Source organism: Grampus griseus (genome assembly GCF_964374135.1).
Source record: "Grampus griseus genome assembly, chromosome: 5".
In the NCBI taxonomy this organism is placed as follows: Eukaryota; Metazoa; Chordata; class Mammalia; order Artiodactyla; family Delphinidae; genus Grampus; species Grampus griseus.
The window spans coordinates 61,450,399-61,594,577 of NC_138998.1; the positions used below are offsets into that span (position 1 = coordinate 61,450,399).

At 46.4% G+C, this 144,179-nt stretch overlaps 2 protein-coding genes across 2 annotated transcripts in view; one reads left to right on the forward strand and one right to left on the reverse strand.

Annotated features, from left to right (window-relative positions):
• Positions 1-30,483: 30,483 nt before the first annotated feature.
• Positions 30,484-82,679, reverse strand: MAGEF1 (MAGE family member F1; the record flags this gene model as incomplete). The annotated part of the gene is given in 7 exon segments (XM_082655293.1): positions 30,484-30,689; positions 30,692-30,907; positions 30,910-31,521; positions 36,613-36,769; positions 38,862-39,002; positions 71,445-71,593; positions 82,562-82,679. Coding segments are annotated over 7 exon segments (1,599 nt in total).
• Positions 82,680-116,373: 33,694 nt separating this feature from the next.
• VPS8 (VPS8 subunit of CORVET complex) overlaps positions 116,374-144,179 on the forward strand; it is a 308,205-nt gene continuing 280,399 nt past the window's right edge. Inside the window, exons 1-5 of the mRNA XM_082654910.1 lie at positions 116,374-116,475; positions 124,837-125,087; positions 125,878-125,946; positions 131,794-131,924; positions 142,154-142,247. Of these exons, the coding sequence (XP_082511036.1) occupies positions 124,935-125,087; positions 125,878-125,946; positions 131,794-131,924; positions 142,154-142,247 (447 nt within the window). The 5' untranslated portion in view covers positions 116,374-116,475; positions 124,837-124,934. The remainder of the gene's footprint in view (positions 116,476-124,836; positions 125,088-125,877; positions 125,947-131,793; positions 131,925-142,153; positions 142,248-144,179) is intronic.

Below are 144,179 nucleotides of genomic sequence, written 5' to 3' on the forward strand. Positions count from 1 at the left end.
GGAATTTTTCATTCATTCGTTTGTTCCACAAGGTAGGACTTCAGCACCAGCAGGACCACCAGCATATACACAGTACCTTTGTGCCAAGTAGAGAAAAAGCATCTCCCCGCTTCCCAGGCAGACACAGCCTCAGGGGCACAGGCTGAGTAAATGGATAGCACCTCTGTGGGAGTGGGGGTCCCACCCCTCACTGGGCTGAGTGCCTCTGAATTGTAAACAACATACCCGAATGTACCTATTGACTCTTTGCACCAGGCACCGTGCCAGACCCTGTAGAGTTTCCTGAGCTTTAGAAGACCCACCCCATGCCTTGCAGTATCCAGTGCTGCCAGGGTTGAGGGAGCAGAGGGAAGAGAGGAGAGGCAATCAGATGGGCAGCAGGAACCTGAGTTCTGTGTACTTTGCTTCTGCAGGACTCTACTTCCAGGAAGCAGGGATGAAGAGCTGGCAGGAGTGATTGTGGTGGGCATTGGCACTGCAGACCCAACGCAGGGCAAGGGGACGGGGCATGGGGAGGACCACACTGAAGTGGCTGGCCTAGGGTCCAGGCTGGAGGGGGAGCCTGGCTTGGCTGGGGAGGAAGGCGCCTGAGAAAAGCAAACATGCGTTAGGTGCTTAGTCAGCTCAAGGCCTGGAGGAACTGGCTGGTAATACCCGGTGCCCTCAGGCAGTGATCCCTCTCTGTCCTAACCCAGGACACAGAGCTCTGCGGTCAGCACTGACTGCTTCTGGATCACTCCTAGGGCAGGATGCCGACAACTAATTTTATCTAGAGGTTATCTGACCTGCCCAGTGCATCTAGTAAGTGCTATCTTCTTCACTGTCAGCACAAGATCATTATCTTGGGCCTATATGTGACTTAAGGTAACAATTTGGGGCTGGGGAGACCAGAGTTCAAATCCCAGCTCTTAACTCTACAATTTATAAACTATGTGACCCTGGATACCTCTCAAGTTTCTTTCTCTGTAAAATAAATTCAATTAGACCACCCACCCCCAAGGAATTTATAAAGATTGAATGGGTTAATATATATAAAGCACCTATTACAACGTCTGTAAAAACCCATGGATGTTCAGTAGATGTCACTTCACACACACACACACACACACACACACACACACACACACACACACACACACACACACACACACACACACACACACACTTGTTTAGAATATCTATATCAGTAAGGTTTGCTACCTGGCCCGTGTCAATGGGGTTGCTACAGTTGGGTTGGCCCAAGCTTCTCCCTGTGGGCATTCAGAGACCCATTCTCTTTGCTTGGTCCCAGGTGTCTCTTCTCCCTCCTGGTTCCTCCTCCACATCCAGTGGGTTAGAAACAGGGTTGCCTCTGCTGACTGTGGCAGGGCCTTATGGAGCTTCAGTGCCAGACACTGCATTTCTGTGGTATTTGTGGTGACGTATGATGTAGTACACTATGTGGTACCCTGTGATGGGGTGGAGTAGACACTGGGAACTCTCCAACAGACGCTATCTTGAGAAGAGCCCAGTGACCCCCTACCTGGGCTCTCCTCTGCCAGCATCCCTTGCTGCAGGGCAGTAGTTCACTTGGTGCAGAGCCCACTTACCAGTATCGCGCTGGGTACCTAATATGACCTGGTGGATGGGTGAGCCCATTAACGGGGGACAAGAGGTTCACGGGGGTCAAATCTGCACGTACTTACTGAAGTCTCCCAGGTGTCATGCACTGAATCTTTGGCGATTCAGACCTGACTAAAAACTGGTCACCACTCTCAAGGAGCTCAGCATGGCAGAGGACATAGACCCCTAGCTTCACCTGGGCTTAGAGCACTCCAGAGACATGAACCATACATTCAGTCAGGGCAGAAAGCAGGCAGCTAGCTCTCCCTAGGTAGGTCTGGTAAGGCTTCCCAGAGGTGGTGCCCTCTGAGGTGGGTTTTGAAGAGGAAAAAGAGGAGAGATCCAGGGACCAGGTATTCCAGGCTAGCTCTCAGTAGCTCCAAAAGGTTCTGACTGGAGGTATATGTGTTCTGCAGAGGATCTCCAGGGACTTGCAGTCGCACCCCGATTGTCTGAAACCCACGGGGACTTTGACAGGATAAAAGGAGCTATGATGGGGCTACAGCTGTTTCTGTTTAGAGGGAGGTGGGGGAGGGAGGCGGTCAGAAAACCTGCCTGCACCCAGCTCGCCCAGTTGTAACCTAGGCATTTCCAGTCAGGGAAGGAGGGAGGCATAGACGGAGAGGGAGGAACTGGGTGGGCTGGGCTTGACCAGTGGGGCACTGGAGGGGCCGGCTGTTGGGTGGGAGGATGCTGTTTATTTGACTACAATGTATATTTAAAGATCTCAGTTACAACGGACCCCAGGCACTCCTTAACAAGCTGCAGCTGTCTGGTCGCTCGTTAGCTTTCCTGACATCTTCTCGGGGCTGGTCCTGGGGGAGCAGCCCCGGAGCCCCTCCCTGTGGGTCAGGGCCCTGGAAGGCTGACTCCTTGCCCCCAGCACCGGTGCCACCATGATGAATGATGCTGCTGCCCCATGCAGACAAACGCCTTCCTGGAACAAGACCTGTTTTCTTAAGACAAACAATCCCAGTCAACTCTGGTGAAAGCCCCTGGATGGAAGGTCCCAGCCTCGCCTGCCACTGCCTGCCCCTCTGCCTCTGGGCATTGGGAAAAGACCCATCAGGGGGCCAGGCAGCTCTAGGTGCTGTCCTCAGAGTGGGGACAGAGTGGGGTCTCCAAGGACAGCAGGGCCTGGACATCTTCGGAGGGGAACTGAGAGAGAGAGAGAATAAGTCTCCGCGGAGAAGTGGAGGCATCACGGGAAAACAGGGTCTTCAGAAGCTCAGCAACTGTTCTCTGCCTCTCCCTACCTGTGTCTCTGCTCAGGTTATACTTCTCTTGGCCTCGGGTCCCTCGAACATAGACTAGGCCAGTTTGTTAGATGAATGGCTCTCAACACTGGCTGCACACTGGGGTCACCCGAGGAGCACTGAAGAAATCCTAATGCCCAGACCCCATTCCCAGAGATCTGATTCAACTGGATTTTAGAAACTGCCAGTTTTCCCCAGAAGCCCTCCCGTGATTCTAATGTGCAGCCAAGGTTGAGAACCGTTGGTTTGGGTGGTTCCCAAGGTCTGACTCTATGGCTTATTAGGTCTTCTCTGAAAGTTCCTGGTTCCTTAGCAAACACCTCCAGGAAGCCATTAATTTACAGAATGTGGGCCCCAAAGCTCCTCTACTCAGAGTTCCTCCTGAGCAAACCCACCTGGACTGGAGCAGGAAGGGACCTCAGAATGCATCTGGTCCAAATCAGCTTCAGAGATGGCAAACTGAGGAGTCCTCTTCTCCACGTGAGGAACCCCAGCCCACGTGGAAAGTGTTTTGTTACTATAAACATCCACAACGTGGGAAACTACTCTTATTATAGGTGGAATAATTGAGGATGGAGAGCAAGATTGGAGCGCTGGAATTATAATTACTCTCTGTCTTCCCAACTAGATTATAAGCCCCTTAAGAGCCGTGACCAAGTCTCCCCCCCTTTCTTGGTATCCTCCTCCTGACTTAGCAATAAATGACTTTGTGGGTGGATGGATAGGATGAATGGATGGGCACCCACTGCTAGAGTTGGCTACAGGTCACCTGGTCTCCATCACCATTGTCACTGCTGTGAATAATGGATGGGAAGGGGTTGAGGGATGCCCTGAAAGAACCTGGTGGCCTTGGGACTCAGGGGAGGGCCATTAATAAGAAGTAAGGACCCAAAGCTGGTCTAGACAGACTTGCTGTGAATGGCAGGCAAGGCCAGATTACATGCCCATTATACTCTGCTGTAAATTCACATCTCCCAACGCCTATCACGGTGTAGCCAGGAAGTTCATTTTCTCAAAGGTCTTGTCCTCAAAAGGCCAATTTTACCAAAGGAAGAATGTGGGCCTGCAGGCATGGGGGAGGGTGGGAGGGAGAGGGGCTCCATGCTTGATGAGGACAGGAGTTAGTGCCTGGACTGGGTCTGTATAACTCTCACCAAAAGATAAAGACCCTGCCCTCAAGGAATTTACAGTGGATGAGTAGAAGCTGTCAGGAGAAGAGCAAAGTGGTCCACAGAGGAGGATGTGCTGAAAGGGTCTGGATGTCGACTCAGAGGAGGTCACATTTCAGCTCAGTGGGGTGTTCTCCAGCATGGTCGAGGAGTCTGAAATCTTTTTAAGATTCGTTAGCGGATTCTGTTGTGCAGACGGGTTTAGGGCATGGCTAGCGGCTGGCGGGAAGGCATCTTGGGCAGAGGGTACTGCACGCGCTAAGGAAGGGAGGTGGGCTGAGGGCACCCGGGAAATGGGCAACAGTCAAATGCGTCTGGAAACGGTCCTTTGGGGGAAAAGAAGGAGATATGACTAGGGTGGGAGGATGGATTTGAAATGCCTTTTTGTTAGAATCCTTTACAATAACTCCCCCAGGAAGCAATAATCCATTTCAGTCCTCTGCACGCGGTGCTGATTTGCCCATGTTGTGGGGAGATCTGGTGCCGATTACCAGGTTTCGGTGCATTAAGTAATGCAACAATAAAATTTGGGTCATTGCAGCACAAAGTCCCCTTTATTTTGACAAGTGTAGTTTTTACTATGAAGTGTTATCATAAATAATTAAATTAAACCAGCAAATGGCCTGTAGTATGCTTTGCTGCAGTAACAAAGTCTCTGTAACCCCAGACACTAAGCCACTCCTTTGGGGGATTCTTGGCTCAGAACCATTTGGGAATTTTTCATAGCTCGAGTATTTGAACTAGTCAAGGGAGAGGGTAGAGTGGAAGGTTCATCTCACTCCCCTGCTGTCCCCTTTCCACCAGTGGGTCCCCATTTGGCTGTGTCCCATCCTGTCATCTGACCTGTGGTCTCTTGAATCTGAAGGGATTGCTCCCCAGCCCTCGGCTGGCCTGGGATGGAGGTGTCGGGGGCTCAGAGCACATACTGGGCAGTCTTTTTTATTTTTTTTTTAATAACACCTGCCCAGGTACCAGGTACGTGCTTTGGATCTTAGGGTGGAAGGGCTTGTAGGGACTCTTCAGACCATCCGACCACGAGAGAAGGGAAAACAAGGAAAGAGGCAGGAGTGAGTTTTGTTGGAGTGTGGGAGCTTTGAACCAGGCTCTTAGGGGACATCCAGGAGGAGACCCTGAGGAATAATCATCAGAATCCTCAAGCATCCAGACCACTGCCCACTATATCTAGACAGTTCTTAAAATAAACAAGAGAGAAGCAGAGAAATCTTTCCAGTAGAGAGGGGAAAAAACGTGCTGGAGGGCTTCCCTGGTGGCGCAGTGGTTGAGAGTCCGCCTGCCGATGCAGGGGACACGGGTTCGTGCCCTGGTCCGGGAAGATCCCACATGCCGCGGAGCGGCCGGGTCCGTGAGCCGTGGCCGCTGAGCCTGTGCGTCCGCAGCCTGTGCTTCGTCCGCAATGGGAGAGGCCGCAACAGTGAGAGGCCCGCGTACCGCAAAAAAACCCAAAACCCAAAAAAACCAAAAAAACAAACAAAAAAACGTGCTGGAGAGAATCCTGAGAGGCAGAACATGCTGGTTACAAACAGGGAGGAGTTTTCAGACCCTCCTCAAGGTGATTGGACAGCCTTTTCCTCCTCTCCCATCCGCTCCATCCCCCCACCCATCCTCTTCCATCATCCTGCCTGCTGGACATCCAAGCACCAGCTTCCCTCCTCCTCCTGGGGTCCTTAGCTAAGGTGGCAGCTGGTAACTGGGTTGGAGAGGGGTGCATTTCTGTCATCGCCTCTTTGGGAGGTATTCCAGGCCTGTGGGACTCCGTGCAGGGACAGTTCCATTCTTAGAGCCAGAATTCCCAGCGAGAGTTCTAGAACCCAGGCTCCCTCAGAGTCCCAGGCCACTTCCAGGAACTCGCAGGGTCTCCGGACTGAGCCAGCTCTGGAGAGAGCCTCCTGTCTGGAGGAGCTCGTCAGAATGAGGTGCCTGACAGTCCACATGGCCTTTCTGCCCGCCCCTCAGACCGGGTGTTTTTCATAGCACCTTCAGTGGAAAGGAAAGCATGTTGTTCTAACTCCAAGGAGCTCTGAGCTGTGTAAACAATAGACATGGAGCTTGGAACAAAAACCACCTGCAGGGCAGACAGAGCTGTACCAGAAATTCCAAAGAGAAGGTGGCTGAGACGCCAATGTTCCAAGGTGGTGTTTAACAGTACTCACACTCAGATGCTGGTGTGGTGTCAGGTGGCATGGGGTTTTGGCCCGGGGCTGTTGATCTTCTGTTGGAGGGTGGTGGTCCCTTCTCTCTCTCCACCACCCAATGCCTCCTTCACAGGGAGCGTGCACAGGGGGAGGGGGAGCGAGCCCAACTGACCTGGAAAACCTGACCGAGGAGGCCTGTGCCAGCTGGGAAGCCGGCTTACTTGTCCTCTCCACGTCCCACAGGCCTATGGGTTCAAGGCCACCCCTTGGGCTGTGGTGGCAGGGCAGAGGTGAGAGGAAGAGGGGATTCGCAAACTAGGTGGTATCTGAAACTGCTCCCAGAAACCCACGGGTAAACTGTGTCCTCAGGGAGCTTCTTCTAAACTGACCTGCCCTCCCTTCTGGCCTCTCCCTCCTCTGAGCCCCAGGGCTGACCTGGGTACCCTCCTCTGTGCCTCACTCTACCCTGTCACCCTCAAACCTTATCTCAAGTCTGTCACCTACCTGCCTCTGTGCCCACTTCCAAATACAGTAGGTGCTCAATAAATCCTTGTTGAACAGAACAGGGTATCTCTAGACAAGGCCTGATATTTGGCACCTCTTCAGGGCTGATGGCTTTAGTGGGTGGCCTGGTCCCCTGGCCGCAGCTGCACTTGGCCTTGGGGGACCAGCTGGGGAGGAGGCCTGGGAGTCAGAGCCGTGGCACCGCCCTCAATCCAGCCACCCGGTGTGTTCCCTGTCACAGCCGGAGCCTATCTCCTCCTCACCAAGCAGGTCTGTGGCTACTGCATTCCCTCCCTGTCAGGCACTGAGGGGATGTGTGTGTGGCCAGGTTGGGGGGAGGGGACTTTAAACAAACAGCCCTGGTCCCAGTCAGTGCCAAGGCTCACCGCATGCCACCCCCCACACCCCCAGACAGACGCGGCTCGCTGGACCGTGTGACAAGGAGCCAGCAGAATTCATTTAGCAAAAAAAGATTTGGTGCTCTGTCTCCCACTCCCCCGGCCGGACCAGATAGTGCCTGGGTACCCCTCCTGCTCTCCCACACGCCTTGGGCCTTTCACCCCCTAATCCTCCAAGTGGGGAGCGGTCACATGGGCCCACAGCTCTCGACAGGAAGCTGTCGGCACTGCTGGCCTGCAGGGCCGGCTCCCTCACCACCGGGAAGGCAGGCTGCCGTCCCCCAGCCTGGCTCACTGAAACCCAACCCCTCTTTCCAGCTGCAGCACGAGAGAGCCCCAGGCCCGGCCTTCCCCGGGGACCCTGCAGCCTGCAGATCTCACGGTCAGGGAATTTTCCCTGCATAGTGTTCCAAGCCGGCAGAGCCTCCGGAACAATGGGCAGGGAGAGACAGCGACCATCTCCCCCCTGCCCCGAACCCCGACCAATCCAGGGAAGGGGAGACCCAGAGGACAGAGACCATCACTCCTGGGGAGGCCCGTGTCTTGGGAAGCAATCCCTGGAGGATCCAGGCCCACATCAGTTTGGAGCGGTCAGTCCCCAATTCTTCCAGCCCTTTCCTCCCAGGGAGGAAACTCACTTATGCTCGCCCTGACATCCCAGTGGCCATGCATGGTTAGTGACCCTGTGTCAGAGTCAGGCCTGCTCAGAAAGGCCTCCCGTGCTCTGCAGAGAAGGGAATTGTGGCTGGGTAGTGGGGAGGCTCAGGTTCCAGAACAGTCACTAATTCCTTTATCTGGGGAAAAGCCTATTTACAAAAAAAAAAAAGGGCTTTTATTGCTCCTAAGAACAGACTGTTCCTCAAACTCAGCTAATAAACGGTTGTCAAGCAGCAGTCCTGGTAACAGTAGAATAGAGTGGAAAGATCCCGTAAAGCCAGGAATGGTTTGAACCCCAATTTCACCACTTACTAGCCATGGGGCTGGTTCAGCTGGAGGGATCCCCTGAGATACGTTATAAACAGCTCTGAGCCTCATTTTTCTCACCTGTAATATGGGACTATTACTGCCATGCCTGCCTCCATTCATTTAGCGACCATTGAGTACCTATTACGTGTCAGTCATTTAGTTGCTGGAGACTAAAAAATAACAGCATCTCCACCCGAAGGGTCACATCCAATAGTGTGTATGAAGGTGCTTGGAAAACTGAAATGTTGAAATAAATAGATAAGGACCAGCTGTAATGATCTCATTAACTTCCTGCAAATGAGGCTGCTAAAGTGATTTTTAAAGTCCTTAAAAACGGTTTTAGGTGAACCAGACCTGTCTCTGTAATCTGGCCTGCACTATTTATTTGCTTAGCAAACTGTTTCTTCATAGATAGTGTAAAAGGAAAGACTTCAGAACTGTCTGAGGCAGAATGTATCCCAAATTCAGAGTTAGTGGGGTTGCTCTGAATTAATTAGGTCTTTCTGTAGCTTAATGTATAAACCTGGGCTCAGGAAATTTGGCCTTTAAAGCAGGTACCCTTTTCAAATGATGTGGATTTCATGGGACTATTTTAATTTCACTTCAGCTCCATTACCCTTTATGGGCTGCAGGGGTGGTAGGGGGAGAGGGAGGGGAGGGATCTGGTGCAAGTCTGCTTCCGAGAACCGTAAAGCAGCCTTCTCCCAACCCAATAAATTCACACTTTCAGCGCCTGGCCGGGGGCCTCCTCCAGCCCAGGTGAAGGCAGGTGCCAAGGTTCCCAGTCCTACTTTTGTGGCTGGTTGCCTGCTGGGGTTTCCTTCTTCAACCTCTCACTGGCCCCTCATGGTCTTTGGACCACCCCCCCCCAACTTTACTGAGGTATAATTGACAAATAACATTATCTATATTTAAAGTTTACAATGTGATGATCTGATATACATTGTGAAATGATTACCACAGCTAAGTAACATATCTATCAGCTCACACAGGTACCTTTTTTTGGTGATAATACTTAAGATCTCTTAGCAAATTTCAAGTATACAATACAGTGTTATTCACTATAGTCACTAGGCTGTACATCAGGTCCTCAGAACTTATTCATCTTATGACGGAAAGTCTTACGCTTTGACCAACATCTCCCATTTCCCCTCATCTCCCAGCCCTTGGCAACTACCATTCTACTCTGTTTCTATGAGTTGGACTTTTTTTCTTTAGATTCCACCTGTAGGTTTTACCATAAAATATTTGTCTTTCTCTGTCTGAATTATTTATCTTAGCATAAATGCCCTCCAGTTTCATTCATGCTGTTGCAAATGGTAGGATTTCCTTCTTTTTTTAAGGCCACCATATAAATATATCACATCTTTATCCATTCATTTGTCGACAGACATTTAGGTTGTTTCCATATCTTGGCTTTGTGAATAATGCGGCAATGAACATGGGAGTGCAGATATCTCTTTGACATAGTGATTTCATTTCCTTTGAATATATGCCCAGAGTGGGATTGCTGGATCAAATGTTCTATTTCTAGTTTTTTGAGAAATCTCCATACTGTTTTCCATAGTGGCTGCACCAATTTACATTCCCACCAGCAGTGCAAGAGGGTTCCCTTTCCTCCTCATCCTCACCAACACCTGTTATCTCTTATATTATTATTTTTTTAAAGAAGATATTGGGGGTAGCAGTTTATTAATTAATTAATTTATTTTTGCTGTGTTGGGTCTTCGTTTCTGTGCGACGGCTTTCTCTAGTTGTGGCAAGCAGGGGCCTCTCTTCATCGCAGTGCACATGCCTCTCACTATCGCGGCCTCTCTTGTTGTGGAGCACAGGCTCCAGATGCGCAGGCTCAGTAGTTGTGGCTCACGGGCCTAGTTGCTCCGCGGCATGTGGTATCCTCCCAGACCAGGGCTCGAACCCGTGTCCCCTGCATTAGCAGGCAGATTCTCAACGAGTGCGCCACCAGGGAAGCCCTATCTCTTATATTTTTGATAATAGACATCTTAACAGCTGTGGGATGATAAGTCACTGTGGTTTTGGTTTGCATTTCCCTGATAATTAATGATGTTGGGTACTTTTGCATATATCTGTTGGCCATTTGTATGTCTTTGAAAAAATGTATATTCAGGTCCTTTGCCCATTTTTAAATAGAGTTATTATTATTTACTATTGAGTTGTAAGAGTTCCTATGTGTTTTGGATATTAAATCATTTTTGGATACATGGTTTGCGAATATTCTCTCCTAATCCACATGTTGCCTTTTCATTCTGTTCATTGTTTCTTTTGCTGTGCAGAAACTTTTTAGTTTGGTGTAGTCCCACTTTATTTTTGCTTTTGTTGCCTGGGCTTTTGGTGTCAACTCCAAAGAATAATTGCCAAGAACCAATATCAAGGAGCTTTTCCTCTATATTTCTTCTAGGAGTTTTAAGGACTCAGGTCTTATGTTTAACTCTTGAATCCATTTTGAATTGATTTTTGTATCTGGGATAGATAGGGGTCCAGTTTCATTCTTTTGCATGTGGCTGTCCAGTTGGACTTCTTATTCTGGCTTGTGGTGGCCTCCAGACTCCCCAGCCATCAGAGTGCCACCTGGGCTCCAGGTCACTCTCTCATTTAAGAATCTCTTGGCTAATTCTGAAACTCTTCAGCCCACACCTATGGGTCTTTCCCACCTCCTCTTATTACCTGCTCAGTGGGATTCCAGGTCAACTGTCCCTTTAGCCAGTCTAATACCATAGCCCCTAGTCACATGTGACTTGTCTGAACTGAGCACTTGTGGCCAGTCCGAATTGTGCTCTTAGTGTAAAATATATACCAGATTTTGAAGACTCAGGATGAAAAACGTAATGTGAAATATCTCATTATAATTTTTATATTGATAACACACTGCAATAGTAATATTATAGATATATTGCATTAAATCACATATATTAAAAAAATTAATTTCACCTATTTCTTTTTAACTTTTTAATGTGGCTACTAGAAAATCTGAAATTGCATCTCTGGCTCCCATTCGTGGCTCACATTATGCTTCTACTGGACGGTGCTGCTCTAGAGCATCAGGTAGTACAGAAATGCCTGGGCTGGGGGGTAGGCAGATTTCAGTGACCTTCCTGACCTTCTGCTTCCCTTTTTTGAAACAGGATTAAAAGTACCTGCTTCAGGTGATCGTTGCAAGAACTCTGATGAGTTACCAGTTGTGAGAGTGCCTAGTGTGTACAAGTTAACATAATACATGTTGGTTTCCTTTCCAAATCATGTTTTGAAACGCCTCCTAGAGCAGTGGGTCTCCATCTGGGATGCACCCAGATTCACCTGGACAGTTTCTTTTTTTTTTAAAATAAATTTATTTATTTATTTTTATTTGTTTATTTTTGGCTGCACTGGGTCTCCGTTGCTGTGCGCAGGCTTTCTCTAGTGTGGCAAGCGCGGGCTACTCTTCCTTGCAGCGCGCAGGCTTCTCATTGCAGTGTCTTCTCTTGTTGCGGAGCACAGGCTCTAGGCACGCGGACTTCAGTAGTTGGGGCACACGGGCTCAGTAGTTGTGGCACAAGGGCTTAGTTGCTCTGAGGCATGTGAGATCTTCCCAGACCAGGGCTCGAACCCGTGTCCCCTGCATTGGCAGGCAGATTCTTAACCACTGTACCACCAGGGAAGCCCTCACCTGGGCAGTTTTTTAATAAAATGTGCCCAGGCCTGGGTCCCATTCTGGCTTAATTGGTCCGTGAGGCCTGGGAATCAGCATAATTTCGAAGCTCCCCAGGTGATTCTCATGCCTAGCCAGGGTTGAAAACCCCCGCTCCAGAGCTGTTTGCTCCTTCACCCCTCAGTGCTCTGACCCCCTTCCTTTACATAGTGTCCCTATAGCATTTTACATGTGTTTTGTGCTACTTTAATGATAACCAATGTTTCTGAAAGCCTACCAAATGACTGGCACTTTTCATATATTGTCTCCAATCCTTCCCACAACTCTGCGAGTAAATTAGATTTTACTCTGCGAGTAAAAACCCCATTCTGCAGATGAGGAAACTGGGGCTTAGAAAGGTTAAAGTAACTTACTTGTTCAGTAAGTGGAGGGGAGTCAGGGGGAAGCGCTCCACTCAGCTAAGTCTAACTCCAGAGTGCAAGCTATTGACCATGAGACTACACTGTCTTTGTTTTTTTGTTTTGTTTTGTTTGGTTTTTTTTGCGGTACGCGGGCCTCTCACTGCTGTGGCCTCTCCCGTTGCGGAGCACAGGCTCCGGACGCGCAGGCCCAGCGGCCATGGCTCACGGGCCCAGCCGCTCCGCGGCATGTGGGATCTTCCCGGACCGGGACACGAACCCGCGTCCCCTGCGTTGGCAGGCGGACTCCCAACCACTGCACCACCAGGGAAGCCCTGTCTTTGTTTTAAATTCTACAGTAACTAGACTGTAAGCTTCCAGGGGCAGGGATGGTTTCTTCTCATTTGCAGCAGGATTCAAACAATGCATTCAGTAGCCCCTTGATAAATACCTAATAAACCTCGCGAGTATCTGTTTGAGAGCATCCTTGAGCGGGCTGATGGGCTGGGGGCCTCGCGGGGGATGAGGAAGGATTGGTGTCTGTGCTGCTCTCCAGCAGTGGAGCGGGGGCTCTCGGGGCTGCCTTCCGCAGGCAGACCCCTAACAAGTGCAGGAAGGCTCTGGAAAGGACAGCAGGCCTCTGACAGAGGCTCCTTGGTTTCCAGTCTAACATTCTTCGACAATCAGTCTCTCCTGGCAGCTCTCTGGCCCAGAAGCAATGTTGAGAACCCAGGTTCTGCAGGACCAAGAAGGCAAGGGGCCTGATCTGTGTGGGTCTGAGTTGGTGGCAGGTGCCCCAGCCTCACCCCAGCAGTGCCTCCCCGCCCCACAGGCCCCCTCCCCACTCTGCTGCAACCAAGGGCTACTTGGATTTTCTGGACCAACTCTGAGTTCATATAATTTTATTCTTTTCGCAATAGGAGGTTTATTAAAGGTTGAGTAAATGTGCTTCAAGTTTTCTACTTTTTAAAAACATTTATTTTTTTTTGAATTTTATTTTATTAATTTTTTTATACAGCAGGTTCTTATTAGTTACCTATTTCATACATATTGGTGTATATATGTCAGTCCCAATCTCCCAATTCATCCCGCCACCACCCCCACCCCCCGCCACTTTCCCCCCTTGGTGTCCATACATTTGTTCTCTACATCTATGTCTCTATTTCTACTTTTGTAAGACTTCAGATACTTAAATCAAGACTTCAAACATTCTTAAATCAGGGGGTAGAAGCCTTTGCCTTGACTCACACAGTGGACTCCTCTACAGTGGTCCAAAAGGAGGACAGGCCAACTGCACAGCAACATGGGAAGATGATTTTATGTGATGACAAGCGATGGGAAAATCCATCCACATTATGAAAATAGCGTAATAACAATTATTTAAAAAAATTTTAATAAAAAAGAGGTGATAGAGCTGGGAAGAAACTACATGAGAGTGTTACCAGTGATTTTGTTATGGTGGTAAAATTACAGTTAATTCTTTTTCTTCTATTTGTCAAATCTTCTGTAGTATGTCTATGTGACTTTTACAATAAGTGGAAAGAAAAATTATTTGGGGGTGATCTATCCCAACAAAAACCATAGGATTTGATCTGCACTCCGTCGTTCTCTGCCTCAGTCCAGGCCACCTCACCCTCACTCCTTCCTGGGAGATGACGAGAAAAGATGGGGGAAGCCAGCCAGGCCCTGCCCTGGGGTGAGTACTCCGACATGTTTCCCCACAGCCAGTCTGGGAGTGGAGGACTGGAGGGCTGCCTCTCCTCAGCCCGACCCACTCCAGGAGCGGGGTCCTTGGCCTCCATAATCAGGCCCCTGCTGCTCTTCGGGGGCTCCCCGGTGCCTCCCCCAGGTTTGGAGCCGAGCGCTGGAGCAGGTCACTTTGGACACCCGTGCCTAGGCACCAGGGCAGGGCAGCCCTGTGGTTTAGTCTGGTGTGTGCAGGTTTGGCGGCGGTTCAGAAGTGCAGTTACTGAGGGTAAACAATTTCCCTTTTCCTCTTAGGCTCTCTTCTCTCCCTGGTGGCTGGGGACCCTACCCAGAAGCTAGCCCAGCCTCGCCCAGCCTGCCATTTTGGGCTGACGGGACAAGCAGGCGATGGGTAGGTCTTTGGACCTAAACAGAACCTGGTTCAAATCTTGTCCAGCTTTGCCACTAACTTGACGAGCAACCTTGGGAGAATTACATCCGGTCAGAGCCTCATCTGAAAAGAGGCATAATAACCCCTGGGTGGCAGGGCTGTGATTAGGGTCCAATGGACAGAAAGCACCTAGCACAGGCTCAACAGACAGCAGCAGTTATTGTTGGAGCCAGGGAGCTTCTGTGTCCCAGGCCTCTCCTGAGCTGGGCTCTCAGGGCTGAGGCGGGGGGATAGTGGGGGCGGGGCGTGGAGCCCTAGATTTGCCTCGAAGGATCAGCCCCTTTTAGTGCTTTGCTCTCTGGCCCTGCCTGCGGGGCTGGCTTTGGGAAAGTCACGTGACTTCAGGCTGCCCCCTTAGCCGTCCCTACTCCTCCCTTTCTTTACATCTGCTCAGCTCTGGAGGGGTGAGGTAATCCCTGGGAGAGACCCTCGCTCCTCCTTGGGGTATAATCACTGTCCTGTTGCTGGAGGCTGGATGATGAGGCTGAGAGGGCTAACCTCACCCTGGCCCTCCTGCCCTGGCCGTGCCCCATGGCAGGATCGGTCAGGAGACAGAGACTCCAGTCTAGAAGGCTCTCGTGGTGTTCCCCTGAAAACATCCACAGGCTTGGAGGCCATTTCTGAGGGACAATGGCTGTTTTTATAGTGCTTGCAGCAGTGTAATAGTAATATTAATCATCGTAATTATTATGTGTGGCACTGCGCAGTTTGCAAAGCTTTCTCATACCCCATCTTATTTACTCCTCTCAACAAACAACCTCGCGAGGTGGTATTGTTATTATCTCCATTTCAGAAATGAGGCCATCGAGGCCCGATGAGTAAATGATGACCGTAGGTAAGTAATAAGTGATCTCTCCTGACCACAAATCCTAGAGAGTAAACATGGTACACATGGGCTCAGTAGCAAGACCCCTGGGGGCTTCTCCCTTTGCTCTGAGTGCCTGCACACACCAGGAGGAGGTCCTTTCTGTTCTCTGTTCAGTAAAGAAAGGGAGAATCTGATTAAAATGGAGATGGGGAAAACAGAGGGGAGGGAAGGTGATTTTCCCCAGGTTCTGGGTGTGGACTTAACGGGCAGATGCCTCCGTGCTATGGGTGGTGTTTTGAGTGTAGGAAGGTTAGCCGGCTCCACACTAGGTGCCTGTTAGGTGGCCCCCGCCAGGACACAGTTCAGTCCTTCCCACAGCCCAGCCACAGCCTTGGAGAAGAGAACAAGGTTCACCTTTGTGGTGCACCCCTGCCCTGCTGGGGAAGAGAAATCTCTGGAAAGGTTTTCCAGGGAGCAAGACCCCCCCCCACCAGCCACACTCCTTCCCTGCCCCCGCCAACGCAGAGTGCTGAGAGGGGCACTTGTCTTGGGGCTGGGTCAAGTACCATGTCACCTACCTGCTACTACAGAGAGGCACGGGGGCAGGCTTGCCAAGACCAGCAGGGAGCTGCTGGCAGCCCGCCCAGTCTCCCTTTCCCCATCCCCAGAGACAGAGGTTGCCCAGGACCCCACCTCCTCAGCACCTGTGAGGCCCAAACCCAGTAACAGCAACTGTGGAGGAAAAGAGCCTTTGGAAAGAAAAAAATAGAGCTTTTGACTTCCAAATTGCCACCATGTGCTATGGGGTAGGCAGGAGGAAGGGAAGTCCCCACCAATTGTCCTGAAGCCAGCTGTCGGTTTAGTTTGGCCACCGTCTGTCCCTCTGCCTTTGCGGCCAGCTGTGTGGTGGTACTATTTTCAGCATGAGCGGCAGAGCACAAACGTCCTCCCTGCAGTCAGCCAGCTTCCCCACCTGGAGGACTCGGGGCCCCTCCGCCAGGCGGCGGGCAAGCAGGGCCTCAGACTAGTTCCTGGAAACTTTATGGTCCTTCTCCCTGCTCTGCTCGGTGCCTTCGCCAGGGATTGCTCAGATAATAAGGCACTGTAATAGCGGTGACTATTTATTGATCACCTACCATAGGCTAGGCTTCGTGCAAGGCGTTCCATTTACATTATCTTACACGTTCCCACTTGGTCCTGCTTGTTCTATACCCTGCTTTAGAAAGAGGTCTGCTATGTAGAGAACAGGTATATTGCTTCTTGTTCATTAAACTTGTGGCTGATAGATTCTTCTCTTAAAACAAACAAACAAACAAAACCCCACATTGTTTTCATGGGGAAAATAGACTTCATTTATATTGCTTTGCTTTGCAGGAAAACCTCCAGAAACCTCAGTGGGCACTACTTCTGCAGACATGTCACCTAAAATTCACTAGCATCTTCCTGGTGCCAGCAGTTCTTCCCTTCAGGGAGGCTGTATTTTAGAGTCTGTTTCTCCAGCCTTTCCCTCCCTTGCTCAACAACTGAGGCCTTTCCTATCAGAGTTGGAGGGGCAGAGGTTCTGGGTCCAGCTATGGACTGGTGGGCCATCAGGGGCCTTGGCAAGCCTCCCCTCCCAGCCACGGGGGCCCTGGAACGCTGCCCCTGCAGGAGCTGCCAGGAGAGTGGAGGGTTTGTGGGAGGGCTGTCGGTGTAGGGTGGGAAAGGGGAGCATTTCTCCAGCTGGTGGCAGGAGCTGGCTGGCCAGAGGCCTTGTTCACGGCCCAGTGCAGTGCGGCTCTTGTGTTTATGAGTTTTGTGAGATTTAGAGCGTTCTGTATTAGCCACAGGTTTTTTGGGGTCACATCAAAGGTTAGAAAGCCGTGGAAAGAGTTCTTTCCCCATGAATCACACTTCCCCTAAACTGTAATTCTCTGAGAGGAGCCGGTTTGCTTTATAGAGCTGGCAGGAGAAAGGAGATAACAGGGACTCCTGGGGAGTTTTCCAGAAGCAAACTTCTCTGGAGGACTAGACAAAGAAATTCTCAGTAGAGGAGCCAGAGGAGGAGAAAGACCCACTGGGACCAGGCTGATGGACTAGGATTTGGGGATTGGGATGAGGGAGCAACAGGGCTTCAGATGCTGGGGGCCTGGAAGGATTGGGCCCTTGCATTGCACAACTCCAGGGCACACCCTGCCTTCTGCGGTACACGACCTACACAGCCACATATAGCAACCCTTTCCTTGCTCCCTCATGGATGGATTGGTTATATCTCTAATGGGCTCCCATAGAATCCTCTAGATGGTTGAAGAATATGATTATCCAGGTGCTTATCTGCACCCCATTTCCAGCCACTTCACAGTTGCACCTTTGAGAAGAGGGACCCTAACTTCTTAGCTTTTGTCTTCCAGCCTGACACATAGTTTAAGCTCCGCAAATGTTTGTGGAATGAATGAATAAACGTTGTCGAGAGAATTCTTTTAGCATTTAGGGACTGGTATGGCTAACTCAAGTATTAGGAGCCAAGAAGACCTTTGATTTCTTTGAAGAGTAATATTCAAATACACCAACTCTTTTAAGACCCAAATGGACCACTGCCTGCTTTTAGGAAGCCTCCAGATGAATTTCTGTTTACTTAGTTCCTCCTTCATCTCTCAAACACTAGTCCCTGTCTCAGGCACCATGATGGGATACGCTTGAGAAGCCCACAGTCCTAATGGGGTGACACACACTGGGCCTTACATTGGAGTGATCAAAACTGTCAAAACGAAGGGCACATGTGGGGCATGTACAGGGGCTACAGGGTTCTAGGAAGGGAGTGGCTCACTCACTGCCAGGATGGCAGGCTTCACAGAGCGGGTGATGGGGGCAGGGGCTGGAGAGCAGACATGGAGGGAAACTGTCTTTGCTCTGCTCTTATCTAGGCTTTGTCTCTCTTGAGCACAAAGAGGTTAAGTGTCTACTCCAGGGTCACATGGCTAATGAGTAGGTCTCAAAGCTGATTCTTCAATGCCATATCCTGTGACCTAGCGCCAGCTCTCTCTCTGTGCTTGAGCCCAGGCCTTGAAAACCTGTCCGTCCAAAAGCCCCTGTGGCCTCACAGAGCATCTGATGTAAGAGGAGGCCTCAGCCACGGAGTTGATTCCTGAGCCATCCTGATGACACGTCTGGGCCTCTTTTTACCTGTCGTTATCCTGTTAACAATCCAGCTTGTTCCCAGCTCTGCACCTGTCTTGCTCAACAGTCTGATGCTCTGCTGACCTACTTGGCAGCTCTCGTACTTCCTGCTTTGTTCCCCAGGTTCTGCCTGGCAATCGTCCTCGTGGATTATAGCACCTTTGCACCCTTGGGCAGCTGGCTTCCAGGTTATCATGAGGCACTGGGGGCTTCAGTTCCTCCAGGTCAAGATACACCTCACTCCACCAAGCCTCCTGCACAAACCAAGGCCAAACAGAGTCCCTGCCCCTGCTGCCAGATATCCCCAGCCAGGCTCCTCTACTAGGACTTCACCTCTTCCCTCAGCTCACCAACAGGGGCACTGCCCATCCCTGCCCCCTGGGCTGCAATAGGAGAGAGGCCATGGGCTCCAAAATCAGACAGACCTGGTTCAACTTCAGCACCTGTCAGTTTTCAGAAGTTCCTTAACTTCACTGAGCCTTATTTTCCCATCTGTAAAATGGGAATAGTAATACCTACCTCACAAAAATATACACACAATCTGTACCTGGTACATGGCTGAGGAAGTGGGAGCTGACATCATCTACTACTTATAAAAGTTTTTCAAGAGCTCCTCATGTATCTAGGCTTTGGCCCTCTTGAGCACAGAGAGGTTAAGTGTCTACTCCAAGGTCACATGGCTAGTTAGGAGGTCTCAAACCCAATCCTTCAACTCCACATCCTGTGACACACCACTGTCTCGCTTTCTGTGCTCAAGCCCCAGCTTTGATAGGTTGTCCAATCTATGGGTCTTTTTTGACCCTGAGATGCACAGAGAAAGCCTGAGTTAGCCCATTTTACAGTGAGGGGACTTGGGCTCAGTGCAAATAAGTGAGTTTCCCTAGGTCGCACTGCTCACCAGGAGGGAGCTGGGTGAGAACCACTTGATTCTGCATTCTATGGCCTCAAAATAAATCCTTCCCATCTCTCCCCTCCACTGTCAGGGGACCCAGCCCTATTCTGAGAAAGCCTTCTCTCCCCATGATCAGAATGTCTGTGAGTTCAGACATCATTCTGGCTCTTTCCACGGTCCCAAGCAGACCCTTCAAGTGGAGAACAGTGAGAAGGCCTCTCCGGATAGGTCTTGGGGGATGAGGAACACAGTGCCTGGAGCCCTGGGAAGGAGGAGACTGCTGGCTGAGATCCACTCCTCGTGCCCCTGCGGCAGCCCAGACTCTCCCCCCACCCCAGCCCCTGGCCAGAGCAACCCTGTGGCCAGTTGACGGTGGCCACCCAGCCCCCATCCCCGGGCTGCCAAGGTTGGCAGCCTCACGGCCATGCTGCACAGCTCTGCGCCTCTCCTCCTCAGTTTATTCCTTCCAGATACGCAGTTGCTGCTTTTTATTTGGATCACTTTTCTGTGTTATGGTATTTCGGTTGTTTTTCCACTCCTTCCCCACATCCCCCTGCCTTTCCCCCATGGCAGGATTCCTGAGAAGACTAGCTTTTGGAAAGAGCTGCAAGCACATCTGCTCTCTGGCTACAGCATTCCAGGAGGGCCCTGTCAGGGGCTCGGCTCTCGGGGAGCCAGGACACGCTGGGCAGCAGAGGCTGGGGGGCAGGGTTCAGGGGCCCTGGCAGTGGAGGCCCGTGGTGGGCACGCTCCCTGCAGCAGGCAGGGCTGAGCCTCAGGGCCTGGGGGTGCTGCCTAAGTCCTGGGGCCACAGCTCACCAGCTCCCCGGCCCTGCTGGCTGTGACTGTTGGCTCTCTAGGCTCAAATCTGTGTATGCCAGACTTGGGGTGAGAGAGAAACCAGGAGCCTTGGAAAACGCCCTGGCCCTCCATCTCTTTTGTCAGAACCTCTTTGGTCAGCAGTTCTGAAGGGGTGGGGGTCCTGTGTGTGTGTGATCTCTGTAGGCACAGTCAAGCGCGCTAGAGAGTGTGTGCCGGTTGCGTGCAGGCTTGGAAGTCACAGGGCCGGGGTTCGATCCCTGACTTCCCACCAAAGGCTGTATGAATCTGGGCAAGCCACCGCGAAGTGGGCATGATAACATGCCTCCCTCCAACGTTGTTGTGAGGGTGAACTGAGTTAACACATGAAAATACTTCCTTGCACATGGTAAGTGCTCAATAAATATTTTAGCTACCATTACTATATATGCATGGGGGTATGTATGGAGTTTAATAGATTTGGGGTGGTGCTTCTTGGACTTTGGAGTGTGACAGTCACCTGGGAAGCCTGTTAAAAGCGCTGGCTTCTGGGCCTCACTTGCAGAGATTCTGATCCAGCAGGTCTTAGGTGGGTTCAGGAATTTACTTTTTAATCCAGAGACCCTGGTGCTGCTGATGCACCGGTCCAGGGTCTGATCTGGAGTTGTCTGAGGTGTCTGGTGAACAGATCCTTGGGATCCTGGGCTCTGGTACATCCATCAGAACTGCTTTGCAAATGTAACTGGAGACCAGATAAAGGGGTGGTGTGGGATGAGGTTGGGGATGGACAGGAGCCATCTCAGGCAGAGCCTTGAGGCTCTAGGAAGGAATTAAGGTTGTTGGAGTTTTAGGCATGGGATAGACACAGTCCTACTGAGTGATTTGGGTTGGACCAGTCTGGTTTACAAGCCCAGGGCACAGCAGATGGCAAAGAGGGTGTAAAATTGCAGTTAGCTCAAGGCCAGAGTGGCAGAAGTGTCTGTGCCCATATAGAAGCAGCAGCAGTATCTGGAGGAAGAGAGAGTGGCCCAGATTGAGCAGCTGTGCCAACTCCCTGCTCCCTCAGGCTGGGCATCTGAGCCACTGGCAGAGCAGCCAAGCATGGCCTAGGCTCCACGAGCTGACCGCCTCACCCGCTGAGCCGGGCTGTGGCCGGACTGGAGGGCCTGGCTTAGGGTAAGAATCCGAATCTGTCAGCTCATCCGCTCAAGAGCTTGTAGTTTCTTGATTATTTTTCTCTTAGTAAAGATCTTTTAGAAAAATTCTTTATTTTGACTGAGCTAAGAAAAGAAGGAGGTGGGATGTACTGAGGCTGGGGAGATGGGGAGGTCACTCCTTCAGGAGCAGACCTGCAGGGGTAGCTCTGAGAGCTGGAGCTTCACCTTGGAGCTACTTTCAGGCAGTGGATTTGATGTGTTAATTAAGTGTATGTGAAGGTGAGTGAGTGTGCCTGTATGTGCGTGCGTGCATGTGTGTGCGTAGATGTACATGTACACAGGTGAGGGTTGCATGCACGTGTATTCGTTCAATTCATTTAACGACAACCACAAAATATGTATTGAGTGTGTACTCTGTGCCAGACACTGTTCTAGATATCTGGGATCCATCAGTGAACAAAATGACATCCTTGCCCTCAAGGAGCTTACTTTCTATGGGATTTTGCGTGTATAGAGGGATGGATATGTGTTTGTGTGTATGAGTCTGTTGTACACACATGTGTGGAGAAAGAAGAATAATAACATGTGGGTGCACAGGCAGACCTGGGTCAAGAACCATCTGCCATTTTCTAGGCATGTGATCCTGGGCAAAATATTTAACGTTTCTGAGGCTTGGGGTTTTACAAAATGGGAAAATGATCCCTTTCTTTGACAACTGTTGTGAGACTAAATGTAAAAATACTTGGAAAGCTCCAGGCAAAGTACCTGATATATGACAGTTGCCAAATGATACTTTTTTCTTCATGTCTCCTGTGGATTTGGAGGAGATATTTCTACGTGTGTATACCAAGCGTGCATTTGCATCTGGGCAACATGCCTTGTGTATCTAAGAGGCTGAACGTGAGGGTTCTCCCTGAATGAGAACCTCCCTCCCTTGGGATGTATCCTGCACTGTGGAGATATCTCAGGTCTGATCAAAGGTGATGGTGTTGCCTGGAAAGTTCCATTCCAAGACAGAAGGTCCATTATAAAGCGGGGAGAGACAGGCTGCTAAGTATGGAATCCCATGAGTTGGCCCATTTCAGCCTTGGTTAGGTCTGTCCTGGATCCTTCCAGCAGCAGTGGGACTGTGTGTTTTGCAATGCTGTTTTTTTTTTGTTTGTTTGTTTTGCTGTATGCGGGCCTCTCACTGTTGTGGCCTCTCCCGTTGCGGAGCACAGGCTTCAGACGCACAGGCTCAGCGGTCATGGCTCACGGGCCCAGCCGCTCCGCGGCATGTGGGATCTTCCCGGACCGGGGCACGAACCCATGTCCCCTGCATCGGCAGGCGGACTCTCAACCACTGCGCCACCAGGGAAGCCCTGCAATGCTGTTTTTAGTGCACACTAAGAATCTTGGCACGCCTTAGCTGACACCCACCTACAACAACTTGCAGCTTCTCTTTTCCTAGTTCCATGACTCCCTGGCCATGCTGCTCCCTCTGAGACCTTCTTCTTAGCTCCCAGATCATTTGTAGAAGTATATCCAGAAGATGGACCCCGAAGGCAACTGTGGAGGCAGGATTGCATTTCTGTGTAATCTGCTTGGGACTGCCAAGACCTTTGCTTTGAGCAAGAAGAGAGATGGGTCAGGTTCCTGCCCTCCTCCCTCTACACTCTTTCCCAAGGAGAGAGTCCGCGGTTTGGGCTATGTCTTCTGAGAGGCTGACTCAGAGTGTCTACCTTCAGCCCCGGTGTCCATCCTCTGCTCCATCTCCAAGTGTCCATCAGATATTCATCTGAGCAACGGAGACTCATGTGACTGATGACATATCCATCTTCTTGACCACGAACCAGCTCCCTCTGGGCACCCAGCTGTTCTAGTGAATGACTCCAGCATTCTTCCAGACATGCCAGCTTGAAGCCGCTGAGTCATACCTCACATGTCCCTCTGTTGCATTTCCCACAGCTGATCAGTTATCCAGTGGTTCCAAGTTATTCCCCCAACCAGTCCTTTCCCACCCCCATTCCTGCTGCACCCCTCCCCTGGTCAGGCTGCCATCTACTCCAATTTGGAGTGGCCTCCCTGCCTCCAGCCTCCCCCTTCACGACCAGCCAGGCCACCGTCCTTGTGCTCATTGCTGTCCCTCAGCCGCTGCCCCCAGCTGCTCTCTCCATCCACAGCACCCTCTCCTCTCCTCCACAAACTCTGTTCCAACCTAACTGGTCCCCTCGTGGTTCCCAGGACACTGCACCTTCCTGCTACCTGACCTTGGCTGAAGTGGTTTCCCTTGCCTAGAATCCTTTTCTCCATTCCAAGCTTTTACCTAAATTCTAGCCATCTTTCACAGTATATAAAATCCCTGGCTGAGATGTTATAAGGCACGGGCGCCTAGAGCCCGTGCTCTGCAACAAGAGAAGCCACCGCGATGAGAAGCCCCCGCTCACCACAACTATAGAAAGCCCACGAGCAGCAACGAAGACCCAACGCAGCCAAAAATAAATAAATAAATTTTAAAAATTAAAAAAAGAAAACAAACGTGATGAGAAGGTGGGAAAAGTGGGGGAAGGGAGCTAAGTTGCTAGCAGTTTGCTAGAGATGGAGGATTTAGTTCACCTTTGGGGCAGACTTTTGCTTTGTTTCGGGAAAATCAACACCAATCTAAAACTGTGTTATCACTGTCAGCGCGAATGCATATGTTCACTGTTCTGGTTCAGCAATGTAAATAGCCGTGCCTTGGGAGACAGGGACTGCCTTTTCTCTCCTTTTTTTCCTAAGGTTTGAGGAAAAGAGTTGTGGAGGAAGTTGTGGACTGGTCCCTGTGGGGGTGACTATTTTCAGCTGAAGTTTGGAGAGTCGCTTGCAAGAGATGGCAAGCAAAGACTAGCAGGCTTCCTGAGGAGGCTGGAGAGTCCCTGGCACTGCTGCTGTGGGACCCAGGTGACACTTCTTGACACAGAGCTGGGGAGAAGCACACTCTATCCGTGTCTGCAGCATCCCTCTAGAACACTGGGGGCATCCGAGGAGGCAGCAGCCACGGATGCTTGAGGACTCCACAAGGACCATCTCCAGCAGAAGCTCTCCTTTCATGGGCCTCCGTAAGCCCCGCACGGTGACTGCTGTGGATAGATGGATTTGTGACATCATTTGAGATGCCCCACTGGGAGCTCCCAGAAGTATTTGAGGGAAATATTGCATGGAGTGCGGCTCAGTGTCATTGTAACTCACTGTTAAAGTAGCAACAAATCATTTATACCCTTGGCAGGTGAAAACTAAATACACTAGAGATAGACATAAAACCATACTACACTGTTAACCATTGTTGCCTCTGGGTGCCAGTATTCTAGAGAATTCCTTTTCTTTATATTTTTATGGAACTCTCCACATTTTCCACTACAAGCATTTGTAATTAGAAAAACAAAAGCTATGAATAAGGAATATCTCTTTCCTTCCCCTTCCGGGCCCAGTGGAAGCCTCTGCTGCCTAAGGCTGCTGTGGTTTTTTCCCCTGCTGAACCCAGGCAGTGACTCTTGGGTGCAGATCCGGGTTTATTCCTTGTTTTAGGTACTTGTGCCAGCTCTGCAAGCTCCTTCAGGAGAAGGAACACATCTCCTTCTACTCAGCCCTCCCCCATCACTCACTCTGCTTGCAGGAGCTACTTCTCAGAACCTGCCTGGCCTGCTTCCACCCTTGGCCTTCATACTCACTGTTCCATCTGCCGGCACCCCCTCCTCCCTGGTCCCCCCCAGACAGCTTGTGGGCTTCCTGCTTCTCACCTTCAGTTTTGACTCAAATGTCTCAACGAGCAGACCATTTAAAATTGCACACCCTCCCAGCACTCTTTCCCCCTCTCCTGCTTCATTTCTCCCTCCAACATAGATCTCCATCTGACATGCTATGTAATGTGCTTCTTTATTATGTCTCCTCGCACCGATCTGTAAGCTCTAGACGACAAGGATTTTTGTCTGTATTGTTCTCTGCTGTAAGCTCACTACCAGGATGTATGCCTGGTATGTACAGAAGATAAGTGTTTGTTGAATGAGTGAATACAGTTTATAATAACACTAGTTACCGTGTACCAGATCCTGTGCTAGGTGCTTAGTAATTCCCTCATTCCGTCGTCTTCACAGTGTTTTGAGGTACACAGCAATACCTCTGTTGGAAAGACGAGGAAACCAAAGCTCAGAGGGTTAGCGAACTCAGGTGGAGGCACACACTCTCCCATGGCAGAGTGGTGTGGAACGCAGATCTGGCTGCTCCAGGGGCCAGGAGCTTTCCAGTGTAGGAGACTCCTTTGTCCTCATGGTGGTCTCTCACTGTGCTGACACCCCTCTGCGTCTTGGGCACCATTTATTTCTCCCGCTGCAGGAACCACAGTGCTGGTGCCCTGAGCCAGCATTGCTCCAAGTGGGCTCCTCTCCCAGTTTGCATCCCTTCTGGTGACCCAAACCCTGCAATCAGAGAAGCCAAATTGTTCCTTCCCTGCCTCACTGCCTCTACTGTGGGCGCTCTAGGTTATGGTATAAATGAGCAGGCCCACAGGTTTTCTTTCTTTCTCCTGCAGCCCCATTCTCCCAAAGGGAGGTTGGTTGCTCCCTGAGAACCTTCTGCAGACCGGCAAGGTGGAATTACAGAAAGAACCCAGGAGATTCGGGTTCATGCTCAGGATCTGCGGCTCACTAGCTATGCCATGACTTTGGGCAAGTCTTTTAACTTGTGCATTGACACAATGAAAGGAATTCTTCTTTCTTTGTGGTTTGCCTACAGTACTGTGATGATGGCAAATGGAGAATCTGTCTCATGGGGGTGTTGTGTAGATGCATGAGCCAATTTGATTATCATACTTAGCACCGTGCCTGACAGATAAGGCTTAATAATTGTTGGCTGATCTTGTCATCAGCCATGAGTAGCCCGGGAACTGGCAGGGTTTGCAGTCAGCTGGTAGGATGTGTCGTGGGTGTGGATTGTAGCTAACCACTAACTCCAATCACCCTCCAATCTAAACTTTCCTAGAGCTTCAGTCCTCAGAGTTTAGAATTCCTTGTTCAAGGTCACATAGTCATGACTTTTATAAGGCCTTGATTGGGACGCTTTTCAGAATACCTAACCTCTTTAGTCAGTACACTATATTTCTGCTGGGAGGTAATTGTTGCCATCTCTGCTGGGTTACACAACTTGAGGAATGATTTGCACAAGCATCAGTTACCACCAAGACCAAGGCATGAGGCATAATTATCTCAGGTGGAAGCTGTGATTGAGCCTGTGCACTGAGGCCTGGTTTGCAGGGGCTACAAATGAGCTACCACCTCCAGAGCGCTATGTGCCTGCTAGATGCTGGGGCTGTAATTAACCGGAGCCTGTTTGCCAACACCCATTCTCCAAGTTCCAGTGGGTCAAAAGTCCCGACTCTGGTGAACGTCAAGATCCCTGCAGAGGGACTTCCCTGGTGGCGCAGAGGGATTTCCCTGGTGGCGCAGTGGTTAAGAATCCGTCTGCCCATACAGGGGACACAGGTTTGAGCCCTGGTCGGGAAGATCCCACATGCCTCAGAGCAACTAAGCCCTTGTGCGACAACTACTGAGCCTGCGCTCTAGAGCCCACGAACCACAACTACTGAAGCCCGTGCGCCTAGAGCCCGTGCTCCGCAATGAGAAGCCACCTCAATGAGAAGCCCACGCACCGCAACGAAGAGTAGCCCCGGCTCGCCACAACTAGAGAAAGCCTGTGCGCAGCTACGAAGACCCAATGCAGCCAAGAAAAGAAAAAGAAAAATCCCTGCAGTGTCTGTGGCTGAATAGAGTGAGACCTTCCCATTGTCTAAGGCTTCATTTATAGTTTTCAAGGGAATTCCCTTTACTGGCTTTGCTATCTAGTTGTGGTATAGTACGTATGATTTGGAGTAATCCATCTGCCATCAGTCCCCCGACATCTCCTTGCTCTCCCACCCACATGGTTTCACCCAGGAAGATCTAGTTCTGTTTGTGCCTGAAGGGGAAGGAGACCAGAGATCCAGGCCTTCCTTTTCTGTCATGTGAATGACCATAAGCAACAGGAGAATTCATCTCTTGCCCTCACCATGGCCAATGTCTGCTCTACCCATGGGCCCAGAGGCCACACTTTCAGTACTTCTGAGAAGTTGATGATGGCATCTATGAAATGGGAGGTCTTTCATCCTGAGGCAAGGGTACAAGTTCTGCCAGCCCTTTGTACCATCTGGAAACAATGCTGGGAATCATATTTGCAGGTCCAGAAATGTTATTTGATTGTTCCATGGCATGAAAGACTTAATTTGAGGCTTAGTGGAGAGAGCAGACTAAAGAAGATTTAGGAAACATGGCCCACAAGGGCAAAAAGTGCTGAGTTTGAGTAAAAATACACATTCTACACGTAGTCAGCACTCTGACAACACTGGGGGTGGGCAGAGCTGGGACCAACGTTCACAGATAATTCTCCAACTTTATTTTACCCTCCCACAGGCCAGGGTCTTGTCATAATTACCTTGCTTATACAACCCTTGTTTGCATCTCCAGAGAGACAGCCATGTTTGGAAGAAAGAACACGAGTCCCCAAGTCTGAAAGGAGTCCCAAGAAGAAGGAAATGTAAGAGAGTGAAAAGTGTGGAGGTTTTTTTTTTTTTTTTTTTTTTTTTTTTGTGGTATGCAGGTCTCTCACTGCTGTGGCCTCTCCCGTTGCGGAGCACAGGCTCTGGACGCGCAGGCCCAGCGGCCATGGCTCACGGGCCCAGCCGTTCCGCGGCATGTGGGATCCTCCTGGACCGGGGCACGAACCCGCGTCCTCTGCATCGGCAGGCGGACTCCCAACCACTGCGCCACCAGGGAAGCCCCAAAAGTGTGGAGTTTTGACTAAGTCAGACTTCAGTTCCAATCCTTGTTATATCATATACCATCTATGAGAACTTTATAGCTTCTCTGAGTTTCAGTGTGCATAGTTCAAGATGGTACAGATAATATCTATCCTGTTAGATTGTTATAAAAATCATTAAAACATATGTAAAGCATTGAAAAGCTGGCTTATATTACGTATTGAATAAATGGCAAGTATTAATATCTGTAAAATGGAGGTATTTCGTAATATCCACTTTGCAATACGGTTGTGAAAAGTAGGGGGGAAATGCTTTTGGCCTATAGCAGATGTTTAATAAATGGTAGTTGTTAGTCCTGTCTTGCTGTGAAATATATGTCTGACTTTCAGCAAAGTCACCTCTGCTGACAGTGAAATGGGAAGTATTTCTACTCTACTCACTCCCATAAGGACTGCAGTGGCAACTGGCAATAATCACACATGCCTCACTTGATTTTTGGAGTTGTGATAAATAAAATCACATACAATATATTGGAAGCCAGACACAGGGAACAATGTACTAGAATGAAACACATTGGGAGGCAAGGGACTTGGGTTCTAGTCTTAGTGCTGTCTTTTGCCAAGTGACTGTAAGCAAATCGCCAAGTAATCAGACCCTCAGGTGCACACACTGCTGACCTCTCAGCCGCTGTGAGAAAATGCAAATGTGAGAAATTATCACTATTGCTCCTTGAGGGTAAAGACGGTTTTCCCTTTTTAACCTTTGGAACCCAGCAAAGTCCTTGGCATATAGTGGCTACCCAATACTTTTGTTTAATGAATTATAAATTGCCCAGAAATCATATTTTTAATCATCAGTGAACTTTTTTACCCATAAGCTTATAACCTTTGGTCTCACTGTGATTGGTTGGATCCCTGGGCCTGTGTCCCAAAGTATTTGTATTCCATGCTAACCTTAACATACTCAGATATGTTATTCAGACGCAACTGAAAGCACACACACCCACAAAACCAGCAGTAAAGAGAGAAGAAAGCAGCTCTTCTGTATATGGCAGCTGTAAGGGGACGGTTTCATAATCCTACACCCAGTTCTGGTTTGGTTACCACTCCTCTAGATTCCTTATTCCTCTATGTACCCATTCTACAGAATTCATCCCCAGAGTGAAGGTGGTAGCCACTGCAGAGGCTCAAGCTGCTTTCGAAGATGACTCTTCATGGGTAGTTAAGAATGTGAAAGATGCCTTACAGTTCTCCTCCTAATGGGAGATGGCAGGTGGCAAGTGGCAAGCAGAAACACGGATGAGAGTGCGGGGCTTCCTGGTGCCAAGGGAGAGCCCTTGAAGACTTCTTGGCAGCAGAGAACATCACACGTGCCCTCCACACTACATACCGTTCCAGAATTGTTAAAGTATTTGGTCTCTGGGCTTCCCTGGTGGCGCAGTGGTTGAGAGTCCGCCTGCCAATGCAGGGGACATGGGTTCGTGCCCCGGTCCGGGAAGATCCCACATGCCGCGGAGCGGCTGGGCCCGTGAGCCATGGCCGCTGAGCCTGTGCGTCCGGAGCGGGAGAGGCCACAACAGTGAGAGGCCCGCGTACCGCCAAAAAAAAAAAAAAAAGTATTTGGTCTCTGAGGGCTTTAGTAGATGAGGAAAGCTTGTAGAGATTGAGAGAAGGGAAATGGAGAAGACCAAAATGCTAACAGTCACCATCATTACGTGTGCACTGTAATAAACTGCCCTGAACCAAGGGCACTGGCAAAGGTTGGATGTTTTCCAGATCTGCCATGTATCATGTCTTCCCATCTTACTGAGGAGCATCTATGATCTTAAGTAATTTTTAATACCATCTCCCACCCACAACTCTTCTTCCTTTTTTCCTTCCCCTCTTCTCCACCCACCCCATTGTTTCTCCTTCCCTACCCTGAAGTCCGACTAAAGGTAACCTCAGGCAAGCCTCACCCAATCACCCCAGCTGGGTTGGGTGTCCCTCTGTAGCCTTCAACTCACCGCACTGTAATTTCTGGTTTATTTACTTACTGTCCAGTTCTGAAAAGTAGGACCTTTATCTTGTTCAGCATTTAATCCCCAAATACTCCCAACAGTGCATCACACAAAAGATGCTTAACAAATGTTTATTAAGTGTACCAGGTTATACTTCTAATTTATTGCATTCCCCCCCCCGCCCCAGCTACTACAATAACTAAGCAAACAGAGTTAAATGTCAGTCTTTTTTCTTTGCACAGTAGACAAAAACTGTTGGAAAGCTAGATACCAATCAGCTATATTTTTCCCTGGTACCAGATCATCATACTGGTGAGTTCCTTCAAACCATTTACGTATAGCATTCAGTGCTGCATAATTTGTTCAAGATCACAGAATAAAATGTAAAGTTTTTCAATTAATTTTACAAAAGTAGCAAAACTCTACAACAAAATCCTACAGGAAAAAGTAGACCAATCTCATTTATAAACATGAATTTAAGTGTATTAAACGTAACAAAACTTACCAAGATACAAAACCTAAATCCTAGTTACACAAATACAACTGCTATAGAAATAACGACCTTCTCCCCACCTAGTCTACTTATGACTCAGACAGTAGCTTTTATACCCAACTTCCCCCCGCCCCACCTCTGGCTGGCCCTCACCAGGGGTGGATGCCGGCCCCAGCATTAGCATTAGCCCTGGCCCTAGCCCTCACACTGCCCCTGTCAGCCTCGTCTGCCAGGGCCTCACGGTACTGCACTGGCCAGTGTTGGGGTTCTTTCTTATGGAGCTTGGCCACGAACCCCAGGACTTTCATCTTGCTGGTTTCCAGGTCGCTTCGGGGACCCCAAGAGAATTCCATGCCGGTGGATTGGTGTGAGAAACAAGCCGGTAATTGAGGTATCTCAGCTGCACGAAATCTTCCATAATAAGCCTCCTCGGGCACCCAAAGAGGGGGTGATACTTTGAGGGACGCACCTCCAACCGACACAGCATCTCCCAGACCTGTGCCTCCCTGGCGCTATTACCTTTCATGTAGATAAAGCCCAACATCATCATTAAAAGACCCAGTCTGGGGCCATCTCCTCCTCCTCCTCCTCAAGAGGTTTTAGTTTGTTGGTCAGGATATAAGTGTGGTGCTTCCGGTCAAGCTGTTTCAGCTTGAAACCAAAGACATACGGCAGATGCTCTGCGGCCCTTGCGATGATCTCAGGGAACAGATCCTTTAAGTCTCTGATAATGTATTTCACCATCTCGGAGAGGGTGATAGGACTCTTCTTCCTGTCCTTCACCAGCAGAAACTGCACCAACTCGGCCACCGTCTGATCCAGACGGAGACGGGCCTCGCGCCGGGCCAAGGTTTTGGCTGCCAAAGCCCTCGCACCTTTCAGGGTGATGGAGGGCTCCGCAGCCTCCTCCTCCCTTACAGCACCAAGGTCCTCCTCGAGGCTCTCTTGCAGGAGGGGGCTCGGGGCCACCTCCTGCGAGGCGGTCAGGGCCTGGGTCTCACTGTCGTGGCCACCATCCATCTCCCCCTCCGCCCGAGGGATAGGGAGACAGACCCCCGCTCTCTGGTTTCTACAACATGTTTTCGGGCAGGCAGGTGCAAAGCGCGTACACTGGCCGAGGGGAGTGCAAGCCGCTGCACAAACCCCGGCGGAGGGGTTGGACAGCGGCTGGGACGGCTGGAATAGGACTAGGAGAGATGACAGAGGGGACTTAGTGGCTTCCGGGCTGCACCGCAGAGGGTTCGGGACGGCCGCAACGCCGCCGGCGCCAAAGAAGCGCGGCGAGGCCACCGCGCAGCCTCAGTGCGCGCCGGCAAGCCGATTTGCCGGACCACTTCCGGCCAACTCAGCCAAGATGGCGGCCCCGAGGCCCCGCGAAGCCCCTCCTTTTACTGCTCCCGCTGGGGTGGGAGTGAGCGCAGCCTTCGCAGGATGCCAGGGCTGTGGAGGAGTGTGTCGCCAGCGCTGTTCTTTAGACTTGAAGGCTGGAGGGGGGTAACCAGGGCTTTTCTGAGGTTTCAGTGTACAAGGATGAAATAGGGATGGAGTTCCAGCCACGAACTTTCAGCAGGTGCTTATTTCTATGTGTGTATCTAAGATTTTGAGTAATTTACTGTAGCTTAGTGCGCAGTGCATGAAGGTAAAGGCTGAGATATAAGGCTGTGCGGGACAGTTAGTGACAGGCCTTGAACAGGATGCTACGGAGATTGAAATCTATTCTGAACACGATGGGAATTCATACTACAAGGGGATTTAAGCAAGGGAGTGTCCGGACCAGATCTGTATCTTTCCAGTCTCTCTGGTGGCAGTGTGGAGGATGGATTGGAGTAGGGCTGACCAAAAGCTGGGAATCCAGCTTGGAGTATTGGTATTATTATAGTGCAGAATAGGAACTGAGACTCGGCCTGTCTTGTTCATTGTTATATCCTCAGTGCCCAGAACAGTGCCTGGCACATAGAGGCACTCCATAAATATTGTAAAATGGATGACGAGGGGGTAAGGATAGCAGATTCTGGGGGGGGGGGGTGTCAAAGAAGATGATAAAAGATATACTGAGGTACAGCTGGCAGAAATAGTAACTGATTGGAGGAAAGGGGAGTTTTGTTTTTCTTTTTACCTAATCAAACTTAACTAGTCCCATTACTTTTTGCTTACTCTACTCTGAGCTTTCTCCCACTACCAGTCTGTCTCTCTCCCTCTCTCCCTCCCTCTCTCCCTCCCTCTCCAACTCCTCCTCCTCTTTCTCCTCCTCCTCCCTCTTCTTCCTCTACTTCCTCCTCCCCTCCCCTCCCCTCCCGTCTCCTTTCCTCCTCTCTCCTCTCCCCCTCCCTTTTCTCTCCTCTCCACCTCCCTTTTCTCTCCTCTCCACCTCCCTTTTCTCTCCTCTCCTCTCCTCCCCTCTCCCCCTCCCTTCTCCCCCTCCCCTCTCCCTCTTCCCTCCTCTCCACTCCTCTCCTCTTCTCTCCCTCCTTTCAAGGCTCAGCTTAAATGTCACCTTTCCAAAGCCTTAGTCTCCATGCATGGAAGTTATTTACTGCCATTTCTGAATCACCATAGCAATTTGTATTTGTTTAACACCCACTTGTATAGACCTTATTGTGCACTAGGCTCTGTTCTGTTGTTCAAATATTAATTTGTTTAATTCTCATTAAGGTAAGTACTATTATCACTATCCCCATTTTATAGATGTGTCTTTCCTATGGAATTTGCTATTTACTAGCTATGTAATCTTGGGCAAGTTACCTGAACTCTCCTTCCCTCGGTTGCCTTATGAGTGAAATGGGCATAATAGTAGAGAGAACATTGTGGAGATCATGTGAAGTAATGCATGTAAACCATTTAACACAGTGCTTGGCACGTGGTGTTCAGTAATTGTTAGCTATTATTTATTGCATACTTTTAATGTGCTGATAATGTACTAATTTTTTACATGTATGAACTCATCTACTCATAACAGCCCTGCTAGATAAGTGGTATTATTATCCCCATTTTACAAGTGAAATAACACAAAAAGAGGGTAAGTAACTTCCCCAGCATCACATGACTGAGCCACTATTTCAATCATATAGTATGACTCCAGAGACCATGCTCTTAACCACTATATTAATAGATGTTAATTATTATCATTATTATTGACCATACTCTGTATAATAGTTATTTTTGTGCTTATTACCCTCCAAAACCAAACATCCTAAAAGCTAGGGCTATGTCCTTAACTCTTTTGAAGAGCCCCTCAGCGTCAGCACTCAGTATGTAATTGTCACTGAACAAATGATGAAAGGCTTTACTTTTTTCCAGAGGAAATAGCATTTATCCCCCCCCCCCCCCCCCCCCCCCCCCCCCCCCCCCCCCCCCCCCCCCCCCCCCCCCCCCCCCCCCTGACCGGAGATAGAACCCGTGCCCCCTGCAGTGGAAGCTAGGAGTCTTAACCACTGGATCACCAGGGAAGTCCCTAGACTTTTCTAGATGTAATCATGAACTCTTCATTTTTAAAAACTTCTGAAAGTATATACCCATTTATACTTTATGACTTAGAGAAGCTGAAAGTGTGTGAATGAAGCAGGAGGATGTTATTATAGGTTAACTTGAGGCTGTTATTGGTTTCTATTGTGTAGAATATAAACAGAAACATTTTATGTACAATATATTTAGTCCTCACAAATCCCTATTAGGAAGGTATTATTATTCTCATTTTACAAATGGGAAAATAGTCCCTGAGAGGTTAAACCACCTGTCCCCAACCACCCATCTGTTAAGTGCTAGACTGGAAATGAGGACCTAGATCTGTCTATTCTGAAAACTGTACTCATGACCACCATGCTGGACTGCCTCGTTGTCAGTTTCTCCTGAAGGTAGAACCACTCCTACCTAAAAGGGCATCACTGGAGGTAAAATAGTCTACTTACATATGTTTCTCAGTTCAAGTATTGCTGAGGAGAGACAGAGGAGATAGATGCATGGAAAGGAGCATGCAGGAGATACATTGAATGGAAAGAATTTTGAGGGGCAAATTAGCAGTAATATGACTGGATTTTGAAAACTGAATCAATAATGTAATGCTACTCATCAAAAAAAAAAAAAAGGAACAAACTACTGATACAACATGGATGAGTCTGGCTGACATTATGTTGAGTGAAAGAAGAAAGATACAAAAGATTATATACAATATGATTCCAGTTAATCTGATGTCCAAGACAGGTTTAGCTAATCTGTGGTGACAGAAATGAGAACAGTGGAGGCCTGGAGTGGGGTTGACTGGAAAGGGATATGCATGAACTTTCTTGGGGGGATGGCAATGTTATGTATCTTGGTTTGGGTGTAGATATACATTTGTCAAAACTTTTCAAACTGTACCCTTAATATCTGTGTATCTCATGGTATATAAATACCTTAAAAATTATAAAAATAAAGTTTTAAAATTGAGGTATAATTGACAGATAACATTAGTTTCAGGTGTACAACACAGTGATTTGATATTCATATATATTGTGAAATGATCGCCACAATAAGTCTAGTGAATATCTGTCACCATACATAGTTACTAGATTTTTTTTCTTGTGATGAAAACTGTTAAGATCTATTCTCTTAGCAGCTTTCAAGCATGCAATACAATATAATTAACTATAGTCACCATGTAGAAAAGTTTCCAAAAATTAAATGAATAGGCCTTTAGGTATAGGAGGTGATGAGGGTATGAAAGGTGAATGGCTTTGCTTTGCCACTTGCCAACCCCTGGATGCTACAATGTTTTGTACTGAAAGGGACCTAGACAATCATTTGCCAGTTTTGATTGTGCCGACCTCACACTGGACAGGCAGACTTTTAAAACAATCCTTACCTAAGCTGTTAAAAGGGAGGAAATGTATATCTCTTTGGTAGGGGGTGCGGGGTAGCAGCAAAACAAAATTTGATGACTGTTCGATGGAAACCTTTCTGAAGGATGCTCCTTTGTAGCCTAGACTACAGTGTTTAAAAGCCTACAGTGCTTAGCACAGTTTAGTATGAGGAAAAGGATAAGGGAGTTACACTGGAAAAGCAGAACTGCAGGATGAATTATCCTGGAAATGTCTGGCACCCTGTGGATGTAGAAAAGGTACGTCCTAGAACAAAGCACTGAACCAGGTCAGAAGACCTGAGTTCTGGTGTCCCGACCCCTTCATTCATTCTGTGACCTTGCACGGCATACTTAACCTCTCTGGGCCACTGTTTCCTCATCTTTAGGCCTGACAACCTTAGCTTTGCCAGTCCCCATAGTTGTTTTGAGATTCAAGTAGGATTATAAATGTAAACACACTTTTAAAATGCTCTACCATTGAGAAACAATTATAAAATGTTACAGATTTTTTTTTTTTTTTCTCTAAGAGACCTGGTAGAAAAATCTCAGTAATGAATGTCACTGGCCTCTCATGCAGACATTTTGGAATGAGCTTACACATTCCTGGTTGAAAAAACTGTCTGGCCAAAAAAGATTAAATAAAGAAATGTCATGTCCTGACACTCCATCTAAGGCTAGTGAATGCTTTGGTGGGAAGCCAGAGTTATCTTGCTGGATTCCTTCTAAATTTGTCAATGGATTCCTCCAAGCTCCTGAGTGCCTTCTTCACACAGATGCTGAGTAACGTCTCACTCCAGATCTGAGTGAGCCCCAAACTGCATAGGTGCTTGTGTCTTCTCTGTTTCTCCTGACAGTTTTGATAGCCGTGCAGCTGATCCGGCTCAAAGAAGGGATCAGAGGAAGAGCTTTGTCCCACGTCCCTGGGCCGGGGGCAAAATGGAGCCCAGTTTTGTCACAGCAGAATGGGCAGAGTGTGAAGCCCTGGGTTCTGTATGTGTGGCTGGTATTGAAGCAGGATGGCCAGGCGGATGATTCGATCTGACTTGGGTAATGAAAATTGTTTGTTACTGTTTGAAGAGCAATTGTGTAAGCAACAGTACTCCTGTGTTTGGCTGCCTGTGACCCACCACTGTCTGTAACATAACACCCGACCCAGAGGAGGAACAGACCCTGGCCGGCAGGGGAGGGGAGAGATGCAGGGGGCACAGGGCCCCCTTCTCCCTCCCTCCTCCACTGTCCCACCCGCTCTGTAAACCTTGAAGGAAAGTTGGCGAGAAGGCATTTGCCACCTGGACACAATGAGGCCCAGTGCGAGGGGCAGGCGCAAGGCTGGCGGGGAGCCAGGGCCCTGGTCTGAATGGCCGTCGCCAAGGGGCTGCCAACGGCCCATCTCTATCCCCCAGAGGCCGGGCCAGGGCCAGGGCGGGGGCCCATCTACCCCCACCTTCGAGGCCCCGCTCACACCATTTGCTGGCCGTGACCAGAATGCACGGGACGCTGGCCTTTGAGCCGCTGAACAGAGCTGTTTCCCCTCTGCTGGCCGCCAGTTCCCTTGGATTAGAGCAGGCTCTCCGGATCCCCTTTGTTGGCAGCTTGTTATTCTGCACATACCGAGCACTGCGCATTCATCTTTATTAGTTCTAATTGCTTCCCTATTCTAATGGGATCTTGATATTCCCATACAATTGAAAGGAAATGTATTCATTAAAATAATTCTTCTCCTAACTGCCGCTTCAAGCTGCTTCTCTAAGTGACATTGTCTCTCCAGCCACAGCCTGCTGAGGCCTCTTATTAAGACTCTAGTCAAAAGCCAACTTTGGGAGCAAACTTTCCTTGCAGGAGTTTCCAGACACTGAAGAGAGGGTGCTTTTTAATCGGCTCACACACTGAAGTCGGAGGCCAGCTGGTAGGTCTGGGGGTGCCGCTCGGGGCGGGAGGAGAAGGGCTGGTCTCCAGCACTGCCTGCCTCCCGTAAGAATGCCCCCTTTCTCTACACTGACTGGCTGATTTAGGCAGGGCTCTTCCCCCAGTGTCATCTGGGTGGAACTTTTTGTTTATGCGCGAGCAGTGACTAGGTGTGTTCTTAGAGCAGGCGCTGAGTAAGGTGCTGTGGGAAGTGTGGAGACGGAGCTGCAGTCTCGAGGTGTTTACGGTCTCCGTGGGTGGCTGCCTGCTCTGAGTCCCTCAAGTGACGCAGGAGAGGGGAGGCTGGGAACAGCTCTCAGTGTTCAGAAAGCTTCATGGGACAGAGAACTTAGAAAAGCGGGATACACTTCAATCAGTGTGTTTGATTTAATCACCAAAATCTTTCAAGCCGTGGGATCATGGGGGTAATACAAGAAGCTTCCTTGGGACGTTGGGAACCACTGATCTATTGGGGTGAAATAAGCCATTCTAAAAAAGCACGGCTATGTGAACACCTGCTCTTTACACGAGTGGTGTAAAGACTGCTATAGGAGTTTGGAGGAGTGGAGGGGAGCATGTGCTGGGCACTACACTGTTGCTTGAGTCTTCTTTAATCCCTGTAACAGCCCTGTGAGGGAAGCACAGTTATTCCCCATTTTACAAGCGAGAAGTAGACCAGTTGGATAATTTGTCCAGTGTCCAGAGCTGGGAGTCAGGACTTGAACGCCAGCCTTCTGATCCCAAAGCACAGGCTGTTTTCGCAGGAGCCTGCTGCCTCTCACGTTGCGTCTGTCAGGGCCACCGGAGGAGGTGTGATGTGGAAGGTGGCATTCGATCTCCCTTGAGGCCTTTCGGGGTGGTGGGTCGTCAGCAGGTAGAGTGGGGTCAGGAAGGAAGAGCCTGAGCAGAAGTGCTGGGAAGAACCTAAATCAGGACATGACAGGAGTCCCGGTGGCCCAGCGACTGGAGAGCGAGCAGTAGCAGGAGGAAGGCGGTAAGGTTTGTGGGGGCCAAATTTTGTAGATCCTTGCCTGACAGGAGTTTGGATTTCACGCTGTAGGTACTGTTCCAGTGAGGATATTTGAGCCTCTGGATAAACACATTATTTCTTTCAGGAGCATCAGTTTTCCTTGAGGTGAATAATTTTAGACATCTTCCTATTAAAAGAAATTCAGATAGATCATGCAATAGAATGCAGAATTCTCATGAATCTTTAAGAGAAAACAGAAGACTTCAAAGAGAGCTTGGGTGTGCCGGCAGGAACTTCAGGCTGAGGAGTCCCCTGGGGGAACTGGAGGCGTTTCTTTTGTCTGCTGTTGGTGTCCTTTAGCGGGAAAGTTTGAGAAAGACTGATTTTGGAGAAAATGTTTTGATCCCAGGAATAAAATAATTAGGTGTATTTCAAGAAGGATGGCAGGGGCTTGGAAGACAGGTGGGACAGGGCAGGGACCAAGAGCAGGAGTCCAGATAAGAGATGGTTACAATAAACTCTTAGGAGACATGAAGGGTCTAGGGGGCTGCCTGGGCCTCGGACCCCACCTCTTCACCCGAGCCTTTTTGGAGGCGGCCTGCCTAAGAGATGCCCCACCCCGAAACCACTCCTTCCTTTTAAGGGGCTCAGCGATTAGACTGGGATGGCTGGCCAGGGAGGCTGAAGCAGAAGCTGTTAAGGGAGAGCCTGGGCCTGGGCCAGGAACTGGTCCTCCCAGAGAACCTTTGTGCCCCGGCCACCTCACCCACCATGTTGCCTGCCGACCACTTTCCAGCCCAGCAGCTTTATTAGCTCACCTGCTGGAAGGTACCAGAAGGCAAGTGGTTGGACCAGTGGATTCTCTGCAGTGGTGGTGAGAGCAGGTCCTGTCTTGTTGCAGTGTCTGATGTCCTATACTGGTGGGCAGAGCCATTGGACCCAGCATGGTGGCCAACACCCTGTGGTCAAGAAAGACTCAAAGGGAGGAAGGAGGGAATAAGACATCTCAGCTTAGGACCAAGACTTCACTCTACTTCTCCTTATCATCAGTAGATGGAGATAGCCCACCTTACTTAGCCAGACTCTCCCTTCAGGTGGGCGACTTTTGTAGGTAGCTTAGAAATGAACTTTGAAGCATCATTTTTAAAAAAGCATTAAAAAAATTCCTTAGTGCTTTATTTTTTTCTCATTTTAGAAGAGATTGTTTGTTGTACAGCAATGAGAAAATCCCGACCATTTAAAAGAAAAAACCAAAAAGCACCTATAATTCCACTACCCAGGGGAAACCACAGTTAACAAATACCCTGGTGTGTATCCTCCCCCAATTTTTCTAAGCATTTACTTTTATTGATTGATTGCTTGATTGATTTAGGCTGCGTTGGGTCTTCATTGCTGCGCGCGGGCTTTCTCTAGTTGTGGCGAGAGGGGGCTACTCCTTGTTGCGTGTGCAGGCTTCTCACTGCAGTGGCTTCTCTTGCTGCGGAGCACAGGCTCTAGACGCGAGGGCTTCAGTAGTTGTGGCATGCAGGCTCAGTTGTTGTGGCGCACGGGCTTAGTTTCTTCGCAGCATGTGGGATCTTCCTGGACCAGGGCTCAAACCCGTGCCCCCTGCATTGGCAGGCAGATTATTAACCACTGCGCCACCAGGGAAGCCCCAGCATGTACTTTGTTTTTTTAACAGAGTTATCTTGTATACTCTGCTTTATATACACTATATATATGTATATATATATTCACATACTGTGAATCTCTCACACTAATATTTTTCTATAATGTAATTATTTGTGATTGAAAATATTCCACAGACCCCATGTCACCTTTAATGCCTATTGTATATTTAGGATGTTTTCAGATTTTCATTATTAAATACAATGTGATAAACTTGTTTGTGGCTAAATCTTTCCTATTTCCCATTATGGAAATTATTATACAAGAATATGACCATATAGATACGTGATTTTTTGAAAGACAAAATTGGGATTATTCTATATTTATTTCTATGACCTAATTTATATACTAAATCCATTTTGAAAATCTTTCATGTCTACAAAAGTGAATCTGCACAATTATGTATTCATTTAAAAAATAATACTTTCATGTAGTTCAAAAATCAAAACGACATAAAAAAGAATTTTTTATAAAATTTTTTATGAAATTCTCAATTTCATAAAATTGAGAATTTTTGCTTGCACCCATGTCCCTCTTTACCTGGTTTCCTGATTTCCCCTCCCATAGGTCACTGCTTTTAATAGTTACAGTGCCCCTTTTTGAAAATACAAGCAAATGCAATTATATATACCTTGCCCCTTCTTACAAAGAAGTCAGCACACTATGTTCATTACTAGGCACTGTGCTTAAAACAAAAAAACTTAATAGTATGTAGTGGAGACTTTTGCATATCAGCACATAGCTTCCTGGCATATTATGGTTTGGATGGACAATAATATCTAACCAATTCCATATAATTGGACATTTGGGTTATTTCCAATCTTTTACTATTAAAAGCAATGTTATAATACAGACATATATCATTTCTGTATGTGTGCAAATATATTTGCCCAAAAAATTCAGAGAGTGGGATTGATGAGCCAATAGGTAAATACATTAGTAACATTAATAGAAAATGCCATATTGCCCTTCATAGGTGTGTATCATTTTCTATTCCTACCAGCAATGTATGAGGGTGCCTATTTCCCTACAACTTCCCCCAATCAAGTGTATTTTGGATATGTAAAAATCTGATGGGTAAAAAATGGATATATCATTGCAACTATAATTTGTACTCATTATTACTAATGAAGTCGAACGTTCTTTTATACGCTAAAAAGCTATCTGTATTTCTTTTTTCTGAAAAAGGGCATTTTTTTCTATTGGGTTATTGGTCTCCTTGATTTATAGAAACAAATTATGTATTAGAGTGCTTGACCCTTTGTGAAGTGAGTTGCAGTTTTTTTTCCAGTTAGTCTTTTGTTTGTTTTGCTTATGGTGCCTTTGCCATGCAGGAGTTTTAAGATTTTTATATAGATGTATTTATCTTTTATTTTATGACTTTTATGTCTTATTTCATGACTTCTGAATTTTTGAATCAGTTAGAAAGACTGTCATTACTTCAAGATTATAAAGGAGTTCTCTTATTCTTCTGGTAATTTTATGGTTTTATTTTGTGCATTTAAATCTTTGATCCAGTTGATGCTTATCGTGGTGTACTGTGTGAAATACTGGTCTAGCATCTATCTTTTTCCACATAGTCAAACACCATTTATTAAAAAGTCTGGGGCTTCCCTGGTGGCACAGTGGTTGAGAATCCGCCTGCCAATGCAGGGGACATGGGTTTGAGCCCTGGTCCGGGAAGATCCCATATGCCGCAGAGCAACTAAGCCCGTGCGTCACAACTACTGAGCCTGCATTCTAGAGCCCGTGCTCCGCAACTACTGGAGCCTGCGTGCCTAGAGCCCGTGCTCCGCAACAAGAGAAGCCACCGCAATGAGAAGCCCGCGCACTGCAACGAAGAGTAGCCCCCCCCAAAAAAAAGAGTAGCCCCTGCTCGCCACAACTAGAGAAAAGCCCGTGCACAGCAACGAAGACCCAACACAGCCAAAAATAAATAAATTTATTTAAAAAAATCCTGTCTTTGCCTCACCGATTTGGTATTTATCTTATACCAAATTCTCATATATATTTGGATCTGTTTCTGGGCTTTATTCTATTCCATTGGCCTGTATGTCTATACAGCATCATTTTTGGTAGCTACATAATATTGCTTCTTATGTATATAACATAATTTATTTGACTAATTCATTTTTGTTAAAAATCTAGGTTGCTTCCAATTTTTCAACATTCCAAAGAGTGCCTCAGTGAATAAAATCCTTATATAGGTTTTATGTGTGCATGTGTGTGTAGCAGATCCGTTTTTTCCTTTGGATAAATTTTTATACATGGAATTACTGGGTCAAAAGTTACGTGCCTTCTTAGGCTTTTTTCATACATATTGCCAAAATGCCTTCCAGAAAGATTGTACCAGTTACACTCCCTCCAACAGTGTATGAGCGCTGATTTCCCCTCACCCACACCAACTCTCAGTATTATCATTCTTTTTAATCATTGCCAATCTGATCAGGAAAAAAAAAGGGCCTCTCATTGCTGTTTTAATTTGCCTTTCTTTGAATGCTAGTGAGGTTGAACATTTTTTCAATTTATGGTGGTTTTTGATGTACAGAAGTTTTTAATTTTTAATGTAGTCAAATCTATCAATCTTTTCCTCTATGGTTTCTGCTTTTGTTGACATGTTTAGAAAGTCCCTCCCATCGTAAGATTATAAAATATCCACTTATATTTTCTTCTAGTACCTTTATGGTTTCATTTCCATCTTCATCCATCTGGTATTCATTTTGATGAATGGTGTGAGCTGGGAAAGAACTTGTATTATTTATTTATTTATTTCCCAAATGGATAACCCGTTCTTTCATCACTGTTAAAAAGCATATATTTGTGTGTGTGTGTGTGTGTGTGTGTGTGTGTGTGTGTGACTCTTTCTAGAATGAACATCTTGAATAGCTGGATACTGAGGGTAATTGAGTTCTACACTCTGGGTCATCATTAGAAACATCAGTCATACTAAACAGGCAGACGTGACACTTTCCAGCATACATGGGCTTTTAAGGACCGACCGACATTTGATATTCAAATCCCAGCATTGCAGCTCAATGCTGGTGCAACTTTGAGGGAGACCATCCATGATTCTCCTTGAGTCTTGTTTTTTTCATCTGTAAAATGGGGTACATTCCCTTCGGACTGAAGCCCTCCCTCCTGGCTCCGCCATCTAGTGATCGCCTCAGGCCCTGACTGTAAATAGGATATGCTGGAGAGGGGAGGGGTTGAGTGCTGTGTTTGCTTTTTATAGGCTTTCCATCTTTACACTTGTGCTCAGACTCTCATTTGTTACGTCTTGCTGGTTTTAGTGTCTTTTCATTAGCAGCTTTTCTCTCCCGTCTGAATATGCGGTTTTTAATCATATACCAGCTAGGAAACCAGACAACTGGATTGTTAGAAGTGTATATAAATTAAGAGTAACTGGGATCTGAGTGAGGGCTTGAGGGCCTCTCCTGTTGTGTAATGTAGTGGTTCTCAACCCTGGCTGCACATTAGAATCACCTGGGGAGATTTTAAAGCATATCCACGCCTGGGTCCTACCCCAGGCCAATTAAATCAGAATCTCTGGTGGTTGTCCCCAGGCCTGGGTGTGTGATGAAGCTCTGCAGGTGATTCTATTCCTGGGTTTTTTTTTTTTTTTTTTGGCTGTACGCGGGCCTCTCACTGCTGTGGCCTCTCCCGCCGTGGAGCACAGGCTCTGAAAGCACAGACTCAGCGGCCATGGCTCACGGGCCCAGCCGCTCCGCGGCATGTGGGATCTTCCCAGACCGGTGCATGAACCCATGTCCCCTGCATCGGCAGGCGGACTCTCAACCACTGCGCCACCAGGGAAGCCCTCTGCAGGTGATTCTAATATGCATGCAGGGTGGGGAACCATTGGTTGAGTGCCCTGGCTTTGTGAGATCAGTATTTACACTCAGTGGTCTCCCCCTCTGGTTCCCTTCTAAAATGTGCCCCAAGTTGTGAGGGTCGCCCTACAGAACAGATGGCCAGATGGCAGAGATGGCAGGGATTTTCTGGAGGCCATGCGCTTGCTGGAGAGGGCAGCACCAGCTCTCAGGCCTCTGTCACCCTGGAGGTCACGTACCTCTGGAATTTGGAAATGGTGTTGGCAGTTTCTTTTCAGAAAAATAGAGCCATCCTAGTCTCCCTGATGCAGTTCCTCCCGCCTCTGGGGGCTCTCCTGAGGAGTGCGAGAGGTGATGAGAAACAAACATTGAGAAAATAGCTTTAGTTATTTCTATCTCGTCTATTTGTGTATTCTCTTGTTCTCTTGGCCCCTTCTCTGCCCCCCAGAACACATGTAGGTGATACATGTCAAGCCACGCTTGGTCCCCAGCTTTGGTGAATCCGTCCTATCTGTGGTGGAGCTGCTCTCTCCCAAAGTCAGGCTCACCTCCGCCAACAATTGGACTCACTTTGTCACCTGGAAAAATAGATAAAGCCCACAGGATGAGTCCCAACATCAAGTCTCTTTGCTACAAGATCAGCCTTCTTCTTATTCTCAAGTTTTGATAAACTGACTGTGGGCGTAGCCCATGCACTCAAGCCCCCTTCTAGGTGCCTCACCTGGTTTATCTAAGACTAGGGCCCCTCTGGTTCCACCAGACTCTGTGGGGAAAAGTTATCGCCTTTACTAATGAATGAAAACTCCTCCAAGCTTACTGATGAAGGGAGAATCTCTGTGGAGAGAGGTGACTGGAATTTTCCCTTGGGATTTCTCACTCATCACCGACACTAGTCAGTGGCTCTACCCTCCAACACACACACATACACTGGGCAGCTGAGATAAGGCTGGATCCTTCAGACCAGCCTTTACTACACGTTGGGGATAACAAGAGAAATAAACAGAGAAGAATAACATGACTTCATATAAGTCATGACTTGTCATTTGCAAGATATGACTTGATCAGGAGGGCTCAGGGCCCACTTATCCTAGTGCGGGGCTGCCTCTGTGTAGTCAGAACCATCCCAGCAGCCCGGGGAAGCCTGGACAGATGCTTTCTTGAAAGTTCAGGTGGATCCACCAAAATAATGAAGCCAAGAAGGAGACGAGAGTCCCCCTTCTGTCTGGTGCCACCATCTGCATTCCAGTTACTTGTCTGAGGATCTGCCTTTTCCTGGGATGATTGAAATAATGGCTCCTTTTTATGGGAAATAGAACTCAGATTCAGGTAAGGTTTTGATGCTCATTAAGGCTCATACAGCAAGGAAGGGGGTGGGCACACACCAGCTCACCTCAATGACTTGACTGGTTTTGCCAGAGGTACAGTTTATATCCACAAGACAATGGTTTTTCTTTTTTTCGACAATGTTTTTTCTTTAGATACGTTCAGTTGAGAGACACACAACATTGTGAAATTCTCTAGTGTTGATTCATGACGGAGCCATAGGTGAGCAAACTGAGGGTTATTTATAGACTGCTGTTGATGTGCTTTTCAAAGAGGTCCCAATAGTTGTCCAGGGGGAGAAAAATGCAAGGGTCTATCAATCAGTCTGCTGAGACTTTTGCTCTACCTGGAAGTCTATGTGACATAGCTCTGCCTAACATGGTGGTTTCTTCTTCATACTCATCAAGACAGGCCTCATTCCCTATTCATGGGGGAATGGCCTTACCCTATGGCCCCAGCCAAACAAGAATGTAGCAGGACACAGCAAATCAATGGGGTCTGAGTGCGAAATGCTGATAGATTTCCCTAATGCTGTCTGTCTGGTCTGTGTTCCTGGAGATTGTATGGCCATCATCCTGCATTCCTTATGGGTTGAGTAACCCCATAAACTGTGGCCCACTGATCTTCAATGGAGGCAGTGCTGCCCCCTAGAGGCATTTTAGGAATATGTAGTGTATTTATGTTTGTTGCATTGGTTGCTGAGGCACTACTTAGGAGAGATTGAGGGGGCCAGACTCCTTGCCTTAGGTGATGCAGTTTTATCCAACGATTTGTCCTGCACTTCATGTGACATTTGAATGCCCCACCCAACATTCATATATAGGTAGAAAATCTCTATATTGGTCTGAGCTTAGAACCTAATTCCATTTTGTATATAAACACAAAGTACTTTTTTTAAAAAAATTTATTTATATTTAGCTGTGTTGGGTCTTTGCTGCTGTGCGCGGGCTTTTCTCTAGTTGCAGCGAGTGGGGACTACTCACTGCGGTGCGCGAGCTTCTCACTGCGGTGGCTTCTCTTGTTGTGGAGAACGGGTCTAGGTGCGCAGGCTTCAGTAGTTGTGGCTCGTGGGCTCAGTAGTTGTGGTGCACGAGCTTAGTTGCTCTGCGGCATGTGGGATCTTCCTGGACCAGGGCTCGAACCCGTGTCCCCTGCACTGACAGGCAGATTCTTAACCACTGCACCACCAGGGAAGTCCCACACAGTACTTTTTGCATAGTTTTAATATACACTGAATTTTTCATGAATGTTACTATCATATAAATCGAGAGAATACTGTATTTTATCTTTACCAGAAGTTGTTCACCATTTCAGACAACCACAATACGAATAGCAGAATCCTTGCCACATTTGAATTGCCAAAATAACACACCTCTATTCATCTGCATTCGTTCATATCTGTATGAATATATAGTACTTGTTTAATCTTGTTTCAGAACATCAGATATAAAGAAGTACCCGTAATGTTGAAGTCAATAATGTTTTACTGCTCTTAAATTCAAACTTACTCATTATAAGTAGGTCTAATTGTCTTATATCTTCTTATGTAGTTATGCTCAAGCATTTATAAATTTAAGTGCATATTATTTTATTCTAAATTATTTCCTTTTAGTTCTTTATCTTATAGTTAGGGCTATATGTTGATTCTTTAAAAAATTACATGCGTAGGTGGGTCATACTATCTGTAAATTTCATTTCAGTATAGTAAAAGTGGTCTTACAAAATACTTGCTATAAAAAGGGAGCATTGGATCTGATAGAGTTGGGATGCACTGCTCTCGGTAACCTCCTGGAGGATGTGTTATCTAATTTTCACAACAGCTGTATGAGCTAGGTCCTATTATGACCGCCATTTTGCACCTGAGGAAACTGAGTCACAGAGACATGCGGTACTTTCCCCAAGGTCACATATCTGGAAAAGGGGAGCCAGGATCCTAGAGGACTTTCACAATACCAGGTCACTATTCTGCCTTCCACCCATCATGTTTGGCCCATCTCCCGTGATTGGCCCAGGTGTCTACCAGAAACCCATCCTCTGGCCTTGTTAGGCCTTTTACAGGGCCCAGCAGGGACTCAGACTGGAAGAAAAAATTACTTTTCCCTTTTGGATAACATTTCAATAGAGTAAATCAAAGGGAAATGCTTTGCATAGAGCAGATCCCCAATAAACTTTGCTGAATGAATGATTTGGTAGAGTGGTACTGGGTCCTTTGGAACAGCCCTTAGATTTTTTTTATAGCATTTAAAACATTTATTTATTTTATCTTTGGCTGTGTTGGGTCTTCGTTGCTGCACGCGGGCTTTTCTCTAGCTGTGGTGAGCGGGGGCTACTCTTCGTTGCGGTGCACGGGCTTCTCATTGCGGTGGCTTCTCTTGTTGTGGAACGTGGGCTCTAGGTGCGTGGGCTCAGTAGTTGTGGCACGGGGGCTCTAGAGCGCAGGCTTAGTAGTTGTGGCTCACGGGCTTAGTTGCTCCGCGGCATGTGGGATATTCCCGTACCAGGGCTCGAACTCGTGTCCCCTGCATTGGCAGGGGGATTCTTTTTTTTTTTGCTGTACGCGGGCCTCTCACTGCTGTGGCCCCTCCCGCTGCGGAGCACAGGCTCCGGACACGCAGGCCCAGCGGCCATGGCTCACGGGCCCAGCCGTTCCGCGGCATGTGGGATCCTCCCAGACCGGGGCACGAACCCGTGTCCCCTGCATCGGCAGGCAGACTCTCAACCACTGCGCCACCAGGGAAGCCCCAGGGGGATTCTTAACCACTGCGCCACCAGGGAAGCCCAGCCCCTAGATTTTTAATAATTTATTTCAGTAAGTTGATGTGAGTTTCCCAGCCATTGACACCAGGTTCACTGGTCTCCCACCTCAAGGATGGAGGCTTGCATTGTCTCCCTGGGGCTGAGAAAAGCTGGCCATTCTTTTTTCCCAGGAAGCACTGCTGTTGAAACAGGAACCAGCACATCTCCCTCATTCTTTCGCCATGCTCACTGATGTGGGCCTCGGGCCCTGGATGTGAGGTATTCTTTAAATAATAGCCTTTCTTCAGACCCTTGCCTGTGATCTAACTGATGCTGGCCTGGGAGATGCCAGCTCCTATAGTGGGTACCACAAAGAGATGCTGCACTGTGTTTCCTATGTGTCTTTGGCAGGTCTCATTCTGAGCTCCTGCTTCTTTCCTTCATTCAGCAAATGTTTTCTGAGGGCTTGCTTTGTGCCAGATACTGGGGTGCAGGGATAAGCAATAACACATGGTCCCTACCCTCCAGAGACTCAGATTTAGGACAGAGGACTGACTTTTGCAATAAAGTATGGAAAGAGCTGTGACAGTGGAATATACAGAGGCTCTGGGAGCCCAAGGAGCGGGGCAGCTGACCCAGACTGGGAAGAGGAGGGAAGCCTTCCTGGAGGAGGTGTTGCCTGAGCTTAATCCAAAGGAAAGCTTATGATTTAGCAAAGGCAAAGGATGACTCTGTTAGTCAGGGTCACAACAGAGAATGATGACACACTAAGTTAGGATGATTTGAGGAGGGTTTATGTACAAAGGGGTTATTTGCAAAGGTGTGGGTAGGGGGTGGGGGAATGTTATGAGATATCACAGAAACCCAGGCTAGCGGCAGGCCCTAGGCCAGGAGGGGGGCTACTGTACTCTGGAAGGAGAGAAAGTCCTGTAGAACAGGCTGCCTTGATAGAAGGAGCGACCCTCCATCTGGGAGCAGGCAGCCTGATCGACTCGACAGGGAGGGAATAATTACGCTGGCTTCACTTTCTCTTATCCTCCCATTGCTCCTGATTTTCCCCATTGGCTAAATCCAACCGGAAGCCATAGGGCTCTAGAGTTCGTTTATGTGATCCATACGGGGCAGCCTCTGGGGCACAGAGCAGGGCAGAGAGTGGGTCTGGAGGATCCAGCAGGTCTATCCAGCACACTGGGTTAGGGAAAGCCTGGAGGTGGGGGAGAGCATGTAAACTGGGGAAACGTATACTTTATGGCTGGAGTGTGGAGTAAACTGGGCTGAGATCTGTCCATTATGAAAGGCCATGCATGTCTTTCTGAGGAATTTGAAAATTTGTCCTGAAGGCAGGGAGAGCACTAAAGGATTTTAGTCAGGAGGTGACATGATTAGATTTGTGTTTTTAAATGGCCCCTCTAGCCCTGGTGTGCAGATGACCTGGAAGTACCATTTCAGACTAGAGATAATGAGGCCTGAATCAAGACAGTGGCTGTGGAGAAAGAAGTGGATGGATTTGAGGAATTTTTAGGACATAGACTCAAAATGTGATCCAGGATTGGATAGGGAGGTGTCAAGGCCCTGGTTTCTGGCTTGAAGCTCGGACAGGGGAGGGAACTTCACGGGAGCAAGTTGGTCTTCCGGCCGTTGCCTCCCGGGTTTTGCTTTCTGGATTCAGAAGACATAGATTGGCCCTCGTTAGCGGGACCTTAAGCTTTCAAGGGGGCTTTGGAGGGGCTTCTTAGTCATGCAGCAGGTTGGCCCCATCTTGGCTGTTCCATGAGCAAATCAAACTAGAGAGAAGGAGAGGCATCTTCTGCTCTCCCCCCTGGGATCTCCTGAGCCAGAACCTGCTCCCCTCCAACCCCTGCCCCTTTCCATATGGAGAGAGGATGTGTTTTCTTTTAACGTGCTTCACTGCAGGGGCAAATGAGGCCCAGCTGAGGGGAGAGAGCCAGCAATGAGGCAGAGCACGGGCTCAGCAAGCTGGGGCGAGCGCTGGGGTCCTGTCATCCCTGGTTTCCTTCCCCAGCTTTTCTGAAGGCACAGGTCCCCATAGGCTCATATTTCATCACTCGCAACTCTGAGGAACCTGCTATCCAGTAACAGGTCCCACTCCTTGGAGTTCTCTGCCCTGAAACCTGGAATAATTTTCTTTTGTTTTAGAGGGAAATGTTCTTTCAAGTCCTAAGAACTTGGGTCGTCATGGCAACACATAAGGGTGGGAGGGGTGGTGGGGGTGGGGTGGGGGGGCTTCTTAGCAGCATTTTGTTTCAAATGCCTGATTAAAGGAAAAGCTGCTTTGGAGTTTGCCTCATTAAGACATAGCTGGGCGCAGGCTTGCTGGAGGATTTTCTGGTTCATCATTTTACACTTTACGTTTTGCCTACATTTTCTCACCTGATGGACAGTCTTCTGGGATTTCTCCCTGAGAATTTTGGCTCGTGCACTTCTCCGAAAATTTCAGCTCATTCCTGGCAAGAGAGTTGGTGGGAGTGTTTCCTTTGTTCTCTCCGGGGCCTTGTCCTGTAAGCCCCTTACTTACAATAGGACCTGCCACTTGAAAGGAAAAAAAAAAAAAGGTGTGCTTATTGAGGTTTTGTTCAGTCTGTGGAAGGAAAGATGTTAGCTGAGCAGCCATTTCACTCCACACTCTGCTTTTGGTCCAGGATCCTTCTCCCATTTTGACCTGGGCCAAGGGCTAGGGGCGTCCAGTGCTGACTCTGGCTCTGGGGGATGTCTTCCACCTGCTGTCTGTGGGAATCCAGGAGAAAATAAATGTGGAAGTGTTTAACCCAGAGGCTGAACTTAAGTCTTTTTTTCCCTAAACTGAACTGTAAATCCTCGCTTGACGTGACTTTAGAATTCTCCTTCAGCTGGGACCAGCCTCCCCACTCCACCCCAGTCCATACCTTCTTTCCCAGCAGGAAATTCCAACTCAGACCTACAAATGATACTCAATCACCTTACAATTGCCCGGGGTTTCAATTAAAATATTTCCCACACTCAGTCACCAAGTCTTGTCATTTATTCCTTCAACGAGACTTCTAGATTCACCTAGTAATTTTTAAAAAATATTTATTTATTTGGTTGTGTTGGGTCTTAGTTGGGGCAGTCGGGCTCCTTAGTTGCGACGTGAATGTGAGATCTAGTTCCCAGACCAGGGATCGAACCTGGGCCCTCTGCACTGGGAGTGCGGAGTCTTAACCACTGTACCACCAGGGAAGTCCCTCACCTAGTTATTAATGTTCTTATTAACAATAGCCCCCACTTATTATTTTTTAAAATAAATTTATTTTATTTATTTATTTTTGGCTGATTTGGGTCTTCGTTGTAGCACGCGGGCTTTCTCTAATTGCGGTGCGCGGGCTTCTCATTGCGGTGGCTTCTCTTGTTGCGGAGCAAGGGCTCTAGGCGCGCAGGCTTCAGTAGTTGTGGCTCGCGGGCTCTAGAGCACAGGGTCAGTAGTTGTGGTGCACGGGCTTAGTTGCTCCATGGCATGTGGGATCTTCCCGGACCAGGGCTTGAACCTGCGTCCCCTGCATTGGCAGGCGGATTCTTAACCACTGCACCACCAGGGAAGCCCACCAGTCCCCACTTATTGAGCATTACTGAGAGCCAAGATTTCTATGTGTCACCTAATTTAATAGTCACCCAAACCCTGTGAGGCAGGTACCATTCTTTGCATCTTACAGAGGAGGGAACTGAAGACCCCAAAACTAACTTGTCCAGAGCCAAGGAGCTGTTCAGGGGCAGAGCCGGGCCTGTCTGCTGCCCTTCCCTCCAGGACACAGTTGGAGCCTCAACCACCACCTAGCTTTCATCCTCTCTTACTAGACCTCGGCAAGCACTCCTGCACAGGCTCTGCACTTTATTTCCCGAACGTAGCCACTGAATGATCTTCGCAAAGTTTCCCTTGCATTGCTCCCCCAGTAGGCTCAGTTTTGGGGATACAGAGACACGGCTGTCTTGTTCACCGTGGTGTCTGTAGGACTCAGCCCATAGAAAGTACACAATCAGTGCTTACTTATTTACTTACTGAATCAATGAAAAGTTCTCTTTCCTCCACCAGCCCCTCCCTTATTCCCTCTTCTTGGGTCCCTCCAAGCTGGAGCCACTGCTGGCCTCCACCATCAGACATGGCTTACCTAGCTCCTGAGCCAGTCCTGTACAGGCAGGTAGAATCCAATCAGAGTATGCTTGTGTGGTTATAGGGTACATGCCTGTGGAGCTCCTGTATCGCTGGCTGCTTCAGCTTCTGCAGGGAGAAAGTATTTCTGCTGCAGTAGACCCTAGATCTGGGGGTGATCCCTGGGCCCACAAAAGCCCCCTGGGTCCCATCTTTCCTCCGGTCCCTCACATATCAGCCTCATCTATAGAGTAGCTATTAACAAAGCACCTACTGGGTTGGGCATTCCATGTACATTGTCTCATTTAACTATCACAGCAACCTCAAAAGGCAGATATTGGTGTCTCCATTTTACAGATGAGGAAACTGAGGGTTGAAGAGACTAAGTCACTTGCTAAAAGGTCTCAGATAGACACCGGTGGAAGAGGGATTTGAGCAGGGGCTTATCTGCAGTTGGAGACTTTGTGATTTTTTTCCTTGACTGCCCTTCCTCACAGGGGCCAGGCTTCTTCCATGTTCTACCCATCAAACCTAGAAATCCCTCCTCATTTTCGGGGAACCTGATAATCTCAGGGGCTAATAATCATAGTAAGAACAGGTGCAATTCTGTGAGCATCTATATATGCCAGAAGCTCCACAAATGACCTTATTTAATCTCCACTCCTAAGAAGCAGGTGCTATGATTCTCTCTATAGCTAAGAAAACTGAGAGATTAAGTGTCACCTCCAATGTCCAGTAGCTACTCAGGGGAGGAAGCTAGGATTCAAAGCAAGTGTGTCTGAGTCCAAAGCTCATAGTCTTTATTACTCTTGCCGAAGCCATCTGACTGGGAAGGAGACCCTGACAGTCCTCTACTCCCCTGCTGCACCCCACTTCTAGCAGAGGTCCAGCCACCAAGAACCTGGTTGCCTCTGCCTTCCGGCCTCTGGCCTCCTGCTGCCCTACCCCACCTGCCTGATGGACCAACCTTCCGGGTTGACCTGAACTGAGCCACATGCACTTACCCCTTTGGTTGCTGTGCTTAGCATGTCTGGCCACCTAGCAGCCAAGTCAGTTCCTTTGTCCTAGCTTCCTCCACAGCCCAACCCCTGCTCTTTCCTGTGCATGGAGGTCCCTGTGTGATTCTCACTGCCCGCCATCCCCCTGCGAGCTCGACGGGCTATGGCACTCCGCTCTTATAGCTACATGGCTTTCTAAGGTGGCCCACGCGAGTCTCAGCTCCTCTGCCTGGCTTCCTGGGCATCACGTAGCTCCCCTGCTTCTACCCACCAGTGATAACGTCTTCTCTGTGGCCCTGGGACCCTCACGTTCTGGGGCCAGTCCCTGTGACTGACTGAGCATGCCTCAGGGCCTCCTTGGCACTGTGGCCGAGGCTTTTCGCCGGCTGCCTGCTCCCTGTTGACCTGCTTAAATGGTTCTGCCCTGTTCTGCCATTTGATGGCTGCCTGAGTCTATCTGAACTGACTCCTACCCCTTGTCTCCCTCTGACCCCCGAAGAGCGCATGCTCCCCACAAGCCCTAGGTCCTGTCTTGCAACCTGGCCCAGTCACCCCTCTCACCCCATTTGATGAGACATTATCCAGCCTTTATTTCCCAGCGTCTCCCAACTCGGACTCTGCTCCACTTAGGGCAAAATCAATCACTCAACTAAGAATAAAAGGCGGGGGCCCATGTGTAAGACATAGTGGGGGGCACTGAGACGTCCCAGCTGCCCCTGCTCCCAGACCCACTGTCCCACACCCACGCCCTTCGTCCCTGGTTTTGCTGTTCCACTTGATTCCTCCTAAGACATCCGGCCCCTCCCCTCTTCCCATCTCACCGAAGGCCTCCCATGCTCTGAAGCCAACGCTGAGGACTGTAAGCCAGGGCTTTCCTATGTTCATTGCACACAAAGAAAAGGCAAACTGGGGTAAATGGAGTGATGGCTGGCGGCCAAGGAAGAGCCTGCCAGGAGGTCCAGACACCCCAGGCTTGGCCCCGAGCGCTAAAGGGGTGGATGAGTCTCTGTTCACCTGGAACCCATTCTGCTGAGCAGCTCTCCATTGAGCCATGGCAATAAACAGTAATAGCTGCCTTTTATCAAATGATTAAAACGTGCCAGGTGGTGTGTTAGGCATTTAGATGCATCCGTCTGGCTGGTCCTCTAAGGCAGGTAATCATTATCCCCATTTTACAGATGAGGACTAAAGCTCAGAGGCATTCAGCAGCTTGCCTGAGGGCTTTGCCTCTCTGAGCTTCCAATGTGCTTAAAGTCAGCCTGGGATGAACCCTCCCGCATTCTTTTTTTCCTCCCTATGTGCCCATCTTGCAATGAAATGGGAGCTCTTTGAGTGCAGAGCTGGGTCTAGTTCCCGTCTGCCTCCCATCCTGCCTGGCACACTGTAGGTGCTGCCTATTCTCCAGGTCCTTCTAGGAAGCCCCAGGATTCTTAGGCCCAGCTCTTGCTGCGATCCTGAAGGAATAAACCCAAATGCCTTTCTTGAGGAAGGCCAGACCCCATATCTGGGCAGTGTGTTTGGGAAGAGGGGCTGAGCTGTGGCCAAGTGGCTTGGTGACTATGGCCGTATGGTAGTGAGGCGTTTCCAAGACAAACACTGTAGGAGTCCCTGTCTCTTTGCTTGTCCTCCGCAGGGCATCTGCTCACACTAACGTCCCTGATCATGGCCTCAGGGATCTTTCCCAGTTCAAGTATTGAGAAATCGCAGGTATCTCTTGAAAGATGATCCCATCTTTTTATCCAGCTCCTCCTGGCAACCCCTGGTAATCCTTGAGAGAGGAGAGGGCCAGGGAATTGAGAAGTGGGTCCTATTTCCACACTCCTGCCTCCATCCTATCGTGTATAACAGACAGTGTTAGGTCATTGTGACCCCAGAGATTGCTGAGCTGGTCCAATCTCTCCATTTATAAATGACAAAGCCAAAACTCAGAGAGATGAGTGTTTCCTGCAAGGTCGCAGGTGAGAAGAGGCATTTCGAAACGTCCAGACTCTTCACCCAGTGCTCTTCCCACAGGATACATTGCTTCAGCATCAACTCCATTACCAAGGTGCTCCCGCCCAGTTTGGGGTTCTGGAGGTCACTGACTTTTCTTGGTTGCTTCTTGGTTGGAGGACTTTGTGTCTCACCTGGGAGGAGGGGGGATGGGTGGGTAAGACCACCACAGGACAAAAATCACAGGTGCCTACCTGGGCCCTTTGTGGCCCCTGCAACTTCACAAAATGGCAGGCTGGGCCACTTGTGCTCACTGCTGCCCACGCTCCCTCTGTTCCCATTGTCTGGAAGCTTGGTGGGAGGGCAGTTGCCTCTATTTTGAGCACTGTGGTTGCTATGGGCCCATTAGTGGCACAGACTTCCTACTGAGTCTGTGCTCTTTGGCCAAGCAAGGGCCTGGCTCTTCCTAGGCTTGGCAGGACAAGCTGGGTTAGCTGGGAGCTGCCCTCCGCCTCGTTGTCTCCATTTCTTCCAGAGGGAAGGAGTGAGCCATCTACATATTTTCAGCTGAGTTATATTTTGCATAAAGTAAACTTAGCAAACAGAGAACACAGTGAGAATATATTTGGCTTTGAAGCATCAGTGTTCTGACAGGCATTTCCTATTAGCTATCTCTGAGCCGACCAGCTCGGCTGGGTTTTGCTTAAGTGGCATAATTCTCCTGCCGTGGAGACAGCTCATTCATTAGTCATTCCAAAAGCCAAATACGAAATATCCTTCTCTAAGCCAACTCCACCAACCAGCCCCGCAGCCCACAGCCTGGGCGGAACAATGAAACTGTGGAGCTTATGGGCCAGTCAGAGGTCGGCCTGGGAGCTACTTGTCTGAGGGCCTTGGAGGACGGCTTTGGCTTGAGCCTTTCATTCCCTCTGGAACAGGAAGGACACATCTTCCCCTGGTTGGCAGAGGCCTGGGGGGCCTTTTGGAGGATGGGCTCTATCCCATGTCACTACTGAGTCACCTGCAACAGCTCGAAGCCCTGATTGAATACACTCCATTTGGTTTATGTTTTTTTAGGTCCTAGAAGCTAAGGGTACTTGTTCTAAGAGGAAGCAGAGGAATGTGTCCTTTCCTGTTGTGTCTCTCAGCTGAACTCAGTCCTTCCTTGATTGGCATCCTGCATGTTAGCTCTTTTAATCTCTGCGCAATGAGGGCTGATGTCCCCATTTTACAGATGAGGGAACTGGAGCTCACAGAAGTGAAGTGGCTTGCCAAAGTTCACACAGGCAGGGTTCGAGCCTGTCAGTCTCCAAAATGCATCTTCTTTCCTCTGTCAGGAAACCTCTTTCAGGATGATTATCTGAGTTTAAAAATAAATATACATATGGAGGTGAGGATCTCCTTTTCTCAACTTTGGAAGAACTAAGAATGCCACTGTATTCCAGGCAGGATGGGCTGAAAAGCCAGCCAGGATGAAGCAGGGAAGGCATGCTGTTCTGAAAGGAAGGCTGAAAACACCTGGGGTGGGAGCTGGGGGGCAGGTAGTTCTGATGCGGGCAGAGTCTCGTTTGAGGTGGGCCAGGAGCTGGGACCAGAATAGAGACAGGGAAGGGGTTGTTGTGGTTCCATGGCCCAGCTAGGGATTCCTCACATGCCCCACTGAATGGACCATCTGACCAAGCAGAATGCCATGTGGTAAAGACTCCACTAACACCCAGTAATGGGGGGAACACCAGAGGAGCGCCGAGAAAGTTCCTGTGCAGAAGCGAAGAGCTGGCGGTTGTGATCACAGCTGGCGGTTGGTGTCAGAGTCTCCAGAGGGCCTCATTAGCGCTCCAGGTAGACAAACACACTCACAGGTGCCCAGGCTAACAGGGAGGTGGGGGGGGGGAGACAGGCCAAATCAGAGATAGAATATATATATATATATATATATATATATATATATATATATATATATATATATATGAGCTAGGAATGAGAATCTCAGAGTCCTTCCAAAGTAGACCTCCAAAGCCAGAAATTCGGAGTGGTGCCCTCCTTACCCTGGCATTAGACCTTCTTCCTCAGACTGGCCTCAACTCACCTCTGTAGTATCATCTCCCACCTTGCCCTTCATCCCTCCATTTTCTGTCTCAAACTATTTGTTGTTTCCAAACACACATAACACTTACTCTACAGCTCTTCCACATGCTATTTTCTCTGCATGTACTTCATCTCTCCCATTCATAGCCTCACTAACAAACTCCTATTCACCCTTCAAAACCCTGCCTAAATGTATCAGGAAGTCTTCTCCATCTTCCCAGGATACCTTTTTCTTTTTTTACTATGTTCCTGACCCCTTTTCTGTAACTCTAGTAAATCATTAATTCTTATGCACCATGAGGAACCCTGTCCTATTTTATCTCTGGATTCCCAGGACCCAGTGGAGAGCTGGCATATAGAAAATGCTCAGTCAATTGATAAAGCAGCACAGCCTGAACCGCTGAGAATTTGAAAATGTTTGCCACGGAATCATTGTGCCTCAGACCTGAAAGAAAACATACAGTTGATCTAAGTGAAACATCTCTCTGATGTGGTCCCACCTCGTCTACATTTCCAGCCTGATGTAATGTACATACCACCTAATCTAGTAACTGGCACATATTAAACGCTCGAAGAATGGTAGCTGATGTTGTTGCTGTTGTTTCTCAGGGACTCAAAATAGACCTAGAGGAGTCCATAGAAAGAACACTGAATCTGGAGTCGGGGCTGCAGCTCTGCGTCTAAGACTCCAAATAACTTTGGATAAGTCACATCAGCCTCTCTAGACCTCAGTTTCCTCATCTATAGTGACAGATACAACCATATGTCCTATAATTGGGTCCCTTCTAGTTCTAATGTAAACAAGCCAAAACAAAACCAAAACAAACATCACTGATAGATCTTAGGGATTCCAGCTATGATCTTCCTGGTGTGACCCCTGATCAGAAACCAGGGAACCAACCCCGACCTAAATGGTTCTTCTGGGGGTGTGTTTTTCCCACAGGCAGGGCCAATCCTCAGGGAGGCGGAAACTCTTCCTTGCCAAACTGGCTGCCAGTCATACCTGCTGTGCCATCCTGGAGAAGGAGGGAGAGAGTCTGTCATGGAGCTTGTGGCAAAATCCTTCTTCCTCCGCAAACACCAGCTATGATTAGCTGTGTCCTCACCACGAAACTGCAGGGCTGTGTGCGGGTGAGTCACAGATGTTCAGATCACATTTATAGAGTGCTTGCAAGGCGCTGGGTGTGTGTGGGGGGGTGCTTCGTGGCTGTCAGAAGTACCCCGGTTCCCTTTCCCTAGCCCCAGCAGTTGTTGAGTCCTTAGGACCCAGGCATTTGGGTTACAGAGTTTAAGAACCATCCTCTGATGCTACCCAGCTTCCAGGCAGTTCCTTATGCCAGGCCTCTGCCATTCAGAGCAGACCACCTAGAGGTGGATAGGGACTTGCCCCTCACACCGTTTTCTCCACCCCATCCCACCCAGCAGAACTGCCACAGGGACAGACCCAGGCCTGAACCCCTCTCTCCCTGGTCCCTGTCACTCCCAGGGCTCCTCTGAAGGAACTGGGTGATCTCTCTAGGAGTGGTTGGTCTGAACCTCATAACCTCCAGGGGCCCTAGCTCCATCACCCCCATACCCTAGGCTTACTCTGTGGCTGCTGATGTGAGGCAGGGCTGCAGCCAATGGTGCAGGAGTCCCAGCCCCTCTGAGCTGGGCACTCTGTTCCCAAATGCCCTCCTCAAGCCCCCATCGCATCCAGTGACGGAGGACCCTAAGCTGCCAATAGGAGCTGGAAAAGAGGCGGAGGCCTCTTAGGTGGAAGAATCCTGGCAGACGGGCAAGTCCCAACAGGTGGACCAGGACTGTGGCAGGCAGACGGTGAATCACCTAGGTCCCCGCTGCTTACTGGACAGAGCCAGGATAATGACAATAATAATAGAGATCCAGGGTGCTGTTTTATTTATTTATTTATTATTATTATAATTTTTGCAGTATGCGGGCCTCTCACTGTTGTGGTCTCTCCCATTGCGGAGCACAGGCTCCAGACGCGCAGGCTCAGCGGCCATGGCTCACGGGCCCAGCCGCTCCGCGGCATGTGGGATTTTCCCGGACCAGGGCACGAACCCGTGTCCCCTGCATCGGCAGGCGGACTCTCAACCACTACGCCACCAGGGAAGCTCCAGGGTGCTGTTATTATATGCCCACCTTTCCTCCCAGGATCGTGTCTCTCCTCCATCTATCTAACAACCCTCAGGGGCAGGGAGTTGCTGAGGGCGCAGGTTTTGTTGTCCTGTCTTAAATGGGGGGAAACTGAGGCCAAAGTTATTCTCTGCTGAACCCGGGTAGTCCTGAGAAGAAGACTTTGTTTCCCAATGTCATCCTGATGTCAGGAGAGTCACGCAGGCCCACAATTATTGGTCCTCCTTACTGGCAAGCTCTAGGCTCAGGTTTCTTTTTTTTTTTTTTGAGTTCTCACAGCCTCTCCTCTAATCCTTACTTACAGCAGCCTTAGGGGGCAGGGATGATTATTAGCTCCATTTTACAGATGAGGAACCTAAAGTTCAGACAGGTTAGGTCACTTTTTCATGGTCACACAACAAAGGAGTGGCAGAGCCAGGATCTGAACCTGGTGGATTGACTGTGGTAGATTGACTGTGCCTTCACAGCTTCCTGCGCAGCTATGCCATCCACAGTCAGGAATCCCAGGATCTCCAAGGCTGGCTTCCTAGGCCTTTTCTGGCCTTTCTCTATTGCCTTCCCCTCCTGGATTCACTCTATCTCAAGATTAGGGCTCTTCCCAGGGTTCCCTGGAAGCCAGCTTTCATTTTCATCTCTGAGCAGCTGTGGAAAAGTAAAGATTCAACACTTTAATTCTGGGGTCGTAATTATCTGGTATCTACCACCCACTCAACTCTACCCACTAGTTATTATAATAACAACTATAATAATTTAGAGAAGCAATCATGATGATCACAGCGTTCACTGATCCCCTATCAGAGGCTGGACAGAGATAGATATAGCCTCGCCCTTTTTAAAATTCCAAAATGGTCCTGGATTTGGGAGTCAGGAACACCAGGTTCTAGGCTTAGTTCTGGCCAGGATGCCAGACATCATATGGCTGAGTGAGCCCCTAAATCCCTCTGTGTCTTCATTTTCCCCTCAGTAAAATGGAAATAATCATCTTGCAAGGTGAAGTGCTTTAAGCTTCTTGAAAAAACATCATAATAAGACAATCTTTTCTTATTTATGATTAAAAAGCACCCTGGGGTCTGATGCCTCAGTGATGCCCCAGTCTCCCACTGCTCTGGCTGCCCAGCCCTTGGGGAGGGTACTGGATCGGGGCTGGGGCAGGGACTGATCTCTGGGTTGCAGTGGGAGTCTTACTTTTCCAGCCCTTATCCTCAGCAGCTGCCGTCTGCCAAGGCCCTGGAGCTAGAAAAAGAGAGGCTATTGCCTGAGCTCAATAAATGCTTTTATTAGTCCTTTTATTAATGATGGTTGGTATTTGTTGAGAAGCTGGGACAATAGTTATTCCAGTAAGAGGATATTAAGCTCCCGTGGACAGGCCCTATATATCTAACATGCTCTGGCCCCTGCCCTCCCCCGACGCTGCTTTATTACAATGCAGCACACCCCTGGCCTCCTAGCAACTCCAAGAAGAGAGAGGAGGGGTGGGGGCGGGGGGGTGGGTAGGGATAAGCTGGTGTCATTAAACACATAACCCTTTTCAGAGGTTATGGTAAACCAATAGCAGGAAGCTTTTGCTTCCCCCTTGAGAGCTTAGGGAGCCTGGGTGATTTTTGCATTCTTTTTTTTTTTTTGCCTCCTCTGGGTTCTTGGCTATTTCACAGCCAAGATGAGTTGGTAGTGATGAGTTGCTAGTGATGAGTTGGTAAAGGAGGAGGACATCCTTGACCATTTGTTAAATTTGTGACCATTCCTGTTCTTTATTTTCAGCAATTTTACATTATTTTTAATTTAACAAACACATTTATAATACTTACTATATGCTGGCAGTGTTCTGAGTTCTTCTCAAATACTAATTTATTTAATCCTCATAACATCCCTATGAAGCAGGTACTATTATTATTCCTATTTCATAGATGAGGAAATTGAGGCCCAGAGAGGTTAAGTGACTTGCCCAAGGTCACACAGCTAATAAGTAACAGAGCCAGGTTTGAACCTAGGCAGTTGTCTCCACTGTGCTCTTTATCTGAAATTGAAACTGAGTGTGAAAAGAACTGGGAAATATTTCTAAAATTCAGCACCTTTATTACTTTACCAAAGGGAATTAGATATTTTCATATAAGTAATAGTATAATAAATTATAATAGCAATCCTGAAAATCGGAATATCTGTGAGTTGAAAACATCCTTAAAGGTCATCTGATCTAATCCTCTGAAGAATACAAGAATTCTCTCTGCAACATCCCTCATATGTGATCCTCAAGCTTTTTCCTGAATATCTCTAGTGACAAGGAACTCATTACCTCATTAGGCAGATCTTTCTAGGTTTGCACAGTTCTCACTGTTACAAAAGAAAGTACTGGGACTTCCCTGGTGGCGCAGTGATTAAAACTCTGTGCTCCTAATGCAGGGGGCCCGGTTTCAATCCCTGGTCAGGGAACTAGATCCCACACGCATGCTGCAACTAAGAGTTCACATGCCGCAACTAAAGAGCTGGTGAGCCGCAACTAGGGAACTCTTGAGCCGCAACTAAAGGAGCCCACCTGCCACAACTAAGACCTGGTGCAACCAAATAAATAAATAAATATTTTTTTAAAAAAGGAAGTTCTTCCTCGGGCTGGACTGAAATTTAGCTCCCTGTAACTTATTCGTATGAAGCTACCTTAGTCTTCTAGAACTGGGGAAGAAAAAAAAGAAAAAGATGTCTCCCTTTTGTATAGGAGATAGGCCTTAAAGTACTTGAAAACAGCTTTCATGCCCCCTTAAATCTTTTTTCCTCTTTGGGGTTAAACTTCCTTAGTTCTTATGTGGTCCTCATTAGTTATAATTTCCAGATTCTCTGTCTTCCTGTTTCCACCCCTCAGATGCATAATCGTTTGTCAGTGTTCATCCTAGAGTGGTGTCAGAAGGAAACACACGTCAGGTGTGGTCCAGGAGCTCTGAGAAGAGCAGGACCACTTCCTCCATCTCTTTCTTTTGCACTCTACCCTTCTAGTGATGCAGCCTAAACTCGCCTTAGGTGCTTTGAGAGTCACATTATACCCTTGACTCATACTGATCTTGCAACCAACGTGTGACTCTTTTAGCTCCATCTTCCAAATTCTGAAATTGTACTGCCATGCTGGGTTTTTGTTTGGTTTTGTTTTGAGCCCAAGGGTAGTAAATTTCATCTTGTTAAATTCAGTTCCTTGTCCAACCTATCAAGGTTGACTTGGAACCTTACTCTTTTACCCATTTAGTGATTCCCTACCTGATTTTGTATCATCTGAAATTTTGATAAATATGCTATCTGTGTTCCCATTCAGGCGGTCATTAACTTTTTTTAAGCCAACTAGGAAAATTTCCAAGGTTAGGTTTGTGGAGGAAGATGAGGTAAAGCTAGAGTGATTCCAAAAATACATTTTGGTTTTGGATCAATAGGGGTGACTAGTGTTGTACACTTTCTGGGAGTGTGAGTATCTGGGTAATTGGGTAAAGACTCACCCAGCATCATTGCTGCATCAGAGCCTGTGACCCATGATGAGGCAGGAAGGCAAATATTGGTAGCTTGGTTCATAGATCTGATTGTTTCCTATATACCCTCTGCCGACCAGTACTGAGCGTTGAAAGGGAGGATGTTGTGAAATAGAAGCAAGGGCCACTGTGAGGAGACAAACAGGACTCCCAGACCACAAAAAGCCAGGAGGTTGCTGTAAGCATTAAGAGCTCCAGAAGTAAAAAAGAAGACATTCTTGGAGCAAAGACAGAGCTAACAGAAAAAAAAAGAGCTTTAGCACCCTGCCTGGAGTTTGAATAAATTTTTCTCAGCTTGAACAGCCATTCTCTTCTGTCATTCCTTAGAGGTCACACCTAAAAGCCAAAAGAATCAAACTGAGGCCACCTCGTTGGGGTTCACAGAAGGGGGGTCTCTGATTATGCCAAAGGGTGTTGGAAATCAATTTAATGTCGCAGTCTTGCTCCCCAGCCCACTCACACCCCCGCACCACAGGAGTATATTTTTAGCTCTTTCTGATATTCACCCAAATTGTTCTTCTCCTTGCCCATTTTGACACAGTATTCTCTAGTTCCCATCTCTTCTCCACATGCTGCGCCCCGCCCGCCCCCCCAGGAGTGTGGTGTGCTGTGGTGACCCAGACACCTGGGTTGGATGCAGATGCAGGGAGGAGGTCGATTTTGGTGCCTGGGGGGTAATTATTGGTGGCTGAGACTTATGGGACTTCCAAGACAGTTATGAAGGAGAAATGGAACCAGGTTGCCAAGTCCACTTAGGACAAGCCAGTAAAGCTGAACTGGGACCAAGTGGGAGCCAATGTCTGGGACAGACAGAGCAGTAGACGCTGAACTGATGGGCAGCCAGGGTTTTTCATGTGTCTTCGGTGGCCAAGGCAGAGGCATGCTTCTTGGGGCTAAGGGCCCAGGCTAGGCAAGAACGTCCTCAGCCCTATGCCTCCCTGCTCCACACTCCAGCCCTGATGCCCACCTCAGACTCTTTCTTGCTTCCACAATGCACTGCTTAGTCCATTCAGGCTGCTATAACAAAAATACCATAGACTGTGTGGCTTCAACAGCAAACATTTATTTCTCATACTTCTGGAGGCTGGAAAGTCCAAGATCAAAGTGCCAACTGATTCGGCATCTGGTGAAATCCCATTTCCTAATTCATAGACCATCATTGTCTTACTGTGTCCCCACCTGGCAGAAGGGGTGAGAGAGCCCTCTGGGTCTCTTTTTTTTTTTTCCAGTGGGTCTCTTTTAGAAGGGCACGAATCCCACTCATGAGGCTCCATCCTTGTGACCCAATCACCTCCTAAAGACCCCACCTCCTGATACCATCACATTTCGGCTTACATGAACCTCCAGTCTATAACAGACCTGATTTGTCCGTCTACTGGACTTGATGCACAAGGCCCACTCTCAACTCAGGAGGTACCTCCTTTCCACTCAAAGGGCCTGTAATCAATGCAAGAGACACTCCTGTTACCTGCCTCAGCTCATTGGAGCCCCACTAGGTGGACAACCCCACCTGGGCTCCCTGCTTGGCCAGGTTGCAGGGAGTTGGACACTCACGCAGCATCGGGCCCTGTGCCCAGTAAGAGCGGAGCTCAGACAAACGGGGATGGCCCCCCTCAAAAGGATGGAAACCACTTATCTGTACAGAGCCAACATTTCCATTACTTTAGTAACTGAGACCCTTGTTCAGTTAAGTCACTAAAAAGAAGATGAAAGTAAATGGAATCTGTTTTTTAAGTCATATACATTAAGGGAGTACATAAACAAACCAACCCCTACAGAGTTGGTCTGGATTGAGTATTTCACTCACAATTTATCTTTCAGTCACGCCAATCCAGTTAAAGGCCATAGGGCTTACTTATTGTGATTATTTTCTATTATTAGGCAAATTTTTATTTGCTTGTGGTCTGATTCTTTCAGGTGTAGGCTTGTGGGCCTGTGTTAATTTGTAGGGTTGAGTTATTTATGTCATATTACAATCTAGTCTAGTCTATCGATTTCCTACACGTTTTCCTCTCAAGACGATCACAGATTCGAAATGAATTAAAACTCTAAACTCAGGAGTGGGATAAAAAGAGTGAGATGGGATTTGAGAAGAATGGAAGGATCGCCTCTTGGTATTTTGCCCCAGTGTCCTGGACCCCAAAGGCAGAAGAAAGCAGGCATTCCCACTCGCTGAGCACAGCTCTCAGCTCACAGGAGAGGGAAATAGGAAGATAACAAAGATAAAAACATCAACTCCACCCAAATGACTCAAATGAAGGCGCGTCTCAGAGTCTTTCTGTTTTCCTGAAACTCAAGGCCTGAACCTAGGAGAGCACTGTCCAGCTGCCTGTGCTCGAATGGGAACTTCATAAATCTCCAGAAAGCCTCTGACCCTTTCTCTTTTCACTTTGGCTCTGTTTCCTTCTTTGCTGAGGGTCCCTATTTGTCAGAGCAGAAGGGAATTGCATCAGTCAGTTTTGAATCAGACAAAACAAAAACGAGTGGGCAGCCTTCCTTGGAAAGGAAAAAATACTGGTGGGATTTTTTTTTTTTCACCACCCCTGACTTATTAAGCAGCACTAAGTATCTTAGAGGAGGGTGGCCAAGATTTCAGATATATGAAGGGGAGCAGCAATTTGAACACTGAGTGGGGGGTGGGTTGGGTAGGAAAGCGAGGGTTTGGATTCAGCCTCACGGTTCTCCCTCTCCCCCTGCAGGTTAGAAGAGGCAGAGAGACAGCACAGCCTGGGGACGTGCAGGTGTGAAGTTGCGTGTGCGCAGGAGTGACCCTGTACACACCGATACAAGGAGCAAACAGAGAAAGGAGTCCAGGAGAAGAAAAGAAAAGGTGACTGAAGTGAACAAGAAAATACTCTGGGCAATAATAGTGAGGATAAGAGTGATAATAAGAACCATATGCTGCATTCATTCATTCAACATGCATTTACTCAGTGCTACTCCGGGCAGGGCATGTTTTAGGCTCTGAGGATACAGCAGTAAATGAAACCAACCCCTGCCTTCAAGGAGCTTAAGTTGTAGAGTAATACATATCGGGCCTGTAACATCTGTTATCTCATTTATAGACCCTGGGAGGTGGTTACTGTTATCCCATTCTACAAATGATGTGGCCAAGTCTCACAGTTGAGTCGAAATTTGAACTCAGGTCCCTCTGACTCCAGAGCCCCTAGACTGTGATACATGCCCCCCACTAGCAAGACCCCAGCGAAGGCCCACTGGCCCTGCCTCAGTGGTGAGAGCTCATTGGACAGACCACTCTCCCTCCTTGAGCCTCAGTCTATCCATCTGTGGAAAAGAGGGGATGGACTCATTGATCTCTGAATCCCCTCCTGCTTATTTGGAAAAATATTCTATACGGGTGTCCTCCCCCTCCCGAGTGCTTCTTGTGGAGATGAGTGGCAGCTCCAAAACGAGATGACCATCCAGAGTAGTGCTTCCCACACTGGGTTCCAAGGCATTCTTTCCAGGGATTCTGGAGAAGCAGCCCTGGGGTGGCCCTCTGGCCGGCAGAGGAGGGAGAGAAATGGGGTGGAAGGGAGGGTGGGGAGAAGGGTCTGCTGGGGGTCGGATGCAGCTAGTCCAGGCAGTTGCCTTTCTTCTGGGAGGTACAGGGCTGGGGCCGTCCCAGAAAAGCCCCTCCCCTTCCCCTCCTCCCTCCTCCTTCTTCTTTAAATACCAGCCAGTCAAAATACCTTGCTCAGGTGCATCCGCCCTGAGGCTGGGAGAGGTGGGAGGCAGCGGGGGCCTTGTGGGGCCCAAGGCTCAGAGCCCAGGAGGGCAGATGTGGTTCAGGCTTACATCTAGGACTCTGAGGACCCGGCTAGAACGTTTGAGCGAGGAGGGATGTGTCGCCAAATGGTAACGGATGCCCAAACAAGGTGAGATGGGTCCCAGCTCTTCACCTTAACCCTGACTCACCTCACCTGGCTGGTCAACCGCTCTAATGTGGAAAAGTGAGGCAACAGCGTGAGCCCGGCTCGCACAGTGGCTAAAGGCAGCCCAGGTCCCCCCTGATAAGCTTGGTCAACTTATTAAATTACACAGGAAAAATCGAGATGGATTATTAATTCTGCACACCTCTCTTCTCTGCCTGGGGAAGCTGCCTTCCCGGGTTTCACTTTTCAAAGGCTGAAATAGATATGGAGATTTTGCACTTAACTAAAGGAGAAGGGCGCTCACTTCAAGTCTTTTCGAAACCATTTTGGTTCTGAGCTCAGTGGAGCCAGTAGAGACCCAGTCACCATCTGGCATGAAAGGTGTTAACTTGGAGTCTTCGGTCAATTCCAGACATCAGACTCAGGAACAAAGAGAATTAATTTCGGAGGCCCCCTTAGCCGGCCCCTCCCCTTCCAGCCTGTAAGCTGAGAGCCTCTGTCTTGACTTGCTAGGTATTAAAAAGTTAAGTCTGTGAGGTCACCTGCAATGCAGAACGCCAGGTGCCGGAGCTTGCCCTACAGGGCAAGATTATCTTATCAGCCAGGCTGATAACACTCAGGAAAGTCTGGCCATGAGGAACACATACTTATAAGGCCAACACCTTTCAGTCCATAATAGATTAGGTACAGAATGGGGGCAGGAGCAGGGGGCTGAGTTAGCAGTCAACTCTGGGCATGGGAGCCTGGCTCCTGGTCAGAACCTTCCTGCGCTCGTTCGTTTGGCTCGTTAAGAAGAAGGCATGTTGAGTGTTGAACTGTTTAGGAGGTACTTTCCCATATGTCACCTCACTTGACCCTCACGACAGCCTGGTGAGAGAGCTATTGTTACCCCCATTTTACAGTTGAAGAGACTGAGGTACAGAGAGGTTAACTAATTGCCCTTTCACACGGCTAGCAAGTGGGACTTGAACTCAGGTTTCCTGATTCCAGAACCTGTTTGCTTTCCACGCTCCAGTGGTGGCCTTGACCTGTTCTCACTTGGCTACCCTTTGAATTGACAGCTCCCCAGCAAGCCCCCTTTGCCCCTCTGTCCCCTGGTCACAAGCTCTGCTCACCTGGCAGAGGAGGCAGGCCAGAATCTGATAAAGAGGGAAGAGGAGATAGTGACACCATGGGAATGGTTGAGGGGTGCTCTAAAACAGCCCTGGCCCCAAAATACACACAGCCTTATGGGCTCTCTTGGGGCTTGGAATTCATTATCCCTGGGAGAGGTGATTAAATGATTAAATGCAAAGGAATTAGAATGAGAGGTCACGCTTGGTGTCAGAGGAGGGGTCACTGGTTTCCTCTTGTGCTAGTGTGGAGAGGGGGTGGGGGGAAACTGGAGGAAGCCTCCTCCCTCTGGGGCCCGAGTTTCTCTTCTGCCAAAGGAGAAGCTGGACTAGGTGATCTTAGACATCCCTACTTCTGGGACCTCTCAGAAAAATCTCCTGGGACGAGGATCTCTGTAAGCCCTTTTCTATCCATCCTCAGCCAGGAGTGGGGGAGTGTTCTGGAGGAAGCAACTTCTAAGCTAACTATAGAGGAGGTGAGTAGCTGGGGTCTGGAATCAGCCCATGCAGACGCCTGGAGGTGAGCGCCAACATGTGTGTCTGAGTCACTGTGGTCCCGAAGCTTAGGTTACAAGAGGCTGAGAGATGAGGCTCAGAGATAAGCAGGAGCCAGATTACAAAAGGTCTTGTAAGACCATGTCAAGGAGCGTGGGCTTTATCCTAAGAGCAATAGGGAGCCAGAAAGGAGTTAAAGCAAGGAAGTGGCATGACGATATGTGTGTCTTAGTACTTCCCCTCTGGTGCAAATGTGGAGACTAGATTGGAGGGCGGGGGACAGAAGAAGGTGATGGGAGGAGAAAGGGCAGTGGGAGAGAGACCCCACCTGGACTTATTTCTGTTTCCCATCCCCTTCTTCTGACCTAGGCTGGCCTGGTTGTGGTACCCATATTTGCAAGAGTAATAATAATGGCTACCATTTATAGATGCTTCCTCTGTGCCAGGCCCTGTGCCGGGTGCTGTGCGGGCTTTGTCTCATTTAAGCCTCACAGTAACCCCGCTGGGTAGGAATGCTCACCACCCATATTTTGTAGATGAGAGAGCTCCAGTCAGAGAGGCCAGGTGTCTTGCCCTGGGTCACACAGCTGGTAAGTGGTAGCACGACCACCCAAGCAGAGATGTGGCTCATTGTTCCTAACCACCGGGTGCCCTGCCCCCTGAGACGCCACCCCCACCGTTAGCCCGCACTCTCCGGAGCGGGATGGAGCTGGGTTGGCCAGCTTCCTGCAGCAGAGGAGAACTAGAGCAGTCCTAGTTGGCACAGACGTGATTTGCTGTGGGTCCCTTTAAACAAACTGTGAGTTGTGTTTGGAGAGGGTGTGAGATCTTTGGGAGTGTTTGGGGTCCCACAGCTAGTTTGCCTTTGCCTGTCAGAGGGGACACAGAGCTGGGCCCGGGGCAGGGTCTGATGCCGGGGACCCTCCTCCCCATTCCCCTCTCACATGAAGGGGCCTCTCAGAATCCTTGGGGCTTCAGGAACCACTTTCCAATCCAGAGGGGAGCCGAGACGTCACACTTTGCAGAGGCTAGAGATTGTAGAGGGAGAATGGCTACTATCTCTTTCCCACGCCGCCTTTTCCTGGAGGGGGAATAGGATCCAGGTCTGGGTCAGGGAGCTCTGGAGGGCACCCCAAGGTGATTAGAGCACCCCAAGGAGGTTAGCACAGGGGCAGTGCTTCCAAATGCCAGACTTCTGTGCTGGGCCCTGCCATAGAGAGCTGGGTAACCTTGGAAAGGTCCCTCCCCTACTCCCTGTACCTCAGTTTCCCCACTGGATGAGGAGATCCCTAAATCCCCCTCTCCCAGCCCCGGAGTCTGAGTCTCCAGAGCCTGGATGAGGCTGTGGTCCAGGCTGACTGGCTTCCCAGCTCTCTCCAGCCATGGGGGCCCATCCTGTCTCTCAGGGCCACCGTGGAGCCAGGCTAGAGGGCAAGCTGCCCCTTGAGGCTTCCACAGCCTGAGCTGGAGTGGCTGCTTGCCAGCTCCAGGCCAGAGCCCTGCTCCTGCCCCCCCCACCCTTCCCCCTACCCTGTAAGGACACGAGCCCTTCTGGGTTTGCTCTGTCAGTTGGAAGATAGGGCTGGCTTGCACCTGCAGAAGGGCACACTGATTAATTTATTTTGCATCATTTTGCATTACCTGGCTCCTGGGCCTCCAGCTTGACATGCAGATTTATGTAAAAGAGACCCGACATGCAAATGAGCCAGGCCTGCCACTTGTTTTAGTAACAGGCAGGGCTGCATCACTGGCTCCTCCAGCCCAGCTGCTCTTCCCATGGCCCACTGGCTCTCGCAGGCCGAGGAGGTCCGTCCCTGCACTGTGTTGCCTCTGCTCTGCTCAGAGGCCAGGCCAGGTAAGGAGTCAACTTGACAGTGAGGTTAGAAAGAAGAAGGAGGCTCAAGACACTGCTTCCCAAGGAGTTTCTGGCTGTGACTTGTTGAGAGACAGAGTGGAGAGGTAAAGAGACAAACACACACAACCAACCAGAGGGTACGAGGCCAACTGAGAGGGAGGCAGGCAGGGATTCAGACAGGGGAGACAGGGCTGCACACAAAACAAGCATGGACGGAGAGGGATAGACAGATGGACAAAGCACAGGCAAAGCACAAAGTCAGAGAGGGTGAGAAGCAAAAAAAAAAAAACATCAAGCAGGAGAGTCGGGGACACAAGAGGGGGATGCTGATGGAGGGGGCGGACACCAAGAAAGAAACAGATCTCAGAGTTGCTGTGGAGGAAGAAGTGAGGATATAGCAACAGCCTGGCTGTGGGGAGGAAAAATGAGGGAGGAGTTGGCAATGACAGCTTGATGCTGGGGAGTCGGGGGAAAAGGAGTCACAGGCGGATGTGACGGGGGAGACCTGTGGGGAGAGACAGGGGAGCTGCCCTCTTGGAAGCCCTGGCAGCGGCTTGGCTGCCACAGGCAGACGCAGTGCCACCACCTCATAAAGCCTGATTCGTATCCGTCTAGCTATGTTTACACACGCAGCTATAGACACACACTTACAAACCACACAGACATGCCTTGGGTAGAAGAAAGCATTCTAGAGCTATGAGGCTCTAGAAAGGGAGCTTGAGGGGCTGTCTAGTGCGGCACTGGCAGTGTGTCTGTCCTCCCAGGGCCCAGGGAGAGTTCACAGCCTGCCACCCCCACCTTCCGGCTGGAGAGCAGCTGACACCCCAGGTCCAGGATGTTCCTTGCTCACCTGTCCCAGCCAGCCTCCCCACTTCCTGTCCTCCAAATGCACTCGATCTGAGCAAGAAGGCAAGCAGGCAAGGAAATAAAAACCAAAGAGGGACCCCCTCTTGTTCCCACAGCCTCTTTTGTAGGGAAAGTGACACTGTGGGAGGAGGGCGCCATGTGTAGGCCCTGGGTGGGTGATCTTGGGGAGCAGGCAGGGGCAGGGTGGGAAAACTCCCTTGGCTTTTGGATAATCTCCAGCTCCCCCCAATGAGACTTCCAGGGAGGGGACAGAGGAGGCATTTCTTAAAACCTGAGGTGGCGGCACTGAAGGTACCCTCAGAGACCCTCCAGCCCAACCTCATCATTTCACAGAAGAGGGACCCGTGACCCAGAGAGGTCCAGCAGCTTGGTTAGTGCGTAGTCCAGCTAGCGTGGGGTTGGGCTAATGGATGTTTTTGCTAAACAACTGTTGTTACCTCCAAATTATCTCCTTGGCATTGATGCCCTTCCCCTCTCTTTTTCTGATTCTTCTGACTTGGTGCTGGATACACACACAGCCCCTTGAAGAGTGGACTCTAGTTTTACTCTGAGACGGATGAACTTGGTACACATTGTGAAACTTATGGGCTCAGATGCTTCTGTGCACTTTTCACTGGTGCTCCCATGGAGACCTAGGACTCTTTGGGTCACCTGTACCATCTCACTAGCTAGTACTTGCCAGTTCCCAGCAGATAAAGCCTGCAAACAGCTGAGTCCAGCGAAGGAGTCATGTGAGCCGTAGGATTTCACCTGGCAGAGATCTGCTTTAAGATGGGGTCTCCAGGCACCCGGGTCATCTCTGGAACCCCTCCCTGCCCCTACACACACATCTAGAAGTGCAGGTCAGCTCCTGAGACTCACGTTACTGCCTGGGCCTGACTCTCCGCTTGGTTCAGCCAGAGGTCATCTAGCTCCACGCTGGCCCTGTCTTTTGTGTCAGTCTGTCCGGCTTCAAGTATCACCTTCGTGTTAACCTCTAATCCAGTGGTTGTTAACTTCTTGGGGGTGAGATACCCTTTTGAGGACATGATTAAGGCCGTGGAGGTTCTCCCCTCATGGTACTGTTCATGCCCACGAGACTTTTCATATGATGTCAGGGAATTTGTGGACTCTCTGAAGCCCACAGACCAATATGGACCCAAGAGTCCTCCTGGCATCTCAGGCCTTAGGAAGCGAGGGTCCCAAGGCCCCAGATCATTTCAGAAGACAACTGAAGCGCTGACCAGGTGGCGTCCCTGGATGCTTCCCATAGAATGTCGCCTTTCCCTCTCTCCGTCTCAGGGATTCCTTTCTAGGCAACTATTTCTTCCTTGCTGAAAAGTCAGATCTAAGCTTTACCGCTATGCCCTAGCTACATATCAGGCAGGCTCAAGTGGTACGTAATTCACAGCTCCATTTTACTTTCCCTCGGACTCTCTTTCTGTCCTCCTCTCCAGCAGCCCCTCCCACTCAGCCGTGCCCCTAACCCCGTTGTGCTCTGTCTCAAGCCAGGGCTCAGCTGAGCACCAGACCCTGAGGTGGCTCCAGAAGACGAACAGGGTAGGGGACACACTCTCAGGGAGTTGAAAGCTGGTCAGTCAGCCCTTTGTCAGCTAGGGGAGACCACGGATGTCCATGTTCTCAGAAAAAGGGCTTCTGAGGGCAAGAGTGGGTGGGAAGAACAGAGAAGCCAGAGGAGAAAGGGAGGGGTGGGTAAGCAGAGTGAGGACTCTCTCTGCAGATTCCAGACCCTGAGCACTGCCCCGTCCCTACCCCCACCTCTCCTTTTCCAAAAGCTGGTGATAGAGGAGGTTGTGGACTCTGGGCTCTGGGCCTGGCTGGAGAAGCTGAGGGGCCTCTGTGTGAAGGGGAAGCGATGGGAGGGCTGGAATCTCTGGGGGCCAGGGCAGGCTAGGGGCATGGGAAGTTCCTTGTGGAAGGCCTAGGACTCAGGGTGGGCCAGGGCTCAGAAGAGTGAGAGCAGGCCCCTCGCCAGAGAGAGGTCTGGCCAGCCCATGGGGTGGCCCAGGCATCCAAAGTGCCTTTAGATGGAGAAAGCTGTTTAATCTCCCCCTGGAAATCAGGAAGTTGGAACCCAGACAGCTGAATACGGGGCGAGAGGAGTGATTTCAGAGGAAAGATGAAAAGAATTAAAGCCAGCTCAGGAGGGAGCAGAGGAGAGAGGGCAGGTCGGGGGTGGGCGGCGAGGGGTTGTCCACAAAGCCCCTGCACCCTGAGCCTGGCTGGGACTGCTTCTGGGGGTGGAGGTGGGGAGCCTTGCTGAGGCGGAGTCTGTGGGCGAGGGTCAGGCCTGTCATCCAGGGGAATTCTGAGGAGGTGAGTGTCAAAGCAGAGAGGAGCTACCAGGGGGTTCTGAAGATCATGGGAGAGCTCTGAGAGGAGACAGCAAGAGGCCAGGAACAGAGCCTCAGCCCAGATTTCCAGTCCAGGAAGGACCACAGCATGTGTGTGGGGTGCTCTTGTGATGGGGCAGGGCTTGGTCCTCTTAACTGTCCCTCTCCTCCAGGCCTGGAAACTCCAGCCCCAAATCTCTGGCTAAGCAGCAAAAAGGGACAAGAGTGTATGGGGGATGGGTTATCTGCCCCTGGCAGAAAGTGTCACCCAGGGCATCCTGGGGCTGAGGGGCAGGGACAGGGGCTATGGTCCCAGGAGACCCTAGGTTGAAGGACAAGGACTGTCCTAGGAAATGGCCTTGTCCTGCATCAGGTCTAGATGGGAGAGTCGGGACTGGAGGACAGCTGGGACTCGGGCAGAGCCTCTGGTGACTCCTCTGTTCTGCTGTCTGCTCTAGTCACACACACACACACCACCCCCCCATCAGCCATCCTTGCTTGCTTTCATATTCCCTCCCTCCCTCTCTCTCTCTCTCTCTCTCTCTCTCTCTCGCGCACACACACACACACACTCACATACATGTACACTTAAACATACATTTAAATAACTTGCAGACATATATTAGCAAAAACATTCCATCCGGGCTGGGATTTCTCTCATTGCTTTGAATTCCCCTGGGTTTTAACTTGAGGGGGGAAAAAAAAAAAAAAGGAAGAGGCAAAGATTTGACTAATGTTGGGTTAAGATTTTTTTCTTACCCGTTTCTTTCTTGGTTACTGACTGCCAAGAATTTATGTTTGTAAAAGGAAAAGAATTAACTGTGTTGATTAAGAGGCAAACTCCCTGGAAATGTTCTCTCTTAACCCTTTGGTACCCTCTCAGTGAGAGATACTGGGGTTCTCTGGCCCAGGGCTTCACATCCCTGGGCTGGAGGCCCAGAACCTTCCAAGGGGCTGATCCTGTTCAAAGGGAACTTACGGAACAGAGGCAAGCCAGGCCCTTCGGGTGTGCGAGGGCATGCGAGCGTGTGTGTGGATGAGCAGATGTGTAAGTAAGTATTGTGAGAGTCCGTGTGTGAGCGTGGGTACTGTGAGTTCACGTGTACGTGTGTGTGAGTGTGCAGGTGTGGGAATCAGCGTGCTGGCCGCATGCCTGTGCCCCAGTGGATATGGGGTGCGCTGGGCGTCCCTGCCGCCTGCTGGCTGGGCGGCCAAACACCAGGAAGGGGAGGAGAACTTCACCTTGACCAAATTAGCGGGCACTGATTTGGCAGAAGCCGAGGGCCTGGGCGTGGGGAGGCTTAAGCTGAGGAAGCAGGTTCTTTCCTGATATCTAGCAGCTGTTACCACAGACTGACCACAACCAAGGCCAACTCTGGCCATCACTCAGTGTCCTTGCGTGGGGAGCCAGGGGTGGGGGAATTCTTTCCTTTTTCCAGCTCAGCCTAAGAACCCACCTCCCCGCTCTCCTTCCACAGCTTCCCCAGCCCTTAGGAAGAGCCCGAGCCACGTGGCTCCCGAGCTAGGGCAGACAGCAGAGGCGCCGAAGCCTCTGGGATGAGGCAGCCCTGGAGCTGGGACTGAGGGGTCTGACTGGAGAAAGGATGTTGCAGGGAGACAGAGGAGCAAAGGAGAGCTTGCTAGAAGCTCAGAGCCTCGTGCATATGCATCCAACCATCCAGAACTACCGGTAGAGCCTTCTACCTGGTCTAACTCCTCCCGGACCTTGCACTGTTTCCCTCAACCTGGACAGATCTTCCATCCCTCCTTTGTTTAGCCAATTCCTACTTGTCCTTCAAGCCTTAGATGTCACCTCCTCCAGGAAGCCTTCCTTGCCCCCATCCTTAGCTGTCCCCCCTTGCACGACAGCACCCTGGGCACACAGGCACACTCCACCTGGTATGAGCCTCACGTCCTCTTGTCTGTCTTCCCCGCTGGACCCTGCAGTCCTTGAGGATAGAGGTGCTGTCTTCTTCATCCTGAATCCCCTATGCCTAGAACCATGCTGGCACCCAGCATGGGCTCAGCCAGGGCTTACCCAGTTGGATTTAAGACCCTTGACTGCCAAAATCAGTGTTAGTCACTCCACAGGCTGTGATCTAGAGTGCTTAGTATACATGCCCCCGCTATGACACTTACCACAAGACCCTAGTGTCATCTGCACACATATTTGACCCTCTTAATTATCTGTGAGTTTCTCAGGACAAGGATTTGGTCATAGTCATCCCCAGGGCCTCGCACAACATCAGACAAATAGTAAATGCCCAATAAATGTCAAATGAATGAAAGAGTAACCAATGCATGATAAAAAAAATCCAAGAACAGGGCTTCCCTGGTGGCACAGTAGTTCAGAATCCGCCTGCCGATGCAGGGGACATGGGTTCATGCCCTGGTCCGAGAAGATCCCACATGCCGCAGAGCAGCTGGGCCCGTGAGCCATGGCCGCTGGGCCTGCGCGTCCAGAGCCTGTGCTCTGCAACAGGAGAGGCCACAACAGTGAGAGGCCCGCATACCACCAAAAAAAAAAAAAAAAAAAATCCAAGAACATATATAGAGGGGCTAATGTAGCTATAAAGATTATTAAGGGCTAGAGTGCAGAGGGGAGACTGTGCTATCAGAGCAGGATGGGAGGATAGAAGGGAAACATTCACTGAGCACTTAACTGTGCACCAGCACTACCCCAGGCATCTAGGGGTCATTATTTCATTTTATCCTCTCCATCTTGTGTGTGGGGGTACTTACCTCGTTTGACATATCAGGAAATTGAAACTAAGAGAGGTTAGGTAACTTGCCCAGGGTCACGCAGCGGTACAGGTTCAGCCGGGATTCAAACCCAGAGCGTATGTTTCTCCCACTGTGCCATGGTTCACGAAGGACGTGAGTTTTGAGCAGAATTTTGAAAGATGAGAGGGGCATCGCTTTGTAGAGAAGGATCACAAGCTCAGGCAGGTGGAAGACTGAGGTTTCCTAGGAAGGATTAATGCTGGCTAGCTTGTCCCATGAGTTAACATAAGCTACTTTATGTCCAGGAAGCAAGGAGAGAACCCACATGACAAGGGACAGTGCAACTGTGGAGAAGGCAACGGAGCAGAGAACAGTCCAGGAAGGCCTTCAAAAGTAGATCTGAAGCCCAGTTTTGAAAAGGCAATGGGTGGGGATTTTCAAAAGGAGCCAACACGGATTTAGGGCTAATTGGGTGGCAAATGCTATGCTGAGCACATATTAACACATTTAATTCTTCCAGCAAGGCTCTGAGGTGGGTCCTGCTATGATCCCCAAATACTGGGGAGAGTGGAGGCCCAGAAGGGTTAAGTAAGCTGCCCCAGGTCACAGGGCTAGTTAACGGTAGACCTGGGACTTGAACCCAGACAGTTTGGTTCCAGAGTCTGTGCTCATGGCCACTGAACCAAGGAAGGTGAGCAGGGCTATGGAGGTCCCTCAACATGGAGGGTCACTCTAAGTCACATTGGCAGACGGTCTGGGAGTGTGGTCCAGATCTGGTTGGAGGGATAGGAGAGGTCAAGTTAAAGGAAAGACACAAATCCCAGGCTGATGAATGAGGACATCATTTCAGGCTGGGGAACACTTAAAAGTGGGGGGCAGGGACAGAGTCTCTGATGATCTAAACCTTCTCCATGCATGTGGAGAACTTGTCCTTGCTTCAGGGACTCTGGAGTTCATCACCCCTGTCCCAGCCCCCATGAGGGAAACCCCAGAGGGCTATGATGCTGTGGATTATTCCTAGGCTACTTCTCCTGGAGAACTCTATTTCCTCTCTACCCACCCAACCTGTAAGCAGGGGAGTCAAGCCAGACGTGGCAAGTGGGCCCACCCCTGGCCTTGCCCTTTTTCCTGCTGGATGCCTGCTGCCCTGGGGGACGGGGACTTTTCCTTCTTTCCATTCAGGCCAGGACCCCTGGGAAGGGGACTTGCAGTCTCCTGGTATCTCAGCTCTAACCTCTCTAACCTTCTGCCTTCTCCAGCCATGTTCCTTTGTGGTCTGGGTGGGTGTCACTGTCCCAGGCCAGCCCATGCCTCTGTCCAGAGAATCCAGAGACCCTTAGGAAGAGGGCAACAGCCAAGCCATGGGCTGAGGGAAGATGATGACTCCCCCACTGGCCTGGTCTTGTGGTTTTGGGCGCTGTTAGATCTTTTTGAAGGTGGATGCTTTGTATCAGAACACTAAGAGCTGTTCTCTCGAATACCCACGTTCAAGAAATGCTTTCTATCCAGCTTTGGAACTTCGGGTCTGGAGGGAACCAGCATCCTGGGATTCCCCTATGACTTCTCTTATAGCCACAGCAGATCGGCCGCCAGCCATTCTCTCCCTCCCCTTCCCTGGGCAGGAAACCATCCTGAAACATACCTTTGAAAGGTCCTCTCAAACAGCCCTTTACCTTGGTGCGACACCTTAGAGTCACCAAGCATTCTTGCATCCTTGGCCCGTGGGGCCCTCCTCATATCAGCCCTATCAGGCAGGCAGCTCAGAGATTATTAGACCCATTTTACAGATGAGGAAAATGAGGTCACATGGTTGGTGAATCATGCTGGCCCCACTGTTATATTTCTAGGCAGTGGGATCAGAAGGTAGTCTGGGAGGGGAGGGGCTGGGATCTGGATCAATGCAACCAAGGAGATGGAATTGGAGAGATGACTGATCACAGTTCCTCTGTGTTCAGGAAGTTCCACCTTGAGTCACCTGCTTTTCCCTGACCACGACACCATCAGCTTCCTGCTGAGTGGTGGTGAATCAGCTCCAAGTTGCTCTCAGCCAGGCTCTCGTAGGATCTGACTCAAGGTCCGTTTCAGGTAGGCAGTATCTGTGGAGACTTCTGGTCTCAGGCCCACATCTAAACAAGAGTGAGCATTTGAGAAATATTTGTGAAAAAAGGACACCATGAGCAGCATTTGGGCTCTTCAGAGAAAAGAGATGCACAGGCTACAGGGGCGGCTGCAATAGCAATACACAATTACATAACAGCATCACCACGACACCCTGCATTGCTTTAGCACTGCTTCCAAAGAGCTTTAAACACCTTCAGGTTTATTAGGCTACTTGATCTTATAAAAGTCCCACAGATGGGTGGTGATAGTTATTATGACCATTTTATAGATGAGGAAACTGAGGCCTGGAAAGGTGTTAAGTGATGTGCCCAAGGCCTTACAGCAAGGGAGTGGGGAAGTAGGGCTGAGTCTGTCCTGTTTCTAGACATTTCTCTAGGTGTTTTATTCGTGGGACTCCCTTTTGGTGTCCACATTCCTATGAGGCAAGGTGTGGACAGAGGAGGTGACTGGCAGCAGGCTCAGAGAATTTTCCTGCACAAGGTCACTGAGAAACAGTGAGTCAGGCTCCCTTATATTGAGGTCAGTTTCCTCTTTCACTTCTCCAAACAATTGTTGGGGAGTGAGCTCACTTGTTGTTTATCCTCAGATGAGGTGCCTTGAAGGGTACTTGCACAGGGGTACTTGCACAGAAGGGTGCTTGCACAGTTGCCCCTGAAGGGTTTGATAGTTGTGGTGTTCTGAAAAAGTGGCCAGTGCTCTTGCCCTGGGAGTCCAGCCCTCCCGGCCCAGTAGTGCCCCAGTCAGGTGAAGGGTCTTCGCTAGCCCTAGTCGGTTACCAGAGCGTCGACACTGGTTTCCTGACCTCTAATACCATTCCATTCAATCCTCTCCATGGCGGAGCTTCCTAAAGCTCTCCCTCGTTCTCAAACATTGTCAGTGGAGTCCCATTGCTTCTAGCCTCAGCTTGGCCTTCAAGACCCACCCAGTCAGGTCCCAAACTGTCTCCCCAGCTTTGGATCCTCCGCCTCGTCCTCCTCTACAAAACCCTGTCTTCGGCCAAGACTGTAGGGCTTGTCTAGACATGCTTTGTTTTCCCAACTCCACTGTTGACTGCGATATTATTCCCTTGGTCTGGAAAGCCACTCCCACCCTCTCTGCTGAATTTCTATCCATCCTTCAAAACCTATGATGAATGTGATCTCCTTCATGAGGACCTCCTTGATCATACCACCAGGAAATGATCCCTCCCTCCTGGGATGTCTCACTTGGCATGCGGGTCTCTACACAAGCAATTCTTTGTGTGTTGTGGCAATGGTATAAAGCCTTGGATGTTTGTAAAACTTCAGAGATTGCAGAATTCTTTAATACCGTGTGTGTGTGTGTGTGTGTGTGTGTGTGTGTGGTGTGTTTATAAGAGGTGAGCACAGCTATGTAGAATACCTCAACACAAGAAGGGATTGGACATTTACTGGGTTTGGAATGTGTCAATCACTTCTGCTCGGCCAATGAACAGAGAGCCAGATGTATCCCTCAGAGGAGAGAGAACGCTCACTATAAAATCTGTAAACACTTGGAGGAAGAAAGAACAGAGAGGGGGAGAACGTGAACAGTATGTATCGATCACTCTATATTCCAGGCACCGGGTTAGAGAGGAAACTTCACGTGAACAATGAGCTCACTTAAGGCTCACAACAGCTTTTAGAGGTAGGGGTTATTGCCCTTATTTTGTGGATATGTGCCATTGAGGGTCAGGGTCTTCAGGAAATAGACTCTGAGAGGAAGACTGTGTGCAGGAGGTTAATTGGGGACTGTTCACAGAGCAAGGCCTGTAAGGAAACAGGACTGGGCGAAGGGAGAGGGTGAATGGCATTGGAGTTGCCACGAGGCCTCAGTCGCTCCCATGGGGCACACTGAAGCTTAGACGACCCTTCAGAGATGTTCCCGCATCCAGGGAATGGGGCTGGGTCATTGCACCCCTGGGAAGGGGCATAACTTAGGCAAGGCCGCTCCCTGCAGCTGAGGGCATTTCCTGCGGAGGGACAGCACTCACTGCACGTACAACTTTGGACTTGAGAAATGCCTGTCCTGCACACACACAGCACTGCTAGCGAGTGGGAGGATTAGGGATTGAACTCAGGCCTGTGCTTTGCTCTGAGGCACCGTGTGGCTTTCAATGCATCTCAGAATTCAGCCTGGCCACCCTGGACCCAAAAGGCACCTTCAGGAAGACCGTGCCCAGAACTTCCCCCGCGGAAGTCACCCCATGAAGAGAATGGTCTCCACTTTTCGGAAGATCTCAGTAGATCTGGCGTCAAATAATAGCAGTGAGGAGGCAGGTACTGCTGATGTTTTCCAATCCTTACACTTTGGGAACTTTGATGGTGGAATACCAGTGTGATATCCAAAATATTTCACAACCAGGAAAACACCCAGGACAGTCAGAGGGCTGGCAGTATGCATCCCAGCTGAACATGAATTACACCTGGTGCGCTCCGGAGGACAAGACTGCAGCTCTCCCCAAGAGCCATGTGCTGGGAAAGAACCTGGGAAGGGCTTTCTTCAGAAAACAAAGCTGACAGAGGCAGGTCATTTGATTAAATTGGCCATTTGCTTCAGCATCTGGGGTTAGTGATCTATGCTGTAAGCTTCTCCTTTTGCAAGGACAGTGTCTTACTCAGCTCTGTATTTCCCCAAACCTGGCACAGTAAAGTTTGTTCCATGAAATCTGTATGACCCTGGGCAAGACCCCACCCTGCTCCGTGCCTCAGTGTCCTAGTTTATAAGATGAGAGGTTTCCAAACCCTGTTTCTCCTTGAAACGGGAGAGTCTGGTGAAGCCCGCTTAGGAGAAGGGAGATGAGTGGGCCGGCCCAGGGCCTCCTATCCTACTTTACCCAGAGCAACTCCTCTTGTATTTGTTTATGCTTCCATACGGTTTCACTTAAACCAGCATTCCTCAGCTAAAAACAAAGCCTGGGAACCACCGGGCTGCATATGATATCTGAGGTCCCTTACACACAGCTCTGACATGTGTGGATGTGAGTGAGCAGATGGACAAATGAACGAATGAATGAGTGAACCAATGAATGAGTGAATGAACTCTTTGTGTACCTAGCTAACATAGGCCAGTCCCTGGCCACACCATTCTTGGAGCTGATGGCCAGCCATCCTGGGAAGTTTGGTAATTGACACAGGGCTTTCCCAATGTCCTGTCAATTGCAGGAGTCTGTCTCCACCACGGACATGGATAAGGCCTCCTCCCTGCAGATACCTCGGATGCCACCAGGTCCGGGCTGCACTTGTCTTTGACTTTCCTAATACGTTGACTCAGCTGAAAGAGATACTGACAACAGCAGCACGAGTCACTGGCAGGTTTGGTGAAAGAATCACTGGGTTTTCTCGGTGTGTGTCCTGGGGCGTGGCACTAGGTCTGCTTGCTTCAGCTCCCTTCCCTCATAGGGAGAGGGGTCCCCGTTTTGGCCTTGCCCTCCCTCCCACAATCCCTCCCTCCCTTCCTCCATTTCTTTCTTCCTCCAAGGCAGTGGTTCTCAATCTTGACTGCATGTTGGAATCACCTAGGGAGACTTAAAAATTACTGATGCCCAGAGATTCTGATTTCTTGCTTTAGGGTGTGGCCTTGACAATAGGATTTGAAAAAGCTCCCCAGGTGATTTTCATATTCAGCCAAGGTTGAGAACAACTGGTCTGAGGATATGGAGTAGGGCTCCCAACCTCAGCTAAAACCGTTTCTAGCCGTGGGATTCAGATGTGTCTGCTGGATTTGGGGAGGCGTGGGGCACAGGTTTCTCTTAGCAATGGGGGACATAAAGGGAAGTGGAGGGAAGTACACATCACCACACCTGCCCCGATAACCTAGCACTGAGTCCTGTGGGAGGATAGGCCTCAAAGGAAGCCGAAGGGGCTATTTTCATAAAGGGTCCTATGAGGCTCAGGGAGATCAGTCCTGTTTGGGGTCTAGGTGACAGGGTGTGACAGCATGGGGGAGGGGCAAAGGACACTATGAGGCTCCAGGGCACAGAGGACACCAGGTAGGCATGGTGGCAGCAAGGCCCACCCTGGGGTGACTGTGGTCTGCATGGCATCAGAGAGCAAACAGGGTCGGCAGAGAGAAGCTTTGGTGAGACATGTCGTCCACTCCCCGTAACAGTCCTGCTCACGAGCACTTGTGGGACACTCCCAAGGGGTCCCTCAAATCACAGAGTGAGCCTATGGCAGACAAGAGCAAGCAGCAGTGAAATCTGGTCATTTCATTGAGGGGAACCCACGTGGACTTGTGGGATGGTGAGGTCTGGGGACACTTGAGTCACAAATACAAGCCACAGTCTTGAAACTGTCTGGTGGTGGTGGCAGTGTGATAAGGTACGACAGATGTGAAGCAGAGGAGCAGACGTTTGTGACCTGCTCTGAAATGGCCCCCTGGCTGGATCAGTCTCCCCAGCAGCTTTCCCCCGTGTGCTCACATCCGATCAGGGTCTTCTCAACGCAAGGCTCTTCTGCGTGCATGTTCACAATGTGAGTTATGTGCCCTTACTTCCTGTGCAAGTTCTTTCTCTCTCTCTCTTAAAATCACATTTTCTCCTAAATTAGAAAGCCTCTTTAATTGTTAGCAGGAACTGAGTTTTTGCTCCTTGCATGGACAATATCATTAAACACTGGAAAATAAACAACGTGGAAAACATTAAGACATTTTCAAATCCTTTGCTTCCCAGAGGGTGTCTGGGGTCCTGGGCAGGACAAGGTTCTGCTGGCCTGGGTTTATATTGTGTTGATGACTTGACCCCTTCAGCTGTGAGAAGCCAAACTGACAGCAGGGTTGTTTTTACTAAACTTCCCAGGATCGCAAACTTGATTTGGGAGGCATTTGCGCCGAGGTCTCCAGCGACTGTGCCGAGCTTCCTCCGTGGGCATAGTGCATGATGGGAGTGGCCAGTGGCCCTCGTAGCTGACAGCTGTTGTAAACCATCGCTGTCCTCCCGAGCTATTCCACAGGACCCGGGGAGGTGAGGGGAGCCACGGGAGGGGTGGTGTGGGAGAACGTTTCCTTCCATCTTGCTGAAATGTGAGTCTAATGAAATGATAATGAGGTTGTGGCCTTTAAGCTCCATTGAGCTGCTTGTGCATTGTAATTTTACCCAGAGTGGGGCTAGTTTTTGAAATGATTAAAACTATCGATTCCTAGGCCTGTGTGGCTTGAATCGGAATTCATTAGAAGCCCAGAGGTGAGGGATAAACGTTTCTCCCCAGTTCAGCTGGGAAACTGATCTCATCTTGTCTGAGTCTCCTCCTGCCCGCCCACCCAGCTCTCCAGCAGACCCCTGGCAGCATAAGCAGCTGGTGTGGGAACCCCTGGCAGTGCTGGAAGACAGACAATAAATAGGACCCAGCATCCACAGAGCGGCAAGTTATGAAAGTACCGCCATGAGTCCTCACCCATTTTCCTGGGACCTCTCCCTCCTGTTGGAGGAGGGAAGCTCTCAGTGTTTAGTCTTGTCCTATTTTCTTACAGGCGTTATAAGTGCAATGTCTTTTCTGTGAAAAGAAACACAGAAACCGTCCAAAGTTTGACCCAGAAGAATCCTGGAAGTAGAAACTCCAGCCGGGAGGGTGGCTGACAATGTGGGGTGAACTTGGATCTCCTGAGTACCATCTTTCTTGGCATAGAATGAGGGGTTTCTCCCTCTGATTTTTGTTATCACCACCATTCTGGCTTCCAAGAGCACAAGATGACTCCTTTCAAGTTTAGAGCTGAGACAGGCTGGCATCTTAAAAAAATAACCTTACTTTGAAAACGGTATGGAGGTTTCTCAAAAAATTAAAAATAGAACTACCATATGATCCAGCAATTCCACTTCTGGGTATTTACCCAAAGGAAACAAAAACACTAACTCAAAAGGATAAATGCACCCCCATGTTCATAGCAACATTATTTATAATAGCCAAGACACAGAAACAACCTAAGTGTCCATTGATAGATGAATGGATAAAGAAAATGTGGTGGGGACTTCCCTGGTGGCACAGTGGTTAAGAATCCACCTGCCAATGCAGGGGACACGGGTTCGAGCCCTGGTGCAGGAAGATTCCACATGCCGCTGAACAACTAAGCCCGTGAGCCACAACTACTGAGCCTGCATGCCACGACTACTGAAGCCAGCGCGCCTAGAGCCCGTGCTACACAACAAGAGAAGCCACCGCAGTAAGAAGCCCGCGCACCACAAGGAAGAGTAGCCCCTGCTCATCTCAACTAGAGAAAGCCCACGCGCAGCAACGAAGACCCAACACAGACAAAAATAAAGATAAATAAATAAATACATTTGTTAAAAAAAAAAAAGAAAATGTGGTGTACGTATATACTGTGGAATATTATTCAGCCACCAAAAGAAAAAGTAAGGATATTATGCTAAGTGAAGTCAGACAGAGAAAGATAAATACTATATGATCTCACATATATGTACAGTCTAAAAACAAGTGAACAAAGAATAAAACAAAATCAAACTGAACTGGGTGAAGGGAATCAAAAGGTACAAACTTTCAGTTATAAAATAAATAAGTCATGGGATGTAATATACAGCATGGTGACTATAGTTAACAATGCTGTATTGTATATTTGAAATTTGCTAAGAGTAGACCTTAAAAGTTCTCATCACAAGAAAAAAAAATTGTAACCATGAGGTGATGGATGTTAACTAGACTTATTGTGATCATTTCACAGTATATACAAATATTGAATCATTATGTTGTACATCTGGAATGAATATATTGTTATATGTCTATTATACCTCAATAAAAATAAAAAATAACCTTATTTACTATTAAAGGAGACCAAAAAGAAAATAATTACAGAAAATGTCAATAGCATAAGGACGGGCATCCTTCCTAAGTATGGGTGTCTTCTGCCTTAGCGCTGTTCTTAGGTCTGCTCTTATCTTTAAGGACTGAAACAATTTATATACACTTGGCCTGGCTTCCTGCCTGTGTCCATGTGGGGTCCGCCATCTTAAAACTGGTCAATCTCCCCTTTTAATCTCCTCTCTGACAAGCCTAAGAGATCACATTTTAACGGCCCACCTGGGGCCTCCTACTCATGTGGAGGTCCTGGTCTGAGAAGAGGGTTTTATCCGTAGCAGCCTGGGGGGCGTGTAAATGACTCAAGGAGACAATTAGGGGTGCTGTCCTCCACATGGGGTAAAGCAGCCCGGCAAAAAGTCCCCTTGACCCCATGTCCTCCTTTTTTTACAGCCTCCCTGGGCAATCGTGGTCATAAAATGCACATCAATCATTATATTCAGACTGGAGCATCAAGGTCTGCCTTCAAGGTCACACACACCATGAGCATGTCCATTTTGGAAATAGTGTGATATATTTCCAATTTCCCTGCTCACCTTTTTACAGGTAAGCATCACCGTTCCAAAGCTTTCTCTATACCAGGCGAGTGGCATGCCCTTCCTCTAGCTTTCCAAAGCACCACATGCATCTAGGGTCCCCCATATTATACCACGTCTCATCTTCTTCTCTGTGTGGCCCCCACTAGACTGTGGGCTCCTTGAAGGCAGCGTGTGCATTTTATTCCTTTTTGCATCTCATTACCCAGCACAGTGTCTGTCCCAAAACATACCTGGGCAGAGGACTGTTGACTGAATGAATGAAGGGAAGAATCCGTGATGGAGGTCATTTGTCATTTAATTCTCAGGACAACCTTATGAGACAAGCAGGGCAGGAATATGAGCAGTGATTTCCTGAAAAAAAAAAAAAAAAAAAGAAAGAAACAGAGCTCCAGGAGGGAAGGGCCTTGCTTACGGTCACCTGATTTCTGGAGCTGGCGCCAGGGCTGTGGTGCAGTCTGGTAGGCAAAGAGGTGTGCATTTTGCTGCCCACACTTGCTGCTCTGGGGCTCCTAAGGTACCGGTTCGGTCTTTCCCGAGGTGCCACCTACACAGGTGGTTCCCGAGAGGTTCAGATCAAGGTCCCCTTTTATTTTCTCCCCCTGCCCCACCCCCCATACCTGGGCATGAAAGATTAGACCTAGCAAACGAACTGCAATTATGCAGTAATAATGACTCCATTTTCTCCTTTTTATTAATAAGACACACATGCAACATGCCACTCAGAGCTTTCAGTTGACAGAAAACGAGGTCTATTCTATTCACCAGGTGAACAGAATTCCACCCAGAGGCCGACAGTTAACAAACCACCTTCTGGGCTCAGGGCTCGGCTGGGAGTCACAGCGCTGCCCTTGACAGCCTGTCGATGGGCCTCCACCGAGCCGGCCACCTGCCCTGGGTCTCCGAAGTCGGAGGAGACAGGGGCCATTTCAGTTGCTCCCAGCGTGCCTTCCCGACCCCGCTGCAATCAGCAGACCCTGACCTCTGGAAGAGCGTTACTGCGATGTGTCAGCTGCTCTGGGAGAGCCCAGAGTGATGTATTCCAAGACCTCAGGAGAAAGGGCTTACGGTCAGTTAGGAACTCTAAACTCCCTCCCGTGGTATTGTCGGTGGAATTTTAATACTCTGTCTCCCTCTGTCTGGGCACTTCCTTCCACTCTTGGCCTGCTCCGCAATGCATATGGAGCAGGGCTCAGGTCTGAAGGTCCCCAGGGAGAGCACACGGTCTCACTCGGTCCAAGAGTCACGGCTGGAAATGGGAGGCGAAGCTCAGGCAGGGCTCCAGCCTTCCCGCAGGCCCTGGGCCTTGGCAGGGCCCCCGTTCATTCTCCTGCGCTCCCTCCCCTTTCAAAGCAGGAGTGAGGCCCAGCACAGGCCTGAAGCCAGCCGACAAATGGAACCCTAGCCTGCTTCCTCCTTCCTTCCTTCCTTTATTCAGGCAACAAACTCTACCGAGGGCCTCCCTACTGAGGGCCCACGGTGCGCTGGGTAGGGAGCTAGGAGCTGGGGCACTAGGGGGTCACTGTCCCAGTCCTCATGCCACCCTCACTACTTCTATTCAATTCTAATCACCCTACAGAAAAAACAGACAGGGAAAGAGGGGGCCGTAAGAGAAAGAAGGTTGCTCGAGGAAGAGTGTAGCCAGGTGTGCCCGTAAGAGGTAGTGAAACAGGAAAGCCCAAAGTTCCCCCCTTCCTACAAAATGGGTCTCAGTCCTCCACTCCTCTCCCCAGGAAACTCATCTACCACATCTACGTGGATAACTCTGAAGTCTGTATTTCTCGCCCAAACTTCACTTTTGAGGGTCAGGGACCACTCCCACCCCCTGACATAGGTTTATATCTATGTCCCCAGAGCCCAGTACAGTCCATGGTAGATGGTGGGCATCCAGGAATATTTGTTGAAAAATGACCAGTACCACTTCATAAAAGAGGCAGCTTCCACAGGATCAATTTCCCTAATTTTCCCTTGTAACTCCTCTCATCTGTTTCCCCTCAAGGAATGACCATCCTGTGGCTACAACTCTCAAGACTGTTGCTTCAGCGAAACCAACATGGAACTGGTGAGATTTCTTCATCCCACAGGGGACTCTTTGACCAATTTGGGGGTGGAAGGGGGTTGTCAGGACTTGTCTTTGTATCCTCAGTCCCCCAGCCCAGGGCTGGATTTGCATATGTTAATATGGAGAACTGGAGCTAGTTAATGAGAAGCAGTGGGCCATGTGGGTGAGCGGAATTCCTCAGAGTATTTTTTTCAGATGTCTTAACTCACTCTCTTTGTTGTATTTCGGCAGATCCAGGTGTTTGGATTGAGTTGGTCCTGGTCCCCACTCCCCTCCCCCAAATCTCTAAAACCACAGATCTTTCTAGATGCCAGACTCAGCCTTCTGTCCAGAGGGTGATGGTGGATGGCAGGAGCCCTCTGCCCACCTGGAAACAGCCTCAAGGAGATGGCCTGAGGGAGCGGGCCCCAGGCTGGAGAGCCCCAGGACGAGGGCTGGGGGTGGGGTGGGGGTGTTCCTGAGGGGGGATGGGGGGAGAGGATAGAATTCCAGAGGCAAGAACCCTCAACGGAGACAGCCCGCTGGGCTTCCAGCCCTCCATCTGGGTTCCACTAAAAACACATTTTGCGTGTTTCTGTTGTTCTTAAGTCTGGGTTTATTTCAAGGGGAAAATTATAAAGAAACATCTCTGCCTTTATTTCAACAGCAGCCTGTGCTTGGGTAGATTCTCATCTGTCTGGCCTGTTCTGCCTGAAGGTGAAAGGAGGGGGCGAGGGTGGGGTCCCAGAGAGAAGAGGCCCCAAGAGACTGAGGCCCTAGGCTCTGCCTGCTGCCAGTGTCCCACCTGGGAAACCTCCACAGACAGAAAGGCAAGTGACAGCATCCCCACAGGTATTTGAAAGACTTCCTCTCTTGAGCCCAGGGCAGCATTCAGTATGTGACCACTGAAGTGAGTCTGGGTATTTTCCTGATAGGAAGCCAGAGGTAGCAGAGGCCCATCCTGAGGATTCAGGTTCTAAACCAGTCTGAGAATCCTCAAGGTTACCTGGAGCCCTTGAACTTGAACCAGCCCTCACCTCAGAGACGCAGGGAATGAAGGTCAGAGCTAGAAAGGCCCTTAGCCACCTAGCCTGGTGCTGTCATTTCTCAGGTGAGGAAACTGAGGCCCAGTGAGGAGAAGCTACTCGCTCAGGCCACACAGAGGGTGGGTCAGTTGGTGGACCAGACCTACATCCCAGGTCTCGGTGCTGTCTGGTCCTTTTCTACAACGCTGCTTATGAGGGTAGGTGGGTGGCCAGATCTCCACGGAGGGGCCAAGAGCTCTCATAAACACATCATTCAGGGACTAGCATGTATGCATGCACGCAACGCATACACTGGCCCTCGGACCCTGTCAGCAGAGCTCATCAGTTCCCGCACCCCCAGCAGAGTCTGGTTCCTTCAGGGTCATCTTGGACACTCAGGCTCTGGACAGACACAGGGACTCTGAACACCATGGTAGATATATGGTCCTGTCTTTGTACAGAGCTGATGTCAGACACAAAGAGAATTCGTAGCCCAGGCGCTAGGCCCTGGCCTTTACCCGTAAGAGAGCAATTCTTAAAGAGCTCTCTCTCTTCCTCTGAGAAGGGCCTCCACAATGACTTAAGTTGACCTGCTTGGGAAGGACTTGATTGCCCCCTGGTGGCCGTATCTGGCCATACCTTCACGCCCCACTTTCCAGGGCCTCAGCCTATTCCTTCAGCAAATTTGTACTGAGCCCCCTGCTGTGGGCCAGGAAACTGAGTGGTCAGTAGACTGTAGGAGATTGATATGCGAAGCAAGAATTATAATACAGGTTGGTTAGTGCCTATTGGAGAGGTAAGCTTAGGGTACAAAGTAGGCTTAGGCAAGGAGCCTAAGAAAGACTGCAGAAGGGGTATGGGCTGACATGCTTCCTGGGCTATGCGGAAGAACTCAATTATTATTATTATTATTATTTTGGAATAGAAAAAGGTTTATTGCCGACCTTGCAAGGAGGTGGGTGGCTCATGCCCTAAAAAGTCGTGGGCTTCCCAAAGGGTTTTGACAAAGCATTTTTGAAAGCCAGACCAGCACTCAATTATTAAGGTCCTCTTACTTGGGGTTTACAGTTTACCAAAAGGTTGCACTTGCATATTCTCGTTTATCCTACCGACAGCCTCATGAGGTATGTATAATTGTCCTTATTTTACAGACGAAGACACTGAGGCTCAGAGATGATCAGTGATTTGCTCCAAGTCACAGTCTTGTAATTGACTCATTTGATTTGTGCAGTTTCCAAACTACTCCATCTGGACCAGACAGCCAGGGGGAGGTGGGTATATCAGGCAAGGGTTACCGGTGATGGGTGGTGTCCACCTCTGCCACCAAAGGGTTGGTAAGGTACAAGTTTGAACAATTCTCTCCCATCCCCCAGGGAGCAGACTTCTCTTCTTCCAGAGCTGCACAGTGTTGCTGGGTGGGCCTCATGGGGCAAATGCAAACTGGAGAGTCCTGGGCCTGGTGACTATATCCCATTCTCATCACACTTTGGGAAGTGATGAAAACAAGGGATGTTTAATTTCCTCTTTGCTGCCCCCAGGAATGTAGTTAGCTTCGAGCTCGGGAGCACAGAGTGAGCACTAAAAGGCCCTCTGGACGTGATCCTTAGAGCCACGGCAAGGTAGGACAGCCTCAGGGTGGGGAGCACAGCCCCAGGAGGAGCCTCGTCTTCCACAGCCAAGCACGAGCTGAAGGTCTCAGGTCCTTGTTAAAGAAGAATGAAAAATCCGGTGCAGCTATTTAAAAACAGGCCGGGTAATGTGGCCAACAGCTGCAGGGCACAGCCCAGGTAGTATCTGGGAAATCATCCACCACTGCCAGCCCTGGAGAGAGAGACCTTGTGTCCCTGGCCAAAGGGGTATGTGGGTCTATTTAGACTCCCCTCTCATCCTCCTGACCCAGAGCTAGTTCATCCAGGGGTCCTGCTGACTCCCTCCCCAGACTGTCTCAACAATCCCACTGCTGCCCCAGGGCCTAAGTCCCATCATCTCTGCTTAGAAATCTGGTTTGTTTCCCAACTGTTCTCCCTCTCTCTTCTCCCCACAGCCTCTCTCACAGGGAAGGACCAGGGCATCAATCCCACATGCTGGGCTCCCTCAGGGTGAGTCTGGGCCCCAGGATGTACAGACATCTCCCGAGGGTGGGGGGTTGCCTCTGGGAAGGAGCTGGAAAAGACTGAGGGGAAAGAGCTGGGCTGAAGAGAGAGCCTCAGTGTGGTAAAGCACAGAGGTGGGCTTGAGTGTGAGGGGCTGTGTGCAGTGGTCTGCTGGACCAACAGGGTGGACTACTGTGCATGTCGACATTTAGATGAGAGAGGATGTGAAGACTTTGCTGGGGCTCGGAGTGACTTGTACCTCCCCCGGGATTCTAGGCCTATGTGTTTTCTAATGAGCTCTAAAATGGAAGCAGTGTGTTCCAAGGACAGGACTCAATGAAGAAGGTCCTTTGGACCAAAGAAATTGACAAGAGGTGGAGGATTTAGATTCAATGAACCTTCACTGATAGCCTACCATGGACCCAACACTATGACAGGTACTTGCTCGTATTTAATCCCATTTAGTCCTCACCACAGTCCTATAAAGTGATGAAACTCAGAGAGGTTAAGTGACTGACCCAAGCTGGTCACAAGCTGGTAAGTGACGGCACTAAAATTCAAACCCAGGCCTCCTAATTCCAATGTGATATGTTACAAGATTATCTTTAGACTTTGCCAATTTCTGGATATGATGTGGAGACTTCCATGAAGGAGTCACATATTTGGGAAGCCAAATATTCAAGGGAGGGAATGTCAGGTATTTTTACGTAAGCAGATTGCCCCGCCACAGGGTCTGAGTTCCCTGCCAGCTCTGTCCTATCCCAGGACACATATTCTCTGTCATGCGTTTGGTTTTGTCAGTGCTCTATAGAACTGCATTTTCAAGGACTTCATCACTCACCAAGCATACAAATGTCTCTCCTTCATTTTTCCTGTTAAGCAGATTTAAAGAATGAACTAAGGGGACTTCCCTGGTGGCGCAGTGGCTAAAAATCTGCCTGCCAATGCAGGGGACACGGGTTCCATCCCTGGTCTGGGAAGATCCCACATGCCGCAGAGCAACTAAGCCTGTGCACCACATCTACTGAGCCTGCGCTCTAGAGCCCGCGAGCCACAACTACTGAAGCCCATGCAGCCTAGAGCCCGTGCTCTGCAACAAGAGAAGCCACTGCAATGAGGGGCCCTTGCACTGCAATGAAGAGTGGCTCCCGCTCTCCGCAACTAGAGAAAGCCTGTGCTCAGCAAAAAAATGACCCAACGCAGCCAAAAAAAAAAAAAAAAAGAATGAACTAAGAATCTTGGCTGCCATTAATTTCACAGCCTAGAATTATTTGCATCCTTTTTTTTTTTTTTTTTTGCCTGAGTCATTTTAAAAAGCCCTTGTGATTCTTTTAATCCCCTTTGGTAGAGCAATTCCATTCTCTTCTCTCTTAACCTCCTCTCTCCTGAATGTCCCCTACCCTACCCCCACCATGGAAAGCTTTAAATAATGCAGCAAATCCTTGTTTCATTTCCTTTTCTCTGTTTCCAGATGGATTTTTCTCCCCAAAACATCCCTGGGAATCATTTCTATCAGTTGCTTCAGTGGATGTCCCTTGGTCTTTACACTCATCTAACCTCTCCTCACCTCAAAATTGCAATTTGCTATTTTAATTATAGTTTCTCTTGCCACACTTGAGGGTTTTTTCCTATTGCAGTCCTCTACCTTGCTTAGATTTTAATCCTTTCTTCCAGTGCAGAGAATTCATGAAGATTCCTGGATTACTCCAATTTGCTTCCTTGATGCTGAATAATTCTTCTTAGTCTGTGTATGATTCTGATTGTTCAGATGCTGAATTAAGTTGCTGAGCAGTGAGGCCAGGGTGCCGCATGTGAACTAGTGGCCCCATCCAAGTGCAGATTGATTCACCACTCTGGAGGTGGCACGTCTCTGGGTCTGTCTGGTTGCTGCAGTCCTGGGACTGACTGTCTCCTAGACCCAAAGGGTGGCCCTAAGGCAGCTGACCGCATGCCTCTACCTCCCTGACCAGCTGGTGAGAGCTCCTGGGACTGTTTCTCCTGGTGAGAGCTTTGGGTTCCATGAATTGCTCCTTGCAGGCTGGGCTGGGCTGGCCTTGACACAAACTATCTGGGTCACCTGCAGCTGTTTCCCAGGCGCCTGCTGGGCCTGTGGGCTGAGGCTGCAGCTGGCAATGAGTCTGGGCAGGAAGTGAATGGGGCAGTAACCCGTGTGACTAGGAAGGTGATGAGGCCTCCGTGCGAGGGGAGGACTGCAAAGCAGTTCTCCAATGCATTCCCTGCATAGAAGGTGAGCTACTCACCATGGAGAGGAACTACTGGAAAGCCGCCACCCATCCTGTTTGGGCTCACAAACCTGTCCCTGTTCTGTCCTTCAGGCAGGTATGTAGGTCAGTACTGGTGAAAGTCACTTACAGTGGGAGTATGTAAACTTCAGCTTTGAGCCTGGCTCAGTCAGAAACACAGGGTCCTCCAAGGTGACCTAAAAGTCCTGGAGAAAGTGTGGTACACCAACAGCTGCATAACCTGGGTGGGTCACATCACCCACTGAACCTCAGGGCTGATGTGACACAAGGTTCATGAAGGGCTAATAATGGGCCTTACTGATATTATTACACAGGCAAGGATGTGTAAGGGACTTCATTCTCCCGGTTGTTCACTGCTTATCTCCTTCTGTAAGGGATTTGAGATAAGAGACCCAGCTGGAAAATGAAGAAAGGAAAAATGCTGTTGAGATCCTTAAGTATAAGTCTGCGATTGTCTCCAGTGGGAGTAAAGGAAGCAAACAGGAGGGTGGCCCTGTAAAGTCAGCTGAGTAGGGAGAATACAGAGGTGGAGGCCCTAGAGGCCCTGGAGCAGGCTCATCAGGGGGCATGGAAGGAGCAGACAGGTTGTACGTTCCTTGTGAGCTTGCCTTCCTGTCCCAGAGGGTTCCTGCATTGGGAACGAGCAGGAAACACTTCTAAGACATCTGGAAAATGAAATAAGATGGCAGAAAATGAGGCAAATAAATGGTTCCAAAAGTTGGGGTCATACCATTTTGTGAGTAATTCTGACACCTACTAGGTACACTTTGTAAATTGTGTTTTTCTATACAAAAGATTTGTTTGTGGATTTGCCTCTTACACTTCCTTTAATAGCTCAAGGGCAGTACAGTGTCAAGGAGTGTGGCTTGGAGAGGTATATTTTGCTCTTCTTCTCTTTATCAGTCGGTCCCCCAAAAAACACTAAATAAAAATAACATGTTTTGACATGGGCCGTTGATGTAAATCAACTTCTGCAAAGTGTTAATTCAAGCCCCTTTAGAAAAGTTGCTATGTTAATTGATCTGTAAAGAAACAGCTGAATGCCCACCACACCTTGGAGACAAGTCCTCCGTTCTTGCTTCCAAGCAGATTGCAGTTTCCAAGTCTCTCCAGGCAGAAAGCCTAGAGTCCCCATTCCAAGGGTGCTCGATGAGGTACCTGCATGAGGGCCGGCTGAAAGCAGAAGCCTAGAGTGGTCTGGAGCCGTGAGGGATGAGCTTGTGGCCCAGTAGAGATTTCAGGTGTGCTGGATGCAGGGGGTGCATCTCCTCTGGGGAGGAGGCCAGGGCAAAGATGGAGGTGGGAGAGAGTCTGGCTGCTCTGAGAGATGTAAGGGTTGGTCTGTCCAAAAGGTGGGTGTCTGGAAAGGAGAAGAAGGAGATGAGGTTGGAAAGATGGTGGTGCCAGGCCCAAGAAGGCCTTGGGTGCTGGGTGAAGGAGGCAGGTCTGTGTCCTTGAGCAGGACTCTCCACTGAAGGCTTCTAAGCCCAGAAAAGCTGGGGTGAAAATCGGATTTTAGGAACATTGGTCAGATGTAGGATAGCCTGGAGGGTGGGGCTGGCCAGGGAGGTCGGTAGGGAGGCTTTGGCTCCAGCACGAGAATCAAGGAACTGGACTAGTGTGTATGCCATAGGAATGAAAGGGTCCATAATAAGTGAAATGGAAAGGACATGACAGTAGGAGGGGGACGGCCCAAGAGTGGGAGGCCTTGAAAGTTAGGAGGAGAAGAACACCCCAGAAGCAGGTGACATGGGTACTTTATATTCCCAGATTCCCCAGAGAGGGCTAGTTAATTAGGCTAGTTACTGCTGTCCAGCCCTTGCTAATGTGTGTACTAGAGCAGCAGAGATTTTCCGCAAGGAAACACAGATTGAGGCAGGTAGAGGTTAATGTGGTCTGCAGATACACCGCAGATGAATCCTCAACAGTACTTAATGCAGGGTAATACGTGATAAATTATTCATACCATACAGTGTAATAAGCAGGTTGAATCTGTGGCACTAGGCCTCTTGAGCTGTATTTTACATTAGATCCTCCTCTTATGGCTCTTATTTAATCATTTTCAGAACACCTGACTGAAATAAGTATTTCAGGTCCCATTTTTTATCCCTGCAAAAATAAATTTGATCATTCATTCATCTCATGACATTCTGACATTTACCATACTCTTACATTAAAATAAAGATGATTAGAAAGAAAAGAGCTCAGTAATTAGGCACAGGAGGAAGTTGGAACATACTTTTCCTAAGGTTACCCCTTCTGGCCCTCACGGAAGAAGGAGGTCTGTTCTAGAGAGGCTTCAGAAAGCTCATTTGCATAAGAGATACTCCCAATTTATGGTTCATCTGAGGGAATGAAATCTGTTTCTTTTGAGCTGACAGGGATTCTGTCTCCTGTGGAGTGGGATGTCTGGGTAGAGGTTCTCATAGCCCTCTGGGGTGTCTGTAAAATGTATTATCATGAATGGGGCTTTTGTAGCCAGGAGCTTCCCACACATGGGCAGCGGTTCAATGGCTCTAGTCCATGGCAGCTAATTGTCCTGAACAATGGGGGATTTGCTTTACCGTCCTCAGGCAGTCTCCCCAAAAGGGCACAGAGCTCTGTGAGTAGAAGGTTCTTGAGCAGGGACCATTTCTCTCGTAGATTCTGCTGTCTGTGGAACTTAAAGCCGGCGGGGTAGTGCTAGAAACCACAGGAAGAGGAGGGCAAACTAAGGCATCGCTGAGAGACGGGGGAGAGAGAGCACAGAAAGAAGAGGGGGAGAGCTAGTCAGGAGGTGGTGGATGAAAGAATCAAGCCCGAGGAAAGAAACGAGCCCTGGGGAAAGGCAGGCTAAGGTGGAAGGTGAGGTGGGCAGGGAACAGCCAGGGCTGAGGATGAAGTTTTTGAGAAAGAATTAGGGCTCTCAGAAAGAAACAGGAGCCAGAAAGGAGGGACATGGGAAGACGTCAACCAGAGAAAGACCTCCAGGAAGAAGATGGGAAGCAGCTTCTTTCCCGAGACGTTCTAATGAACCCAGCTAAGGGTAATTTAACTGAGTTGTCACCTGTTCTAATCCCAAATCTGCTTCTCTCTGTATAAAGCAGGATATGCACACACACACACACACACACACACACACACACACACACACACACACACGTATGGGTAGTTTCTGATTTCTTTATTGCATTACTGTCTGTAAAGTACTTGGCAAACTCAAACTGCTCACTTCCTTCCCCACCCAGTGTTGTTCGGGGTATGCCCCTCTCCTTCACTTCAACAGCCAGGCCGAAGAGGGTGTTTTTGATGCTTAATTAGAAATACGAGACAGATGGGGCCTATTAGGGTCTGCAAATGCTAACAAAGTGGTGGGTTCTTTGTGTCTCAAAAATGGGCTTTTGGTGCCCTGGGCAGCCCATTCAGCACACCCAGTGAGACGTGACAGTGGCCCTGACCAGGACGGCTTCTAAGGGAGGGACTGACATAGATGGGAGTGGCTGGGCCACAGTGCTGGGAGCTTCTCTTGCAAAGGGAAGAACTGTCAGCAAATGTTTAGGAGTGAGTTTCTTACGGATATTCAGCAGTGACTTTGGAAATTCCAGATGTGGTTGAGGAAGGCAGTGGTTCATATAAGAACTCAGAGAGAGAGATGCAGCCCCCATTTCCCAATGGCTGTGAAAATCTTCACCACTGAGGTAGGAGGCACCTGACTGGTGTTCAGTGGCGGCGTGTGCCACGGTAGTGAGAATGACTGAAGGAAGTCTTTGGGGAGGCTGGCAGGCAAGCCCGGAGATAAGGGAACATCAAGCTGCAGAGGCATGTAGCTGTCTGTGTGCTGCCCGCTAGGACCCTCTCGCAGCCCCGCCTCCGCTGCCTAAGCAGGTTCCTCATAGCTCCCCTATTAGTGCTAGAGAGCAGCAGACGGTGAGCTGGGATGTCAGCACCAGGCTCTGGAATGTTGCCTGTCCACCGTGAGCATGCAAGGGTGGCCCCCGTCCAGGCTCCCCTGGGCAAGACAGCGGCAGTGTGGAAGCTGGAGAAGGGGCATTGGCCATGAAGGCAGAGGGGCTGCCGGGCCACCTTGGAACACAAACGGCTCCAGAGCCACGAACCGGAAGAAAAGAGTTTGCAGCATTCCCTCTCGGCGTAGCCCTTCTGAACATCTTCCTGAAGGCTGGTCTTTATTTCATTCAGTCAATTAAATGGAAACAATATTTACTGAGCCCTCATTTAAAGACTGGCCCTCAAAGAGCCCCCAGTCCCGTGAGTCCAGTCTGAGGGACAGATGAGTAAACCAGTCATCTCATACTGAGGTAAGTGCATGACAGACATTTGAACAAGGTGCAGAAATGGCATCGAAGAGAGAAGAGGTGATTTATTTGAGGATTGATTAGATAATTAAAAACCAGCAAACATTTATTGTTTACCATGTTCCAGACACATTGCTAGAGCCTTCCATCAATTAACTCCCTTAACGACTAGAAAAACTCAATGAGGTGGGCTCTGTCATTATTCTCATTTTACAGGAGAGAAAACAGAGGCCCAGAGGCTTTTTAAAAGTGACCTAAATTTACATAACTAGTAAGCAAGAAATCAGGATTTGATGCTACTACATACAAATGACTTTCTAAGATGGTAGATGAAAGAGGCGCTTGCCTGGGAGAGATGGTGGAGGAAAGCATTACGGGCAGAGGGAAGCACATCTACAGAGCATGGAGGCGTGAGATCACACAGCATGTCCTGGGAATGACATGTAGATCACGTTTACAGGAGGAAAAAGTATACGAGCAGGAAGGAGTAGACTTTGAGGTTGGAGGGGCAGGTGGGGCTGGACCATGCGGGGTCTGAAAGCTTAGATAGCACCCTCTTGTCACGAGGGACCCTTGAAGGGTTCTCAGAGGGAGTCACAGAGTCAGATATACTTTTAAGAAAGACCACTCTGGCTGCAGGGTGAACTGGAGTGATGGCAGTGGAGAAAGGGTTGGGAGGCTGCTGTGATAGAGAACAAGTGAGACAATGAGGAACCGAACTAAAGCAGTGAAAGGGGGTATTTTTTTTTTTTTTAATGAGGACCATTTTTTTTGTCTTTATTGATTTTGTTACAATATTGCTTCTGTTTTATGTGTTTTGGTTTTTTGGCCGGGGGGCATGTGGGATCTTAGCTCCCCAACCAGGGACTGAACTTGCATCCCTCGCATTGGAAGGTGAAGTCTTAACCATTGGACCACCAGGGAAGTCCTGAAAGGGGGTATCTTTTTGAAAAAATTTTTAGAAGATTGATTGCATGTAGGGGTAAAAGAGTGAGAGGTAGTGAGGGGGAGTCCTAGGTTTCTGGCATGGGAACTGCTGTGGCTACCAGTTGAAGTGGGAAGAGCAGGTTTATGGGAGGGTGAAGGTAGAGAGCCAATGAGTTCAATTTTGGACTTGCTGCTTTGGGGGTGCCTGAGGGACTTCCAGGTACGTAGAAAGCAGCGGGCAGTTGGATACACGGATCTGGATGCCTGTTGGCCACCGTTCCATCTTCTCTGCTCTGTCCTTCAGACAGTTCTTCCCTGGGAACAAATGACAGGAAACATGAGACAATGGAATCTGGAGTTGGCAAGGCTGAGTGTGATGAACGCAGAAGAAATGAAGTCAGTATTGGATGGCAACAAACCCAGGCTCTGTTAGACACAGCAGAAAGTGATCAAAGAGGATGGGATAAAAGGTGGTAATGGGTGCTCAGAACATTCACTCCTCTAGACAGGGGGAATCCCGTAGTGATTTGAAGACAGAGTTCGATAAAGGCACGGCTGTCTTTTATTTTTAGTGTCAACTTTTAATTCAGTCCAATGAAATTTGTTGAACAGTCATCATAGTCATTGAGTCAACATTTATTAAACACCTACTGTGTGTCACGCACCTTTATACGAGCTGGGGATATAGCAGTGAAGGAAACAGACAAAAATCTCTGCCTCGTGGAGCTTCCCTTCGATGAGGGAGGGTAGGTAGACAAATGATAAACAGAAAAGAAATGAAATACATAATATTCGGGTATCAACTTACTTATAGAGCATCTTCATGCAAATTAGGAGAAGGTCACTCCCCTGGGCGGAGGCTACCCGGTGGCTGGGCACACAGCTTGGCGAGCAGAGCCTGGGTCTGCGCTTGGTCCTTTGGCCAGGCATCCAACCCACACAACTTTCATGGCAGCCCTAGAAAGAATGCCAGTTGAACGACGGAGAAAAATAAAAGAAGATAAGGGAGGAAGGTGGTAAAGGGGAAGGGGTGCTGCAATTAAAAACATAAGAAAGCCTCAGTGAAAAAAATGACATTTGAACAAAGACTCGAAGGGGATGAGTAAGCAAGCTGCATGGCTCTCTGGGGGAAGCGTAGGTAGAGGGAACGGACGGTGCAAAAACTTGAGACAGGAGCCTGCCTGGCATATCTCAGGAACAGCCAACGGGCCAGTATGGCTGGAACGTGGAGGTGGCTGGAGCAGGGAATGCAGGATAGAAAAGAGTAGGAGATGGATCAGAAAGGCAGCTGGGGGCCAGACACTGGAAGGACCTTGGCTTTCCCTCTGAGTGACAGGGGAAGCCTTTGAAGGATTTTGAGCAGGGGAGGGGCATGACTTGACTTACTTTTTAATGAGCTCCATCTGGGCTAAAAATACAGTACAGGAGGAAGAGTGGAAGCAGAGGAGCATTGAGGAAGCTACCACAATGACCACGATGGGAGGCGATGGCAGCGCAGATGGGAGAGGTGGCAGGGGAGGTGAGAAGTGGTCAGATTCCAGATATACTCTGTAAAGCCAACAGAATTTGCTGATGGATAGGATATGGGGTGGGAGCAAAGAATGACTCTAAGATACCTGACCTGAGCAATGGAAAAATAGATTGCCATTTATTGAGAAAGAGAAAGCTGCGGGAGGCAACCTGATTGGGCATAATGTCAACATTTTAATTTGAGTACTCATGCGAATGTGCAAAACCACCCTTCCTGTAATAGGCCCTGACCCTTGCAATGACCCCAAATTACCAAGGACAAAACCCAGAGCCAGAATAACTTGTTTGACTCTTGCCCTGCTAATAAGTGACAGAACTAGGATTCAAACAGATGTGTGTGACTCCAACACCCATGCTCTTTGCCCCATACCGCATTATCTCACAGAATTCCTTCACCACTGTCGGCCAGACAGAGACTACACCATGAGCTGCATGAGAGCCAAGGCTGTATCTCTTTCACCTCTGTATCCCTAGCGTCAGGATTTGGTTGGAGGACCTAGTAAACAACGCTCCTCCTTGCAACTCGAGTCATGCAGATAGAAAAACCAGCTTTATCTTTGACAAGTTTGGGATGGAAGATGAGGCTTGACTGGGTGGCCACAGTGGGCTTCTTGATGTTGCCCCCCACCCTCCAGAGCTTGGACGCTGCCGCGGGCCACTTCCAGCAACCTTCTCTTGGAGGAGGTGTCCTGCCCTGGTGGTGCAGTGGTTAAGAATCCGCCTGCCAATGCAGGGGACACGGATTCGAGCCCTGGTCTGGGAAGATCCCACATGCTGCGGAGCAACTGAGCCCGTGTGCCACAACCAATGAGCCTGCGCTCTAGAGTCCTCGAGCCACAACTACTGAGCCTGCATGCCACAACTACTGAAGCCTGCACGCCTAGAGCCCGTGCTCCGCAACAAGAGAAACCACTGCAATGAGAAGCCCGCGCACTGCAACAAAGAGATGCTCTCTGCAGCTAGAGAAGCCCGCGCACAGCGACGAAGACTCAATGCAGCCAAAAATAAATAAATGAATAAATGTATAAGTTTATTAAAAAAAAGAGAGAGAGAGAGAAAAAGAGAGAGGAAGGGGTGGGCTTGGCATACTCAGGTCCTTCTCCCAAAATTGCTGTCAGATAAAGTACTTCTTCCACAGGAGTATGGAAATGAGGGTGCCCTGTCCCCCACCCCAAACCTAGTGCACAATACAGTAGGTACTCAGCAAGTCTTCGGGGATTTTTTTTTTTTAATGGCTAAAATACAAGCAAACACTTACTATTTTGCAAAGACTAGAGAAGGCACTTTGCATACACCTCCTCACTATAATCCTATGACGTAGGCACTACTTTTATTTCCATTTTACCCAATGAGAAAATAGAGACTTTGAAAGGTTAAGTACTTGACCTAGGGTGGAGCCAGGATTTAAAGCAGGCAGTTTGTCCCAAAGTGAGACCAAGGAATGAGGACACATACACCCCTCCCGTGCCGCGGAAGCCCCCACGTGTTGAGGGCATTAGACACACTGTTAGACATTAGCACGAAGTGTGCTGGGAACCAGATGAGTGAGCCGTTAATTTTGCCTGGAGTTGGGGTGGGGGGCAGAGGGAGTCATGGACAGTCACAGAAAGAAGGTGACAGTTGACATGGGTCTTGAAAGACAAGAAGGAATTTGTCCAAGGCACAAGATTAAGGGAGTGAGGAAATGGTGGAGGGACCAGCTTGGGCAAAGGTCCTGAGACTTGAACAATATATGGCATGTTTGGGGAATAATGTGTGGACCAGATTTCTCAAAATAGAGATCACAAAATGGTAGTCCACCCTCCAAATTCAACCTGAAGACACGAGTAAAGTATGTACTCGTAAACTGTATAATATAAACGTATTTTTAATGGGCCCAACTTTTAAAAATTGAGTGATTTCACATAAAATTCTGGACTTCTCGCTTTTCTTGAAAAACCATACGGTCAGCTGAAGTCACCCTAGGCTTGTGCCCCTGTGTGGCCGACTTTGCTGAGAAGTTGCTTCCTCCTCCGGGTGGACACGTGTTCCCTAGCACTCCCTCTTGCTCCCAGCACCTGCCTGCGACTCCCATTTATTTAACAAACCTGCCTGGCTCCTACGGGCTTTTGAGTATGCAGCCTTTGAGCTAGATGCTCAGGCTGAGTTTTGAAGGGCCATGGCAGGACTTTAAATTTTATCCTGAAAGCAGTCAGGAGTCTATGAAGGTTATTAAACAGAGGAGCACATGATCATATGAGTACAAAAGACAGGACGGTGGGAGAGAGATGAAGGCAATGTTGAAATTGTTAGGCACAAAATTACCCATGGACCGTCCTGGAGAGTTCTTCCTCCAGCTGAAGCAGTAGTTGTTCCAGGAGGGTCACTGCCACGTGCACCGGACTTGGAGTCAGAGGACCTGAATTTTAAATTTTTTTAAAAAATTTATTTTAATTTATATTTTTAAAAAAAATTTATTTATTTTTGGCTGTGTTGGGCCTTGGTTGCTGCATACAGGCAGCATGTGGGATCTTCCTGGACCAGGACTCGAACCCGTGTTCCCTGCATTGGCAGGCAGATTCTTAACCACTGCACCACCAGGGAAGCCCAGAGGACCTGAAATTTAAAAGAAGGTTCTCCTTTCAGACAAGACCTCCAGCGAGTCCCGTCTGAAGAAGGAAACAAGCACAAACCTGGGTCAAAGTCCCGACTTTGCCATTTGCTCTCTGCGTATTTCTGACAAGTCAGTTAACTTCTCTGAGCCTCAGTTTCCTCAGCTATCAACCAGGAATAACATTACCTAATTTGCAGAGTAGCTGTGAACATTGAATGAAGAAAGGTGTTTGAGCATGTTTGTAGACTGTAGAGATCCTAGGGGGTGTAGAGGATTACTGGGATTGATTTTATAGGAAGACGCCACCTGTGGGGCTTGGTTCTGGGAATGCCAGACATCTAGAGGTGGCACAAACCCCAAAGTATCTGAGGTTTCTGCCATCCTGGGGCTTTTACCAATGTCAGGCCACATCAAGCTGCATAAGCAAGAACATATGCATAAGGACTTATATCACCTGCCTCTCTCCAATCCCCAACACACACACACACACACACACACACACACACACACACAAAGTCTGGTGCAAGGGCAAAAACCCAGCACGTGGTCTGAGCTGGGTCTGGTTTCCTGCGTCTTGCCTACAGCATCCCCATGCTTAGGGAGGGAGGCTGCGCAATCAGCCTGGTTTCAGCCTGTCCTTTCTTCTCTCCCTTCTCTGCCCTGCCGCTCTCTCACTTTCCCTCCCCCTCACTCGTCTCCAGCCCTGCAATTCATCACAGCTCTGTGTCCATGCCCTCTGTGACCGTGTCTCTCGGCAGCACTACTTTTGCATTTTGATGTTTAAACAATATTTTACCCAATATATGACAGCACTTGGAGCATTTGCAAAGGCCTTTCACATCTGTTATTTCATTTGATCCTTACCAGGTCATTGTCAGGTAGGCAGGGAAGGTATTATTAGCAGGGGTGATAGTCAAAATCTTTAACAACCAATATCCTAGGGGCCCACCGATTGGAATGGGTGCAGGCCATACAGCTGAGAGAGGGCTAGAGGCGTCCTCCCTTAGTTAGTGGAGGAGGGTTTGGGGCAGGGAGTGGTCCCAGAGTGGGGACCAGGAAGGAGGGAGTGGGGGGGGCAGATTTGAAGGACTCAGGGAAATGGCTTTTTACCAAGCAGTCTGGAAACATTTCTGTTTCTCAAGCAGGTATAACTGTACCAGTACACACAACTGACTGATTGTCAGGCCAATTGCGCTGTTGTGCGAATTGAGGTCCAGGGAGGTAAATAATTCGCACAGGGTTGGAGGTGAAAAGAAGTCCAGAAGTTAGGTCCCCTGACTTCTCAGGCAGAGATTTCTCTGCCATCTCAGAGTGCAGGCTAAAGGCAAGGTCTTTCGTTTGCATCTCACCCTCCATGATGACAGCACCGCAGCCTGGAACACTGGTGACTGCTGCTCCTGAAATACGGTCCCCGACCTCACACTTCCCTTCACACTTCTACTGCCAAGTCTTTTTATCTTCTCATTGTCTCCTCTGTCTCCCCCTCACATGTGTCATGATTCTGCCCCTGAATTCCCTCCCTTGACTGTCTCACTAATGCTCTCCACTGAGTCCCATCTCTTCTCCTATTATTTGTCTGGGAACAATTTCCAGAAATTCCCTGAGACCCTCATCCCTCTCCTGAGCTGCCACTGGGCCTCTCCCTCAGGTGTGCTCCTAGGTACCCCACCTCCACACGCTCCAAAGTGACCTCACCACCTTCTCCTCCCAGCCTGCTCTCGCAGTGCCTGTGAATGGCAGCACCATTCTCCCAGGTCCCTAGACCAGACAGGAGTCATCCACAGACCACCCACAAGTGCCCCATGACAGACGGCCAGCCTTCCGCCAGCACCTGATGCTCTCGGAAACCCCAAAGAAGATCAGCTCCGAAGTCCAGCCTGAGGCCAGGTCTGGTCTTCCATAGCCGTTGTCTCACCCTGAGATCATGACCTCATCTTCCTTTGCACTGCCTGTTCGTTTTTTTTGGTAAATATAATTTTCATTTTCATTAAACTAATACATAATACAGTGTTTAAAAAGCCAAATAGTCCTACTAGGTATAAAACAAATTGCTCTCTGCTTCATGTCTCCCCACCTCTGATTCCTACTTCTCAGAGTTAATTGCTTTCAACATTTCTTGCTATTTCTTCAAGTGTTTACCTCGATTTTCTAATGGAAATAAATGCTTATGTTGTAATTTTAGAGTTTTCTATTTTAGACATTATCTATTGACTTCTATCTCAGATGCTGTTGGTGTCCCACCTGTGCCCCTTAGACCTTCCCATGAAGCATCCTTCCTCCCTTCTAACTGCCAGGGTTGCATCTCTGTACCTGAAGACTTTGGGGCTCTGCCCTCACATGTACAGGCTGACGTTCCAGGAAATGACTATGCCATCCCCCCTTCCTTCAGCGGTCCTCAACCAGTGACTTTCAGGAATTGGTGTATGAATACCTCAGCTCCCTGCCCCTCAGGCAGAATAATTCTGAGACTGTGTTTTGCCCCATTTCCCAGAGTTTTCGTGGGAGTAAGTTCTAATCACTCATTCTTTATTGTTTGTTTTCCCTTCCCTATGTCACTTTCCCACTTCTCTATGAGTGTCCCCAGCACTTCCAAGTAAATGACTTGCTGGCAAATCCTTGTCTCAGGGTCTGCCTCAGGGGAAATCCAAACTAAGACAACTTCTGTAGGAAGATGAGGATACATCTTTCTTACAGGTCCTTTCCCTGAACACACACACACACACACACACACACACACACACACACACACACACACACACAAAGCCCCACATTCCCTCAATATTGTTGAAGCATGGGGTTTTTAGTTAAATCAACATTCAGCATTTACATGATTATGACTATGTAAATATTGCTCACAGCTGACTGACATAATAAACTATATATGATTACATTTCTTTTTTATTTATTTTTATTTTTTATTTTTTGGTGTGATTCTGGTACATTTCTTTTTTAAAATAACATTTCCCCCCTAAAGTTAATAATTACTTCTTTTTCCCCCTGTGCTTAGTTTTCTATGTACTTATTGCTAATTCATCCCTAAACTCTCTTATAGGCTAGAACTGTCTCTATAATACTCAAATAAATCAGGTTATCCATACATATATTCCATTAATTTCTTCAAAACTTCACGCCTGAGGCATGGGGTTTTCCTGCTCTAGTCTGGATTGGTTGCTCTCCTGGGTTGCTGCACAACTGTCATCCTGGGGCCTGCTTCATCATCTTTCTGGAAAATTCTTTAGTCTTTCTCCCATATTAGATTCTCCTCTTTCCTTGGGTCCCATGTCTTCCTTCTTGGTTTATTCCTCATAATATCCTTTAGTAGCTTTATGAGAATGGGTACGACAGAGATGCATTTTCTGAAACTTGGCATGTCTGCAAGTAACTTCGTTCATGTTTCATTAACAGTTAGACTGGCTAGAGAATTGTAGATATAAAATAATTTTCTTTCAGAATTTGGAAAAGAAATTGCTTGATGATCTTCTAGCTTCCATTCAGCAGTGCTTTTATTTGTTCTTGCTTTGCTTCCTAATTTATTTGAATGATATGATTAACATTTATACATGGATTTTATAATTAGCTGTTTTGTAATATGCTTATACATTTTTGTATTTGAAATGCTTTATATATTAATTCCACAGTTTTTTATTTTATGAAAAATTTCACATTATTGAGCTATATTATTGGATTTATAAAATTTACCCATTTCAAATGTACAGTTTAATGATTTTTCACTAAATATACCAAGTTGAAAAATCATCACCACAAACCAGTTTTAGAAAATTTTCATCACCCCAGTAAAATCCCTCCTGCCCATTCAGCATTGTTTTTGAGAAGTCTGCTACATTCTGAACCCCAATCATTTATATGGGGCCCAATTTTTCTCTCTAGAAGATTTAAGGATCTGCTTTTTATTTCTGATGTCTGAAATATTACAATGATGTGTATTAATATAATTTTTATACCGTTCTGGAAAATTTTTAAATGATTTCTTTAGCAATTAGTTCCAAACTTTTCTCAGTGCCCTCTTTCTGGAACTCCTGTTCTAGTATTGAGCCTTTTAGAATAATTCTCTAGTGCTCTTGTCTTTTTTCTCTTATTATTTTAAAAAAATATTTTATTGTTTTACTTTTGAGAGATTTTCTAAAATATTTTCTTCCAAACATATACAATAAAATAATTAACTATCTTTATTTCCAAAAGTACTTTCTTATCTCTGAAGGTTCTTTTTTCTATAGACCCAATCTTGTTTCATGGGTGCAATAGTTTCCTTTCCCTCTGAGGATATAAATAATGCTGTTAAAATTTTTTTCTTTTCCTTGAATTGACTGTTTCTCCTGAGCTCATTGAAATCTCTTTGTGTGTGCACTGGGCTGGTTGAGTGGTGGACCACATCTCGGTTTACCCAGCAGACACTTCCCCAACCTCTTTCCTCTAGAGTGTAAGCCAGGCTTCCAGCATTGTGGGAGCCTAACAAGGAAAGAGGTGGAGGAGACTTTTACTTAAGGTAAAAGTTAAGAATGGAGACTTTTACTTAATCCCCCTGTTTTCAGTATGGTGCCTTACCTCTTCCATTTGCTTTGCCTGGTGTCTTCCCCAAGTCCACAGTCTCTCTCCTTTGGCCTCTCCAGAGAGTGAACCTCCTGTATTTTGCTGAGTGGGGTGGAAAAGTCATCTGGCTACAAGGACTGGAGAGAAGAATCAGACTTTCAGCTCTTCCTTGTGTTTTCAGCCCAACTCCATCCTTTTAGCTTCAGAGTTACCTGGTGCCTCTATTTTCTAAACTTTTCTAGGTTTGGTGGGTTTTTGTTGTTGTTGTTGTTGTTTGTTTTGGTTTTCATACCAAACTGGCTTCCTTCTTTTTTTTTTTTTTTTTTAACATCTTTATTGGGGTATAATTGCTTTACAATGGTGTGTTAGTTTCTGCTTTATAACAAAGTGAATCAGTTATACATATACATATGTTCCCATATCTCTTCCCTCTTGCGTCTCCCTCCCTCCCACCCTCCCTATCCCACCCCTCCAGGCTGTCACAAAGCACCGAGCCAATATCCCTGTGCCATGCGGCTGCTTCCAACTAGCTATCTACCTTACTACGTTTGTTAGTGTGTATATGTCCATTGGCTTCCTTCTTGAAGGCTTCTTCACCCCGTGCCTGCCTTTCAGGCAGCTTTATTGTCTTTACTTAGTCAGTTAATACTCATCTAACTACTTTCCATCTTCCAAATTTTGGGGGATATCTTCCATCAGCTATTGTCTCTTCTCTTGTTCCTGGAGTCCTCGTGGGTTTGTATGTTATTACTTTACTGTCATTTTAGGAACAGGGTCAAATGCATATGTTTAACGTGCCAAGTCTAACCAGAAATTCCCTTCCTGTTCTGCTGCCATACTCTCAAGCCTGACTCACATTTCTACTGTGGACTGCCTACTATTCCCCAAACAAACAGGCTCTTTCTGACCCCTTTACCTTTGCTAATAAAGTTTATGGAATATTCTTCTCACCTTCTTTGTGTCCTTGAAGACTAATCTTAAATATCATATACATGAAACCCTCTCCAATTGTCACTGCTAGAAAAATACCTTGCCCTCCTCTAATGCCCACGACATGTTTCAGCTCTCCTAAGAGACCTTCTACCAAATGGTATGTACGTCCATCACCTCCCCTATATAAGTTCCTTGAGGGAAAGAACAATATCTTAACATCTTAAATCCCTTTCAATCTGCTCAATATATATTTGTGGAATAATAAGAATTGTAATAATCAAATGTCTGCTCTACTGTGTACATTTAAAAAATGTGCATTTTAACCACAGTGGCTTTAATACTCACAGTAATTCTGCAAGGTAGAGTTTTAGCTTCAGTTTTTAGGTGAGGGAACTGATGCTCAAAGATGTTAAACAACTTGCCTAAGGTCTAGCCAGAGGCAGGATCAGAAGTCAAATCCTATCCTCTCTGCCTCTAAAGTCTAAAGCCCAGTTGCTGTGCTTCACTTATTTTTTAGAAAAGTTTTTGTTAGTTACCTTTGTTTTAGTAACTTGGATACTTAACACTTTTCATCCACCTGTGTGCTATTCTCTCCACTCTGAAAGTGTAGGTGCATCATGGTCATGCCATGCATTCCAAACCCTTGTCCCTCAAGCTGGAATCTTCAGCTTGGCCCCTGTGGATCTAGATCTGTTATTTATTGGACATTTACTCTCTGCCAAACAATTAGTAATACATATGGTTAAGGGCATGGGCTCTGAAAACAGGTTTAAATCCAGACTCCTCCACCTACAGCTCTGAGTGTGGGCAAGTTACAACCTATCTATGCTTCAGTTTCTTCCTCTGTAAAATGAACATAATAAAAGTTACCTAAGGTTATGGTGAGAATTAGATGAATTAAATACACATAAACTGCTTAAATGAGTGTGCACTAATTAATGTTACCTCTTATTTTCATGTGCTTTATCTCACTTAACTTCACACCGACCCTAGCAGGTAGAAATTATCTTAACTTTGCAGTAAGGAGCCTGCTATACAGATATAAATTGAGGTCTGTTTGATGCTAAAATCATGTTTTTAACCACTGTGCTACAGAGCCAGAGAGACAGATGCTATTTGTGGACATTTTTCAGGCTTTTAAAATTTGGTAATTCCATGAACAAGAAGACAGTGAACAACTTTGGTCTCCAGTGCAAGTGTGGAGAGAAAGTGAGAGCATCATTCTGTGTAGAAAGAAGAGCCATCCTTAGCCCTGATCGCACTAAGGTCAGGAAAGCAGGGCTTCAGCACTCACTGCTGTGTGACATCCTCCCCACACCCTCCCCTGGTCTTATTTCTCTCATCTGTAGATGAGGGGTTGCACTGGCCATCTCCAAGAGCCTTTTGGCTCTCTTGCAGTTTCCCAGCAAAGCCAGGGTATTATCTGCTGAAGGCCAGCACCATCTGGCGGCCGTGGACCATAACCCAAGCCCATTATTCCCACTGCCACCCGGTGGCCACTAATGCCACGATAAGTTTGCATGCCATTTCGAATTAAAACACAAAAAACAAAAAACTCTGATACACTCATACACGTTATCTTTATAACAACCTGATAAGATAGGTAGGGCAGGTGTTTGTACTCCCTTTTACCAACAAGAAACTGGTGTGCAAAGAGGTTAGGTGAAAGGCATGGAGTCATGGCAAGCTGGTTGGGTGTCAGAGCCTGGTTTAAAAGTTTCTGAGATATTAAGCTACCTCTGAAACAGTTCTCGTAGGTATTATAGAGGACGAACCAAGTGCAAGATGCTTCACATTTCATTTAGTCTGATACTGAGTATCAATGATACTCCGTGAAGTTAAATAATTCACTCAGCATAGGGTATAGCAAAGGTAGGATTTGAACTCAGATTCTACAACTCTACCCAAAGATATTTCTCCTCCTTGCCCTCAGTGCCTGGGGCTGGCACACAGAACAACCAAGTCTTCTACTCTCCAGAATCCGGTAATTCCTCTTCAGAACTGAGTCCCTAAGTTTTAGCTGGGCTGACAGTCACCCAGAATAGAGACTACATTACCCAGCCTCCCTTGCAGCTAGATGTGGGCAGAACTGATGTAGTCAATTTTAAGAAAGAGTCTCTGAAGGGAGTGGGCATAACCTTCTTTGCTGGCAGTTTCTAAAGTGGCTGCCAGTGACCCCACTTCCTGGAAGTCACACTCTTGTGTAATTCTCTCCCCTTCGGTGTGGGCTGGAGCTAGTGCTTCTAACAAATAGACTGTAGCAAGAAATGATGGGAAGTCACTTCCAAGATCAGCTTACAAAAGACTGTGACTTCTGTCTTGCTCACATTCTTGATGTCTCTTCTTGCCTGCTCGGATGAAACAAGTTGCCATGTTGTGGGTGGCCTTTTGGAGAAGCCCATGTGACAAGGAACTAAGGCCCTTGGTCCAACGGCCTGCAGGGAAGCAAATCCTGCCAATAACCATGTGAGTGAGCTTGGAAGCAGATCCTTCCCAATTTGAGGCTTGAGATGTCACAGCCTGAGCCAACACCTTGGTGGCAGACTTGTGACAGACCCTGGGCCAAATGGTCTGGCTAAGCCATGCCTGGATTCCTGAAACTGTTAGATAATATATGTTGCTGTTTTAGGCCTCTAATTTTTGGAGTAGTTACACAAACAATAAATAGCTTACATACCTTCTTCCTTCCTTTTCTCTTCCTTGCTAGTTGGAAGGTGGATGTGATGGTTGGAGCAGACTACTTGGACCAGGAGATAGACTTGGGAATTGAGGCCCCCCCCCGCCCCCACCCCGCCATGGAGGAAAAATGAGAAAGAAGGAGTCTGGGGCCTGACACAGTGGAACATTATTATTGTTTTGAATTTTCTTTCATTTTCAGCAGAACCCAATGCTTCCCTTTCTGTGTTACAGAGGTATGTGTCATTTTGTGTAAGCAAGGCTATCCCCAGGCAAAATGGTGAAATAGGTGAAATTTGCATTTGATGCCCTCGTTGTTTCTGCATCTTCTCTGCTTTTTTTTTTTTTTGCGGTACGCGGGCCTCTCACTGTTGTGGCCTCTCCTACTGGGGAGCACAGGCTCCGGACCCGCAGGCTCAGCGGCCATGGCTCCCAGGCCCAGCCACTCCGCGGCATGTGGGATCTTCCCGGACCGGGGCACGAACCCGTGTCCCCTGAATCGGCAGGCGGACTCTCAACCATTCCGCCACCAGGGGAGCCCATCTGCTCTTTTCTTGCTCTTTCCCTTGTCTGATACCCTGTCCAAGTCTTCAGTGACTGCTTAGTGTCCCCTTTATACGCCAGATCCCAACCCCCGACCTCCCTCTCCACCCTCTTTTTGCCATTAAGTTCCGGCAGGGCTCCCATGATGCCACTTCTCCCTTCAAAAGACTGATAAATGCGTGCTTATTTGCTTGCAGGAGTATAGGAGGAGGGGCAGGGGTGGGGCTGGAAGACAAAATACTCTAAGTAGATTTCAAATGATGGCATTTCTGGAATCGTGAATTTATCAGAAAGATATTTTTAAATAGTGAGATCTTTCTCTCAACCAAGTGCACATGGGCTGCTCTGTACTCTAAGGCTGAAGGGAAAGAGAATGTGCGAAGGCACTAGGATGAATGGGTGAATGAAAAGTGAAAGGCAAACTTTTGTCAAGAATACAACATGGTAGAGAATATAGATCTTATTTCCTTGATGACTTTGGGGAGCAATTTATGATTCCTGAGTCCCCTACCAGTCCCCCACCCTCATTCTTTTTTCATTGCCATTCTAGTAATACTTGGATATAAAATTTGATTCTCACTAAAGCTCAGAAGAATTTGGCCTTTTGAGCTCTCATAATTTATTTCTATTATGGGTCTTAATAAATATTGCATTTTTAATTGTTTCTTCCTAGCTAGGGATCAGGGAGTATTTCTCATACCTGTGTTTCTGGCACCAAGCATGGTGCCTGGCACATAGTAGGCCCTCAATACATGCTTGTGTATGCATAAGGGGGGGCTCTTTATTTCTTGGGAAGCATCCTCAGGTCAGTGTATGTGATACCCCACCACACACAAATATAAACTGTTATTGCAGAATTCATTCATTTATTTAATAAAAAATTATGGAGCGCTTACCATATGCCAAGTACTGTTCTAGATGTTAAGGATAAAAACATAAATGAAACAGATGAAAATCTCCACGCTCATGGTGCTTATGTACTAGTGGGGAAGGCAGAAACTTAAGAGATAAATAAGTAAAATATACAGCATTTTGGAGGATGGTAAGTACTATGGAAGACAATAAAGTCTGAAAGGGTGGCGAGTGAGTCCTGGGGGAAAGAGGGGTGGTCTGTGGGAGAGTCACATGTGCTTCCCAGATATCCTGAGTATTCCCCTACACTTCCTGGCTTCCATTGTGGTAAAGCAGGGCCAGGTGGCTGCTGTTGGCCAATGGACTGAGAGCAGAAGTGGTACATATTTTCAGGCCAAGGCGGTTTAGAGCTAGTAAGCCTTTTCCATCTTCCTGCCTCAGAGAACTTAGAGGCCATGAGTTCAACAAAGAGTGTCACCAGATGGGAAGAACCTTGGTCCCTGTGTCCTGGATGGAGGAGAGTACTTCACCCCCATCTGCTTTGCATTTGTTGCCCTGACTAACACAGTGGCATTTGAACAAAGTCCCAAAGAAGCTGAGGGAGTGAGCCATGTAGTTACCTTGGGGAAAGAGCATTCCAGGCAGAGGGAACCGAGAATGACATCTGGACCAGCTTGAGTAACTTACAGATAACCAACTTCACTTGTCTCCAGCTGTCTTGGGTGCTCTGACCCACTAAGAACCCTGTACATCAGGTTCCTTTTTTAAAAAGGAAAAGAGGCCAATTTATTTTGTGATTGTGAACAAAGAAAGAAATGGCACAACTATTCACCTCCTAGTCTCTTTCTCTCATTCTCAGGCCCCAGACATTTTTTCCTTCAGGATAAATGTGGCTTACTCTGGATACAATGTAATAGCAATGTCTGGACCATGCTCTCCATCCCTCCTGCCTTGGGGAAAGCTGGAAGAGTTGTGTTGGGTATCAGGACATCATCCTTCTGCAGCATCCCTTCAGTGGTGCTGCCCTTCTAGCTCCTGGCCATCGGCCCGCCCTCACTGATTCCCACGCCCCAAGGCTCCTACATTGCATGTGGGGCCTTTTTCTCATGGGTTTAATTTCTCTTAAGACCACTTCACAGAGGTTCCATTTTAATTGCTAACTGCTCAAGTGCTTTGTCTTACTTAAAAAGACAAGTTTAATAAAGCCCAAAATTCTTCTGTCTAGGTCTTAATGACCTGTGCAAAGTTAACTTTGACGAATGGTACATTTTAAGCCAAAACATACTCTCTGAACCCTAAACATAGTATAGCTTTTGGTGCTCTTTCCAAAGGCAAGCAAATCATAACAATATTCTGTGTAGAAAAATCCAATATATAAGCTGACACCACTTTTACCTTTTTCTTCTTTTTTAAAAATCCCAATGCCTATATTTACATAATGACAAATGAAATTTTAAGAAAACTCTAATACCAATGTTTTTCAAACTTAAATAATGTTCAGGTTCCTTGTAAGGGAAAAAAGAGTCTCATGGATCTCTAGAGTTGGCTTAAATTATTTTTTATGATGTTGCATACACATATATGTATATGTGTATATATGTAAACACAAAACTAAGGAAAAGATTCATTTTTATAAATTTTATGCATCTATAAATCCAAAACAAATTTATAAAGTAAATACAAACAGAACTACCAAATGGGGAAATTAAAATTTACAATGTTGACTTAATATAAGGAATGGTGTTTTGCTGAAACCAAATTGCCCCTCACAACATAAATATTTTACTGACTGCAATAGCACAGACCTGTTTAACCATATACTTTGTGATAACTCAGTTCTCCCACTAACCTTTGTTTGTATGGTACACCACAATATAATTTGGCTATAACTTGGTGTGACCACATCATTTGTTTTTTAAGTCCCTTTGTGTTTTTTTTCTCATACGTCTGCAACAATTCACTTAGTGCTATTTGCCAATCACAAATCCAAACAGAGGCAGTGAAATTGCATTCCCAGAATAACTATAAAGGGTTAATAAATTCATAAAGAGATTCCACCCCACTAGTAATCCAATACAAATTAAAGTTAGAGCCACTTCCACTATCAAACTGGCAAAGCTTTTTAAAAGGATAAAATAAATGCTGGTGGGTATGTGTGATGGGCACCCTTGAACACTTTTGGCGAGAATGAAAACTGGCCTGAATTTTCTGGAAAGCAATTTGGCAGTAGGTATTCACAGACTTAAGAGCTTTCAAAGCATTTGAATCAGTAATTTCACTTACAGGTTTTTATCCTAGGGGAATAATTTTGAAATGTGGGCAAAGATTTCTGTATAAAGATATTCATGGCCCTGTTCCTGTTAACAGTGAAAAATAGGAACCCTCCTAATGTCCAAAAATAATGACATCAACTATATTATCAACAATTATGTAGACATTACAAATATTTGTGAACAATTTGAATAACAGTATATAATTTTCAAGATCTAACATTGAGAAATAATGCCATTTGCAGCAACACGTATGGACCTAGAGACTATTATACTAAGCGAAGTAAGTCAGAAAGGGAAAGACAAATACCATATGATATCACTTATATGTATAATCTAAAATATGACACAAATGAACATATCTATGAAACAAAAACAAACTCACAGACATAGAGAACAGATTTGTAGTTGCCGTGGGGAAGGGAAGGATTGGGAGTTTGGGATTAGCAGACTTAAACTACTATATATAGAATGGATAAACAACAAGGTCCTGCTGTATAGCACAGGGAACTATATTCAATATCCTGTGATAAACCATAATGGAAAAGAGTATGAAAAAGAATACATATATAACTGAATCACTTTGCTGTACACTAGAAATTAACACATTGTAAATCAACTGTATTTCTATAAAATTAAAAAAAAAAAACCAAAAAGATATAACATTGAGGAAAAAATAAAAAGCAGGGTACAGTACTATATTTTCTATATAGTTCTATTATATAAAAAATATAAATATGCAGAGTAAAAGACCCAACGAAAATAAGTCAAAACCATGAGTGCTTTTTTTCCTGAAATGTGGGTAATTTATGCTTTACTTTTTATATTTCCTGATTCTTTCAAGTTTTCAATAATAAGTATACAACAGTTTCATTTTTTTAATTAATGTAAACAGCCCTATAAAGGACAGCATGTCAGTTGGACCATGCTAAAACACTCCTGACTGTGAGTTGGAATTGCTTCCCTACAACATCTATCCGCAGGTCCCAGGTCTACTTTCTAGAGTTACACAGAGTAAGTTTACAACTGCTGCAGAGATGTTTCAAGAAGGTCAGTTAGCAACCTTCCCCACCTCCCACCTCCATAACCCAGCTCCCCCCACTTCTGTCAATGTCCTCTCTGCCTAACACTTTCAGCTGTTCTCTGTCAGGGTCTCCGATTTCACCAGCCTGCTTACCTTGCTCCAGACAGGCTCCTGTTTAATAAGTTTCCTCTAAAAATGTGATATTCAGAACTAAAGACAGGTCTCCAGAGTTCTAAAGTACAGCTACAGTTATGCCACTCCTCTGCTTAAGAACTTCCAAAGGCTCTTACCAGAAGATCAGACCCACCAGCTTGGCATTAATGCCCTCCTGGATCTGGTTTGAGCCTTTTGTACCTCTAACACACTCTACACCAGTGCTTTCAAGCTATGGGTTGCTATGTATTAGTGTCATGAAATCAATTTTTTAACCAGCATCAAAAAAAAAAAAAAGAAAATACCAAGTTGCATTGCACATACTAAAGACAATGTCACAGGGTGTACACACATGCATGCACACACACACACACACACACACACACACACACTAGGTTACTAGGTCATAGCTGAAATGTATTTCTTACTGTGAGTGATGATCAAAAAATTTGAAAGCCACTGCCCATGTCAGAGCCACATCAGGCCAGCAGCTTGTCTCCAATCTTGCTTTGTAATGCCTTTAATCCCACTGTTCCCTCAGCTAGGAATTCTCCCTGCTCTCTGCCTACTGAAATCCTTCAGCGTCCTAATAAGACAGCACATACTCCCTGAAGTGTTCCCCATTTTCCCTCATGTGTGATCCTGAAATGATGATCTCATACCTTTCTTATAGCACTCAAAACAGCCTGCCTTGCACTGTAGTTTTGTCTGTACACTGAGCTTAGAGTACCTGGAGGGCAGGGCTGTGTCTTACCCACCTTTGGGTCCTTCAAAGACCCAGAAGTATAGTGAACCGGATTGATGCTCAATAAATGTCTCCCCAACTGAATATTTTCTCTATCTCCTTCCAGGAACACTTTCTGGTGTGCTTCCTCCTTCTATTTTCTTTATCATAGGCCCCAGTAGGCATAAGATCTGTGTCCTGGGGCCCTCGTTATCTACAGTGGTGCCTCTAAAAACCAGTCTGTCCTGAAAGTGTTCATCTTTCTTGAGGAGGAATAAGAGAAATAAACATAGTTCTATCCATTTTAAAGATCTCTCCTTTATTTGAGAGCGTATCTCTCCTATACTTTTGCTGTTAAGATGTATTTTTATGGAGCAATGTTGACGGTAAATTAGAAAATAATAGTTGATTTCTAGTGTGTGTATGCTAATTGTCTTTATTTGGCAAAATAAAAAGCTGGTAATTCTATATTCGTATTTAAAAAGATTAAAATTAAAAATTACTGGTTGGGAATCAACTACCCTTTCTGGGCTGGCTGAAGATAGGTTCACTTTCTTAAATGCTAGATAAATTCACTGACATAGGGCTGGAGGAGGGTTTCTCTTTTCATCTAACGGACTACTATTTATTGGTCTACTCTCCTCCTCTGACGTTTCCACTCTCCGGTTCCTAACGATGTTAATCACGCCAGAAGTCCCTGGGGTGAGACAGTGTATCTCTGGCCCTTTAAATGGGGGCGTGGTGTAGAGGGGCGGACCGCCCAGGAGAGACCCGGGTGAGAAGAGGAAAGCGGAAGCATGGCCACCGGGTAGATACTGCGCGTGCGTGGGGCTAGAGCAGGGGGCCGGTCACGCGGGCTGGGGATCCTGGGCTGGAAAGGCTGAGAGCTCAGGTAACGAATCTCCGGAGAGCGGGCCAACGGGGTGGGGGCAGTGGTGGGGGGCTGTACCCGGGGCGGGAGGAGAACGCGTGCCGGGACCTTGAGCCTCGGCCCTTTCCCCCGCGCGACAGCGGGGCGGCCTTGGAGTGGCTGACCGAGCGGCCCCTGATGGGCTAACAGGACCAGGGCCCACCGTCCGGGCGGGGTTGACTCTGGGGCGGAGGAGAGTGTCCTGTGTTTGGCCTGGAACTTGGGTTAGGCAGTTTCCACTTGTTGGTTCCAAAGAATGTGAAGCTGAGGTGCAGGTGCACCCGCTTCTCCAGATTGTGAGCCTTGGAGGCCGGTAATCACTTCCCTCGCGCAGCGGAACAGGTGTGTAGCCCGCCTTTGGGGTCTGGGGCGCAGGTGTAGGCTGCTCCATCCCTCGAGGCCTGGGATAAGTGTGCTTCCCGAGTGTGAGGCAGAAGCTTAGATGGGGTGTCCATCTAAGGATTGGTGCGCACCCTGTGAGGCTCGGTCCAGTTTCTCTCTGCTTGCAACGTGTGCCCCAGAGTGAGGGCAGCAGGGGACACGTGGGTCTCTGATGTTCGAGGCCATTCCTGTGTCCTGGTTAGTTCTCCAAGTGTGGTACTTGGGGAAGGAGTGGTGGGGCAGATGGAAACAGAGCTGCCTAAAATGTTTGGGTGTGTTTCAAAGGAGGAAAGGTGGGATGAAGTAGTATCAGTGAGAAAGGTTTCATGGCTACGGGTGGTCAGGAACTGCTGGGGAGCCTTCTCCAAACAGGCGTGCCTCCTTCATACCCTGCTAATGTTAGATTGATACTAGAATGGTCAGGAAGGCTGTGTCCTCTACCATACTCCCCGACCCACGGCAAACAAGCCAAACGTGGTCGGTAACTTGTGGTGCCAACTTTACTCCAGATGTCTGCGATTAGGAGATAAATTATCAGGTGTGTGTTTCAAGTATCTCTAATATAAATGGGGATGGAGGCCCTACATATGTTTGTGTAAGATATGGGTTTGCTCATGGTTAAATTTAAGAAGAGTAGCTATTGAAATCTCTGTCAGTAGCTGGTGTGTTCCATAGAATGCAGAATAACGATAAATGGGAGAAAAAATTCTGGTTGAACTATTGGCTTCGTATGTCAAAGAGACATATGTGAGGAAATTTTTTCCAGAGGTCAAGGGAATAGTATGTTGATTATCCTTTATACATTTCCTTTGTACCTGGACCAGCGTCAGCATATGGATGTTTTCTGTCTTCCAGAATATTGGGACCTCTTGGTGATTTTTCAACTCTTTCCCACCCTTTCATAGACATATCAACCATTGTGACACCAAATGTCAGTTATGTATGTGAATGAAAAGTAAGGCCTTTTGAACTTAAGTATGTTTAACTTTTGTTTATAGTTTTCACAGAGTTTAGATAACATCTTCTCTTAACCTACAGCTTCGGGTGTCATCTGTATATATTTGTAAGAACAAACTGTTCTATTCTTAAGTGAATTTTGAATTAATGTGTGAATTATCTTCATTCTGTATAACAGCCTTTGTGTTATGTCATCCAAGCTTAAGCACCCTAGAGAGAAATCTCCTACCTCCAATATTTATAAGTTTCAGGGAAGGACACTGGTTGGCCAGATTGGATACAAGAATATCATGTGCTTATTCTTCTGGCCAAGCAGAGAGGGTATTTGATTGGCAGCACCACCAAAAGTACATGGTTGAAGTGGAGGAGGAGCGGTCTTCCAAAGGAAAGATGGGTCTGTTTCTGAAGTCGATGAGTAAGGGTGAAACTTGAGCACCCTCAAAAAGTACCTTGAAGATTGAGTACCCGGGGAAGGAGTCATGTTAGAGACTGATCTCTCAGGAAGTTCAGCACGGCCAGTTTTTGCTCGATGTTGGAACAGGTGAAACGGATTGCTGTGTATGAGGCATGAGAGAAGTGAGACTGACCAAAAAGCCAGTGGATACCCACCCCCTCCCCCCATGCATACTCTGAAGCTTGTAGTTATTGAGTGGAGTGGTATGCAGAGTCCCTGGCTCTGTGTGAATCATTTCTTTTCTTCTCTTTCCATTTGCCGTAGATAATGGTTGAATTCCTATAAATTGAATGAACATATGATACATTTTCACTGTTTTCATCTTGGCCTATAGGCTGAATTAATGTAAAAAAACAAAATATTTGAAATTCTGGAGTTTGTGTCATGTCATACATGAGCGAAATGGTCATTTAAAAAAATCAGTGTTAGGGATTAAAAAAAAACTCAGATGCAAAGAGGGGAACTTGCAAGGTGGGAGGCTTTTGTGGGCAGAATGACTAGCCATATCTTATTTTGAATGACCAGAACTGCTGTTTAAGGCTCTGGAAGCCAGTGATGCAGTGTTGCTTGGCTGCTTACCTAGGGAGGGAGGGTGGGGGGTAGGTGGTTAGGTGGATGGATTGGTGGGGTGAATAGCTACTATGTAATTAGGCACTGGGAATACAGTGATGAAAAAAGGGAGATATGGTCTTCGTTTTCCTGGAACCTACATTCCAGTTGAGGGAAGGGAATGGAGGTTCAGACATGGAAAAATGATTGCAATGTGGTAAGTGTGATAAAAGGAGAACAATGTTATAGGTGCTTATTAACCAGGAACCTAGTTTAGTTGAGCAGGACAAAAAAAAGCTTTTTTGAGGAAGCAGAGTTTTAGCTGCTATCTGAAGGATGAAGATGATCGTCTGTAGTTGACAGGCCTCATTACATAAAGGTAGAACTCAATTATAACTTGGTTTATTATGGCATAGATTCCTGCATGCTATAAGTCAAATAATATCATCTGAAGCTTAACAATTACAGGTAATAAAACTGGTATATTTAGGGCTTCCCTGGTGGCACAGTGGTTGAGAGTCCGCCTGCTGATGCAGGGGACACGGGTTCGTGCCTCAGTCTGGGAAGATCCCACATGCTGCGGAGCGGCTGGTCCCGTGAGCCATGGCCGCTGAGCCTGCGCGTCTGGAGCCTGTGCTCCGCAACGGGAGAGGCCACAACAGTGAGAGGCCCACGTACCGCAAAAACAAAAAAACCCAAAAAACAAAAAACTGGTATATTTAATTTGCAACACAGGTGTTATTCTTATATTCCAATTCTTGTGTTGATCAGCAGATATTTATTGAATGTCTGCCTAGCTATGCAAGTCAGTGAGCCCAGTGATGTGGAGTATACAAAAACACCTGGCCCCATTTCTGTTGTGCAGCTGGGGAGAAAAGAAGTAGTCACATGGTAAGTTAACTAATGAATCAATATAAGGAAAGTGCCAAGCTGCTGTTCTAAAGAAGACATGCATTCTGGATTCAGAGGATGTTTAGGGAAGGAAGGTTCCCAGAAGGAAGGATGGAAAGAAGGAATTTAGATAAATGGAAGGAAAAGGAAAGGGAAGGTGAATTAGTGTGAGCAGACATGGAGGGAAAGTGGTAGCTATTCTTTTTTTTGGGCTGCGCTGTGTCTTCGTTGCTGCGTGCGGGCTTTCTGTAGTTGCCGCGAGTGGGGGCTGCTCTTGGTTGCGGTGCGTGGGCTTCTCATCATGGTGGCTTCTCTTGCGGAGCACGGGCTCTAGGTGCACAGGCTTCAGTAGTTGTGGCACGCGGGTTCTAGAGCGCAGGCTCAGTAGTTGTGTGTGTCCCTTGCATTGGCAGGTGGATTCTCAACCACTGAGCCACCAGGGAAGTCCTCGAAGTTATTCTTTTTTTTTTTTTTTTTTAAACATCTTTATTGGAGCATAATTGCTTTACAATGGTATGTTAGTTTCAGCTTCACAATAAAATGAATCAGTTATATATATACATATGTTCCCATATCTCTTCCCGCTTGCGTCACCCTCCCTCCCACCCTCCCTATCCCACCCCTCCAGGCGGTCACACAGCACCGAGCTGATCTCCCTGTGCTATGCGGCTGCTTCCCACTAGCTATCTACCTTACGTTTGGTAGTGTATACATGTCCATGCCTCTTTATTGCTTTGTCACCGTTTACCCTTCCCCCTCCCCATAGCCTCAAGTCCATTCTCTAGTAAGTCTGTGTCTTTATTCCTGTTTCACCCCTAGGTTTTTCATGACATTTTTTTTTTCTTAAATTCCATATATATGTCTCGAAGTTATTCTTGAAGGACTCTGAATACAAATAATAAGTTTAGTCATAAAGGAGCTGTTATTCTGCCTGGAATGGCTTAGAATTTGGAATTTTATCCTGTAGGCGTTGGGGAGCTGTTAAAAAAGAGTCCATTTACCAGAGAAAGATAATAGAAAACAAATAGAAGTTAATTCTGTATTATATTTTTCTTCACAAAACAAACCACGAGAAGATAAAACAAAACAAAGAAATGGAAGAAGAGAAATACTTGGATTGGGAGGACCAGAAACAAAGTTGATGTGTAAAATTGCTTTCATATCATGATTTTGTGATATCTTTTGGGGGATATAGTATATTTAAAAAAAGACAAACTTGATTTAATTTCAGCGTAATTTGAAAACTGTCTCATATAACACTTTTGGGAGGAAGAGATTCTCAGTGAATAAATAGGATCCTGGAACTTGAGAACAGTTGGGAATGTCTGCCAAGGTTAAAAAAACTGGTGGAAGAGTTCCTCATTTACCTGGCCTAATATAGGTCACATTCTAACACATTCTTGTTTCAGGGTCTTTAACTTTAGAAGAATTTGGAAATCTTGAGGAACTTTTAAATTTCTTGAAAATCTAAACTGTGTCCAGGCATTACTCTAAGTGCTTTACAGTCATTATATCATTTATTCTTCACAGTAACTCTGCCAAATAGGTAGTTGCATTCCTAAGAGTCAGGACTCTCAATTGTAAGTGACCCCCACCTCCCCTCCCCCCCCACCCCCCCACCGAGAAAAAGAAAAATTGGGAGAGTGTGTTGGCTTATGTAGCCAAAATGCCAGAAAGCTGTGGCCAGAGCTAACATCATAAAACACTGGAACCTGGAGGCTGAATGATATCAGGACACTCGTTCCTCCTTGTCTCCGCTTCTGTTTATAGATTGCTTTCATTCTTGCTAGAGAATTTGTACCTAGAGTATAAATTCTGTTGATAGAGGCAGATCTCCAGTGACAGATGCATAGTAGATGTTTAGTTGATACGTGTTGAATAAATGACCTCCTTTTCTGCAGAACAGGATGGGGTGGAGGGTGGGGAATATTGCTCAGCCTTATTATGCATTGTTTAAAGAACAGTGGAAATGGCTCTTCCTTACCAGTTCCATTTTAGTGAATCCTGGTGAAGGACCCTGGCTATATTGTGCAATCTCTGTTACCAGGGGCTTTTTGATTGGCAGCCTCTACAAGAACCACATGGTTTGAAGGAGGCTTTCCCAGAACAAGAGGTGATGCTCTGGGCAAACAGCACAAATGGCCACAATATTTCATCTTACAGATGTAGAAATAGAGGGGCTCAGAAAGGGTAGACAAATTGACCAAGGTCATAGATAGGAATTGGTAAACCCCGATTCAAATATGGTTTTAATGGACTCTTTGGTTTATGTTCTTTCCAGTTTGCCGCCACATCACACTAACAGGAGCTCGGTGAAGTGAAGGTTGGAAATGAAGTAGGGTAGCGTGGCAGGATGATGTTATTTTTTCAGAGAATGCTTGATTTCTTGAAACTTCTTCAGTGCGGTATTGGTATTCACAGATGCTGAGCTGTTCTGAGAACCTTTCATTAACTCCAGATAGAAGATTTAAAAAGCACCAGGAAAAAATTGTTTTCCTTTCTGAGTTATTTTGGGGACACAAATGTGAAGAATGAAACATTTTAGGTTATTGAATCATTTAAAGTTTTTGTTCTTGTTATGTGGTCTTTTCCACTATTTAAAAAAATGTGTAAGAATAAAACTTAACTGTACTCAGGAAACACTGAATGTGAATTTGTGCATGCTTGCAAACATTCCTTGACTAATTGAAATCATTTTTGCTAAGTGGTACTAATAAGAGTGAACTTTATTAAGAAGTAATTTGTCATGAGCCAATTCAGTCTTCTTTGAAGAAGGGCTTGTAAACGCTAATATTGCTCCTGCCTTTGGCTCATTGCAAAAGGAGAAGTACATTTAGTACCCGAGATTGGAAAGATGCTTTCAAATGTTGCCAGTTACAGAGTGCCCTCAGTTATGTCTTCTAGGAATGTAGTTGATAGCATGTGTTTGTAGGACAGAGCGTTAGAGTCTATCTTCTGCAACATGTGAAAGGAATTAGTCTGTTTGGTAATGTACAAAATGTACTAGCTAGAAAAGTTGGTTTCAGCTCTTGAAAAATCAGTCTTCATGAGTCTGCATGTCTTTCTTATGCATAGTAGATATTCATTTTTTAAAATATGATAAAAAGAAATATTGAAGGAAGTGAAATTCATTTTAAGTGTACTAAAAAAATGACCATAACCAGATAAAATTGTTAGTGAGTTTTGGGCATGTTATTTTATTTTTTAACTTATTATTATTTTTTTTAAATGTTCCTTAAACTCACCAGCATACAAATGTGAGCAGGCACTCTTCCCACACTCAGATTGTATCATGAGTGCATTTTTTTTTAAAATAAATTTATTTATTTTAGGCTGTGTTGGGCCTTCGTTGCACGTGGGCTTTCTCTAGTTGTGGCGAGCGGGGGCTACTCTTCATTGCGGTGCACGTGCTTCTCATTGTGGTGGCTTCTCTTGTTGTGAAGCACAGGCCCTAGAGCTCATGGGCTTCAGCAGTTGTGGCACACGGGCTCAGTAGTTGTGGCTCGTGGGCTCTAGAGCACAGGCTCAGTAGTTGTGGTGCATGGGCTTAGTTGCTCTGTAGCATGTGGGATCTTCCTGGACCAGGGCTCGAACCCGTGTCCCCTGCATTGGCAGGCGGATTCTTAACCTCTGCGCCACCAGGGAAGTCCCTGGGCATGTTATTTTAAAAAGAACAATAACAACAACTAATTCTCAACTCCCTTTAAAAAAATTAATTCTTTCAGTGGCTCGGAGGTTGTCAGCCTTTTTTTCTGCCTTCACTTCAGTAAGGAATAAGAGTAAGAGAAGTTCGTTTGGTGGGGAAGTTTGGTGGTGGTGGTGATTATGCCCTCTGTGGGCAGTATGTAGTTTGAAAAAGCTTTCTACTGAGAATTACTGCTAGTTGTTGGGTACTGTGGAAAACACCTAGTCTAGAAAACAAAATGACCTTTGTTTTTATTATCATCATTACTATGGCATTGTTTCTATTTTCATATGTTTGCTTCTTTATTCTAAACAGGAAGAGCTAAGTGATGGACTTTTTAAAGTTTGGTTACTTGTAGCCTAATTATAACACAAACTAAAAACATTTAAGGGCAAATGTAATTGTTAAACTTATAATTTTTTTCCCCCCAAATATTTTTAGTTTTCTAGAAATTTTGCAGACAGCTGTTTTCTAGACAGCTTTAAAAGTAAACCAGATTATCTGTTTCTTTTTGATATGGTATTATATCATTTAGAGCTGTGAAAAATACCAAAAAATTGCATACATTTCTTTAGTATTTCAGTTTTCCCTGAAAATGTCTGTCTTTAACTAGCCTTCTTTCTAGAACTCTCTAGTCAGCTGTGGACTTTTTTTTTTTGCGGTACGTGGGCCTCTCACTGTCGTGGCCTCTTCCGTTGTGGAGCACAGGCTCCGGACATGCAGGCTCAGCGGCCATGGCTCACGGGCCCAGCCGCTCCGCGGCATGTGGGATCTTCCCGGACCGGGGCACGAACCCGTGTCCCCTGCATTGGCAGGAGGACTCTCAACCACTGCGCCACCAGGGAAGCCCTGTGGAATTATTTTATCCTGGCATCATTGTTGTCTCCCCTAATAGATCTGAACCTTTAGATTTGCTAGTGTCCAGTTAAGTGGCTAGCTATCCATTCTGCGCCCTCTGTGTCTGCACTAAGTTCCCCTAGAGGTCTATGGCCCTGTATGGATGACAGTGACAAAACTGGACTATATGCTTATCTTCAAGGAGAACTGGAGATATGCTCAGGTTTGGGAGTGTGAAGAAGGGGTTAATTGCAGCTTTTGGCACCAGTTACCCTCTTGTTCTTAGGTACATAAATCTAGTTGGTACCAGGTCTAGTGGCTGAGCTTGCCCCAAGTCTGTCACTATCACCAGACTTAGGATTTCGGGTGGTGGACCACTTCCTAGACTCCTGAGTCAGATGTTCCTCCTTTGTGCTGCCATAGAAACCCTCCCTGCATATCATAACCCATACCCTAGGATTGATTTCTGTTTGCCTGTAGTCAGATGATTGAGTGAAGAATCAGTTTCCACAGAAGTCTGACCCAGTAAGTCTTTGGAATGTCCAGTTGAGGAAATCTAAATGATAAATATTTTTTCTTTTTTGAAAAGAGATCATCATTCAGTTCATCATGATCTAAGCCCAAAAAACAGAACAAAACAAACAAAAACTTGCTTGGATTGACCGAATACAGTTATTAAAAGTAAACATGGACAATGAACCAGACCATGAAAATGTGGAACAGAGCCTCTGTGCCAAGACTACTGATGAAGAACTGAATAAGTCTCTCAATCTGGAGGCTTCACTTTCAAAATTCTCCTACATAGATCTGGACAAGGAACTGGAGTTCAAAAATGATCTGGTAAAAATTCAGCTTTTGTCAGGTTTGAGGTTTAACCAAAATGTTGGTTAGAGTGTACTTTATGATCCGAAGACTCTAAATATATCATTTTTTGCATAGATTAATAGGCATCTGTATACAATTTTATGCGATAATATTACTCTTCATTTGTATAGCTCATTACAGTTTATGAAACACTTTAATACATCTTCTCATTTGAGCTTCACAACCCTGATACTCCATTTTGTGGGGGAAGAAACTGAAGTGCAGCTATGTTGAATGATGTCTCAATATCATAGCGCTAGTGGTAGGTTTAGAATTCTTGTGCGGTGATTTTTTTCCTCATTGGTTTGATATTAATAGGTTTTTGTGGCCATGAGACTAATGACAAATTGTTTGACCTAATCATCCACCACCATAATTTATGAAATACTAAGAAACGCAGTGTCAGTCCTTTGTGTATTGCTTATGGCTTATGTCTAAACTTAGAAAATTAGGGCTTGTCGTAAGAAATGCTGTTTTGTTTAAGAAAGCAGATGCCAAAGCCCTTCAACAGAAGCTTTCTGCAAAGGGCTGTCAGGATGGTGGCATCAGTGCATATTTGTCCTTGATAATCACTGAATATGCGGATAGTCTGTAGTCTTTTGACCTGACCCTTTCTATCATAGATTATTGAGTTGGCTGTCTGTGTGAAGAGTTTGGTGGTATGTTTGTCTCTTAATTGATAATGGTTCTAATCAATTAAAACGCCCTCACAGTCATAAGAGGGAAAGCATTATTATGTGAGCATTAATTTCTTTTCTCTGTTTAGATTGATGATAAGGAGTTTGATATTCCTCAAGTTGATACTCCTCCAACACTGGAAAGCATACTAAATGAAGTAAGTATATACTAATGATCGCTATCATTTTATGGCATTGATTTGAATACTTCTGGGTTATAGTGTATGTCTCTAGACCTGCATTGTCGAATATGGGAGCCAATAGTCACATGTGACAATTTAAATTGATTACAGTTAAATAAAAATTAAAACTTCATTTACTCAGTTATACAGGGCACACTTCAAGTGCTCAGTTGTCACATGTGGCTAGTGGCTACTGTAGTGAACAGCATAGATACAGAATATTTCCATTATTGCAAAAAGTTCTGTTGGACATGCTGATCTAGGTTGTGAGCTTCTCAAGGGCAGAAGCTATGTCTTGTTCATCTCTGTGCCCAGTACAATGCCTCATACTTGGTAGATTAAAGAAATGTTTTAGTAAGTGAGTTGAAATACTAAATTCATGACACTTTTGAGATTTGTGTTATGTTTTGATAATGTTATCTCTACCAGTGATATTCAAATAGCTCGTCCTCTGATACAAAAGAGCATCTGCAGCCTTGTAATGCACTTCATCACTGTTCTGTATAAAGAAAACGAAGCCTCCATAGTTTATCTTGTGAATACCATCTCTATTAAAAAGGTTTTTAGAGTTATGAAATGATGTTCCTTTCTGAATTAGCAGATCATAAAGGCTTTATAAAGGAACTCTGTGGAAGTACATGTTGGTGAAGTGTGCCAGTTTTTTTGTACCTTGCATCTGCTGACAGTTCTTCAGCTCAGTCTTCTTGATCTTTAAAAACTTGCTTAAGACTCCCATTGGAGGCTTTAGCTTCTAATTTGAGAAAGATTTTTTTTTTTTTTTGCAGTACGTGGGCCTCTCACTGGGCCTCTCACTGTTGTGGCCTCTCTCGTTGCGGAGCACAGGCTCCGGACGTGCAAGCTCAGCAGCCATGGCTCACGGGCCCAGCCGCTCTGTGGCATGTGGGATCTTCCCTGACCATGGCACGAACCCGTGTCCCCTGCATTGGCAGGCGGACTCTTAACCACTGCGCCACGAGGGAAGCCCTCAGAAAGATTTCTAAAATCTATTTCAGATACATAGTTGTGTTTTCCAAAAGATAATGATGCAAAGCTTCCTCAATAGAAATGCCCACTGACCCCATACGTCTGAGTGGGTTGGGCCCTGGTCTTTATTACTTCTTTATCTATACTTGCAAACTACCTTCTCAGTGAATTGTATCTTTTATTTCTTTTTTTAAAAATATCAGCTTGATGTCGCTGTTTCTTTGAATGTATTTTAACTTCAGAAATGTTATGTATGATCTGTGTTAATAAGACTTAAGCGTTTTTAATTTTGACAAAGAAGTCTTTGGTCAATGAAAGAATATCCTGTTACAGTGATGGTTATTTACTGCTTCCTAATATAGAGGAAATCTTTCATTTAGCAATGAAGAGATTAATTTTAGTCAGTTTTGATAACATGGTCTTAATCACATATTATTTCAGTTACTAAGTGAAGAATAAAAATAATCTTAGAGGACTGTGTACAAAGCCCTATTTATATAATAATGGCAAAGAAAATAATGCTCATGAATGAGACCGTAGTTCATAATGAAGGAAAACTGTCTTTGCAATATTTACTTATCTACTAGTAACAGCAAGTATAGTCATTAGTGGTTTACTGAGAGGATAATACTGTTATCATCCTCAATAGTAATTTGGGTGCCTTGTGTATTTGGGTCATAGTGTTAGATGCTGGGATTATAAAGTGCTGCATGACAGTCTCTGACTTTGAGAGAGAAATACGACTGGAAATTGGCCAGCTTTCATACCACCAGGGAGCGAGGCAAGGGAATAAGTGAAAGTAAAAATAATTTAAGTTGTAGAATGTTATGAAGAGAAAAAGGGGGAAGAAGTATGAAAGAAAATGATTTTAAGAAAGAAAAAAAAGACAGAAGTAGAAAGTGTAAATAAATAAGCACTTACTTCAGGATACGTGGGTGCATATATTCTATGAAGTTCGTTAATATCAACCTGACGAGGTGCTAGGAAGAAGTGTACATCCAAGATATTTTACAGAAAGAGATGACTGAGACATCCTAAATATCAGAATTTAGGGCATGAAATAATGTTACTAGGCCTTGTCATCCTTTGAAACTATGCTACTTCTGAGGTTTTTAATTTTGAAATTTTGTTCTCTAATCCTAACAATCCTCCCCCTACCCCCACGTTCTCTTACCTCCATTAAACATGCTCTTTGGCCTCTTCAGGACCAAGTCTCTTGATCCTTCTTAGTATCCCAGTGTCTGAGAGTAGCCCTGGCTTCACTTCAGTTCTACTGTTGGATTGTGCAGCCAGAAATTTCTTTTGAACTTTTAATTGAGGTACAACATACATATAGAAAAAGTGCACAGGTCATAAGTGTACTGCTTGGTGAATTTTCACAAACAGAATGCTCTGTGTAACCAGAGTCCAGATGAAGAAATGAAACATTACTAGCACCCCAGAAGCTCCTCTTGTGCTCCTTCAGTACCCAACCAGGATAATCACTATCCTGACTTCTACTGGCATTGACTGCCTTGGCTGCTTTGAACTTCATATAAATGGAATTATACAGTATGTGCTTTTGTGCATCTGACTTACTTCCCTCGATATTGTGTTTTTAGATTTATTCATATTTTTGCTGCATGCAATTGTTCATCCATTCCCATTGTTGTATAAAATTCTTTGTTATATACCATTGTTTATTCATTCAACTGTTTATGGGCAGTTTTATAATATCTGGTTTCTGGCTTCTATGAAGAGTGCTGCTGTGAATATCCTTATTCATATCTTTAGATACATACACACATGTGTACACATACATACACACGCACTCACACACACATTTCTGCTGGGTAAGTACCTAAGAGTAGAATTGCTAGGTCACCAGGTATGGGCATGTTCAGCTTTGGTTGATACTGCCACAGGTTCCTCAAAGTGGTTGTGATAATATATACTTCCTACAGCAATATATGGAAGTTCTGGTTACCATATCCTCATCAACTTCTGAATTTTTCTCTCTTTTTCACTTTAGCCATTCATACTTGTAGGTGTGTAGTGATATCACATCATAGTTTTAATCTGAATTTCCCTGAAGACTGATGAAATTGGGGTACCTTTGTATGTTCTGGCCATTTGGATATCTCTTTTGTGAATTGCTTTTTCATGTCTTTCGCCCACTTTTCTATTCAATTGATTTTTAAAAAACTTATTTATAAGAGTTCTTTATATTTGATGGATATAAGTTTTTATTAGATATATGTATTGCAAATATCTTCTTCCATTCTGTGGGTTACTTTTTCACTCTCAATGGTTTCTTTTGATGAGCGGAAGTTCTTAGTAGTAGTTGAGCTTATTAAATTTTTCCATTATGATTAGTTTTTTGGTGCGTCCAGTGGAAGAAAATTTTGCAGATTCCAAAGTCATGATGATGCTATCTTATTTTGTTTTAAAATCTTCATTGTTCTGCCTTTCACATCAGATCTGCAATTAATCTGAAATTTTTCTGTGTGATGGTGTGCGGTATGAGGCAGCAACACTTACTGAGCACCATTCTTTTCTGCGGTGTCACTTCTGTTTTAAATCAGGTGATCATATATGTGTTGGTGTGATTTCATGGGTCTTTCTATACTTGCCCCAATAGCACACTCTGATGTCTGAACCTTTATAATAGGTCTTGATATCTAGCAGTTTCATCTTCCAGCTTTGTTGTTGTTCTTCAAGATTGCCTTGCTTATTCTTGGTCTTTTTCATTTCCACGTAAGTTTGAGAATCACTTTACTAGTTTACACACACACACACACACCCCAGCTGAAGTTTGATAGGCTTATGTAGATTTTACACATCAATTTGTGAGAATTGATAGCTCTACTGTGTAGCTAGTAATTTTAAATTCAGCCTTATTGATACCCTCAATTCTCTTCCTCATTTTTTTCCCCCCACTTATCCTGTAAGCCTCAACCCTGGCTTAATTTAGCTAATCTGTTTTCTTTAATTATGTCTCTGACTGCTTAAGAAAATCAGATAAGATCCTGATTGATTCTCTTGCTTAAGACCTTGGTGCTGCAGTTCTTATTTATGAATTGTTTCTGTTACCTTTCCTTATGGCAGTCCTTCCATTCTTGTACAGCTCTCAAGTAACACAGTAGCTCCTTGCTAACCCTCATCCTGTTCTTAGCAATCTTGTGTGTGGAGATATCTGAAAACCAGTCAGAAATATGGCCTAAACTGCAAGAGAAATGTTGGTACTAAAGACACATTAGCATGACATTAGCATGGAGTCATTAGCATGACATCATACTTGAAACTATAAGTATGGATTAGCTTGTTCATGTAGGAAATGTGTGAAGTAGGAAGAGACAAGAATATAATCCTGGGGAACAACACCACTTAAAGGTTGGGCTGAGGACAAGTAGAGAACATGACTGATAGAAGAGGCCACGTAAGTTGGAGGAGTAGCAAAGAGATGTATTGGAAACCAAGGGAAGAGAAAGTTTCAAGAAGTGGGGCATGGCCAGTAGTGTTAAGTGATGCGTACAGGACAAGAGCATGCTAACGGAAAATAGGCTGTTGGATTTGACTAGTAACTTCAGCAAGAGTAGTAGTCAGTAGCTGGTAATGGGTGGAGAAAGTGGAGGTAATGAGTATGGACTGCTCTGCTCTCTTAAGAATATGAATGGAAATGGTAAGGCAGAAGGTAGTCCAGCTGAAAGAGGAGGTAAGATCAGAACTTTTTTCTTTAATGTCTGTTGCCCAGAATCAGCTTGTTCAAAGCTAAACTCATTCTGCTTTATCTGCTATTCTTTTTGCTTTCTTATCTCAGTTAGTAGTATCACCTTTTGCTAGTTGCTCAAGCTGGAAACCTTGGAATCTTCTTTGACTTCTTTCTTAACCCCCCCAACCCCTCAGAACACACTGTTTAAATGGTAACCAGGAATTTTGGATTTTACCTCAGTAATGTCTCTTTCCTTACTCCTTCTCTTGACCCCTTCTGCTGCATTCCTAGACTGAACTCTCCTGTCTTTCCTTGACATTGCAATAGCCATCTTGCTGGTTCTTATTAGTCTCCCTGCCTGTCTCCCCCTCTACCCTCATCCATCTTCATACTGCCCCATTTATCTTTCTAAAGCATGGTTCCCATCATGTGTACATTTTTTAAAGATCTCAGTTGCCTTCCCACTGCCTACTATATATAGTACATTAATTTATTAAGTAAATGAGTACTGATTATGTGTCAGGCATTGTACTAGGCACTAGGGTTACAGTGGTGGACAAATAGGGCCCTCCTATCACCTAGCTTAATGGAATATAAGACTTTTACAATTTGGATCCCAGCTTATCTTTCTAGGATCACCTCCAACTCCTACTCAAATACTCCATTCATTTTAGACTACTTCCTTTTTCATGGGCAAAATTCATATTATGAAATCACTGTGTTTGCACATGCTGTTTCCAACCCAGAATGCCTTTCTTCTGTCTGCTTGTCATATTTCTTAAGGTAAACTATCTATAGTCAGGTGGTATTTATTTTCTTCAATTAGCCATTGGCTGTTAGTTAACTAGTAAAGCATCTATACACGTTTGAATTTTAAGAAATATTTGGCAACTAACAATCATCTGCATAACTGCTCCTACTTCTTCCAGCTACAAGAAAGAAATTTTTGGAGTGAACTCTTTGTAGGGAGAGATAACTAGAGTTGTAATTTAATTCTGTACTATGCCTCTCTGGTCAACAGCAATGCGTGAAAAATGGGTGAAAAACAGAATAAGCATATGAGTGTTTTGGAGAAACCCATTAACGCCTATTTGACTTATGGAGTATTTGGAATTTTGAATTTATTTATCCATGTTCTTCTAATTTAGACTGATGATGAAGATGATTCTTTTGTTCTTGAAGATCCTACATTGTTAAATATTGATACTATTGATTCTCACTCCTATGATACTTCGTCTGTGGCAAGCTCAGATAGTGGCGACAGGACCAACTTAAAAAGGTAAATATCCTTTTATTTTTTTCTTCTTTTTTTAAATTGAAATATAGTTGATTTACAATGTTAATTTCTGTTGTACAGCAAAGTGACTTAGTTATACATATATAGACATTCTTTTTCATATTCTTTTCCATTATGGTTTATTCCATGATATTGAATATAGTTCCCTGTGCTCTACAGTAGGACCTGTTTATCCATTCTATATGTAATAGTTTCCATCTACTAACCCCAAACTCTCAGTTCATTCTCCGCCCCTGCCAAGCAACCACAGGTCTGTTCTCTATGTCTGCGTCTCTTTCTGTTTCATAGATAGGTTCATTTGTGCCATATTTTAGATTCCACATAAAGGTGATATCATATGGTATTTGTCTTTCTCTTTCTGACTTACTTAGTATTGATAATCTCTGGTTACACCCATGTTGCTGCAAATGGCATTATTTCATTCTTTTTTATGGTTGAGTAGTATTCCATTGTATATATGTACCACATCTTCTTTATCCATTCATCTGTCGATGGACATCTAGGTTGTTTCCATGTCTTGGCTATTGTGAATAGTGCTGCTATGAACATAGGGGTGCATGTATCTTTTTGAATTATACTTTTGTTCAGATATATGCCCAGGAGTGGGATTGCTAGATCATATGGTAATTCTGTTTTTAGTTTCCTGAGGAACCTCCATACTGTTTTCCATAGTGGCTGCACCAGCTTACATTCCCACTAACAGTGTAGGAGGGTTCCCTTTTCTCCATACCCTCTCCAGTATTTGTTATTTGTAGACTTTTTAATGATGGCCATTCTGACCAGTGTGGGTTGGTATCTCATTGTGGTTTTGACTTGCATTTCTCTAATAATTAGCAATGTTGAGCATCATTTCATGTGCCTACTGGCCATCTTCAAGTCTTCTTTGGAGAAATGTCTATTTAGGTCTTCTGCCTGTTTTTCAATTGGGTTGTTTGTTTTTTTGTTGTTGTATTGTATGAGCTGTTTGTATATTTTGGAAATTAAGCCCTTGTTGGGTGCATCATTTGCAAATACTTTCTCCCATTCGTTTTGTTTATGGTTTCCTTTGCTGTGCAAAAGCTTGTAAGTTTGATTAGGTCCCATTTGTTTACTTTTGTTTTTATTTCTGTTGCCTTGGGAGACTGACCTAAGAAAACACTGGTATGATTTATGTCAGAGAATGTTTTGCCTATATTCTCTTCTAGGAGTTTTATGGTGTCATGTCTTATGTTTAAGTCTTTAAGCCATTTTGAGTTTATTTTTGTGCATGATGAGAGGGTGTGTTCTAACTTCGTTGATTTACATGCACCTGTCCAACTTTGTCAGCACCAATAGCTGAAGAGACTGTCTTTTTCCTGTTTTATATTCTTGCCTGCTTTGTCGAAGATTAATTGACCATAGGTGTGTGGGTTTATTTCTGGGCTCTCTGGTTAAGCATTCATTTAAATCACACTTGCATACAGTATGGCCTGCAGAAGCTCTGCATAGGAAGTAGAAGGCCCACTCAGGTGGAAATAAAATGCTTGCTAGATCCTGAATATTTAGGCACTGTTGAGGGGAGAGGATAAAAAGGTGGATGACATGACGACTGTCTTCTGTACACACAGTAGGAAGCTATAATAATAGCCGGGGACACCCAGAAGCAGGAGAGCCCTTAGAGGGTGCACACATCACCCCTGGTACAGTGTCTGTGGTGGAAATGTGAGGCTTGGTTTACCTCACCACCTTTCTGTTCCCTCCCTCCTCCCTCCACCACCTTCCTCCTGCTCTCTAAGGACAGCTCCAGTGTTTCTGCATTCCCTTGAAATGGGTTCAGAGGAGAGTCACAGAGATGATTAAAGATTTGGGAAAAGGACTTCTAACCCTATATAACTTCATTTTGGCTGCTTTTCACCTTCCAAATTCTTGGAGAGCACATGAAAAGGAAAGAGAAGTGGAGGAAGCATAATGTAAATACTTCATTGAATTCATGTGTAACTTTAATGTGGCTAAGTTGTTGGTGTATTTTTCCTCGACTTCTTAAATTTTGCCTGTGTCAGTGCTGTCTTCTTTAGGTTGTCAACTCTTGTGGGATAGGGGCCATGGCTGGATATATTAACCTGTTCATCACTTTCTTCTACAAATAAATAACTTAAATTTTTTCAGCTTTATTGAGATATAATTGACATGCAGTACTGTGTAGATTTAAGGTATACAATGTGATTCTTTTTTTTAATTTTTAAATTTTATTTTATTTATCTTTTTATACAGCAGGTTCTTATTAGTCAGCAATTTTATGCACATAAGTGTATACGTATCAATCTCAATTGCCGAATTCATCACACCACCACTCCCACCCACCGTGGCTTTCCCCGCTTGGTGTCCATACGTTTGTTCCCTACATCTGTGTCTCAATTTCTGCCCTGCAAACCGGTTCATCTGTACCATATTTCTAGACTCCACATACATGCGTTAATATACGATATTTGTTTTTCTCTTTCTGACTTACTTCACTCTGTATGACAGTCTCTAGATCCATCCACGTCTCAACAAATGACCCAATTTCGTTCCTTTTTATGGCTGAGTAATACTCCATTGTATATATGCACCACATCTTCTTTATACATTTGTCTGTTGATGGGCATTTAGGTTGCTTCCATGACCTGGCTATTGTAAATGGTGCTGCAGTGAACATTGGGGTGCATGTGTCTTTTTGAATTATATTTTTTTCTGGGTATATGCCCAGTAGTGGGATTGCTGGATCATATGGTAGTTCTGTTTTCGGTTTTCTAAGGAACCTCCATACTGGCTGTATCAATTTACATTCCCACCAACAGTGCAAGAGGGTTCCCTTTTCTCCACACCCATTTGTTGTTTGTAGATTTTCTGATGATGCCCATTCTAACTGGTGTGAGGTGATACCTCATTGTAGTTTTGATTTGCATTTCTCTAATAATTAGTGATGTTGAGCAGCTCTTCATGTGCTTCTTGGCCATCTGTAGGTCTTCTTTGGAGAAATGTCTATTTAGGTCTTCTGCCCATTTTTGGATTGGGTTGTTCATTTTTTTAATATTGAACTGCATGAGCTATTTATATATTTTGGAGATTCATCCTTTGTCAGTTGCTTCATTTGCAAATATTTTCTCCCATTCTGAGGGTTGTCTTTTCGTCTTGTTTATGGTTTCCTTTGCTGTGCAAAAGCTTTTAAGTTTCATTAGGTCCCATTTGTTTATTTTTGTTTTTATTTCCATTACTCTAGGAGGTGGATCAAAAAAGATCTTGCTGTGATTTATGTCAAAGAGTATTCTTCCTATGTTTTCCTCTAAGAGTTTTATAGTGTCCAGTCTTACATTTAAGTCTCTATTCCATTTTGAGTTTATTTTTGTGTATGGTGTTAGGGAGTGTTCTAATTTCATTCTTTTACATGTAGCTGTCCAGTTTTCCCAGCACCACTTACTGAAGAGACTATCTTTTCTCAATTATATACCCTTGCCTCCTTTGTCATAGATTAGTTGACTGTAGGTGTGTGGGTTTATCTCTGGGCCTTCTATCTTGTTCCATGGATCTATGTTTCTGTTTTTGTGCCAGTACCATATTGTCTTGATTACTGTAGCTTTGTAGTATAGTCTGAAGTCAGGGAGTCTGATTCCTTCAGCTCCATTTTTTTCCCTCAAGACTGCTTTGTCTATTCGGGGACTTTTGTGTCTCCATACAAATTTTAAGATATTTTGTTCTAGTTCTGTAAAATATGGCATTGGTAATTTGATAGGGATTGCATTGAATCTGTAGATTGCTTTGGGTAGTACAGTCATTTTCACAATATTGATTCTTCCAATCCAAGAACATGGTGTATCTCTCCATCTGTTGGTATCATCTTTAATTTCTTTCATCACTGTCTTATAGTTTTCTGCATACAGCTCTTTTGTCTCCCTAGGTAGGTTTATTCCTAGGTGTTTTATTCTTTTTGTAGTAATGGTATATGGGAGTGTTTCCTTAATTTCTCTTTCAGATTTTTCATCATTAGTGTATAGGAATGCAAGAGATTTCTGTGCATCAATTTTGTATCCTGCTACTTTACCAACTTCATTGATTAGCTCCAGTAGTTTTCTGGTGGCATCTTCAGGATTCTCTATGTATAGTATCATGTCATCTGCAAACAGTGACAGTTTAACGTCTTCTTTTCCAATTTGTATTCCTTTTATTTCTTTTTCTTCTCTGATTGTGGTGGCTAGGACTTCCAAAACTATGTTGAATAATAGTGGCGAGAGTGGACATCCTTGTCTTGTTCCTGATCTTAGAGGAAATGCTTTCAGTTTTTCACCATTGAGAATGATGTTTGCTGTGGGTTTGTCATATATGGCCTTTATTATGTTGAGGTAGGTTTCCCCCTATGCCCACTTTCTGGAGAGTTTTTGTCATAAATGGGTGTTGAATTTTGTCAAAAGCTTTTTCTGCATCTATTGAGAGGATCATATGGTTTTTATTCTTCAATTTGTTAATATGGTGTATCACACCGATTGATTTGCGTATATTGAAGAATCCTTGCATCCCTGGGATAAATCCCACTTGAACATGGTGTATGATCCTTTTAATGTGTTGTTGGATTCTCTTTGCTAGTATTTTGTTGAGGATTTTTGCATCTGTATTCATCAGTGATGTTGGTCTGTAATTTTCTTTTTTTGTAGTATCTTTGGTTTTGGTATCAGGGTGATGGTGGCCTCATGGAATGAGTTTGGGAGTGTTCCTTCCTCTGCAATTCTTTGGAAGAGTTTGAGAAGGATGGGTGTAAGCTCTTCTCTAAATGTTTGGTAGAATTCACCTGTGAAACCATCTGGTCCTGGACTTTTGTTTGTTGGAAGATTTTTAATCACAGTTTCAATTTCATTACTTGTGATTGGTCTGTTCATATTTTCTATTTTTTCCTGGTTCAGTCCTGGAGCGTTATACCTTTCTAAGAATGTGTCCATTTCTTCCAGGTTGTCCATTTTATTGGCCTAGAGTTGCTTGTAGTAGTCTCTTAGGATGCTTTGTATTTCTGTGGTATCTGTAACTTCTCCTTTTTCATTTCTAATTTTATTGATTTGAGTACTCGCCCTCTTTTTCTTGATGAGTCTGGCTTATGGTTTATCAATTTTGTTTATCTTCTCAAAGAACCAGCTTTTAGGGTTATTGATCTTTGCTATTGTTTTCTTTGTTTCTATTTCATTTACTTCTCCTCTGATCTGTATGATTTCTTTCCTTCTGCTAACTTTGGGTTTTGTTTGTTTTTCTTTCTCTAGTTCCTTTAGGTGTAATGTTAGATTGTTTATTTCAGATTTTTCTTGTTTCTTGAGGTAGACTTGTATAGCTATACACCTCCCTCTTAGAACTGCTTTCGCTGCATCCCATAGGTTTTGGATCATCATGTTTTCATTGTCATTTGTCTCTAGGTGTTTTTTGATTTCCTCTTTGATTTCTTCAGTGATCTCTTGGTTATTTAGTAATGTATTGTTTAGCCTCCATGTGTTTGTGTTTTTTACGTTTTTTTCCCTGTAATTCATTTCTAATCTCATAACGTTGTGGTCAGAAAAGATGCTTGATATGATTTCAATTTTATTAAATTTACTGAGGCTTGATTTGTGACCCAAGATGTGATCTATCCCGTAGAATGTTCTGTGCGCACTTGAGAAGAAAGTGTAATCTGCTGTTTTTGGATGCAATGTCCTGTAAATATCAATTAAATCTATCTGGTCCATTGTGTCATTTAAAGCTTCTGTTTCCTTATTTATTTTCATTTTGGATGATCTGTCCATTGGTGTAAGTGAGGTGTTAAACTGTCCCACTATTATTGTGTTACTGTCAATTTCCTCTTTCATAGCTGTTAGCAGTTGCCTTACGTATTGAGGTGCTCCTATGTTGGGTGCATATATATATTTATAATTGTTATATCTTCTTCTTGGATTGATCCCCTGATCATTATGTAGTGTCCTTCCTTGTCTCTTTTAACATTCTTTATTTTAAAGTCTATTTTATCTGATATGAGTATTGCTACTCCAGCTTTCTTTTGATCTCCGTTTGCATGAAATATCTTTTTCCATCCCCTCACTTTCAGTCTGAGTGTCCCTGCATCTGAAGTGGGTTTCTTGTAGACAGTATATATATGGGTCTTGTTTTTGTATCCATTCAGCAAGCCTGTGTCTTTTTGTTGGAGCATTTAATCCATTCACGTTTAAGGTAATTATCGATATGTACGTTCCTATGACCATTTTCTTAATTGTTTTGGGTTTGTTGTTGTAGGTCCTTTTCTTCTCTTGTGTTTCCCACTTAGAGAAGTTCCTTTAGCATTTGTTGTAGAGCTGGTTTGGTGGTGCTGAATTCTCTTAGCTTTTGCTTGTCTGTAAAGCTTTTGATTTCTCCATCGAAGCTGAATGAGATTCTTGCCGGGTAGAGTAATCTTGGTTGTAGGTTCTTCCCTTTCATGACTTTAAGTATATCATGCCACTCCCTTCTGGTTTGTAGAGTTTCTGCTGAGAAATCAGCTATTAACCTTATGGGAGTTCCCTTGTATGTTATTTGTCGTTTTTCCCTTGCTGCTTTCAATAAGTTTTTTTGTCCTTAATTTTTGCCAGTTTGATTACTGTGTGTCTCGGCATTTTTCTCCTTGGGTTTATCCTGTATGGGACTCTCTGCGCTTCCTGGACTTGGGTGGCCATTTCCTTTCCCATGTTAGGGAAGTTTTCGACTATAATCTCTTCAAATACTTTCTCTGGTCCTTTCTCTCTCTCTTCTCCTTCTGGGACCCCTATAATGCGAATGTTGTTGCGTTTAATGTTGTCCCAGAGGTCTCTTAGGCTGTGTTCATTTCTTTTCATCTTTTTTCTTTATTCTGTTCCACAGCAGTGAATTCCACCATTCTGTCTTCCAGGTCACTTATCTGTTCTTCTGCCTCAGTTATTCTGCTATTCCTTCTAGTGTAGTTTTCATTTCAGTTATTGTATTGTTCATCTCTGTTTGTTTGTTCTTTAATTCTTCTAGGTCTTTGTTAAACATTTCTTGCATCTTCTCGATCTTTGCCTCCATTCTTTTTCTGAGGTCCTGGATCATCTTCACTATCATTATTCTGAATTCTTTTTCTGGAAGGTTGCCTATCTCCACTTCATTTAGTTGTTTTTCTGGAGTTTTATCTTGTTCCTTCATCTGGTACATAGCCCTCTGCCTTTTCATCTTGTCTATCTTTCTGTGAATGTGGTTTTTGTTCCACAGCCTGCAGGATTGTAATTCTTCTTGCTTCTGCTGTCTTCCCTCTGCGTGATTCTTTGATATATGTATATGTTGTGAAATGATTACCACAGAAGGGTTACTTATCACCTCACATAATTCGCCTGTTTTTTGTTTTTGCAGTGAGAACATCTAAGATCTACTCTCTTAGCAACTTTCAAGTATATAACACAGTGTTGTTATAGTCACCATGCTGTATATTAGATCCCCAGAACTTACTCATATTAAAACTGGAAGTTTATACCCTTTGACCAGCATCTCTGTATTTCCCTCCGCCCCTGGATGTCACTATTTTAGTCTGTCTTTCTGTGAGTTTGGCTTTTTAAAATTCCACTATAAGTGAGATCATACAGTATTTGTCCTGCTCTGTCTGATTTATTTCTTGTAGCATAATGCCCTCAAGGTCCATCAGTGTTGTCACAAATGGCAGGATTTCCTTCTTTCTCATGGCTGAATAATATTCCATTGTGTGTGTGTGTGTGTGTGTGTGTGTGTGTGTGTGTGTGTGTGTGTGTGTGTATGTGCATACACATCTGTATCCATTCATCTGTAGATGGACATTTAACTTAGGTTGTTTCCGTATCTTGGCTATTTTGCATAATGCTGCAATGAACATACGAGTGCAGGTATCTCTTTGAGATAGTGATTTTGTTTCCTTTGAATATACAACCCAGAAGTGGGATTGCTGGATCACATGGTAGTTCTAGTTTTAATTTTTTGAGGGACCTCCATGCTATTTTCCATAGTGACTGCACCAGTTTACATTCCCACCAACAGTGTCTGGGGATTCCTTTTTCTCTGTATCCTCACAAACACTTATCTTTTGTTTTTTTGATAATAGCCATACTAATGGATATGAGATGATATCTCATTGTGGTTTTCATATGCATTTCTCTGATGATGAGTGATGTTGAGCACATTTTCATGTACCTGTTGGCCATCTGTTGTGTTCCTTGGAAAAATGCCTATTTAGGTCCTCTGCGCATTTTTTTACTCAGATCGTTTTTTGCTCTTGACTTATAAGTGTTCTTTATATATTTTGGTTATTCACCCCTTATGGGGTTAATGGTTTGCAGATATTTTTTCCTATTCCATAGGTTGCCTTTTCATGTTTTGATTGTTTCTTTAGCTGTGCAGAAGCTTTTTAGTTTGATGTAGTCCCATTTATATATATTTATATATATTATATGTATATCTGCTTTTGTTGCTTGTGTTTTTGGTTCCATACATAACCAAAAAATTGCTGCCAGTACCACTGTCAAGGAGGTTTTTCCCTTTGTTTTCTTCTAAGAGCTTTGTGGTTTCAGGTCTTATGTTTAATCTGTTTAATCTTTGTGAGTGGCATAAGGTAAGGGTACAGTTTCATTCTTCTGCATGTGATTACCTAGTTTTCCTAGCACCATTTATTGAAGAGAATATTCTTTCCTCATTTAGTGCTCTTGGCTCCTTTTTCAAATATTAGTTGACAATATATGCAAGTGGTTATTTCTGGGCTCTCTGTTTTGTTCGTTGATCTATGTGTCTTTTATAATGCCAATACCATCCTGTTTTGATTACTGTAGCTTGAAATAGAGTTTGAAATCAGGAAGTGTGATGCCTCCAGCTTTGGTCTTCTTTCTCAAGGTTACTTTGATTTGGATCAGTTGTGTTTCTATAAACTAACAATGAAATATATAAAAAAGTAATAAAAATCTCATTTACAGTGGCATCAAAAGCAGTAAAATACTTAGGAATAAGTTTAGGAACAAGGAGGTGAACGAGCTGTACACAGAAAATTATAAGAATTGATAAATGAAATTAAAAAACACAAATGGAAAGATATCCCATGTTCATGGATTAATTAAAATGTTCATACTACCCACAGCCATGTATAGATTCAGTGCAATCCCTATCAAAATTTCAATAACAAATTTTTTCACAGAAAAAACCATCCTAAAATTTGTATGGAACCATTATAACGTAAATGTTTTGGATGATTTGGTCACTACCTGCTTAAAAGCTGTGGTGTCTTCTTTTTGCCTGCATAGTAATGTCAGAACTACTTTGCATGGCATCAGTCTGAACTCTGCTTACCATTTTGACATAATCTCTGAGCACTCCCACTCCTGTCCTCCTGGTCCATGCCTTTTGTGTACTTACATTCTCCACACCCTGTGCACCATTACATCTTCATATTATTGCTTGTGCTTTTTTGTTGTCTGACAGACTCCTAGTTATCTATCAAGGCCAGCTCAGATGCCTTTCCTTTTCTATAGCTCTCCCTAATAGATCCCTGATAAACAGGATTAAACTCTTCATTTCATTTCTGTAGTGCTTTATTTATTTTTCTTTTCTAACATTTATCCTTTAATTTAAGAGTGAGTTACTCATTAGTCCCTCTAGCTAGGATATGAGGTCCTTGAGAGTCGGAGCTTTGACCTTCTTATTTTTGTATCCCCAGAGCATACGTTTAGTCACATAGAGTAGGTGTTCAATGTTTGGTAAAAGTTAAATTATTTTTTGTACAGTGATGAGTAGGTTAAGTGAAAGGAGCATCAGAGAATGAGTAATGAGTAGGGAATTTGAGGCAGTTGGTTGGAGAATGAGAGGGTCGTTATAGACAACAGGAGGGCGAGAAAGGTGGCAAAGGTGGAAGGCAGGTAGAGGTAATGTAGACATGTGAGCAGGGGTGCTCTATAGGCAACCTTCTGATGAGTAGCAGAACCTCTTGCTGTATTTCTTAAGGTGGGCAAGAAACAGGTTGAATCAGTGAAAAAGAAATGGTGGCTTTATTCATTTTCCTGCTTGTGCTTCTCTGAGGCTCAGGGTGGATTCACTACATTTTAACGTGAGACTGTTAGATTTTATACCTCTTTGCAAACCAGAGCTAACAAAGTAATACAGTGTTTTATGCTTTTCTCGTTTTTATTTTTTCTTCTTTCAAAGTTTTAAAGACCCTGCCTCTTCAATTTTTTTTTCCAATTCTTAAACATTTTCCTTTTTTTTTTCTTTTTAAGAAAGAAGAAATTACCTGATTCTTTTTCACTCCATGGATCAGTTATGCGACATTCACTTTTGAAGGGAATTTCTGCCCAAATAGTGTCTGCAGCTGTAAGTATTTTGTTCTCTTCCCCCAACTTTATAACCTGCAATGGCATAATGAAGTAGGAATGAGCATAAAACAAAGCATAGCACTTCTCTTGGCCCGAGGCTTAAGAAAAATAGAATCTGGCTTTCATGGGTTTTGTGTGATTATTTTTGACTCATAAGACATAGCTACACATCTTGACATAGAAATTAGTGCAGCCATGAAATAAAGGTCTGCCCAGAGTCTCGGGTGTGCCTAAATGAAATATGGCAGCAAGCCTAAAAGAAACACTATCTGCTTTTTCTTTAAATTCCTTTTCAGTTTAGTTGCCGTCTTGTGTATTTGGTTGAGGTAGAGTGCTTGTTTTTTTTAGTCTTTTCATATGGAGAAATGATTGATCAGAATCTTTTACAACTGAGTGATTTTTTTATAATTCACAAAAGTCTTTTCATGTACCTTATTTCACATACTCTTACAACTTTGAAAGTAGGGAGAGCCGTATCCTATTTTACAAATGAGAAGACAGGCTCAGAGAGGTGACATTAACTTGTGTTACATCATTGGGTTAGGAGATAGCAGAGCAGTTACTCAAAATTGGGGTTTTTGGCTCCCAAGTCTAGTGCTTCTTTGTTGTGAAATGAGGGTGGTATTGGTGAATGTGGCCAGTGTATAATAGCTGGAACAGAATATCTGTGTCTTTTTTGAAAATGATTTAGAGTACTGTGTTAAGTGCAGAAATATTTAATAGTCCATCAAGACAATAGATGCTGATCCGGGTATGTTTTATCAAATTTTCCTTTGGCCTCAAGGCCTGTAGTTTTACGCAGACTTTCAGTTTTGGTTTTCTGAATTCAGTATATAGGTTCTGTAAATAATAATAGTAATAATAATGATGATGATGACAGATTCATACCCCAGGAACTTTGATATGTTTTTATGTTCTTTTCCTGGAGTTTAATTGGTATTTTGCATATTCAGTTTGGACAAAGTTTTGATTTTTCACAAGGGTAAGAGATCGATACAGAAGTGGCATTATGACACCATAACCACATTGTAATCTTCAGGTTTATTAGAGAAAGCTCTTATTGCAGAAACCAAACCAAACCAAACACAAAAAACACACACAAACCCCCCCCCCCGAAAACAACAACCAAAAAACCCCCCAAAGAAACAATAAAAAAGAAAGAAAGAAAAAGTGTTCTCTGCGGGCAGTTGGTATACCCTGACCCAGCTCATATATCATGAAGTCAATTTAAATAGAGAGATAGTCAAGCAATGGAGGAAACCTGGGCAATTGTTCTTCCTCTTGTAGGTGGAGAGTAGCTCATATTTTCTAGAATGGGAACCACCTGTTGAGGATTACATTTCCATGACGTTTTCTGAATTTAATCCTGATGTAGGTGATGAAATTCATTCCTTTCAAAATCAAGATGAACCAGAACAGTCATTTGACCCACCTGTGCAGTTTTAAAAATATTTTGAATAATGGAGACTGAACTAAAACTCAGACATTGAACAATGATTAGATAAATCTGTTATTTAAAAGGGTTTCTCCTTTCTCTTGAAGAGGAGGGAAAAATTGTAATAAATCCCAGAGTGTTTGCATTCTGTTCTTATTTCATTGCCATGGCTGAGCTCCTTTGGTATGTTAAAATGAAAACTGCTTTTCTTGTGACAGTCTTCATACTCTGCTTTCCTAATTTTGGATTACCAGCTCAATTTAAATTGTATGCTTTTCTGTGATGGTTGGTTTATTAACATGTAAAGCTAGTTATATTTTGGGGTTTCTCTCCTGAATGGCTGTTCAGTAATGCTTTCAGCCATGTGGATAGTGATGTTATTTAGGGCTGCCTAAGGCGTTGATCATCATGGCCTTGTAGTCTGTGCCTGGAGAACACTTAGGAGAGATGAAACTTTTGGAATTGTGAACCTCATTGTTTAATTTTGGAATCCTC